Consider the following 143,373-nt stretch of genomic DNA (forward strand, 5'->3'; position numbering starts at 1 on the left):
CTCTTGTCAGATTGCTCCTTGCACAACAAATCTGTTCACTTACTTGATGAATTTGTTTGAGGAGAAATATATTATCCTTAATGAGAAAAAATGTTCTCATCCTCTATGAGTAGTAGCCTGACTGTTGATGAAACACTGGCTTCCTCCTCAACTTCTGGCAGAGTTCTGTGCTTTTAGTTTATGATTTGTGTATTTTGTATTGATTCTGCCTCATTTTGATTGCCAATAATTTTATCTCCTTCATTTTATTATCATTGTGACTGATGTGATTGCTTGATATAGATTTAATTTATTTTTACTATTCCTATTACTTTCTTCTTAATCTATCTGTTGCTGTGCTAAATAAAAATCACAAAATTATTAAGGTATTAAATTTATATGAAGGCACGTCATGGGAATAATATTCCACAGTTTGATAAAATCATAGAGCTGTCCAGTAAATATAATACACTTGTGTATAAAAAACAATATATTCACTGTAACTGAATGATAAAAATGAACATTCATGTAGTGCAAACATGTTCTGAATGTAGGGGGAAAATATGTATGCAATCAAAGTAATAAATATCATTATCATTCTTGAATATTAAAAGGAATTAAGTATACATAATGTCCAGTCATTCAGGACTATTAACTATTCACTCTCCTCTTCCTCTGTCTCAGCCTCCCCCAGTTCTCTCCACCTCCTTGTGAATTTAACTAGAAAATAAGAATGGCTCTTCCATTTACACAAATTAATATTATAGTGTGTGTACTATGATAATACAATAATACAGCTCACAAGTCTGATTTCAGAGGGACAGGAATATATTTGTCCATAAGTTCAAATTTATGTTTATCTCAACCATACTCTCTCACATAAATAAGACTCCAGTCATTTTAAAGGCTTTCTACTAAATCCTATTTTGTCAAGTATCAATGAAAATTAACTGCACAAAATGTTCTTGCCACATCTGAAAGGACAGATTAGGAGCCACAGAATGTTACATCTAACTGTCACCCTTGACTATGTCTCACTAGGCACAGCTGATTAGTCTTTTTGCAAATCTGCTTTTTACCAGGAATTTGTTCCCACAGAATTAGTAAGAGTTTTGCCACTGGTTTCATCAAGAGAGGATGGTGACATAAGTAATTTTCACTTCTGATACAACACAACTAATTGCAAGACTATTCATTCATTTTCTTGGACATAGTGCAAAACACAGATCAACATATATTATGACACAGGAAAATGAATTTGCTGTGAATCTGTTTTCAAAGTTAGAACTATATGTAACACTATTCTACTTCTGAGGAACCTCCTTTATCTACATAAAAAGGCATGATTAGTACCAGAAATAACGTTTCAGGAGCCTTGATCACAAGCAGTGTATTGAAGACACAGTACCATAAGATGATGAGGTTAGACAAATTAGCGTAAAAACACTGAGGGCAAGGCTGGGGCATCATAAAAGAAACCCTCGTCTTATGGGTTTAAATCTTTTAATACAGAAGGGAAAACTCTGCCTATGTGGTACTACAAGCACTTTGGCCATTTTCTCCAGTCTAGCAGATGGCAATCTTGCCTATATAAAACACCAGAAACTAATTCCTTTGATTTTGCAGACTTTCTTCACCAGACTTGGAAAATAATTGCTGAATACATTTGCAATAGGACCAATTTGGCTTCCGTTAGTCAGGAAGTCAGACAAAAATGCCAGGAGACTTTCATATTCAGATGCTGGAGGCAATTGTGCTAGTGTTTCCCTTACTTTTAAAGTTTCCCTAGAGTCTCACAGTCATGCACACACAACTAGAAGACCTAGCCAAAACAATCACCTCCCCGACTTACTTGTGAAATATTAACTGGCAAAAGGACTCAATGTAGTACTCAGTGATACTGAATGGGATGCAGAACTATGTTTCCTATGTATGGATATCCCCGATGAGCATGTGTATATCTTTAAATACCACTGGCTACAGTTCAGAAAGTCTGTAGTCAACAGTACCGAGGATAGTAATCAAGAAATTGAAAGTACTGCCCTTTGGAAGATCCACATCAACCTGCAAAAGGTTGCAGTGAGGTACCAGTTATGGCAAGCTCCTCAAGAAAATCCTTGAATGCACTGTGGAGTGAAAGTGCTCCTCTCCCATTGAAAGCAACTGGTTCCTCCTGGGAGCTAATGATGGCAACATCTGTCCCTTTGGTGAACAGGTTACACAGGAAGGTGTTTCAGTAGCACAGTCATGTGTAAGTGTGGGCACAGACTCTGATCTCTACTGATGCCACATAAATCTATTAGTCTACTGAAAATCCTCAAGCTACTTCAGAAGTATTGCAGGGTAGACAGCATCAGAACCTGGCCTAGGGTCAGCGAAATTCAGCATGATGCAAGTTTCCTGTAGGGTACTGCTTTTTTAATGAGAAACTGACACTCTGCCACAATATATGGATGCCTCATGTGAAAATGAAGACTGACCTGTGTAAGGAAAATGATGTTAAGAAGAGTTTTTTACTGAAACTCATAAGCAAATCTGAATGGCAAATGTGTAGAACTAGAAAATCATGTTCTAGCTAAACAATGAAGTGTTTAACAGCTGTGAGGTACTTTCTACCTGAATTGCTATCAAATGTCTGGAAGACATCAGGAAGGACATGAGCAGGAGGTAGAAGGAAGATTAACGTGAAGAAGTGTGGAAAGGAGTGCCTAGCTAGCAGGCAAGTCTGAAGTTATTCATACAAAAGACAAGCCCCTCCCAAAACACTCACAGAAAGCACGCTGTGCTCACCAAAGGGCCGCAGCAGTCACTGCCACCTGGCTATGCCAAACCTCTGTGACTTGACTGAGGCTGAGCAGTCATTCATTTCTCCCTACGACCTTCGGCTAACAACAGGAAGGCAAGTAATCTCTGTTCAGGGGGGGAGAGGGTCAGCCATGAGCCACTCTTGTTTGTCAGCTCATGTCATATGTGTACACAGCACAAATAGAGCATGGCAACACAGTTGGACTGTAAACTTTTAATGCAGCACCAGCGAAAATGTGTGTAAGCAAAATTCTGTGCCCAGGAAGGGGAGAGAGTACTGAGCATTGTGCAAGGGAAGAGGAACAATAACTGCTGCTGCTGGCATTAGCATGACAGCACTTGTGATTAGCTCAGTCAGTGAATTCAGAATGGGTGGAGAATTTCACAGAATTACTGGTGGCCGTGAGAAATGTGACATGTGCAAATATCACTCGAAAAGATGAAGATTGCCTGCTGTAAAACAAGGACACTTTAAAAGAGGCCCAAATGAACAAAAAATAATGAATGCCAAGGGAGAAATACATCACATATATCTGGCATCTCTGTTTTCCCCTGCAACTGCCTGTAGGAAAAAGAGATGATGAATTAGAAAAAAAAAAAAAAAAGTGTCAGATTTTACTTTTTATACCAGATGGTGGTTTCCATCCCATAATGCAACCAAAGTTAAGGCTTAACCACATCCAGAAACTACCAACTGTAAAGAAAGGAGTGCTAAATCTCATTGTCAAGGGTTAAAGCCACATCCAGCTACTATGGATTTTCAAAACTGTAATGTCACATTTCAAGAAAATGTTCTGGACTATAATAAGAACCAATATGTAAATTTCCTTTTCCAGTTATTCACTTTTAAATAGTTCTGTCATAAATAGAAGTTCACCACTTCTCTTCTTTAGAGAAGAGTGACCTGATTATTCAGAAATACCACAAACAATTTCCACCAAAAGCACTGTTCAGAAAGCACTTCAAATATTCAAACATCCAGTGGGTTAGAAATATCATCTGAAATATAAACTCACTTTTAGGAAATGGGCTGTGTTTAATATTCAGTTGTCAGTTCTTTCCACTGTCACCTTGATTTCTGAGCTGCACCATGACTCACTTTACACTTTTTCAAGGGCAAAGTGTTAGAAGGCTGACCTTCAGGACCAAATTTTTCAGCACCTTTCTCAGTTTCCTTTAGAGGCTGTTTTTACAGTTCACACTTACTCATAGAAGATTTTGGGATATTCCCCATGCCAGTACTAATTGTTGCCACTACAGCAGAATCAGTTGAATTACACCTTCCAAAGGTCATCTTCAAAAAACTCAGCAGCTGGCAGTACAACTCAGGAGAAAAGAGAAAAAGTAAATTCTTTTCAAACATGGCTTTGTGGCCCCATGTTCTCAAAGGTGCAAGGCTTTGCAAGACCAGGATGAAAACAAAATTCTAATCTACTAAAACGGATTTATTTCTTTGTTTCCTCACCTCCAGGAGCTCTAGCCAGGGCTCCCAAGTGGAAAAGACATAGCCAGGCATGTAAGTGCTATGTCTTTGTGTGAGCCCTTCTAGTCTCTGGCAGACTTTTTGCCACATAACCCCTTCACTCAACTTCCTTAGAAACTGTAGTAACTTCTCAGCATGGTAAGACTAGCCAAAGCAGAGGTGGCTGTGTCTTCTTTCATGCCTTCCAACCTATGCTCCAGAGATCACTGGAAAATTTCTAGCATTTTCACATGATTCCTTTCAGTAGATTTTCACAGCTTGTTTTGTTTAAGTCGGTGCTGCTAAGTGAAACACAGACATTGCCTGCCTTGCAACACATGGGATTTAAGTGATGATTGTGGAGGGGCAGGAGGGCTAGATCATGGAGGGATTGTGTGACATCCCTCTAAAACTTACTTTGCATTTTCTGGTCTTCAGCTTCAGGTGTTGAGAATTTAAAGGGGATTCACACTCCATGAAAAGAGAACAGAGTGAACAGGTACTTCAACACCTGCCTTTTAGCTTCCACACACATACACACACACACACAAAAAAAAAAAAAAAAAAAAAAGCACAGAGTGCATCTTGGCTTTTGCAATGCTAGTAAAAATCTGCTGTTCATGCAGGCAGCTCTGAAGCACAATTATCACAGTAATGGAGTCACTGCTGGCTTTTTACCATGCTTGGTATTGATCTGTGCCTGCAATGCAGCACAAAATGCATGACTGCTTCCTATATTTTAATCTTTTCTAATGGAAAAAATTCAAACATGCATTATTCATTCTTGTAGGCCCATGAGGTTTTTTGTTTGGTTTTTTTTTTTTTTTTCAGTGTGAACTATATGGTTCTTTAGTCTGACCTCTTGGAAGAAAAGCTCTTTATCTTTTTTTCTCTGGAAAATAAATAAAACAAGTAAGGAAGAGGAAGTGAGGGGAAAATCTTTGTATCTTTTACAAGATAATAGAACCAAAATTAATTTTAAATCTATCAGAGCTCCGCCTCTTCAGGGATATGTGGCTAAAATGACCTGTAAGTTTCATGAGGACAGCTGTTTAGCCTGTGTTCTGAATGTACTGCAAACTGATGAGCACAGTGCTGCATGTATAGCATGGGAGAAGAGTCATAGCCTCATCACATAATACAGCTTGGGGCTGTATCTTTCTTTATTATGTCCCTGATGGACAAAACCTGATCCCTCCCAATCCTGATGTTGGTGCAAATCCAAATGTATTTCTTTTTATTCAGAGGAAACCCTCCAGACCTGTATTTCTGTGACTGGATACAGAAATTGCTTTTGTCATACACTCATTTTTGGAGGTAGCATTCACCATGATTTAAAAAGCTGGAAAGAGAATTCCTGAGACTAGTTCAAGGTTATATTGCCAGTCAGAGTATTATTGTGAACATTTTGCAGCCTGTTTACTGTCCCATTAAACAAATTACAGAGCTCTTATAATTGATACATCAGATACTTTTGCTTATCTGGCTAAAACGGTCCTTTATTCTTTTAATCACTCTACATGTTAAAGGATTATTTTTTTCCCTGTAACAGTATAGAGCAGACTAAAATATAACTACAGTCAGCAAGGCAAGATCCTGAAGCCATTGGTAGATATTACAGAATTGGACAGGATATGATGAGATCTTGTGTTGTACTTAAAATTTCTCTCCTGTCCAGTACTGGTGAAGTTCAGTTCAACACACTTCAAACTGTTAATGGTGAACTGGTGGAAATCCAGAATAAGGACTGCTCTGCAAAACGTAGCCTCTGAAGAATGGCTAAAAAAGCAATAGTAGTTTTGTCTACAGAGAGGAGAGCCAGAGATACAACTCTTCCAATATGCAGAAGACAGCTTCTCATGAGAAAGTAATAAACTTCCTTGAAGGGTATGGTTTATTGGAAAAGAAATTGAAAACTAAAACTGGAGTAAGGAAGTTCTAGGAAAGAAATTAAGGAGAAATGTAAGGTGCAATTACCTACAGACTCTATGGGATTGCTGTTCCTGGAGGAAAGTGAAGAGTCCCACTGGATGATGTCTCAAAACATACTCCAGCCTTTTTTTCCACAACTGCAGTTTGTGAAGGTGCTATCTTTTTCTCCAAGATCAGTAGCAGCTAGTTAGAAGAGCCTTCCATAAGGCTCAGTAAGGAATAGCCTCAGGTTTTTTGCTGAAGAAATTTGATAGTTCTGCTTATCAATAAAAAGTGGTATAAAAATTCAGTTCCACTTCACTATTTCCTTTCAGGCCAAAAGAGTTAGCAAAGAAACTGACAAGCTTATAGATCTTCTAATCTATAGCACCCAGCATCTCATTAGGCTCTGCAAATCAAATCATTTGGAGAAGATGCATCTCCTTCTTCATTTATTTCACACCCTGAAGGCCAGAGTAGTAGACCAATGGTTTGAAGCAGTAAAAGAAATCCGTTCTGTAAATCCACTAGGAAACCCAGGCTATACAGACATGAACTAATCACAAAGACCTCAACCTTTGTGAATAAAACAACCTTTCCATCTAACCCCTCTGAGAAGAGGACACAATGACCTGATGAGGAGGTAGTACACCACAGGCCTGGGTGCAGGTCACTATTCTTTTATTACACCAAGGCAGGTGGGATCCTGCAGGTGAAGGACTCCACGGAGATCTTGCTGGAGATTATATACACTGGTTCCCAGGAGAGGTCTTTAACTGGAGTATGCTGTCAACCAGGTCAGCTGCCTGGCCTTTGGGTCCCATTCCTTCTCACTGTCCGTGCAGATGTAAATATCATCCAGGATGGGGTACAGAGAAAGTGAGGAGCCGCTGACAAAGCCAGACACACTTCAGATGCCTGCATTGTATTTCTAGCAAAGGGAGCATCATCTCCTGGGAGAGCCTGATAGAGTAACACTCTTGCTTTCTCATTTTCTAAACTGTAGATCAGCTTAGAAATCTATGTGAAACACTGATCTCTTGTGAGAGGCCAACACTGTGTCAACATGGCATTCTTCTACTGAGAACAAGTCGTCTGTAAACGATGAAACTTCAGGGCCTCACCTTAAAACTAGACCTACAGGAAAGAAAGGACAAAGCCCAAAGAAAACACAAGGTCTGGTAAGCCTCTTAGCCTGAATTTACAGCTTATTTCTAAATCTATCTAATAGTTGATACCAACCAAGACAGCAGTCTGGGCTTTGTGCCTGGCTTTCTTTTGTACAGAGACAGAAATCTGGAAGAAGATGATAAAAGCCCAGGTCTTCTCTGGTCCAGGTGCTCTTACATACCAGAGGATGCACCCTGACACAGGAAAAGCCCCAGCATCCTATTGTACAGCCATGATTGTTCAGCCCAGAACTAAAGTACAAATAAATTTAAATACCCTGAAACCTCATCTGTGTAGCAACTTTTGGTAGATACTGTCTCTGTTTATTTTATAACCATATTTCTCCCTGGGTGAGACAGCATCCTTTACTGTCTGTGAATGAAACATTTGTCTGGGGCGACCCACTACAGGGAAAGCTGTTCTTCAGAAACCACAACACTGCTCTCATTGTGTGGCCATGTTGTAAAACACATGATGTAGAGATCATAGAAAGAGAATGTGTGTTATCAACATGTTGATGGGAAGGAAGAAAAAGAGCAATTTATCTGCACAGTTAATTTTCTGGCCAACAGTAAAAACATTAATTTCTGTTAGCTGCTCACACTCCTGATTCTAGTGCATCATACCACTGTTCATTTATTGATTGAAGGCCCTTTTAAGAGACAAGAAGGACAGAGTTGCAATGAATCTCTGAAAGTCTTGAGCAGATCCATCAATCATTGTTAATGACCTCAACTGGGTTATTTACTTTCTTAGGTTCAGAAAGGATGAGTAACATGTTCATTTGTGCCTGTTGTCATATGCCAAAGACACTTTTCATGCTGTAAAAGCAGTAGTTTTAAGTAGCAGTCCCTTGTGCAATCTCATCAGACCTGTTCCTTAGAGCATATATGCTTTTCTTCTTTTTTCTCCAAATGTTTTGAAATGAACACAAATTAGAAATACAGTGAAACTGGCAGTTCAAGAAAAGATTGCTGTTCTTAAAAATGTAAATAAGATGATGACATTTCAGTAAACTGTATTTTGTTGCTTAGGGCACCAGTTCAGAGTAATTCCTTCACAATCTCTCATGTCAGGAAATCAGTTCAGCAAAAGCTATTTTCAGCTGACAATTCTGAAATAAGAGATCAGAAATTATACCCTAAATTCAAAATCCCAATGATAATAAAAAGATAGATTCATGTGAAGCTGATCCAAAAGTTTTGGCTGTATATATTCTTGTTGTTGAAAAATGCCATTGAAGGGCAAGAAGTAATATTTTTTATTGGACCAAATGAATGTAAAAAAAAAAAACCCAAACATACATACATAAAAGAAACAGATTACACTTTTTTTTCTGTCAAACACCAGAGGCAAAGAGCAGGCTAACCAGACCTGTAACCTTATATGCTTTTTTCTAGCTCTCAGCAGTGAATCTTCCAAAAGATAATTTTTTTTTCTGCAAGATTTTCCTCTTAAAGCTGTCTTAGCTTTGTTACTTTATGTCCTCATTAACAAAGCAGCAGATGGAAAATCTCAGTGGATTAAATGTTCTATTTTGTCCCCCACATCAATATTTCATAAGAGAATTACACTTAATATGTTCCACTCCTCCTGCTCATTATGCATGGACAGACAAACAGGAGCGGGTCATTACTCCTATCCCATGATGATGTGCACCAAATAACACTAACATTAGCTAGTTTTTTCAGGCCCAAAATGCTATTATTCCTCACTTGTTTCCCATTATCCTTGGCCTTCCCACTCTCCCCACCTGCACAGCATTCAAAATGTAACATTTAGAAATACAGCTTTGTGGATCTGTGGGTTTTCCAGCAGCATATTTTGAGCAGTTGGCATTTAACGTCACTAGCACTGAAATAACCACCTCTTCCGTAGCACTTTCCTCTGTAAATCCCACAGTCCTCAAGGACTCATGGCTCTCTCAGGTTTTAGATAGGGAAAACAAGGCACCAATGGAAGTGAGATTCAGCAGCTCAGTCCAGTGCTGAAGTTGGATCCAAAACACAGTTCCCCCAGCTCCTACCCCTGCACCCTCTGCTGTGTCTCAGCTCCTCATAGGTGCAGTGAAGGCGACTTTTCCTTCCTGAGGTGGAGCCTTACTGAAATAATTGGTGTACAAACTGTGAACAACCCCAAATGCCAGCCTTACTTGCAAGGAGTAGAAATGGTCCTTTCTCCTTTCTCCAAACTGGTTGTTTTGGCAAAGATGAGGTGAGATTGAAACCACTCTCCTCAACACAATCCCTGACCACTACAGGCAGAAGACCCTTCGGGACTCGACTGTCTTTTTCCCGTTTGTTCCATCTCAAGCAGCATGCTGAGCAAGGGGACTCTCCTCTGGGACTTCAGAATCAGGCGCAGAGAGATCTTGTTCCTTTTGATCAAACCCAGCCGTACACAACATAAACCTTCTTTCTCCTGCTCTTTTCCAGGGCTGCCAGACTGGCCTGGCTGCTGAGACACCCCCAAAGAGTTCAGGCCAGCAGGCAGGGGCGAAGCACTGGCACACATTACTTATTGTCATGGTTTGAGCCCAGAGGCCAACTGAGCACCACACAGCTGCTCTCTCACTCCTTCCCCTTCAGGAATGGGGAGGAGAAAATAAAACAACAGGCTCAGGAATTGAGATAAGGTCAGGGAGGGACGAACCATCCATTAAGGTCAAAGGAAAAAGACTGACTCCTTAGGGGAAGAAAAAGAACATGAATTTAATTTAAACACCACCACCACTAATTTTCCAATCAAACAGAGTAGACAGAGAGAAATATAACTACATCTTAAAAATATTTTCCCCCCATCCTTCCCTTCTTCCCATGATCAACTTTGCTCCCTATGTCTCTATCTTCTCCCTATTAGCGGCACAGGGGTGCAGGGGATGGGGGGTGCAGTCAGTTCATCACCCACTGTCTCTGCTGCTCCTTCTTCCACAGGGGAGGAAGACTCCTCATACTCTTCCCCTGCTCCAGCATGGGGTCCCTCCCACAGGAGACAGTCCTTCATGAACTTCCTTCAGTGTGGGATCCTCCCAAGGGCTGCAGCTCTTCCCAAACTACTCTAGTGTGAATCTCTCCCACGTGACACAGCCCTCCCAGTAACAGACTTCCCCAGTGCAGGTTTCTCTCAGAGACCCGGCCTCGTTTGAGTGCAGACACCTGCTCTGGTGAGGGGTCTTCCAAAAGCTGCAGGTTGGCATCTACTCCATCAGTGACCTCCATGGACTGCAGGGGACAGCCTGTCTTCTCACCACAGGCTTCAGAGGGTCTCTGCTCCAGCAAACTTCACCCCCTACTCCTCCTTCTTTCTTCCACTGACCTCAGTGTTAGCATAGGCATCTCCCTCACAACTCCTCCTCATAACTCCAACTCCCCCTTCCACGTTCCCTTCTTAAATACGTTACCATAGAGGCACCACCACTGTCAATAATTGACTTAGCCCTGGCCTGAAGCAGGTCTGACTTGGAGCCAGAGGAGATTCAAGAAGCTTCTCGCAGGAGCCACTGCTTTTACCAAAACCCCTGTCACACACAAACCCAACACACTTATTAGTAGAAATATCAGAAACAATGGTGGCCTCTGATGGAACATCTCAAATGGAGCAACCATATAATGCTTGAGGGAAAAACAGTCTCCTGCAGCCCATCACTCCAGCTGCCACAGCAAGAGCTGCCTGGATGCGGAAGGTCGAGCAGATGGGATAGTGCAACTGTCCCACTCATTCTGAAAAACGACTGTGAGGATCAACATCCATTGACATATCTGTTATAAATGGCAGGTTTAATGAAGCTAACCATTCCTATTTGGAAGCTTTGCCATTAATTGACTTAAGTTCTCTTACCAGTTTCAATTGTTTGTAATCACGCATGTGAAAAATTAGGCAGGGCTGCAGGAATTAAAAAATAGCCAGTTCTGTGAAATGCAAAGTAGCTTGTTGAAATCTGGACTGTCACCACATCCTAGGGAACTACAGGTAGGTGTTTGTCACTTGCTGGCAGATGGAAGATTTGCATGGCTACCTTCTGGATGCACAGCAACTGCTGACTGTCGTCTCAGAAAATTTTTGTCTCTTTGAAACAAATTAGAAAAAAAGAAATAAACCACCAAAAGCTACTTAATTGAACATATTGTGTGAATCAATTACATGATCCATGCACAGTTACAAACAAGCATGAATGCTGCTGAGCATCTGAATGCAATCATGGAAAGAGACTTACTGCCTTGAAGATGTTTAAATTGAGTCTGAGTAAGATTTGTCAATGAAAAAGATGTCATGTGGAAATGGTACTATTTATGGAGCTAACATAGACACCTGTGAAGAACTGCACACTACATAATGCTTAATGGCCTGGATCTTCTTAAAAAAAGACCTCTAGCACCATGAGCTAACCCAAAGCTGCAAATTGGAGGACAGAAGTGCTCAAGTTCAAGGAAAGGGAAAAAGCAAAGGAAGGCCTTAACACAAAGCTGGTAGAAACACACACATGTTCAAAGCAAGATACTTGTAAATTATTCCATATGTTACTCAACCAAATTTTAAACTGCAGTTTTTATTTTAAAACATTCACGCTTTGCAGCATGACTTCTTTATTACACCTGACACTGAAGCACAAGATCTGGTCACAGAGGTGGCAGCAGGTGCCAGATCAAGGGAGCTGCCTTTGAGCAGAGAGCATGGATGTTTGCCCCTTCTGTAACTTCCTTAGAGATTGTCTTCAAAGCAGCAATCACACACATTTTCCAACACTTCCAGGAACATGTAAAAAATTGAGTACCTAAGTAAAATTTTATTTATCCCCTTTCTGTATGCTAAAGAATAGCTCTCAAGACAAGATACTTCACACCAGTGTTGTTTTGTTTTCTTGTCATCATTCCTCCTGTGGCAAGCAGATCCCTGAACCCTTGGCTGCATGAGATATTGATATAACCATCTACATAACACCACTGCAATTAACAGAATGCTGATTTATATCATGAGTCCACATGTTCATGCCAAGTGTTGGATTTGCTGGATTTTTAATCCAGCAAAATGCATCTGAGATTTTTTTTGCAATTCTATGCAAAGGTGCCTAATTAGATTTCAATACTGTGGAATGAAAAATACAGCAAAATAATTTGTTCTGTATTTTGTGCAAATGGCTTAATCTCAGCAGGATATCTCTTCCACAAAAACTTTGAAATGCATGCAAATTAATTATATGTATCACAGAAACCATCACAATTGCCACATCTAATTAGCACAATGTGGTAACATTCACAGTGATACGCTGTTCACCATAATCTTCTCCGCAAGAGTTTATTTTTCGCTTTCATGGTAATGTTAAGGAAGGCAGCTGATCTCACGTTCTACACATCAAGCCATAAACATTTATCAAGGCGTCAGCAGAGAGTAACAGTTCTAGGTTGTAAATATTTAATCTGCAGTAAAATTAAATCATAGACCATTAGACCCAGTTCATCGAGTTAAGAGTTCAGGGCAGATTCTGAACTGCATGTCAGGAAGCTTCTAAACGAAACTTATGCAATCTTCTACCCCTTTTGACCATGAAAACACCACAGAGTATCTGCACATGCACGCTACATATGCACAGCATCACCCCACAGCACACCTTGTTTTTAAGAACAGGCTGCATCAGCACTACTGCTCCTGAGGAATCACCACATTGCACTTGTAGACAGGCAGCCTCGACCCCATATTGCTTACGTGACAGAGACCAGCACAGGACCAAAGGGCTGTCATTAGCTTTCCAAGAGCTCTTTGTCCATGGGAACTTTGTGTAACCTGCTAGTAAAAAACACATCTACTGTCCAAGGAGCTCTGCCCCTTGATCCCCTTTCTCATTTGTAGAGATATGCCCAAACCACCAAAACATGAAAATGAAAGGAGTTATGATCCTCTGTTAGCAACCTGACGTGGTAACTATGTTCTTCATTAAATGACTGAAAATGGCATGCCACTGTGCAACCCTGTTATTCCTGGTATTTTATAAACTCTCAGCAATCAGCAGTGTGGAAATAATAACAGTCATTTACCAGATTAGTAGAACTTCTTCCATTTCAAAGACCTCCATGCTTTCTAAAGTTTAATAAACTTGGCTTGATGGAAGCTCCTTCCTCCAAAGTATCCAAGAAGAGCATTTAAAAAGAAAACCTGCCCTTGGGCTGACTGTCAGTATCCATGCCTTCACCCGCTTTGTGCAGCTCAAAGGTGAGACAAACCTCAGGCCTGAAGCCAGCTGCCTGTGCCAGACTAGTGCTAAAGCAAAGTGTAAGGAGTGGGGTTGAGCTGAGACCCCGAGTCAAACCTTCAGCTAATGTGGTAATACAGCCCCAGCCCGAAATGCTGTTGTTTCCTACAGCACAGGCTGAGAGCAGTACAATAACGCTTTGTAAATCTCACCTGCTCTGAGCTGATAATACTGTTCTCCTTTAAGAGACGGAGTCACTGGGAGATGTAAGGTAGTGGTGACGACTGAAGCGACTTGTTTGGCTGGCTCTCAGGAGAGGACAAAGATGCCTTTGCCTACTGCTGTAGCCTTGCCACAGGACTTCCTTTTACCCACTTGGCCAGTAACGGCTAAAATACTAAGAATTACCTTCACAGGCATTTCAGTTTTTATAAAAACACAGACTAGAGGGTAGAGAGTAACTGTGCAGGACCTGTCCTGCAGCTTTCTCATTGTTCCCTGCTTGTTCTAGTTCTCTCTTTCGTGGGCAATTTTCTTACAAAGCTTTCTTCTTTGCAGCACATTACTATTCTGATTAATCCTCATTTAAACTTCTGTTCACCACAGATAACTCACAGTAAGGCAGCATCCACCACTGCTGTCATTAGAAAGATGCTTGGGTAAACTGCTAAGGCCTTTGGAAAGCCCCCTTCTCAGAACATCAGAATCAACTTTTTCCTTCAACTCTACTCCATTTTTTTTTTTTTTTTCCTTCCAAGGTCAAAATACTGCAAGGTAGTGTCATCTAAAAATAATAAAAAAAAAAGGAGTAATTAGATGACTTCATTATTTGTGGCTAGATTTTGCTTTTGCAGCGTGTGTCTGTTCGTATTACGATATCATTTTCACCTGCTAGCATACGCAATATGTGCCTTCCAATTTGATCTTCTTTTTACCACGTCAAGAAAGGAAAACGAGAGCTTCTTTCTCTGCCTGTTCTGTTAGTCTTCCCCTGCCCTACTTATTATTCATACATCTAATTTGGCATAAGGTGACACACATCCCTGGCACAGGCATTCACATTTTTACATTACTGTGGCTTGGCAGTTTATTTTTCACTTAGGTGTGTCCTTCCTAAATAGCCAAACTAATAGAGAAACTTTACTTATTTCATCACTCATTTAATCTCATAAGTCTCTATTTCCCATACTTTGCTGTGTCTATTTCTGACATCTCACTTCTTGTATCGGGGAGATATATATTATCCTTGGAAGTAGTCTTCTACTGAAACTTTTTTTATTCCGAGTAATCTCTTTGAAACAGCCTCACATTTATTATCAAGACCTCCACACGCCTCCCAGCACTCAGAAGAGAAAGCACAAATGTAACTGATTGTGAATTCTCTAACTTGGCTAATGTTCCTGTAATTTGCTAATAGCTTTTACCTTCTCCAGAAGTATTTATTTTTGTCTACAGACTGATAGATGCTGGGGGACAGAGTTTGCAAGGAACTCAGGGAAGCTGCCAAAGGAAAACTTCCACAGTCGCTCCCTACTAAAAAATCATCTTATCCTGGGATCGGTGCAGACCTCTTGATAACCATTTTCTCTAATTAAATCTCTGAGAGAAATATATACATTTCAAAAGAAACATTTTTATTTGGTGGAGTTGGCAACATAAGGAAACTGTTTGGCAAAAATTGTGCAAATGCACTTTTATGGAAAGTGGTGAAAAAATACTTAGTTTTGCTCTTAGAAACCTTTGCTAAGTGATACTTGCATGAAGGATTCACCTGTGCAGTGTCTGCCTGGGGGATGGGAACTGTATGAAAAAATAACAGTGTGTTACAATGCAAAGCAAGCAGCTAAGGGAACAAATACAGAACACCTAATGATAATGTCCAGGCAGCTGTCCCTTGTGCCCTCGAGACATCTTGATCAAAGCCTTATGCAAATGCTCAAAGGCATGATGCCAGGTAAAAGCAAACTCTTAAACAGCTCTGGATGTAAAAGCAGCTGCATTCCCACATTTTAATAATCCAAAAGACACTGTTTTTTTTTAATTTCTTTTAAGTTCTTGAACAACAATACTTATTTTAACCAAACCCCTGGTCTCTTTCAGCTTCAACTTCCTTCAACATCCCTTCCTTCTTCTATCCCTTATCAAACCTTGTCAGTTTGAGCCCAGGAGAGCATAAGAAACTAATCCCACAGTCTTTTATCCTTTAGCACCATTTGGGTAAGCAGAATGATGGAAAATATCACTGAATCAATATTCAGGAAGAGAAAAGACTATGAAAAATTAGGTTTTATAACTATTTCTACAACTCTTGTTAGTGTACTATTAGATTATTCCAAAAGTACTTCTTGGAAAGTGAATACTATTCAATGTGAATAGTGTAGTGAGACAACGGAAAGAACAATCTAGACATGTCCAAGCCAAAAGTAACATCTGCATTAGGTATCTGGAGAGGAAGGAAGCTCTCTTGAAATATAACAAAATCCCTCTAAAACAGCATGAGTAAGACCACTATGAGAATAATAGAAGAAATAAACACCATTTAAGAAAGGGGGAAAGATGGGGTAACTGTATACAGGTGAGAGACATGAGCACTGGAAAGACTTACCAGCTTTAAAACCTGCAGCAAGTATAACCTACCCATCCCATCACCAATGTAAAGCAGTCTATGACTTCATTTAAATATAAGTTGAATAAAAAAATCATAGTTTTCAAATGTGCCCAGCAGCACAAGTGTTATCATTAAGGGGAATAGTTGGACAGTGAGTACATCTCAAAGCCTTGCAAATTTTGTCCAGTGATTCCACTGAAAATCAAGGAGGAAGAAGAAGCAGACACTGGCTTCTAGACCCATTAAGTCAATGAGACCACACTGTCTTTCATTTTTCAGTAAAGTATTACTTAACAAGAGGACAGAGAATGGAAAGTACAAAGATGATACAAAAAGATGTTCAAAGTATCTAGAAGGAAAAGTTGGAATTTATAAAAAAATGCAGTTTTAGTCAAGTGCTCTGTTATTACTGTCATTTAAGTATGTTAGTACAAAATGTATTTATTAAGGAAAAGGATTGTCAAAAAAAATCAAACTTTCTATGAAGATTTGATTAAGAAAATTATTGAAGTAATTTTCAGTAGTGAAAACAAAACTACTGGGAATGATGCTGCAGATTAAACTTGTCTGATTGCAAGCACAAGTTGTCTAGAGATGACATAGCTGAAGCATGACAGATGAGAAGATGCCGTCAGTAATCTTTACGGCCTAAGAAGCCCTGTTAGGGAGCACTAAAGCAAAGGCACAGCTTCTTTTCCTTTTCTTTTTCCTTTCTGTTTTCTTGATTTATTTATTTTATGGTAATCAAGATTCATACAGGGGAAGGGGGAGAAAATTGGAGAGGTGAAGGGAGACTCATAGGTTGAGATAAAACCAGTTTAATTGCTGAAATAAAATTCAACAATAACAATAATAGAAAGTACAAATAACTAATGCACAATGCTTACCACCCGCCAACTGATGCCTAGCCCATTCCCTTCTAGCAATCTTGAAAAAAAACAAGATCCTGAAACCACAATCCCAGAAGTGAAAGAGAACCCCCTCCTTCCCTGACAACTCTCCTCTATACACTGAGCATGACATTACATGATACGAAATATTCCTTTGGCCAGTTTGGGTTCAGTGCTCTGGCCGTGCTCCATGCCAGCTTCTTCTGCACCTGCACATGGGCAGGACATAGGGAGCTGGAAAGTCCTTGATCTCTTAGCAATAGCTGAAAACATCACTGTATTAAAAAACATTCTTCTCATACCAAATCCCATATTGAATCCAAAGCACAGAACTATTCTAGCTACTAAGAAAAATTAACTCTATCCCAGCTGAAAACAGGACAGGCCCATTTAACAGTACATGTGTCCTGAGAGATTGACAGGAAAGCACATTTATCACAGTGTGGAACATAAATGATGCATATGCACAGTTAACACTACTCAGCTAATGAAAGCTATTTAACAACAGGATGATGGGTACTTTTTAAGCCCGGGTTTGGCAAAGCAACCAGCAGTCAGAGGAGTGAAGGCAGAAGGAAATAAAATTTAGCTGCAGACAACCGTTATCTTACAGAAGAATTGTGCTGCATGATCATGTTCTCACTGTCTGCTGGGGAATGATTTCCATCTGCAGATTTTTTCCCCAATATTAACAGCGGTTACTTTTTTGGTGTCTTGTTACTCGTTAGGAATTTTGACATTAAATAAAGTTCATGAGGCAATGTATGCCTCAGCATATGTTTAAGTTTCATGATGCAATTCACGGACATATTTTTTATTATATAAACAAAAGAGGGAAGTAATAGGTGATATCAAACTGCATTACAAGTTCTGCATCACCTTTGCAACTGCTAGAGGTTTTTTCTGGATGTAAGAATCCCAGGAAAGAGCTCACATTGTGCCCAAGTGCATCCTGACATACTTGTCCACTTAATGACTTTGTATTCAAAACAGAAGTTCTTACTAATTTATTCATCTAAAGGTGTATTTTTGACACCTTCGTCCACAAATGACATGATAGTCGTTAGCTCCAAAGTGGGGAGGACACTGTCACTGTGCTCTCTCTTTTGATGAGAGGACGGGCAAGGCAGACATCAAGCCTTTGGGGGATGGCACAAGGGACAGACCAGGTGATGGCACAGTTCAACTTCCATTGCTTCTGTCAACTGTGCAGTTGTTCCATTGTCAGGCCAGAACAAGCCTCCAAGCATGCAATTTCTGGCTGCACACATTGGTTTTGAAAACCAAGCTGGAAAGACCAGATCTCTCTCAACAAGGCCACACACACACACCTGCAAAAAGTGGGGACATGAGAAGACAGCACAGGCTGATTGCAGTTGCTGTGGGTTCCCATGTATTCAGAAGTTCTTCCCAATCCCTGGCCAGCAATACTCTCTCTTCACGCACCACAAAGTGCATCAACACCAAGGCTCCACACAGATCTCCCCATATCGCTTGTAACACACCAAGATCACACTGCGAAGCTGTTTCCAGTGAAGAACATCTTTGCTAAAGGCAGAGTATCCCCAAGCAAGAGTTTGGTGAAAGGCATTCCCACCTTCTGCCAGGGGTATCAAAGCAGAGGGATTGTGTCTCTTCTCCTCCTGGGACCTGAGCCCCACCCTGCCTTGCATCCACATGCCCAGGAGAGTGCTCCTGCACCCCAAACCTTGAGCCTCGTAGCCCAGGAAAAGCACACAGCCATTGACAGCAGCAAGGCACAGGCTCTGCACAGAGAGTGTAAGGCCTCTCAGCTGATACTGCTCAGGCCTGTTCTGCTGGGATGTAGCCTGGTGTCATGATTTGAGCCTGGTCGGCAGCCAACCACCACACAGCCACTCTCTCTCCTTTCTCTTCCGGCAATAAGAAGGGACAGAGAGCCAGGCTTGGGGTTAGAGATAGCACTGGGATGGGGAAAAAATCACCCTTTATAGGCACGAGCAAAAGGCAGACTCATTAGGGAAAGAGAAAAAAGAACATACATTTATTACAGACACTAATAATACGTAACAGAGTAGGACAGTGAGAAGCATTGCCACATCTTGAGAACACCTTCCCCCCACCCCTCCCATCTTCCTGGGCTCAGCTCTGCTCCTGGTATCTCTACCTCCTCCCCCAGCAGCGCAGGGGCAGGGAATGGGGGGGTGCAGTCACTGCTGCCATTTTTTCCATCTTCGGTGGGGGGAGTTTCTGGAACTTGTTCCTCCTGCTCCATCGTGGTCCCCCTCTCACAGGAGACAGTCCCCCACAAACTTTCTCCAACATGAGTTCCTCCCACAGCTGCAGCCCTTCCTGATCTGCTCCGGTGTGGGACACCCCTGCATGCTGCAATCCTTCCAGCGCTGAATTACAGCAGCGGGGCTGCCTTTTCCCACAAGACCCCGGCCTTCTTCAGGCACAATCACCTTGATCAATCAGGCAGAAACCACAGGCCATAAATCAATGTCTGCTCCACCGTAGATCTCCATGGGTGGCAGGGGGGGCCGCCCTGCCGTCTCACCACAGGATACAGGGGGGTCTCTGCTCCGGCACACCTCCCCCCTCCTTTCTTCCTCCGTTCCTCCACTGACCTTGGTGTTCACGCAGCTGCAGCAACTCCTCCTCACAAGTCCCACTGCCCGTCACCACGTCCCTTCTTAAATACGTTATCGCAGAGGCGCAGCAGATTGGCTCAATTTCCCAAACAGAAGTGGAGCTGACGTGGAGCTGGGGGGGCTTCGAGAAGGTTCTCACAGGGGGCTGCCCCTATCGCCCCCTCCCCTGCCACCAAAAAACTCCACCACTCACTCAACCCAGGACAATCAGCTGCGGGGGCATCACACGGCTGGTTTTGCCCAGAGCAGCCCCCAGCAGGGTGCAGGCACAGGGTGGGTGTCACCTGGGCTGTGGCTGAGCAGAGGCTGAGGGTGGCCATGGAGCAAGGGGGCCGGGGGGACCAGGACCCCATTGCCCGTGGAGGGGCTCACAGCTGGTCCCGGGTCCCGGCCCCTGCGTGTGTGATGTCGTTAGGAGGTGATGCCATCATGGGGCACGTTCCAACCCCCCCGGCAGACAGGGTTGCAGAGCTTCAGTGTTCCGGCCATGCCGCCACCGGTCCCTGCCGGCACGCTGCTCTCCGTCCCAGGGCTGCCGGTGTCCTCCCAGCCCGCCCAGCTCCACCCCGTCACCTCCCAGCTGCCACAGGCCAGCGTCTGGCAGGGGGTGCCAGGGCCCACGGGGGCCCCGGGGCAGCTCCCCCCCGGGGTGCAGCTCCCCCCTGGGGTGCAGCTCCCCGCTGGGGTGACACTTCTCCCCGTGGTGCATCTCCCCCCTGGGGTGCAGCTCCCCGCTGGGGTGACACTTCTCCCCGTGGTGCAGCTCCCCCCTGGGGTGCAGCTCCCCCCTGGAGTGCAGTTCTCCCCCATGGCTGCTCCCTGTCCCCCTGCCTACAGCTGGGGACAGCGGCTGGTGCTGGGGATGCTGGTCCCCCACCAGCCCATGGGGCTGGGGCCAGGGGCTGTGGTCCGGGGGGAGCCCCTGTACCCCACGGACTCCTACCTGCAGCACGTCCCCGCTCGCCCCGGCCCCCCACCACCCCGCCACCCCACAGCTCAGCATTGGGTGCAGGGCCCCCCTCTGCCCCACACCCTCCCTACCAGCCCCCAGAAGCCGTCAGAGGCCTCCAACAAGGACGTGGTGGCCACTGAGGACAGCGTCCCTGCTGCCACCCCCCACCCCCCCGCCCTTGCTCCGCCAACCAGCGGAACCACCACACAGCCCAAGGGTGAGTTTTAGGGGGTGGCAGGGCCCGCAGGTGGGCAGCCAAGCCGAGGAGAGCTTGCATCACCAGGGGCTGGGTTGTCTTTGCTTGCTTTTTCAGCAGTGGTGACCACCCCAGCAGCCCCGGGGAAGCGCACAGACCTGCCCAAGCAGGGGCCAGCCGCCTTCGCTGAGGCCGTTCCTGAGCAGGCAGAGGACACCACCACCTGGCTCCACACCGAGGACAGTGAGGACACTGTCCCCGATGTCCCCGACAGCCCCAGCTTGGCTGCCTTCCTCCGAGAGCTGCCCGACCTCTCGGACTATGTGGCAGAAGGCAGCTGCCCCAAGGAGCAGACAGCGGTGGCGGGGCTGGGGGACAACGAGGACACCGGCCCCGATGTCCTTGATTTCCCCTACAGCCTGGCCAGCTCCACTTTCCTCAGTGAGCTCCCAGACCTCTCCATGGACATGGTTTGATCTATTTATGTACTTCAGGATGTTGCACGCCCAAATTCTGCGTGAGCACATTGTTAGGAGATTGCTCCAGCCTTCTTGTGTGGGGAGCCCGTGCAGGGCGGGCGCGTGGGCAGAGGGAGCCACAGATGAGATGCAAGACCTGAGTGACCTTAGGTGCATGTAGAAATCCAGTCATGCTGCTACTACTTTAAGGTATTATTTTAGCACGTGGAGCTGTGTGAGGATTTCCTTCCGCAGCAGTCAGAGCTGGGATTGTCATAGTAAACATTTTACCCAGCTACATAGAGTAAACCAGGTGATTATTTCACTCGGTGGCTTTAACGGAAACGCTTATTCAAGATGAAGGGGTTCACAGTCTTCAACATCCCCATTCTAGCTGTGATATTCTCAGATGGCCCTGCAAAGTCAGAGTTCCAGGAGTGGTGATGGAAATGTACTGTGTGACAAGAAGCCCTGTAAACTTCAGATATTGCTCGTTCTTAGTGTGGTAAAAGAGAGCCCATTGGGACCGACTGCCATCGCTATTTTCTTGTCCCATCCACTCTATCTAGCATTTCTTTTTAGTCCACAGAGGCTGAGTCACTGTTGCAAATTCTGGGGTGATGTGATTTCTAACCTGTCTGTGAGTCAGAGCTGAGTTGAGAAGGGGGCAAAACAACAGGAGAAATGCAAATCTAGATGAAAAGAACGTTTTATGTTAATGGCAATTCTGTTCATATGTGTTGAGGCAATCTGGTGGCTTAATGTGTAAAAATGCATATGCGCATTCAGACCACTATACAGTCAGGTCCATCAGTAGATCTTCATTCCTGTCTTGCAAGGGAGTTTTCCTGCAGCATCCCATTGATTTCAGTGCGCATAGAGACCATTGCAGCTTTTTCTGAATTCAGCTGCTTGCATGGTTGGAACCAACACAGTGCCATCTCCTGAGTCTGGTAAATTTTACCTGACAGCCATCGTTTAAGAAGTAGTGGACATGGATAAAAATACTTAGTGAACTTGAAGAGAAAATGGGTAGTCTCTGCAGGTCCTAAATAGGGCTAAGAAATCGATCCTAAATAAGAAACAGAGAAAAAATTGCTTCTTGGCTGTACACTAGAGGCCTCTCTTCCGACAGGTGTAAAATATTGTTTTGTGGGCACAGTAGCAGCTCTGAGATGAAAAAGTAGGTGAGAGTGAAATCAGGACAATTCCATGGAAGAGAGTAGAGTTGTGGAGGCAAAACAGGGATCGAAGAGGTGAACTGTGCTCCCTCTAGCTTCATCTTCGAATGATACAAAGGGATTTGTAGAATAATTCAGGTCAGAAGGGACCTTCTGGAGTTCATCTAGTCCAGCCTGCAGTAATAGGACTGAGGCTTTTCTAAAGAAATACTCTTGAATCTAGAAATTTGTTATTTAGATCTTAAAGCTTGATATTTTTTTCATATATTTTGAATTGCTTGTGTTTGGGCAGAAGTGCAGTAAAGGTCAAGTGGAGAAAAGTAAAGTATGAAAAACACCCTTAATTCCCTGAGTAAGTGCCAAAAAAGAGCAAAGTTGACCTGAACTCTTGTTGCAGGTGGGAAGGAGTTACCATCCCATGAGTAGCTGGAAGCTGTTGCATGTGTTTAAAGTAACCAATGCTATTTTGTTTCCCTGAAATGTTCCCTTCTGAGTGTTGTTGATGTAATTAGTAAAGAATCTTGCCCTGTACTTTCTGAGAATGAAAACAGGTAACAGTTCTTCACTCACATGAACGTACGTATTTTTATTTGTATTCCATTTGCCACAAGGCTGCTATCCATTGTTAAATAAAACAGTCAGAGAAACTGTTGCACATCACCTGGTAAAACATAAAGGTTCTCTCAGAGGTAACTGATGGGTCAGAGTAACATTGAGTAAGCTTTTTGTGAGAAAGGGATTTTACATCTTGCTGGAAAGCTTACTGTATCAAAACTTGCTTGTTTTAAAACAGAATGAAAAAAGCATTTTTGACCTTTTCCACAAAAACTACATTTATATTGGATCGGTGTGTTCTTCTGTAGTCTTCTGTGATACCGTGCAAAAAAGAAGGAAAAATAATTCAGAATGAAAAGTCATAACATTATGTAATACTGTAAAATTTCTACCTTATAAAATGCCTCTTTCAGTTTTTATTTCATAATTCATGTCATCAGGACATTTTACAAGAAATCTTTCTGGTTTGATACGTTGTTTTTTCTGATGGAAAACAGATCCACAGGAGCATTTCTGACAAGAACTGAAAACTTCTTGTTTGGGAGCTTTGCTCTGTATTATTTAGTTATGTTTATTTGTTTTGTATTTGTTTGGTTGGTTTTTTTAGTTCCTTTACTTTGCATTTCCACTGAAAATTTGGAATTTTCTCAGGGAGATTGCTAAAACTCTGTTGTTCTGATGCTTCATTCTGTTCTGTTGCTTCATTTCTCTTCGTATTGGTTTTACCATGTAAGAGTATATATTACTGTAGAGGAGATAGGGCCTCTTCCAGATTGGTCTCAGCTGTTGAATATGGCTTGTCTGACTCGATAGTTAGCAATATTAGTATTTTCTTAATTTCTTACATGTACAGATACTACACAAGATCCTCATTATCTTTGTATTTTTTTTGTATCTCCCACTGCCGATTTCCCTGTTTTGTTTACCTGCCGCTAATCCTATGTAGTTTAGTAGTTCCTACAAACAGAAGACTTCTACAGAAACCTGATAATTTTGAACCCACTTTCACTTTGAGTTGAGGCTGATACTAAACCAAACAAGGTTTTGCTTCTGAAGAGCACGGTACTGGCTATGTTGAGTCTTCTTCCCATTGACTAAGTGTTTTCCTTCATCCAGCACTTCGTATGTGTTGATGCGTCTGTGATTTTCCTGTCATTCAGTGTTCCTGTCCAGTTATGCAGAAGTGCTGTGCTACAGAAGAAGATTACGTGCTTGACTTTTGCTGAAGTAACTAACGTACAACCAGACTGCCTTCTCCAGTTTAGTTTATGTATGCTAAGATAGCTTTGTAACACATACTGACCAAAAAAAGGGGATGCAGGATGGCAGTACAGCTTCCTGGAGTAATTTCTGGAATGCTGTTGCTTCGGTCTCACAGTGACAGTGTTTGAAGTCCTTGTCTTTGTATTAGGATATTCAGCATAGGAGAAAAGGAAAAAAAAAGGGACATACACAGGTATTTGACTTTGGAAAGTCGTCATGCTCGCTGAGTGGTTTCTGTTTAGCACTATTTTGTGTTATCATCTTTATGCTACTGAAGTTAAAAGAAAAATGCTTAGAAAATAAGAGAAAAAGGAGGAGTGTCTTTGACTTTCACCTGCCAAGTTTCTTCTGTGAGCTTGCATGTGTGTGAGGCTCGGATGCTGTACCAGTCAGTAGGCTTATTAGGCTTATTTCAACATTGCTCAACAGAGCCGAGACCTTGAATACACAATTAAGGATGGACACATATCTAACTTGAGTAGCAGAACAAGCTGTAGTAAGGTATCACATCAAAGTCTGACCCACTAGAAATGGTAGAAGATATGAAAACACTCACTTAATTTTAAAGTACTTGCTCTTTAGGTGTGCTGAAGTGATTAGTCACCTTTTTAGTTTCTGTTTAACTGTCTGATTGCTGACACAGCATATTTTTTTGTTCAAGGTTTTTCATATCAAAGTAAATTACAAGATACAGGACGGATTTGTTTTGTGAACATCCCTTTTACAGTCAAAACTTCACATGCTGCTGGAGTATGTCTGTTTTCACCAGAACTATGAATATGCTAGAAAGGAACTCTTCTTAAAACTTGTAATTGAGTCAAGTCTGGAAATTAATAATGCCAGCCGAGTGTTACAAGTGCATACGATAATTACTTGTATGCTTGCTAAAAGTTGTGGAGTGGCTGGAAGCAAATAGGCACGTTGTGGGCGATCCAGACCGAGGGGCCTCACAACTGCAGCTGTTGTGAAGGTCATATGCAAGGTCAAAAGAGATAATGAAATTGGGGGTTTGAGAAACTGCCTATGTTGCAGAGAGGTAAGGAGGTTGGAATGTAAAAAAGAAGATAACAAGATGCATAAACAGAATGTAGGTAGGGCAGAGCAAGGCGTGTGAACGAGCAGCTTTAACCTATTAGCAACCAAAACGTAACGCGTGCTCTTTGTGCTAGTGTATAAATTGCTGTGTATCCTTTAATAAAGTGGCATTAACTTGATCACATTGATCGTGCATGTTGTGTCCGAGACTCCTGCGTCACCACGCTGCACTAAGCAATCCCTGTCTGTCTTCTTCCTTTCCCTGGGAACACACAAACACTAATCAGAGCCAGAACAGCGCTTTTAGGCTCACGGCGAGAACTTCTCACAGAAAGCGCTCGCACGTACGGTCGTCGCTGTACAGCAGCCTCCCCTCCAAACTACCACGGTACGCTAAGCCATCCAGCTCTCTCTGCTTCCTTTGCCTAGGAACACACAAACACTACGCAGAGGCTGTACAAGCTCTTTTAGGTTCCTGGCGAACTTAAACTGCTTTGTGCTTATATTGTCTGTAAATGTGGCTCGAGTGATGCCCAGCAACTTGGTGAATCGTATTGTTTATTATTTACCTATTTTAGGAGGGTGGGGTATTAATCCCATATGACTTTCTGCTTTTTTACATTGGTTTATACTTGGCTTTCACTAGTGTGACATTCATCCGTAACCCTGTGGTCAGTCTACTGTGAAAATAATCCTAACGTATTGTATATTCTGTATCCTGTAGGCAAAGATGAAGCAGTTGTTTGAAGCATGGTGAAAACTGTCCGATTCTCAACAGCAGGTATAACAGTGGGTTTTGGTGAGGCTCTGATCTAATTGGAAAATTACAAACTGGAGTCAAATTAATAAATTCATAGGAAATCTTGAATTCGGTTGCTCAAAATATAATACTGAGGACAATACTCTGAGATCTTATTTGTACACCTTGAAAAAGATCGTCATTACTTTTATTCCAGTAGTGACCATTTCTTTCACAGTGTTGATGAAATGTGACTCAGTGGGATGGGATGGAAGTTCTGTATGCCTGGAAATGGATGCTGAGCGGCATCTAGGGATGAAGGTGGAATAATCTACAACAATTTGGGTTTTTTCTAACAATACTAATTTTTAAATGCCAGCATAGTAATTTGCTGCTCATGGAAAGACTTTGGACAGGTAAAAGCAACAGAAATCTACAGGTAATGTGCACGTAGTAATTTATTAATTTTGGTTGTCTTCAGGATACTTTTTTGCCAGCTTTCTCAGTGTATTGAAATACGAACCTGCAGATGGGGGTATTGAAAATTGGAGGGGTGCTATACTGAAATCTAATCTAAACCTCCCAATTTTCAAGTATTCTGTACCTTACCGTCCTTCCTCCTCAATGCCCTTCTTCCAGACTGTTTTGAATGCGTTCTTAGAACATGCACTATGTTCATGGATTTTTTCTGTAGAAAAAGAATTTGAAATAGTTCTGCAGAAATATCTGTTTCTGTTTCTTACATAAGCCATCTCTCTCAGACTAGTACTCCCATAAAAAGCCTTAGCTGTCAGTAGTTGTACTGAATAAACTTCCTCTGCAGGGATGTCAATCTGTTGACATAACCACAGTTCAGTACTAAGGTTTTGTATTTTTATGTTGGATGTTTTTTGAATTTTCTGAAGGTGAAAGTGGACTGCCTGGGATGTGCACTACACAGGTCGTGTAGTAAGTCACCTCTGTATCAAAGAGGAGGATGTGACATGGCAGTTATCCTGACAAAGCCCCTTCTGTAACTGTTGATACCTTCTTTTCTCCCAGCCATACATGCAGCTTGCTGAAGATGATAAGGTTCGGTACGAGAATGAAATGCAGTTGTGGGAAGCAAAAATGGTCAAACTTGGATGCGAAGACCTGATACGTTCCAGAAAGCAAAAGCCAGAAAAGAAAACTGCTGAAACCTGTAAACAAAGCTGAAACAGCCAAAGCTTCTTCATATGAAAATGAGGCAAAATTAAAGTTGAAAAAATCAGAAGAATGAAATGGTTAAGTATTTTATATTTGATGCCCTTTGGTTGTCACGTCTTTGTCCTGCTGTGTTAATGCTGCAGTCTGCATTAGCACCAAAATTTGGAGAACCCATAAAGGGCCCACTGGAGAAGTAGAAAAGATGATCAGGGAAGAGAGGATGCGGTATCTCTCAGAACTGACTGAAATAATCATTGCAGGTGTAGCCTCAACTGTACAACAGTAACTGGTTAATCAAGCTGTGAGTAGTGATACTCACTGACATCAGCAGAGCTCTCCAGTAATGGTAGATAACAGCTAGCTTTTATAAGATATTTTGAATGAAAGCAAGAATATTCTGCAATGTTACCATCTAAATGCTGTAAATAAGAGCTGAAATGTGAGTTAATGCTGCTGTGTTTTATTCCCTCCGTGGTATTGGTAGCGAAATGTTCTACATTTCAACAAAAGGCACAGGAAAGGTAAAATACTAACTTTTATTTCATGCATCTGTCTTTTTGTACGAATCAATCAGTGTATACCACCTATGTTGCATTTCATTAAAGACCATATGAGTTTTCTATAAATGTATCTTTACAGGACTTTTATTCCATGGCTTTGTTGGGATACATGCAAACACTTTTGCCTTCCTGTTGTCACATTTGGGACAGCCTGGAAGGAAAAGACTATGTGCGAACTGTTAGAACTTTGAGTTTTGACGTAATAAATGTAGGTATTTGTAAGAGGTGCTTGTTTTCCTTTACCGGGGTCTGTCTGCCTTAGTGAAAGCCTCATAGGAATTTGGGGAGTCTATTTTTAGAAGGCAGGCAAGCTTTTTCAGTAGGCAGTGGATTTCATCCATCCCGAATGACTCACAAAAGCCAGCAAAGCTTCGTTTTTACCAGGGGGAAGTGGAAAGCCGAAGAGGAGTTGCTCGCCCGTTTGTTTTATCTGTTTGTTTTCCGCTGGTTTTAAAACGTACTGCTGCTAACTGTGTCTGAGCGCACCTGGCTTTCTTCCTTCGCAGGAGAACACAGAGCGCGTCCCGAGGGCGGAGGCTCTCGCTCCTCAGCAGGTTCCCGGCCCGTCCCCGAGGGGCAGCCGCCCGCACCCAAACCGTCCTCGGAGCGGCGGGGGGGCGGCGGGGGAAGCCGGGCCGGCTGCAGCCTGGCCGCCGGCGTCTGCGCAGCTCCTGCCCGCTCCAATTAATTGTGCGGGAAGCCTTCCCCCTCCCCTGCCGCCCCCCGCGCCCGCCCGCGGAGCGGCTGCAGCCGCGGAGGGGAGCGGAGGGGAGCGGAGCGGAGCGGAGCGGAGGGGAGGGGAGGGGAGGGGAGGGGAGGGGAGCAGCTTGGCGCGGCGCGGCTGAGGGGGGGGAATCCCGCCCGCCTCCCTGAGGGCGCTACCGCCGCCGCGCCGCGCATGCGCGGGCTCGGCCCAGGCTCGCGCGGGGCGGCCGGGCGGGCTGGGGCTGCTGGAGCCGTGCGGGGCCGCCCTGGGCTCTGCCGAGCGCTGCCGCGTCCTGGGCGCCCGCCGGCGGGCCTCGCCGCGGGAGATCCGCCGCGGCTGCCCCGCGCCTCGCTCCGCGTCCACCCCGGCCGCGCCGAGCCCCACGCCAAGGAGGCGGCGACGCGGCGGTTCCAGGTGAGGGAGGCTGCCGGCCGCCCCGCTGCTGCCGGCCTGACCGGCCGGCCCCTCTGTGCCCGCAGATCCTGGGCAAGGCCTACGCCGTCCTCAGCGAGGCGGAGCAGCGCGCCCTGTACGGTGAGCAGGGCACGGTGGGCGAGGAGGGCGAGGTGCTGAGGGGCGAGCGGGACTGGCAAGAGTACTGGCGGCTGCTCTTCAGGAAGGTGAGAGCTGGGCCGGGGCCCCGCAGGGCTCGCCTGGGCGGGGGCAGGCCCTGCGGGAAGCGGGGAGCTCCCTGGCGAGCTTCGGGTAAAGCACGTGGCTTCTCTTTTTGTTTTGTTTTGATTTGTTTTGTTTAACGCTGTCTCTGAAATCCATCTGGTGAATAAATCACGTAACTTCAGAAGTGTCACTTCTTTGCTTCAGATCACAGTGAAAGATATTGCAGACTTCGAAAAGAGCTAGAAAGATTCGGACAAAGAGCTAGCTGTTATTAAAGCAGCATATGTGGATTGTGAGGGTGACCTGGACAGAATAATGGAGTCTGTGTTGTGCGTGGACTATACAGATGAACCGAGAATACGGAAAGTCGTAGAAAAAGCCATTGACTGTGGAGAAGTCCCATTCTACAAAGGTTTTGTAAGAGAGTCTAAGCAGAAAATGATTGTGAGGAAAAAGCGGGTAGGTTATATCAATCCGGGACCAAAGGGAAGCATATTTTTTATGATAAGCTTTTAATCTTCCTTGTTAGAAATAAGTGGAACTGTTCTTGAGGGAAATGTTTGCCACAGGATTTCTGGGTTACAGAACTTGCTCTGTGTCTTTGACTTTCACATTTGGACACCTGTGTTCTCCCCCCTTCCCCCCCCCCCCCCCCCCCAATTGTTGTGACAGGCTTTTGAGCTGTGATAGGCTGCTGCCAATCTTTATTTCTCTGTTTTATTATTAATTCTTTATTATTATACACAATGGCTTATTACAGTTTAGCATGTCCCTGCATTTATTTACACAGCTATGAGCTGCTGGAGTTCAGTGTACGTGGTAGAAATACGTTATGCTCGCCTTCTGGCGAGTGTGAAATAACATTCTGGACTAAATGGACCTCTTCTTCAACGTAGGGTTTTTTGAACACTTTGTGGATCTTACATGCACATCGCAGTAACCGTTCTCTAAGTTAAAGAAAATGTAATAGCTGCCAAGACAAAAAAAGTGTGGGTGGGGGGAACAGGGATAGGCATAGACATCACATTCAGCATTGTGAAACAACAAAAAACTGTCCCGCTCTACTAAAGCCAGAATGGTCTTTCTTTCACCAGTTTGTCATCTGTGGCCAAATTTGGAAACGATTTGTGTTTCCTTGCAGCTAGTTGTATACAGATTAAAAAAAAAAAAAAAAAAAAAAAAGTGTTTCATAACTATTATAAGACTGTGTCAAAAAACTTGCAAAATACTTGTTAAAAAACTAGTTGGCTATTTTCGGCAGAAAAAGAAGCTAGAGAGGCAGAAGAGACTAAAGCTGAACTGGGACTTGGTGGAGAAGATGATTTGAAAGCACTGATTCGAGTAAGGCTTTTTCTATCTGCTGAAGATAAGTATGTTGCTGGCCTATAATTCCGTTCTCCCTGAGCCTCTTTGTAGTTTGGATCCTTGCAACTTGAGAGTTCTGAGGTTAAAACCTGACCTTAATGTTAGCTACCTATGTACTTTACTTAATAGTCAGTGTGGTATGGATTTTACTGCCTGCGTCTTTTGAAAATTAACAAAGTTATTCAAATATCCTTATGGCATACACAATCAAAATATTTAACTTCTAGTTTTAGGTAGTTAGACATGGAGTATTAATGATTTTTTCTCTGAGGGATTCCATCAGGATGTAGAAGCTGATAGGTCTTCCTGTTTTGTATCTTGAGGACCGAGGAAAGAAACATACTGTTTACATTCTGCTTTTTGGAATGTTTTCTGTTTCTCATCATCCAGTGGGCTTCCTAGAACATTCATGCTTAATCATTCCTCAGACTGCAGTAGAGTTTTGGGTCTAAACTTAGAAATTGTTTTGCTTTTCCTAGGCTTATGTTGGGAATTTTTATAGCCACTTTACGTCTGTCTCGATACTTCAGGAGAAGTTAGGTATAGAGCCTAGAGTATACAAGTAGAATTTTGCTTGATGGTACTACACTTTGTATTGTGTTATATTTGTATTGTATTATATTGCTTGCGTTCCCTGTTTAATATATTCCAATATTTTATGTAGCTGTCATACTATCAACTTCACTAGAATAATCTGTACTAGGAAGTAGTAAAAGTTTTGGGTCGGTTTTCTTTTTTAATTTCCTTTCCCCCAGAGCAGAAATAAAGATCGAAAAAAGGAAATGGATGACTTTTTGGACCAACTGGAAGCAAAATACGGGAAAAATGCTAAAAAAGGAGAAAAGACGACTGCAGCCAAGAAAGGAAAGAAATAAAGAATGGTGTAGGCTGAGATACCAGGTATCATTTTGTATGGGATCACGTGGATTTGGGAGAATTTCAGAGTTTTTCTGGGCTACTGTTTCAGAGTGTGTGCATCAGTTTGCTGTGACTGGGAGGTAGGATACAGAATGCATCATGAACAAGACAAAGCATTCTGGTGCTACTCTTGAAAAATCCTTTGGGTGCTCTTCGGTTAGGATCAAACAGATTCCTGAGTAAAAGTTGTTACAGTAAGGAAGCGGTGTGAGGTTTGGGACCATGGTGTGTTTATTCAAGTTCTTTTGAAGCACCTTCCTTCCAAACACCTAATGGATATTGGTACAGTTGATGGTAAAATGGTGTAACCTCTCACCTTTGAGAGTCTTCAGTGGCGATTCCTGAGGTTTCTGAGTTGGAAACCTTATCTTTTTGCTAGCCACATGTTTCTTATGTAACAAACCTTCTGCTGTTTGTTAAAAGTCTTTGAACTTCAGCTCAACAGGTATTTTCAGTGGTTTTCTAAAGATACTTTGGAATATTGCAGATTTAATAGAGGAAAAGTTTTCATAGAATTCTGTGCTAAGTTGCTTCCCCAGCCCTCTCTACGTTTTCTGTGTAGCTGTTCAAAACAAACTGATTGTGCGGACTCTTCTGACTGATTGAAGTCAAGTAAATACTACTTTGTAGTATTTGTATAGCAGCTGTAACTATGGCTACATTGTTGGCTGCGACGTCAGTGCTGGTGATGCCATGTTCCATGAAAGGGCCGGCTCGTGTTTGGCCTTGGATTGCCTGTGGCAGATGCCTTAGGAAGAAGAGTGCAGCATGTATGTCACTGTGCAGGAATCCTCTGACACACTGAGGTGAGGCAATAGCTGAAAAATCCACAGGAGAGAGTCGGTTCTGTGCATTTCTAGGGTTTGTGATGTCCCGTGACAAGGAGTTCCAAAGCTCAGAAATGCATTGCTTGTTATTTCAATAGCATCACAGTCAAGTCTGCTGTAGGGTGGTAGCGATTAGCTACTTCACTACATTTGTCAACCCTTCTGTTATTTCAGAAGTGAATTCCTTAAGTAGGATCTGCAAATACTTGAAAGGTTTATGCTTCAGCTGTTTTTAAACCACCTGACAGTGTGTGGGGTTATGAATTTGAAGGGTAATTAACTAGTTTTCAACTCTGTCACAAAGGGATGAGGCTGGCTTTATTTTGTGGATCATTTTTCAGAGGCTTATGAGCGACAATGTGAACACTTACCTTTTGAGCTGAAAGTCCTCACTGCTTCAGTGATAGCATTCAGGAGCTGGCTATTTAATAGAGCTTCCCAAGGGGAAGCTAGAGGTAGATGGTAACTATTCCTTTACGCGGCTTCTTTCAAAAATTATCCTGATTCTGAGAGTACAGCATATCTCTGTGTTGCACAACACATGGACCTGAACGTTACTTTTGCTATACAAAATAGACACCTACCAGCCCAGAAGTCTCGTGTCAACCATTTGTACAGAAACCAAAAATTACCTTATGGTGAGACTGCTTTCACTTTTTTAACACACTGACTCCTCTTAGCTATAAAATACTACATTATATTACTAGAAGTCTGTTCAAGTTTATTTGTATATTTTTGTAACTCTTACGCACTAGGGCTACAGAAAACTACCTTGCCCCCTGAGGAATGGCACCGATATAAAGGGGATGCTTATCTCCAGTGAGCTTGATGTAACTAAATGCCACACTGTACAATGTTCCAGTAGTGTCAGCTGTTAAAAGAAATTGTATTTTGAAAGGGTTTAGTGAACAGAGGCCTCTCTTTAGCATCAATTTGCCTCTATGCAAACCCAAGAGATTTCAACTGAGGCCACAGCTTTTTTTTTTTTTTTTTCACCCCTCTAGAAATGCAAAGGAAAGGTAACTTAGTTACATTTGCACAGTTCTGCTTTGCTTTCTTTTCCCTTCTTTTTGAGTAAAGCATGCTTGGATCAACTGGACTCAATAACTTCAATATGGATTAAAAATGATTAGCTGTTCTGTAGGTACCACTAACATTTGATAGATTACATAACAGAGTGGGATAGTAGGAGCTACTTCCTAAAGAATACCGACTAGTTTTTTTCATTATGAATTGTAATTTAGAAAGCATTAATAAGGGAAATTTAGAAAGAAAGTGCTTTTTAATTGGACAATTTTTTAAAGGAAAAACTGTTTTCATGCAGCGTCCTAATTTTGTTAAAATACATTAAGTGGTTATCCTCACCTCGTCTGTACGCTTATTTATCATCTGGAGTTTACTGTTTTGGGAGTAAGACCTTCAGCTAATCACTTAGAAGCATGTATTTCATGTTTTTGTCTAATTTGGGGCCACAAGGGCAACTGCAGCAAATACCACTGATACATCTGTCCCAGTGCAGAACCCATCTACTAACAACGTCGTTGCATCTGTGGGTTTGGAGCCTCAGGGCAGAGCGCAGAAATCTTCGGTAATTGCAGGCATTTTTAGAAAGGGAGACTGACCTATTTTGCAAAATTACCATGAAATATCCCGCCAGGAAGACAACGTACTTTCTTTGAATACTGTCTGGAACTACTTGCAGTAAGAGTCCCTTCTGCCTCTTCCACCCTCAGTCAGTGAGGAAGAGGTCCAAGTACGTAACACAGGAAGAGTCACTAGTGTGCTACCCTTAAAGTCATCAGTTCTGCTCAGCTGGTTTGCTACCTTATTTTTATACAACTGCGTTGATATCTGCTGCAGTTATTACAGGATTCATAACTTGTCTAAGTTGAGTTGTAGAAGCAGCGACGTGTAGTGCTTGCTTTTGATAGTATAATGTTGCTTTAAACATATAAATACAGCTTTTAACATTGAAATTACTGCTGTGATGGAAAATCTTTCATCTTCTGTAGAGCTAACAGAAAAATTGGCAGATTCTGCAGTACTTGCCTGTAACAAGATGAACAGGTCATAAGCCAGTAATGGGAAAACAGCAGTGGCTGAGTGTGTTGTCTGGATTTTCTAGGAGTTAGGCTTTACTGCCCACTGGAGTGCATTTACCCTTCCACTGGAGTATAACTACTTCTACTGGTGGCAAATGGAATGTTTTAAGTATACCCCTGCTAATCTTTGGCAGCTGCTTCTTAGATTGATAAAAAAATAACTATTCATAAGGATGGGTGTTTGAAGACTCTGCTGTAAACAATGTTGACATTGCTGAGAATGAGAGCTGGTGCATGACTCTGGTCATGGATGGACACTTCTTCATGGCACGTTTAGAACCCCTGTTTGCTTTTTGTGACTGATCCACCTCGACTGTGGGCTTTCAGAGAACCATGCAGCTGAAGACCTAATAAACAGAGATCATGTACAACTTTAGGACTTTTGAAAGGTATTAAAACTAAGTACCAAATGCATCTCCTTTAGCTTAAAACTAAAATGCTTTTCTTTTTTGGTGTTTTTTTTTTTTTTTATTCTAATATCAACTGTGTTACGTAAGACTTAGGCAAGTTTGAGACAAGTGCCTGGCCATCCAAAAGAGGCAAATTTTATGCTTTCACAGTTGCTGCATTGCAGGCAACTACTATGTTCCTGGATATTTCATAAAGTGTTCAAGTCTACGAAGTTCTTCTGCTGATTTCAATTTTTTTTTTTGTTAATACATCAGTCAAAACTCAGCTTGTATTTAAAGATACTGGGGTTGGATTTTTGGGGGGCGGGGGAGGGAGCAGATTTCAGTAGGAACCATTCCTGTCTTGCTTAAAAACCAGTTACTTCAGTTTAGTGCCTTTCAGTTGCCTCTTGTACCACTTGTAAGTGGTAGGAGGCCGCTCAGCTACTCAACAAGCTAAAAGACCCCTCCTGTCCTCTGACAGTCACCCATGTACTTGCTACCTTAACCCTTGCAGCTTCCATTAACTTTTGCAGCTTCACTCCTATCTTGTTAGTGTATTTTTATGTGGGGAATGCTGACAACTCTGTAAGGAGTCCCAAACCACTGCTGATGAAATGAATCCAGCGTCATTTGTCTTGACGGAGCTAGTTTTCAGAACGTGCACCTAACCCCCTGCTCTCTGTGCCGCCCTTTCCAGGTGGAGGTGATACTTGGCATCAAAACAAAGTTAACAGGGAGTGCTTAAAAAAAAAGCTGTTCCGGGGCACAAAAGTTAACTTCTTCTCTCCTGTAGTCTCTGAACAAGCTCCCTTTCACCTGACTAGACTAGAGCTTGTGTGTGCCATGAGGTAAAAAACCTAAATCTCTGCTGGTAAAGTTGAAATAAGTAAGGTTCATTGGTTGACTGTAACACTGGTGTACACGCGTGCAACTAGTCTTGTCTGCAGTAGACTTTCATTCTGCAGCCACATCAGCTTGCTGTGGGTGATTGCTAGTCCCAGAGTTTCTTGGCAATGGATTTAAATGAAAGGAACTTACTTTTTCATTACCACAGATTTGTTTAATTTTTTTTTCTTTTTTTTTTCCCACAAGACTCTTAAAAGAAAAGGGGTGGAACACAACACAGGAGTTAATTGCAAACCTGTGTCTTGACTCTCAGGGCCATATTTTCCTTCCAGTTGAGGGAACAGAAGGAGTGAGGAAGTTGATAATGTTGCAATTCAGTTCTTAGGATGGGGAACCGACAGAGGTCATGTGTAGCACCTGAAACAATGCTTTTCAGTTCCTGTCCTGTTCTTCAGCAGTTAAATTATGCTGATTCTCCTGAAGCAAATCTCTAGTTGAAGAGAAACGTTTGCTATTGCTGTTATTAACGAAACCAAATACATTGGACCAAACGTGTTGCAGTTAAAACAGGTTTTTTTTTTTTATTTACTGGTTGGATCATGGTCTGTGGCATCTGTATTTACCTCAACTCGCATTTAAAAAAAAAATGTGCTGTTTTCTGTATTATTTGTACTTCGGTATTCTCTCTGTTTAAACATGTGCATTTGTATATTAAATTAAATTTTCGGCTGCCTAGTGTGTGACTGTTCCGATCCTGTCTGATGAGACTGTTGCTACCTGCCAGGTGTTCTTTTACAAAGGAGAGCTGCACCTCATCCCGCTGTCAGAGACCCAGGAGCAGGAACGTGACCTATCTGCCACCACTCTGACAGTCTCGCAGGCGGTGACGCTGTTGTCCACCTGTTCAGAGGAGTTCCTGGCTGCAGAGCCCATCCCAACAGCAGTGTAGAAGCGCATCAGTGGGTGTGTGGGTGTTTCACTTTGGTCTTCTGCAACGGTGAGTTTTGATTCTGGGCTGTCTGAGGTGCTTTCTTGTATTCAGTCGTTTTCCTGTTAGGTGTGATAAAGTGGCTTCCTTTTCAGAAACTAGTGTTTTTTCTGTGGTCTTCTTCTGAAGAGGGGGACCAGTGCCCTGTAGGCTGTGCTGTGATCTGGGGGCTCTGGAACTGGTTCACTGCTGTGATGCCACACCTGACAAGGACAAGTTATTCTGCCTTCACTTCCTTCTTGTACTGAAAAATCTGGAAGTTCTGTGGGCCTTTAGGAGCCCTTTGAGGAGGGAGAAAAAGGATTGCAAACTAAAGTGTAGAACCATCACGCTTTTCAGAGCGATAGCTTCTCACAGGTCTATTCAGCACCATAAGTTATTTTTTGCAAGGATTTGACAGCACGAGCCAGATGACTTCTACAGCCGGTGCAGTGAAGGATGCTGTGGAGTAGGACATGTTAGTCAAGTTCACAGTGATTCATTTTACCAATGTGGGGATTAAATTTTTATTAGCCATGTGTAGTTCTGTATAAACAGACATGCCACGTGTTAGATTAGCGGAGTTTTAACTTTAGTTTAGAATAATCAACTGGCATTTGGCCCATAATACAGATTAGTATTAAAGTGAAAATGGGAATATTAGCTTAAAGAGTGGTTTCTGCTTGCGATGCACTTACTACGCTATGTTATTGTACAATGCAGGTATCCTGAGAAAATTCAGACCTCATTTCACCGAGCCCACTGCTACCTTCCAGCAGGCATTGTGGCAGTGCTGAGGCAGCGCCCTTCGTTGGTGGCTGCAGCAGTCCAGGCCTTTCACCTGCGAGAGCCTGTGGATTTACGAGCGTGTGGCTCTTCTCAGACTTTCCCTCCAGACGAGCGTGTGGTGACCATAGTAGGTGATCCTTCTGATGAAACTTGTCACTGAATTAGGTTCTGTAAGTGACGAAGGTTCTGTGGTCAGGTGATACAACTATGTGGATTTAATTGTTAAAATAGAATGTTTTCTGACTTATTTTTTATTTTTGACACTAGACATGCATTTCCAGTTCTTTATGTTAAATAGCTTTTCTGCCTTCAGATTGACATAGCTAGGCTTTCAAATGGCTAATCAGAAGTGCCTCTGAAGTCGGAGGTTACTGTTAGTAGCTCCTCTGCTGGAATGCTCGCTAAGGAAATTCATCTAGTTCTGTGATCGGAGCAGTCTGACAGCACTGCCAGCCAACACCAGGAGTTGCTCCTAACTACCCCTAGGTGTTCATTCCAAGGCTTTTCCCCTTCTCAGCGGTGCTTACGCAGCTCTGTGAAAGCTACTTTAGGAAGTGGTTTATGTTCCTTGTCCAAGCAGTGTTGTGTTGGATATGTTTGCATAACAGAGTTATACCGCTAGACTCCTGAAAATAAGTTTGGGAGTCAAAGTGGATACACGCTGCCCCTCCCATCTCACCCTCAATACAAAGCCTATGAACTGGGCATGAAGCTGGTAATTACTTTTTATGCATTTTGTACTTAGTCTTTAGTTTGCTTGTTTACCTATGTCCAAGAAGTTACTCTGCTTGTAAGTTGCCTGCTTGTACAGAATAATGCGAGCAAATTCAGTTACCATTTTTCTGGAAGTACATTATTGTGGGGGCTTTCTTTTACAGGCTAGAGCACTCTTGTACTTATATAGATTACAAGTACAGGTCAAGCCTTCATGCTTGTATGAGGAGTAGCTTGTGCACTACAGATCTGTCTTCCAGGTTGCTTTTCCCATGTAGAGAAACTTTGCGAAGTCAAAATGAACCATTATTGCTGCAGAAAGACAGATTTCAGCTTCCAAAGCAAGATACTGCTCCCTGACATATAATTGGGTTTGGCACCTGCTTCTCTCAAGTGGCAGTATCAGGAGCTCGATGGCAGTCAGTTCTTTACGCGGTCATTTAAAGGTGCACTTAAATGTGGCACATCTGGAGAGTCTCATGTTGTTGCATCTCTTATACAGGCCCATGGCTTTGAAATTTTGTGCTCCAAGTGCAGTAAAGTATCTCCTGATTCCAAGAGCAATGTGTTAAGCGGTCCCCTGTGGGCGAGATTCCTCCTCAGCAACCTGAAGGAAAAGAATTATTTCAGGGTGTAGTTGTGTGTGTGTGTTTGTCTTTTAAACATGCCAGGAAAAACATGTTGTAGCTCTTGAACTTGTGTAAGTAGTTACAGCAGGGCAAGAAATCTGGTGCTTCTGTCTGTGGGAAATTAGTGGATGTCTCTACAGGAGATCTGTGCAGTTTGTTCCCCTTTGAAATGAGTTAATTTCTTTTGGAAATTAAAAAGGAAAAGGCAGGATTTGCGGATGAATTTATTCATCTAAAGAAAGTGGAAATACACTCGAATAAAGGAAACCACAGTTTGGCTGTGTGTCAGTATAACTGTTTTAACTGTTTTACATTTCATTTGCATGCATTTAGAATTAGATATTCTTTAAGATCTATACTTAACACCCATCGATACATTTGGGGCCATGTAAGTGTATTTTTTGTTTGTGTGGGGCTTTTTGTTTTGTTTTTTTTTTTTTTTAAAAAGATGCCTTTGATTGCTTATTTGAAGTTTACAAATTGGTCATAAATTGACTACTTATTTGAAGGTTATAGAATCAGACAACTCGGAATGCTTAGGTTAATATCTTGTAAATATAAGAGAAGGGGAATATGCTTACAGTACTGCAATGCCACTTGTATGGATAGTTCCCCAAAACCAAGAGATTCATTCACAATCCTTGCACAATTGTAACTTGGGCATGGTAAATACACTGTGTTGTAAGGATCAGTATTTTCTTCGATTGTTTTTAGTGTACACCATATGATATTGTAACACAAGACTTCAATTCATATTTGACAGTGAAAACACCTTATGCCCCTTTCCTATATTCTGTTCCAAGCATACGTGGCACAGCAGTATTACTTGTTGGGATTTTTCTCAGAACTAAATTTCTGTCTGACAAATAGTCATTGTTACGAAGCATGTCTGTGGAAAGGAAGGGGAGGGAGAATTCTTTAGATTTATACTTGTGGCTTGCATTAAATAGGGAGAAATGGAAGGATCTGCTAAATACTTGGAAGTGCTGCACAGGGCAGAAGATTACTTCCAACAGTCTGTTACCAAGCCCGAAAGGTAAGAGCTACTTGAAATTCATGAGTAACCATCCATACGCAGTACCTACAAGTACTTTAATTTACCTTTTTTAATACTTGTTACAAAGAACCCGAACCCTTTTCTCCACTGTACACTTAACATAGGTGCTGTGGCTAAGACATAGGGGTATTAATTCCTCTAGAATACTCTGCTAGTAGAAGTTACTGCTTGAGTAACTATTTATCTTGGTTTTGTAAAATGCTAAGCTATTCCAAGTGGGTTAAGAGGTGACTGAAAAGCATCATTTGGCTGGTTGGTTGTAGAAAGTGTTTAAAAGCTTAATTGAAAATCAATCTTAGTGAATAAGAAATATGGAGTAATCTGTCTCCTTTACTTACGAGAGGCAGCTGGCTGTAAATTTCTCTAAAAGATCAAATCCAAAAAATAAATCATTACAAAAATATCTGAGGGTTTGCCAACTCATAATATCTTGACTGTTAGTTGCTTGAATTTCCAGTCTTGTGCTGTTTGGGATCTGGCAGTCCTAATGTTTACCAAGGCAAAATAAATATAAATAACAAAAGAAGCATGAGAAATTTGCTTTGGAGTCATCAACAAGGAGTAACAGTAACTGACCGTGTCCTGTTTTGGCTAATACTATTGGTGTAGTATTCTGGTACTTTCCCCAGATTCACTTACCTTTTTGATGTCTTTGCACAGAAGGAATCTTGAGGAATTGGAGTGAAAACTTGCGTGTAGTGTGTGTGATGCCACTGGTATCGTAATGCTAGTAAAAATCCATTTCAGTAAATGGAATTTTTTTCGTCTAGCTCTTTTGAAGTGAGCCCAGGTGATGAAATCTTGACACTGCTACAGACAACAACTGTTGATTTGAAGGAATTTGAGAGAGAAGCAGCTTGTCTTTTTCCAGAGGATGGTGAGCCGGATGGGGGGTGGACTGTTCCTATCACAAATGAGTATTTGTTGGGGAAGAGGGTGAATGTTCACAGCACTGTACCAGTCTCTTTGTCGATTTAGTCTCCTACCATGTGACTGCTGGAGGTGTTATTCATGGGCCATCATTTAAGATGAAGGCAACCAGTTCGTTTGTATAAGCTCGGGGCTGTGAACTGGCGAAATACGCAGTCCAGTTTCTGGTTTGATACCACTAGATTGATAACACCAGTGCACACTTACACCAGATCAAGTCCTTTGTGTCAACTGGATACCAGACAGGAGGTATTTAAACATTTAAGAATAATAATAAATCAATTCCAATGCTGACAATACAAAGTTAATTACTATCTGGTCTACTCTGATGGCCAATACAAGACCAGCATAAACTTTACATAATAGGTTCTTTTCACTCATGTCACAGGAACGCAGTTGTTGCCAGCGTGCAGCACAGGTCACATCTGGATTTCTGAATGATGCCTTAGCATGCAAATCCAGCATTCAGCATTAATGATTGTAGTGGAAGGTCTCCCTTTATAGTGTAAGCCTTTTCTTCTTTCATTTAGTGGCAGAAGGATTACCTGTGGCTACAACAATTTCTGCTAGTTTGAAGCTGCATGTAGAGCAGAGTTTTAAAGTAGTAAAATGAAATCCGAACACTCTTCTCAGCCTCTCTCTGCCTTATACCCCGTGTTATTTTGTATCAGCACGAAAACTTGACAGTGCAAAAATAAGCTACAAAATGCTAGCAGTACTCTCAGCCATCTGGATTGGGTTTTGTGGCCATTGTGGGCTGACAGATTTGTGCCGAATAACAAATATGCCCTGCATTCTTTCAGATGACAGTTGGCTGGAGATTACAGCAGGTGATCTAGATCAGATGCTGAAGGAGGCAAGAAATGAGTCCCTTCCTTCCTCCAATGAGGAAGAGCAGAAATACGACTTGGAAGCAGTTGCTGAAAGTATGAAGGCTTTTGTATCCAAAGTCTCACCACATGAAGGAGCAGAAATGCCACGGCAGTAGTATTTTTAAGTTTGGTGCGTGGTGTAGAATGTGTTTTCTTTCTGCTGTAGCCCTTTGGTTGATTCTGTAATGCACATACTGTACACCTAGAAGCAGGAGAAAAGAATCAAATCACGGTGGATCCCTGTCATTATTCCCAACAGTGGGAGTGCTAACTGAAGATACCTAACTAGTTAGGCAAGAGCAGAATGCCACTAGATTAAGTGCTGGAGTTAAGAAAGTGTGTGTGACTGGTGTGGACAGGCCTTTAATTTTAAAAAACAAAGGGTGAGGTAGGAGCATATTGTCCAAGTTCTTTTTAGTAGCTTTAATATTGAGAAAATAATGCTGTGTAAACTGTATCAAGCGTATAAGGGTCTACTCAATTTATACTCTTAATTGTTTGATCCTTTTTAATTACTGTTAGTGTCAATGTCTGAGTTATAATGTGGACTTTTTTCAGTTATTTAAAAAATAAAGGAACAAAAAAAAAAAAAAAAAAAAAAAAAGGGGGGGCAAACCACTGAGCCTTAAAAGAGACTAGAATGAAGCCTGCGGTGTTCTTTCTAGGCAGGAGACCTCCAAGATTCTCAGCTTTTTAAATCTTTGTCTGAGGTGTAGCACCACCACTTTGTTCCAGAAAGATTCGGGCATGTTTATTTTGGTTCCCTTCGGTGCAATTTTTATTTGACCACAACAAACGGTTAAAGTTGTTGGGTTTATTTTCTCTTTCGTGCCAGGAACTCCTCCCGTTGCTGTTTCGTTCCTAGTTCATACAGGCCTCAGACTTCTAAGCACTTCCAAGACCATCAGTTCAAATGTTCCACCTTCAGTCTAGGCTCGAGAGAAATCTGTATGCCATATGGCTTATGTCTGTGTCAGCTTATGCAAGCCTAAAAGCTTTATTTATTTAAAAATTTTTTTAGATATCAGGTCACCTGATGAATCCCATGTTACCTTTGATGTAGATTCTTTTACAAAAGCGTTAGTCAGAATTTTAGGTGAGATTGCTTCTTTGTTTCTTTTGTCAGAATATCTCATGGTTATTTGGCTTTCCTGGGTCATCCATCCGTCACCCATGGTCGCTGTGCTGATTTGTTTGCTATCTGTACTGACACAAAATAATATATATGTAGGGGCAGACTCAGAAGAGCTGGATTCTGATGGTCTGGATGAAGAGGAGGAGTTTGATTTCTCGAACAAGGATGATGAAGACTTAGATGTGGAAGATCAAAGGCAAGACCAGAAGGTGCCGCCTAATGAGCTTATAGGCAGTCTCAAGTCATACATGAGTGAGATGGACCGTGAACTGGCACATACCAACGTTGGTAAAAGTTTCACCGTCCAAAAGAGAGGGGTAAGTATGCCTCGAGTTCTAGTTTGTAGCATAAAGTGTTGAGAGCTTTAGTAGGAAAGAGGAATTATGCTAAAAGTGATCATTCCGAGTAATGTAATCAAAAACTTCTGTCTTCTAATCATGTGCTAACTAATTATTAAAAAATAAAATGAAAATCGCACGCGCAAGCAAAATGTGCCGCAGCTGCACCATGGTGTATTTTTCTGGGGGGGTGGGAAGAAAACCAACGTAGGGAAGCTTTAACTTGCACATTGTTTCCAAGACTTAGTTTCATTTCCCTGTTTTACCCTGTTTCAGTAGTAAGGCAAGCAGCTGCAGCTTGACTGTTTGAGTTCCTGTAGAAGATCACTCCCATAGGAAAGTGAGCCAGGACTCAGTAACCCTCTATGTCTTTCTCTTGGAACTTTATCTGTATAATGGAAAGTGATGATTTTTAACTGGCATGCGCATTTGGTGACTAAATTCCTGTCTGTTAAGACAGTGTGGAACATACTGAACTTTGTTGGCTGCAGAGCTGTCTCCTTGTTTTCTTCTCTCTTGTGGTTTGTCTTTTTTTTTTAAACCTGTTCATAAAGTTTGATAAAACTTTGTCTTTATACTTACTATAGGCAAGTTCTGTTAATGCAACTACGTCTCAAAGTGCTGGCCCTGATTCCGGAGCTGAAGATACTGAGTTGACTGAAATAAAAAAGGCCCAAACAATAGGCCTCAAACCAAAGTTGACTTCTGAGTGAATTCCACGACCAGCAACCAGCATCTTATCAGCATGAAATGTAACCCTGGGAACAATCCCTGGGAACTGTAAGTACACAACAGGAAGTAACTATAAATCCCAAATGTAAAGAAAAACAGAAACTCTTCAGACATGCCCAGATCCTGGCCAGATCCGGACACACCTGAGTGAGGCACATCAATCTACCACCTATCTCCCCTGCATTTTGTTTAGACTTGTTTGTTAAACTGTATAAAAGCCGGGCCCCCTCACAGCACAGACGCAGACCCCACCTACGAGCGGACGCCCTGCGTGGGACTTCCCAGCTGCCGGGAAAGGCTCTCCGACCCTTCGCTGGGACGGGGCTCCCCAGCTGATGCACGGGTCAGGGTGATGGTAAAGTAGGAGGGCAATTGGTGATGGATCTTTCTTAATCACTATAGCCAGCTTTATGTAGCAATGACTAGGTGCGTTACCTTGCTTATTCTTTCTGCTGCTTTAAACTAAAGTAAAATAAGCCCATTTCTTTAGCTTGGTGTCTGTGTCCTTTGTGTTAACCCCGTCAATTGGCAAAACAGGGGGCTATTGGGTTAGTGTTTCCTCAGATCAATTCCCCCTTTTTTCCCAGTAGTAAATATTTTTACTTTTCTTAAAATTTGGATCGTTGTACTAATAACAGCTTTAGCCTAACTCAGTACAAGTAATTGTTCAATTACTTACAGCTGAAGCAAAATTCTACTGTTACTTCTCACAAAACCATTACAGATTTGCTTTGTGATAACCGGGAAAAGAAACCTTTGGGAATTCATGAGGATATTAATGTAAGTATTCTGCCTGCTTGGAGTAAAGAAATTTAAAAAAAAAAAAAAAACCAAACCAAAACCTTTCAGAGGCATCTAGTTGAAAACTGTGTCAAATTGTGTAATTGTTATCTTCAGAATTAGTAGAAAGGCACTCAATGTAATAGAATAACAACAGTGAAGCTGGGCTTGCTGTTGCTGGTTTATCTTTATAAACATTTGTAAAAGTATACTTAATCCCCTAAATTTTCCAGGGGTAGTATATTTTATTTAGCTTTGACAGTGACTACTTGGGAGTTGTCTAGCTAATAAAACTTCTGTAAGCATGTTGTTAAGCACCTAGCTTCAATGTGTTAGAAGCTGTCAACAGATGTACTGTTACTTTAATACCATCTTCATATCATCTATGAAGTTGATAACACTTGTACTGAAATCCTAGAATAGCCATCACATTAGCACTATTCAGTAAGATGATCAGTAGGGGAAAATAAGCCTATATTAATGCCATCTTTGGTTTGTTTATATTGAGTTTTGTAACAAATAATAAAAATTGGTGATTTGTTTTTTGTTTGGGTTTGTTTTTCTTTCAGTGCCCTAAATGTTCTATGTTTTTGGAGCTTGGGAAGAAGGGAGATGTATCAGTTATGTGACTGTGGCCGTAGAACATTTCCTGAGTAATATGCTCCTGAATTCCCTCAGAAAATATCCAGCATATTTCTCTTACCAGTTTTAATTTTAGGAAAATTTCTAAATCTCTGTTTGATTCTTGTGCCTTTAAGCTACAGTTCTGGTAAAGGTCTAAACTTCTTCATTCCTTGTGTTCAGAGTAGAAACACATTCAGCTGATGTTGCTTCCTGTTAAGATGGAAACAAACTGGAATAAATACCATAATAGTTGCTGGTAATGTTAACTTAATGTATGGAAGTGCATTTTAGAGTTCAGTAAAATTTATTACTGTTTTTGTTCTGAAGAGGAATACCTATGTAGAAGATCTGATTGAAGAGGTGGTGGTTGCCCCAGAAGAAGTTATGGAATGGATCAGAAAAGGAGAAAGTAAGTTGTTGAACCAATGGCAGATGATACCTTAGAAAAGCATTGATGAATGGGGTATCTCTAGAATCATGGGGTATCTCTGAAATTATATCCAGAAATCAGTGTTTTTCAGGTAGCTTTAAAATTCTGCTTTTTGTCTGTTATCTGTAGTTTATCAGAATATAAGCAGAGGTATTCTAATAGTGCTTTTTGGCAGAAAATCGCCATTATGGAGAAACCAGAATGAATGAACACAGCAGTTGTTCTCACACTATCTTCAGAATGGTAAAAACTGTTTCACTATTAGGAGGGGGTTTATTATTATTTTTAGAAATGACAAATTTTATTGCACTTTCCTTCTAGATCACTGAAAGCAGAGAACGAAGTGACCCTACAAATGCAAACTGTGATGGAGCAGTGATGGTATCCCACTTGGTAAGCTCTACTCCGAGAAGGTACTAAATTCTCTACTTAAATGCCTATTTACTGTTGCCGCTTTTTGGGGAGAATGTTACTTTATAATGATGTTACAAGTATGCTTTGTTGTTAACTTCTAGCGGACATTTCTTAAGCAGAAATCATGCTTCTGATCCTCTGTATAGAGAGGTATTCCTGGTGTGCTATCTAGAGGATATCTTCCCACCAAAGGCAATTCTGACGTGGGAACAGTTCCTAGACAGCTCATGCTGGGTTGGGGAGTATTACGCTCTTCCCAGGAATGTACGGGGCTATTGTCAAGAGTGCTCTTGCATTTTTGTTAAACACAGCTTCCCCTACAATTGTTCCTGACCACACTGACAAGCCCAGTGAAATAACTTGCAAAGTGGGTAACCTTAAGGCTTCTCTCACACTCAAATTTAGTTTTTGTTAAAAGAACATGTGGCCTACAGCTGCAATGGCCAGAAGATTCATTTTTTCAAAAGTAAGCCCACTTAGCGTCTCTTTGATGGATGACTAGAATATGAAATATCCTAAGTGCAGGTGAGCACACTGCTGGTCCCTAGGGGAGTGCTTTGGTTTCTGAAGCCTCCTCTATATAGCCTTTCCTTGATTCTCAGAAAAGAATCCATATCAACTGGAGGGATGAAACCAATACGAAAGCATTTGAGCTTGCTGAAATCTGCATGAGCATTCTTATTCAGAATTGAGAATAGCATTAAGTCAGTCACAGGCATTGTGGAAATAGCCTTCTGTTGTGGCTTCGTGTGAAAACCCCCTGGGCTCTGAGTGTAAACACTGCTCATGCAGTACCTGAGCAACCTCCTGCCCAGTTTTTTATTCTCACCATAGCTTATGGGATCTACTCTTCCTACTACACCACCCGCCTTCCACCCTGTCTCTCTGTCCCAACTGACTTTATAGTAAGCTCTGCTAACATGGGGGGATGTGGGAACAAAGGATTGGTGGTTAGCAAAATTGTAAACTGACCCTCAGACTAGAAGGATGGTTGTGGGTAAATGAAGCAAGAGTGCAGAACACCCTGTTGTGAACGTGAAAAGCTGCAGGTCAGAACAGCAGCTGTGGAGCGTGGGATGAGCCAGTGGTCAGTAAACAGACTAGATCTGAGGGTCAGTAGGATGGGAAAAACAAAGAAAGGATGTAAATGGGGGATAATACATTGGAGGCTTGCATACAGGGTGGCAGCATTTGCTCTTGGCAGTGTTCCCCCTTTGCAAACTGAAGTGAGTTTGTTATTATTCAGTGCATTGGACCGAGACTGGCAGGGGAGAGGGTTTTTTAGCCCTTTTGGTCTATTGCTGCTTGGTGAAGTTAGTACAGGATTTTACCCTTCTGAAACAGAAACCAGTTAGTGAGAGCTACTTGCTCAGGCCAATCGTTATGTGAAGCTGTAAAGTTCTAGTTGATTTTGAACCAAATTCAGAGTGAGGCCTTTCCTCTGGTATTTAATTTCCTCCTTTCCTTATCCCCACAATGACAGGCAAGGAGAGACATACAGCTGATTCAGGACAGGGTGCTAGATAATCTCATCTAGGCTTTCTTTCCCATGAAAGATTGGAGTGGATGATCTGTGACTTTGTGAAGCTTTCTGTGGCTTGAATCTGTCGTTAACACTTCTGTACTGAGAAACTGTTATATTTTTCTGTTACTGAGGCTAGGGGGAATTGTACTGCAAGTCTGAAATACTGTTTAGGGTGCTGTGATAGAGTTCATATGCGCTTCCTCCATTGTCTTACATAACTTGAAAGTATTGGTTGGTACGTATGTAGTAGCTATAGATTGCTTCCAATAATGACAGAGCTGTTTATTTTAAATGTAACTTAGTTTATGAAATTCTTAGCAGAGATTTAGAATTAAGGGGATCTCAAACTAAATTGCTTCAGAACTAACCTGTGAAATATTTAATGAATTTGCAGAACTCGGTAGATCTGGCAGGCAGTGAAAGAGCTAGTCAAACAGGATCTGAAGGTGAGTGTTAAATGAGGCTCTCCTGATGACCACTTCTGGTAATTAACTCTTGTGAGAGACTATGACAGAAAGGGAGTTTTGATCTATGTGCTGTTGTGTTACTGTTTATAGATAATCCCTTTTCCTCTTGGTAGGGCAGGCTCTACCCAGTAAAGTACTGAACATGCTGTAAAGTGCAAACAATTAGTAGTATGGCTTTTCTAGAACAACAGATCCAGCAACAGTCGTGCACTGAGCTAATAGAATTGAGATGAATCAGTAAAGATTCACCTCTAGGAAATAAATCATTGGAAGCTCGTAGGGACTCATACAAAGGTGAAGAGTGAATAGATGTCTCTAGCTAAAAGGAAGCTTGATTGTTAACAGTGACAGCATGAAGCTGCACAGAGATGCCTTTATCATGAAATAAGTGATCTGGGAGGAACACAAGTTAATATTCTCTCTTACAAGGAAAGACTAACCTAAAAGTTGTATCTAAGGCTGGTATGTTATGCTTACACATGTAAATATGGGCATTTGCAAAATTTAAACAGGAAACAAAAATAAAGTTCTTATTACCCCAGCTACTTGCTATGTAAAGATTATTCATATTTATTTGTGATAGATTACTATCTTATTTTGATGCATTTTAGCTATTATTAAGGGTTTGATACTGGGTGCTGATGGGTCACAGTGCATTGTGGCACTTGAGATTTAATTCTTGGATAATCCCTCTGAGCATAACATAGCACAAAATCTTGACAGGTTGAAAATGTATCTTAGTGTGTTTTTAAAATAAAAAAAATAAACAATAACAGTATTTACTGTGTGATACCTAGGTGTCCGACTGAAGGAAGGCTGCAGTATAAACCGGAGCTTGTTCATTCTGGGTCAAGTTATCAAAAAACTTTGTGATGACCCTTCTGGGCAAGCACTCGTATTTGTATACGTGTTTTAAGAGAAGTCGCTAATACACTAAAAAATTAAAGTCTTTCCTATCTAATCGTATTTTATGTAGGTAACTATTTCAAGTAACCTGTTACCTCTAGAAAAGATATTTATTGTGTTTTTTTCTCCACAAAAATATGAATTTTCCTGATTTTTTTTTTTTTTCCTTCCTCCTTGTTCATCAGCTTCATAAATTACAGAGGTAGCAAGTTGACTCGAATTCTGCAGAATTCCCTTGGAGGAAATGCTAAGACAGTTATTATTTGTACAATTACTCCTATTTCTTTTGATGAAAGGCTCAGGACTCTTCAGGTAAAACTTCTCACCTTGTTTTAGGCAGTGTTCTGACTCTGGGCTTCATTGTAGGCATGTTGGAGGGGTGGAAAACGTAATCTGCTGTATCTGTAGTCACTTGACTCTTCTAAAGGACCTCTGCGGACTCGGAAATATTTGTTTTGTACACAGGATCTTTTCCCAGTTGTCATCTTGTGCAAAGTTGTCTAACAAACTTTCTGGCAGTTGGAGCAAAGCTCCTTCTCTCACCCTGCAGGCAGGAGGTAACCTCTATTTTCTCACTCTCCTTTTCCAAACACAGTTAGAACTACAGGTCTATTGGCACAGGATGTTAGATGGGTCCTGCAGGAAATGAGGGTAATTGAACTGTTCACAAACTGTATTCTTTAGGTAGGATTGTCTTCTATTTTGGTGGTCTTCTGAGCTTTTTATTAAATAAAAAGCAACTTGGTATATTTTTGATTAAATGTTGGGCTTTTTAGGTAATATTATCAAGCGAAGAAAACTTACATTTTCAAATCATAGAATACATGGAAAAATAAGCAAATGTAAATATTTGAGTCCTTGATTATACGTTGCTCTTTATTTAATAAACTGTCCCTTCAATTCTGTTGGGAAATATGAGACAGCATAAGTATTTTGATATATTAGTGCTCTTAACTGTTGCCCATGAAAGAATATTCTTGCAGTTTGCCAATACAGCCAAAAGAATGAAGAATACTCCGAAAGTCAGTGAAGTACTTGACGATGATGCCCTTCTGAAGAGATATTGCAAAGAAGTTCTGGATTTAAAAAAGCAGTTGGAGGAAGTATGTAATAAACTTATTAAAATTAATCTGTCCTTAGTACTGATAGCTATTTGGAAACATTCTGTTTTAAACCAAAGACAGTTAAATTTGGAGGGGTAGGTACACTGTTTAAAGTGATATTTGTCATTTCTGTTGAGAATAGAAATTGAAAAGGCGATGTGAAGTTTAGAACATCTGATGATAGTCAACATATGCGTGTGAAAGCTAACACTGAATGAGATCAACTAACTGAATTGCTTTCTTTCTCTAGGTTAACATATTTAAGAAATAGAAATTTATCATGCCTTATAGCACACTTTAATATTGCTGCAGATCAAAAGGAGTCATTGATTGCAATATAGATTATTGAATATCAGTTACAGATTCCAACTTAATCCATATTATTCTTCCTTACTGATGTTTAACTTCAGTTTGAGTTGCAAGAAGTTGCAACTGCTTAAGATCGCTGGCAAAACTTATGTCATGTATAGGCAGAAGATACATTTAGAAAATGAACAGTAGTAACTTCCCAACAAACAGCACAGTGTCATGTGTTCGCCTATTTCCAAAAATCTGTGGAGTTGAGGAGCAATTCTGCAAATCTTGTTAGAGCATAGATCATAAAAGATAAAACACAGGGAAAAGACAATTCTGAACATACTCCTTTTGGTGAATTAAAACATCAAAATAGACTTTTTTTACAAATAAGTCATAGGAAAAGTTTGAGGAAAAATGGTTGACCTGTTTAAGAGAACTATTTTGCAGTATAAACTTGCACCTAGAATTGTGTTTGCTGTCTTCTGAGATAGTAGGTAGTAAGGAAAGTATTTGAGTACAGAATAGTTTGTTGGAAATCCCGTGTGAACTTCAAATTACTCTAAAGTATTGTAAGCTTATGATAAAGTTATCAAAAAAAATAGCTACTGTAATGCAGTTGCTTTACAACAGAATAAATTTTCAGTACTCCAAATCTTAAGAGACCACATGCATTAGAGTAACTTTGTCTTATTTGACAATTGAATTGTTCTCAAAGAGCTTCAGGCTTCTGGCACCATGGAAGGTCATGTTAAACTGTGTTACACTTGAAAGAATGCTTTTTTTTTTTTTTTGGTCACTAGAAAAATCTGAGGCATATTGTGTCTGGGAGTTTTGACCCCTTTAAATACTAAGTCTACAGGCAAATTGTATATTTAACAATGAAACTGAGAATTTCAAGATGGCTCTTCCAGACCTTAAAGAATATGTATATGTAGTTTTTTTTCTTAACTATTAGAAATTGTGTATCTTTAGGAGTAGTTTGTGCTCTTAAAATGTCAGTTTGATTAATATTCTTTTTATGGAAGGTGTCTTCAAAGACTCAAATTCACGCAATGGAAAAAGACCAATTGGCCCAGCTGTTGGAAGAAAAAAATTCTCTTCAAAAAGTACAGGAAGATAAGATATGAAACTTAACTGAGATGCTGGTGACTTCTGCCTCCTTTTCTTCAAAACAGAATGCTGAAGTACGTACCTGTTCTAGATCTTACTTGTTAACTCTGAAATACTTTGCAAAAGGTAATATTAAATGCGTGGGGTTATATTGACAATGAAGAATAAGTTTGTTAGGCAAGTTTCACATAATTTTTCTTATTTTTAAAGGGGTAACTTTTAAAATAACTTCTGAGTGAGTATCATTTCGATGTTGCCTTGCAGTGAACAGACCTCAGAGACTTCTGCATTCAAACTGTTATGCTGTTGTTTAATTCTGAAGAAACTGTAAATCACTGTCTACTCAGCTGCTCGTACATTATAGAACTAGCCTAACGCAACATCTACTCTCTACTTAGGGATTTGGTTCTATCACTCTTTTTTTAAAGGCCAAGAGAAGAAGAAGAGTTACTTGGGCTCCTGGTAAAATAAACCAGGCGAATGTGAGCTATTTTGAAGACTTTGAAAAAACAAGGGTGACAGAAACAAAAAAAATGAAACTGTCGGCACTACAAGATGTGGAGGATTGTAAGTTTCTTCAGGAAAAATGAAGGAAACTCTGCAAAGCAGCTCTGGAATGAGAAATAATCCCTTTTTATTAAATCTAAGTTAATAAGCAAATTGATTTGCTGACAATATAAAACCTACATTTAGTTGGCACGATACTACTCAAATTACGTTCCATGAACCCATTTTTGAAAGTTACCTGTAGCTCATAAGGTAATTAAATATGGCTGCCAGTAAAGAATGCTGCCTGAAAGAGAAGTGGTTTTAGCACTGTAATACTGGTAGTTTTTGTTGGATAACTTCGCAAGCATTACCCTTTGGGACACTAAGTATAAGTTGTCTCTCTGATAGTAGAAATAAAATAAATAAAAAACAAAACAAAACAACACAACAGAAAAACCCCAAACAAAAAACCAACAACAATGAAAAATACAAAAACAAAACAAAACAAAAAAAACCCATGAAAACAAAAACCTCACAAAAAAACCCCAAACAAACCCACAAAAACAGAAACAAATGTCCCTGTACACACTTTCCAAAGAAATTACTTTTTTTCAGTCCCCTCTTCTGGATATTGAGCTTTTAATTTGTTAAAACCAAAGGTAAGAGCTGTGAAGTAAAAAGCAGGGTCTATGAATACTTCTGTGCAGCCTACCCCAACCCCCCCTTTTTCTGTAAAAGTAGCCAAAGTTATTTGACACAGATTATCCATCCTAACTATGTTATCCCCTAAAAAAGGGGGCAGGGGTGGGTGGTGGTGGAAATAAGGTGGTGTGTGTGAAATTCCAAAATCCTCAACAAGAACAGAGAAGTTATTATTCAAAGATCAGATTGAGATACTCAGATACAGAGAAATTCACTAGAGGAGCAAGGGACAGAGAAAGCTGAACTGAAGACAAGAGAATAATTGCACGATATTGTTGCATTTTCTTACAGCCTTATTACCTATCCTTCTGTCAAGCTTTTTTGCTTGTGTGTGGACTGTCAGGGGCTTTTCTGTATGGGGGGGTGGTGGTAGTGGTGCTTTTTTAAAATCTTGCAGGATACTGTTGAGTGGTTCTTTCCTTGACACTTAAACACTTTTCCAAATCCAGAATATATACTTAATTACAGACTAGGTTAGTATTAACTTGTGATAAGGTGGTCAGCATAACTGTAGGGACTGGACTTCAGTGTTGTTCCATTTGTAAGAGGAAATAATGATATTCAGAAGTCCTGCTTGATGTGCTATATCTTTGCCATTGAATGATTGTTTCCAAGGTGATAAAACTCTTTAGGAAAATAATTCTTGATGTCCAGTTTAAAATCTACTGCTACTGTGTAATTTTTTGAATACATTATTTTTCAGCTATGTTAGAGAGTTCTGAATATGAAAACCAATATCTGCTGGTTCCTGACCAAATTTCGGATGTAGAATGGACTGCTGGACCGAACGTGAATTGGGTAACATCATAATCTATTTGGGTTGTCTAATACAGTGCATACACCTTACATGCTTCCCAGTAAGATCAGCCTTACTCTTCTGTAGAACAACAATATTCTCCTATATATCTGAAGAATTACTGTAACTGGTTAGAAAGTCTCTTGGTAATCTCTGAAGTTGTAGGATAGTTCTACGATTCTGTGGTTTTGTGATGAATGATCTAGTAAGATTTGGTATTTAAACAGGACTAGCCATGAAAAGACAAGCAACAAAGAATGTAATAAACTTGCTTGATCTTGTAGATCAGTTAAGTGAAAGCAACTCTTTTTCTAGAGTCAGAGAGACTTTGAAGAATCTGTGCAACTCTGTGAAGCATTAGCACCAGAAAAGGTAAGTCTGTGTATTTTCTGGAAATAGGACTGACATTGCAACATCATCTTCTAAAGTTTCTTGGGCTGCTTCTCCAGGATATGGCTGTAAGTGAGGTCAACGTCCTGCAAGCTAACTTAAATAGCCTAGCGTTGGAAAATGAGCAGCTGAAATTTGAAATAAATGAAATAAAGGAGAAATTGAAGGAAAAAATAGAAATGGATGAATTTGAAGCGCTGGAAAAACAAACACAAAAAGATCATGAGGTAAGGTACATTGAAATAAATGCAGAGAGATAAGAAATCTCTATGGTCAAATGTTTTTCTAGAGTTTATTCAATGTATGTACACTTTTGTGTTGATTCAAAAACAGATGGTGTTACAGGCAACATTCAATAACAGAATGAATGAACCCAGAATTTAAACTGGATTTACTCAGAGTGTAAAATTCAGACTTAAATTTTTGGAGAGTAGCATAGAAGTCTGGTTAAACGTATATTTGTGTATATATGTACCCGGGTATTGGTTTTATGCACTATCTGAATTTCACTCTAGGTTGCTGTAAGAGTCAGTTGTTTTGCTGCATAAATACATTTTAGAACTGTTTTGAAGTTAAAGTTTAATTGCTAAACCATATTTCAAGTATTTGTTGTACAAAATGCCTTGGCTTGCAACCCAAGATAGCTCTGGCTTTTGGTAATCCATTGAGCTATGACAGCATTAACTTACAGTGTATTATTTAACTTTGTAATAAAATATTTAAAAACAATAGTGAGTAGTAATGTGTGTGGAAAATTGAAACATTGTATTTTGTGCCAGGAAGTCAGAAAAGGTAAACCTACATATGGGATAACTTATGATATAGGAAATGGTAAATTTCAGTTCACTTCACTTCCTTGTGCTATTAGTGGAGATGTACCTTGTTTGTCCAAATGTTTTGTGCTCTGATTCTGTAACCTGAAATGCATATTACTTGTATTGGGTTCTAGCTGTGTAGGGGCTAGACTGTGAAATAAGTCACAGTGCAAAAAACCAACCAACCAAACCCAACAACCTGAGGTATTAAGATATGGATGTAGTATTCTATTTCTTTCCTGATCCCTTTTGTATGGATTACTTGTACACACTAGTCTGTTTAATATCCTCTGACCATGAAATTAGGCTTGAAGCTGAAGTTACAGCCTTTTGCATTGTTGTTTCGGGTTACAATTTAACAAGATCACCTCTCATGTCCCTTGTGTTCTCTACAAAGACTTATGGATCTTAAACAAAATGGATCCATAGTGGATTACGATTCAGCTTGTAGTTAAGATTCTTTCTAGAAGACCCTTTTGATGCTAGACCAATTGTGCTGTCTTCCTTATCAGCCAACATTTAACAAACCCTCAGTTACAGTTTTCCCTGCAAAGCTTTTGTGTATCTAATAACAGATGCAATGTTCTAAAGTAGCTTCTATTACAAGAATTGCTTTTTCAAATGGTTCGTGTTTTCAGATATGTTACCTAAAGTCAGTCCATAAAATGTAAGCATTTGTTGGTATCCATGTGGCACATTAATTACAGCAATACCGAAAGGTCACACACTTCACTAAATACATTCATTTTAATCACCACAGACAAATACAGCTAAAATTTATGATTCTGAATAATGACATTACATGACTTCTGAAAGTAGTATTGTACCATATCTTCTACAACCATCCTCTGATTTTAAGATTATAGGTTGGGTTTTCTTCTCACTATACTCCTAACCATATAGAATTACTCACAGGAGAATGTTTGTTTTAAAGCTTTTCACTGATCTTAAAGTTTGGATTTTCTCCTTACTTACAATTGTGACTCTACAGATGTACCTGTAAATGAGTACTTACTGTAAAGCTTTTCTAATAAAGACCAAAAGAAGAGAGTTCTTCAGTTTTACAAGTGCTTTTCTATCTAGTCTTCTACTTGTGCCTCCTTCCCAGCGGATGCCACTGAATGTCTTCATGGCTTGCTTTACCTCAATTTTGGCACCTTCTTATTCTTGTGAATAGATTAAATCAAATATCTGCTCTGTGTCATAAAAAGCTGCTTGAAATGACTAGGATTTGTAGTTTCATATCTGTACAATTCCTGTATTAATTGGTTTGATCACGTTACTCTTGCTTCTCGAGCTGTTGCACGTTAAATTGTACTTGAATCCTTTCTAATCACTGGGAAGCTAAAACAAAGCTTTGCCTCTCATCTATCCATTTGAAAGAATATGTAGCAACTTGCTTTAGCTGTTTAGATATGCGTGTGCATATATGATTTGCCCACTAATAGAAAGAAATCACAACATAGACCTTAGTTGCATGGTGTTGGCAACTAAAACTACTGGTGTAGGTGCTTTCTAACATACTCTGCAATTTTGTATCTGTGGAGCAAACTGAAGCAACTAATGGGTGAAATTACCAACTTAAAGAGTCTAGTTTCAAATGCTGAAGTGTACAATGAGGAACTTGAGGTGAGCCTGTCCAGGAGTTTACATTCAGGAAGACTGTATGAAATGTGCTTGGTTTGTTTATCTTGAAATACTGTATCTGCTGAGGACAACCTAGACATCACTGGGCTAAGGTTAGTCTTACGAGCTATAAGGAGCATATGTCTAAACCCCATGATCGCTTACTATATACAAAGCAGGTTTTTGTTAAAATCTTGCATGAAAACCAAACTGGGCACTAGAACCTTCCTCACCCCCTTTTTGTCTCTCTAACTTTTAGGCAGAAATGAACTCCAAACTGGAACAGCTGAAAGAGAAAGAGAACAAAATAAAGCTATTACAGAATCATGTGGAAGAATTGCAGAAAGTGGGAGCGGAAAAAAAGGACACACCTTCAGTGGTAACTTTGAGCTTTCTGCTGAGTTGAGAGATGGCTTGGGTTTTTGTTGTAAATGGGTTAAATTTAGGTATGACTTGGTGGAATTTAAATCATCTTCCCCACAGATGTTAGGAAATTTTTTTTACAAAGCTTAAAATGGTAGTTATACAGCAATACTCCAGTGAAGTTAACCTATAGGAAATGCTGCCTTTCATCCCATCTCTCAAGCGAGACTACTACTGTTCCTTTTAGTGCAACCTCACCAAGTTTTCTGAGCCTTTATTTATGTTTTAACCACATTATAATGAACACACTTGCTTTATTATTACTATATATTTGTTTTTTTAAATTATTATTTCTTTGTCTTTTTCAGGTTGATTCTGATAAGCTAATTGAAGAAATTCAGCAGCTGAAGAAATCCCTCTTAGACAGTGAAACCCTAGTCTTGGATGCCAAAAAGGAATCTGCTTTTCTCAGAGCTGAAAATTTGGAGCTGAAGAAGATGGTAAGTACTTGTTAAACTGCGTTTATAGCTGTATAAAATGCCATTAAAGGCCCATCTGCTTGCAGACTAGTGAAGGAGACAATTGTTAAACACCAGATGTGGTAGAATATTTGGAGAAAGCTAATGACTCATGCTCCAAGTAGCGTTTTTATTATGGAATTGATGGAAAAGGGGTCTTCAGGAGAAAGATAAAAAGAAAATAAGAGGCTTATTCCACAGGAGCGGGTGGTTAGTTTTAAGTCTGCCAGTAGAGAGAGAGAGCAAATTAACTTTAGGGAGTTACTAGGATATAAGACCAGGACACGCATACTAGGACATAAGACTCCAAACCTAATTTTGCTAAAGAACAAAAGGAAATAAGAGCTGTGAACTCAGAAATGGGATGGAGCTTACTTTGGGCTTTGAAGGAGTAAAGACAAAAAAATAGAGGCAGTTATGGCCCTGAGCCTTTTGGGTAAGGTTTGTTTTGTTATAGGACTGCCAGGAATGCAATTGTTAAATTGTGGCTTATTCTGCCATATTTGTTAAGACCAAAGTTGTTCAGAGTGACAGATGCACTATTTAAATGTTAAGCAAGTAGACTTTTATTTTGTGTGTGAATTGCATGTTGGTTTGTTTTCCTGAAAAATGAACTCTTAAATAAGTACAAGCAAATGCAAAAGGATGTTCAATTCTATCAAAGCCAAGTAGAAACAGGAAAAGCCAGTTACAAAAAAGTGCAAGCTGACTTGCAGAAAGAGTTGCAGTCTGTATTTCAAGAAAACACAAGGCTAACTTCACTGATGGAGGGTGAAGTTCCAAAAGGTACTGTTTCAAGTTTGCCTTTTTTCCCCCTGCCCCTTTCCTTCCTTTTCCCCATAATGATTAGGGAACAGGGAGACCTTGGCTCCTGTTTTCTCAAATACTGGGAGCTTCTGTCAGTATAAAAATATTAGAGTATCTGGTACTGCAGGCACATAGTAATTGCTTTAGCACTTCCTTGAACTCTTTGGAAAAGTGCAACTTAAGGTATGCTTTGAATTTTGCACAAAGACAGTCAAGTTAACAAAGGCTGTCGGGGAGAATCTAAAATAAACTGGATGTCAACCTAACAAGTGATGGCTGAATTCAGACTAGAGGTTTCATATTTAGTTGTTGGCCACTGTCAAATATACGTTTCTAGAATGATACTGATATGACATCTAGAATGCATGATAAATTTTCAGCTTAATTTAAAACATGCTTTTCTTCTCTCACACTCATATTAATCTAAACTTGTTAATTCTCTAGATCTGCTCTCTCTTACGGAGCTGGAAAGAAAGGCAGCTGACTTAAAAGGGGAACTAGACGAAGCACTGAAAGAGAATACACTTCTGCAAAAACAAGTAAAGGAGCTCTCAGCATTTCAGTCTCTACCAAATACTGTTGAGATACAGCAGAAAGAGGTAAACAAAAAAAAAAAATTAACTTTTTCTTTGTTTTTATATTGTTCTTGGCTGGTAACATATTAACGGAGGCCTACTGAACATGAAGTTTTAAAGCCAAAAGTTGTCTTGGATCAAATAACCTGAGATCTTTACAACTAATTTGATTAAGTAACTGAGGAACAATAATATTTGCACCTAGGAATAAATCTAAGATCACATGTTTAGTCACAAAATCTATTATAATTAATCAGGAATTTCTAGCTGAACGTTTGCCTGCTTGTTTGTCTTGGTCACCATTGATAACTGTGTGCATATGTATAAAAGTGTTTGATCCTGATTTACTGTTCTAAAACTGAATCTTTGTCTAATTGGGCAAAGAGAAATTTTCAAGATGTCTTAGCAGAAATGCTACTTGAAGTGAGAGATTTAACTTGCAAATCCTGGAAAATTGGTCAGATAAAGTTTTCTGTTTCCTGGCAGACCAGGGCTTAGTAGACGAAGTTTGCTATAGAAGTGTCTTAAAGCATTTGTTTGCAAACACTTTCTAGGTTTCTTTATCCTTAAATACCTTCTACTAAGTGTGTGCAGTGAAAATTCTCCAGGGCAAGTAATCTCACGAGCGGGAGAGTGCTTTACAAAAAGTTCCAAACCCTTTTGGTGGTCTACTTCCATTAATCAAACTTTAATTAGATGTTAACAACTCTGTAAAGTCTCTATCATGAAGAAAGTATTAACACATCTAAACACTCAGTTTAGAAGTCTTAGCTAGGAGTATCAGTCCAGTCAACTTTAGATATTTCGCTTTTCCTATTTTTAAGAATATCTGAGGAGTTAGAGGAGAGGTTTCAAAGTTTTAGAAGGGCCTTTTCCGTCTGTCTTCCCTTTGAAGGATTATTTGCTAGACAGCTCCCTCCCAACAAAGCAAAACCCAGTGCACTGTGCTGTGTGCTTGCCTACACTTTATTTCCTATATCTGCATCTGAACATGTTTTTTATTATGCAGCTATGACAAATACTGATTTAGGAAAATGCTATTAATACTGTTTTTCTGTTGGCAGATTCTTGGAAAATGTGAGGAGCTACACTTATTAAAATTGGAAAGAGAAAAGCTGCTTTCTGAAGTAGCTGCTAATGAAATAAGACTTAAACATATGACTGAAGAAATTGAAAAATCAAAAGACAATCTAGCAGATGCAGAGCTTAAGTACATAAAGTCTGATCAGGAATGTGTAGCACTTAAACAGCTCCATGAAGAACTAGAGCAAAAATATGTAGCTGCATCAGAAAACAATGAACAAATGAAGCCCCAAATAAATGCTCTATCAAAAGAAGCACAAGACTCAAACAAGTTTGGAGGAAGTGAAATTAGAGGTCAGTGTCAGCTTGTTCCTTCTTACATATCGGACACGAGGAATTCACTTGTAGCATTAAAAAAAAAAAATTTTTTTTGAGAAGTAGTCTTAAAGATATAAATAGTACTGTCATTGAAATTCCTCTAGTATGAGTGGATATTACTTATTCCATGCCAGGTGTATAAGGTTGCAGAATTATGCAGCTCAGCAGTCTCTTCATAGGCAAAGAAATGTGTGTGTTGTTCCAGGTTACGTGCTCTCCTGTACTTGACCTTTTAATTCTTTTCCCATTGTTAAGTTACATCTACCTAGTCTATCTAAAGTCATTTAAACAAAGATTCCTCATTGGGAGCTGGAGTCTGCTTAGAATAGATCTTTCAAACCAAAGAGAATCCCCACATCAATTGGCAATCAGAAAGAAAACAAAAAAAAAAAAAAATAAGAAAAGGGAACTAAAGATGCATATTTTCTTCAGTGCTTTTGGCATTGATGGCTGCCATGTTCCAGCTATGGATTTGGTGACTCCTAATTTTATAATTCCTAAACTAAGCTACAGTTTCATGTGTGGTGTTATGTTTTGATAAGATTTTTGCTGTTAAAGAGAAACCCCAGGAAGGTTCCCTAAACAAATCCTTATTTAATGTGGGCAAGAATATTAGCAGTCAATTAGTGAAATGATGAACTTCCTCTTCTTGCTGAAAACTGGCATCTCTCACCCTTCCTGAGCTCCCATAAGATTCTGTGAGAACATGTACGCATTATGGCGTTTTGCATTGCAATTAAAGTGTCTGGCCTTTTCCTTTATAAAGTAAAGCTCTCTAGCAAAATGAAAGAACTGGAAGGAAAGACAGCAGAGTATGAACAGCTTCTTGAGATAAGAGAAGATTTTATTCGGACTCAGGAGAAGTTAAATGAAATGGAGCAACTAAAAGAGCAAGAAAAGGTTATGGAGTTGAGACTGGAGGCCAAGGATTCAGAGATCCAGGCAGTTCTTCAGCAGCTTACTGAGTGTCGGGAAGAACTAAAAACTCTAAGCCAGGAAAGAGATTGCTTGAGGCAAAAAGAGGAGTCTCTCCAAGCTGAGGCAGACCAACTCAAAGAGGATACAAAGGACACTGTTTCAATGGTAGGAATTCTGCCTTTCTAGAAATGGACCATACGTGTTAAGGGGAAGAGTGTAAGAACGCGTATAAACTATACTGAAATACATATGGGAGTAGGGGAGTGGGGGTTTGTGTGTTGTTTTTTTTTAATCAAGGAGTGCTTACTAATGTTGCAAAATACTTGACTTTTCTTTTGTGGGTTTTCTTTCTTCTATTCAAGAACATTTTGACACAGGAAGAAATGAGAAATACACAGAGTTCTCTCAAGCAATCCCAGGACACTGTCAAGAAGCTGGAAAAAAATATTTCTGAAAAAGCATCTCCGATTCTGAGTGTTGAAGGAAACTAGGGAAAACCATTAAAGAACTTGAAATGCAGGTAAATTGTTACATAATAATCCAAAGTAAAAATGTTTTTAAGTTGTTTTCCAACACTGAAAAAGCAAGCCTAGTTAGTCTGCTTATAATCTTCTGCTTGTCCTTCAAAAATGTCTAGTCCTTTGATATAAAGTGGACGAGAAAGTAGTACTGCCTGATGCAAGTCTTTACCAGGTGCTGATGTATTTCTGTAGAGCTTCAAGCTGGAATGTACACTAATAAACCTTTGTTTAACTAGTGTGCCCCATGCTTGTCAGTTTGAGTGGTGGCCTTAGCTGGCAAATGAAAGAAGAGATGAGGTTTACTTAGGGGTAGGAATGAGGTTAATGGTTTATAACACTCAGTCCCAATGAGAAGTGTAACGTGCGGTTGTAAATGGCAGCTCGGTTCCCAGCATAGAGCAGAAGGCTGATCCACTGGCTTCTGTGCCTGTTGGTTCAACAGCTGACAAAGAAAGGTGCTGAGAATATTGCGTGTTACATAGTTGCTTCAGGGACACAATTTCTCTGTGGGGAGAATCTGTAGCATGTGAGATTTGATTTTTCTTGAAGTGTATCAGCTGCTAGACCCAGTAAGTCAATGGTTGTCAGTTCAGCATTTGCGTGTTTTGGAACAGATGCATAAAAGTAATCCAACAGGTGTTTCTTATTTGTCTTCTCAGACTTTTTATAGACAAAAATCTGGTCAATACTGCTGAAGAGACTAGTAAAAGGTTAGCATTTGAAACAAAACAGGTGACAAAGGCTAAAGACTCAGTTCTGGAGTTTTTCTAGTTTAGATACAGTGGCTTGATGTTAAAAATGCTGTAGCAGAATGAATCAAAATTTTTGCGTTGCATGTTGGTTTTGAGTTGATGTAAATACTGTCTTTACACATTTTTTGTAGATATCGCAAATGACAGAAGAAATAAAAATCATCACATCAGGAGAGAGACCAGCTCGCTGAGGAAAAGTCAGAAAATAACTGTAGAGAAAGTGATCAGCTTCAGGTGCAAAAGGAACAAATCTTTTTCCTTAGGCAAGAGAACAAGTCATGGCAGGACAAGCTGAACAGTTTACATTTGGAAAAAGAAGAGCATGGGGAAGGAACTTTGGTGATTATGCTGAGGCTATAAGGGAAAGCATGCTGCTTTAAACTTCAACTTGAGTGGCAGTAGGTTGCAAAACAAGCTGGAGAAAAGGGTCCTGCTACATGTCTGCAGATGATTAACACCAGGATTATTGTTGTTTACTTGAAATAGATTCTACCCATATTGTTGTGCATGGACAAATAGTAGTAGAACATGAGAACTGTTTTTCTGTAAATAGAATTTTAATTTGATACAAGATAGTGATGTTCTGAGTTGATCTGTACAGAGATGTGGTTCTTTAAGTAGTTAAAGCTAAAAATGGCGCGTCTGGACCACGTGGGTCTGCTTTTTCAAAGCACAGGTAGAACTGACTTTTTGTCCTTGCAGCGAAAGGGACATTGCGGCCAAAGTTTTCTGTAATTTGACATGTGGATTTGTGTGTTACATGTATATGTGCAAAGCGTGTGTGTGTATGTACACACTTCAGAAAAAGTGAAGTACGTGTCCGTATTTTAATATTTACGGGGGGAGTGGGCAAGTTTCAAGGCAATAACTGTCTTGACACCATTATTATCTACTATTGAGCTTAGAAATATGGATAAGGCCTCTGTAGTTTGATTTGTGGTGTGGGTTTTTTTGTTGTGGGTGTCTTTGTTTAGTTTGGGCTGTGGGTTTTCTTTCCCCCCCTCAGACTTAAGCTATGGCCATGAAATTCTACTTCTAGTAAGTTGTTTCAGAAGTTCTCACTTCAGATTTTACCTTTACACGTCTCTTAATATGCAGGTCAAGTTTCTTGAAATTAGTTCAGTTGAATCTTATTATTCTGGAAAAAATATCAATATCTCTAAAACATTGCTTCTTTAAAACACTGCTTCTGTTCGTTTTATATAGTCAACCTGCTGAAGGTCAGGTATCTTTCTCTTAAAGCTACTTCCCCAAATGTGTTGACTTCTATCTCTGAATAAAATAGATCCCTCAGATTCAAGAAGAATCTACTGAGCAAGAACTATTTCTTCTGAGAGAAGAGCTGAGCCAGGCAAAAAGGAAATGGCATGAAATGGAGGCAGTAAAGACCAATGAATGTCAAAGAGAATCTGAAAAACTGGAGAGAAGCAATTTTATTCCAAAATTGCCTGAATGTTGGGAAGCAAGCACTCTGACAGAAAGTGGAGATGGTAATCTTACAATACAACTAGAGAACCTCCAAAATGAGAGAGAGCAGTTAAGAGAAACCATACAGGAGACAATTAGCAAGGTAAGAAAAGTAGTCCTGTTCCTTTAAGAGAATAGCTTTGGTAAATGTCTGTCTGCAATTTTGGAAGTGTTGTTCAGACTTTAATGTACTCGAACTGTGTTGTGTCCAAAGAATTCCGAGATGCAGGAGGAGTTGAAATGTGCTCATTGCTCTCTCAGACAACATCAGGAGACTATTGTGGAGCTGAAAGAAAGTATTTCAGAGAAAGAATATCAACTCTTAGAAGCGCAAGAGGCATTCGAAGGAAACAACTGACGAACTGCAGCAGAAGGTCAGATGCAGTTTTGTCAAGTACACTAAAAATTCCATCAGGATTGGCAGCCTGTGTCTTCTGCAGACCTCAGTCTGTAAGAGTTCGGTAAATGGAATAACGAAACTTCATTAAAAGTTTTTTTTCCCCTTTTTTTTTTTTTTTTTCCTGTACTGCTTCAGAAAATAATTGTAGAAACAGAGGCAGTGAAAAGGTGGTCAAATGCAATTTGACCTGCAAGCTGCAGCCCTCACTTACTGGTTACTAAACATGCCTTAGTACTGAACGATGGAATATTATTTGGAGTACTGCTCTTTGACCTCAGTGCATTTCCCAAATCTTAAGCCTTTTAAAATTCTAATAATGTCTTTTAGCTGTGTAACTTTGAAGACACTTGAGCATCTAAATGACAGTTTAGCCTATTTAACTTGCTGCACTGTTATAAATTTCTTGCCTACTTATTATTTTCATGTCTTGAAGCTATTTAGAAGATATTAACACTTGTTAGAATGAAGCCTGTCTGCTGTGGTTACAGCAATGGAGTCATTTTTATGGAATTATAATGGCCTATAGGCTTTTCACACTCAGTTTTGTCTACCAGTGAGACAGATGCACTGAAATTGGATTGACTTTTAAGCAAAATTGTCATACCTTTCTTTTACTGTAGCAGTAAACTAATGGAGGTGTCTTCTGTAGAATAATCCACTTATAACCCATAGGTACAGATAGTGCTTGTGAAATATGATCCCATAACACTTCTTAAATTGGAACCTGATTACTGGAAATACAGAATTTAATAAATTAGACTGTTACTGTTTTTTTTTCCCCAAACTATCAAATTACTTCTATCCATGCTAGAGATTATTAGAAATGTTAATGTTGGTTCTTATTTGTTCTTTCAGCTCACTGAAGTCACTGAAAACCTGACTCATGTCTCTTCTGAATATGACAAGCTACTGTCAGAAAAAGAAGAAATTGAAAAAACAATGAATGACCACATCTGTCAGCAACTTGACAAAATAGCTTTACTTAATGAGGAGAAAGATGAGCTACAGCAAATGGTAGAGACTTGTAAAGCAGAAAGAGATCAGTTAGAGGCTGACTGTCTGGAAAGCAAGGAGAGAGTATGTATGAAATCTCTTTACAACAATTACTTAATGTGTATTTAATTTGTGATTAGGTTGTACCACTCTGAATTTTGGCCACGAAGTTCCGCTTCCACTATCTCTTCCTCTCCCTTCACTTGTTCATAGCAACAGTAAACTAAAAATTTGTTTACTAATCCAATTCGGATTTTGGAATCCATCTCTTTTTTTTTTTTTTTTTTTTTTTTTTAATTCCCCCCTATCCTCTTCCTGCCCTTTTGGTCCCTGTGCTGCTCTGGGTTTAGGCATAGTTCTCTGTCACCTGCTGGACAAACCTTCCACAAATGCCTGTTACATCTTTCACGTGCAGTCCCTTTGCATTTAGTGCTGAACAGCAGAGGTAATCCAGGTTTACTCATATCTAAGGGCTTAATTCTCCTGCCACTTCAGCTCCATCTGGATTGACGAAGAGAAAGCTAAACCCAGAAAAGAAACTGATTAGCTATCCTAGTTCTCCTTCCTGGTGCCCGACTTCCTGGCAGATTAGTGATTTCAGTATTCAAAGTATTTTTATGAAAATATGCTTATGTTGACACGCTATTTCAGACAAATTTGTTCTGATATACAGTTAATAAAAATTAAGCTGATAACTTCTAAAATTGAAAGGAAATCTGGTTAATAGTGTGTTGTTGTTTTTTTTTTTTTTTTGTTGTTGTTTTTTCCTAAGAGAAGCTCTGCAAACTATTTTAAGAAACGTAAAAGCTTCTGTATAAATTTTGGCAAACCTCAGGTAGAACCACTCTTAGGTATGTATAGACCAAATAATTTAAAAACCAGCCAATTGGGATTATCAAACGTTTAGTTTTAGGTTGACATCTTGTTACTAAACAATTGGACACATTGTTCATGTAACTGGTTGCAGCTGTCACAAGAATAAGGGTGTCTTTCATGGTGTGGTGGTGTGGTTTTTGTTTTGGGTTTGTTGTTTTTTAAATAGTCACATACATAATCTGTTCCCCCCACAACACTTTTCTGTTTCCTCTTTATTTCTTTTTTTTTTTCTTCTCCTTTTTTTTTTTTTTTTTTTAAGGATAGACTATTCCTAAAGATTGTCTTCCTTTGGAGTTCTTAAACTAGGCATGGGAGAATGACAACTAGTTTTTTTTCCTAAAGTAAAAGACTGATTATTCTGATAGTTCTCTCCAGAAATTCAAATGCTCTGCCTTATCATTCTTAACTGCTGATAAGCAAAACTTGGTCATACTGAGCGAACATCCATGTAATACCTTGTTTTGTAGTCCTTAAAAGTTCTGACAGAAATGGAAAACCTACAGGAAGAACTAAGGCATCAGAAAGAGCAAGCTGATATCCAGAAGAACATGTTAACAGATGGAGAAGAGAAATGGCAAAACACTGAAGAAAAACTAAATGAAGAAATAAACAAACAAAAGAAAAGGCAAGTATAGTAAAAAACTCTTAAAAATAATTTAGAGGAAGTCCCCTCAAGGGTTTATTAGAGTAACAGGCATTTACCCAGGATGATTTTGGCTGTTTTATTGGACGAATAGATGATGTCATGGTAATACAATTTAGCAACAGAAGAGTTTTTGCTAATAGTTATGCTTATACTATTTTATATTATTTAATATAGAATTCTGTATTTTATAAAATGTAGGTTTTATACTTTTAAAAACTATGTTTTTAATAGGTAGTCAAGTTGAATGAGGACTTAAATTTGGTAACTAAGGAAAGGCACCAGCTGCTGGGAGAACTGAAAGAAAAAACTGAGAGTGAAAGCAGTAAACTTCAACAGTGGGAGGAGCAGTGCGACTTGTTAGCACAGGAGAGAGATCAGCTCCAGGAGATGCTGGAAGGTATTCAGAGAAGAGCAAACTGGAGATGAACCTGCAGGAGAGTGTTGATAAGGTGCTTTATCTTTTATCAGAATACAAAAACTATAAATGGTTGGTAGAAGATGATGGTTAATTGTTGGAGCTGTCTTGAAAAATATCTGACAAGTATGAATGTTACATACCCAGACTGAAGAATGTTATCGTGCTTTACCTTCTGTCTTCTGCAGTGGTATTTAAAGATGTGTGTAAATTCTTTCCAAAATGTTGTTGGAGACTGCTTTATTTAAGAATAAATGAGGAACCAGAGAATGGCTTGCACTACCAAAACACTTAACAGGCATTTTTTAAAACAGTTTGATAAAATAGTATCTTGTGTAGCTGACTCCAAAGTTTTGAAACTAAAGCTGACATTGACACCTTTATTTCTCTTCTGGGTAAGGCATATTTTCACAGCAGTGGAGACAAGGGAATCAGGTGGTATCCATTGAGCAGCAGTCGTTGTGCAGATAGTGAGTAATCACTTCAGATGTCTGCAGTTAATTGGAAGCTGTGGTGGGAGGAGAATCTTCTTACTCTTGCTACCAATATCTTCAGATTCACCCGGTTTTGAGTATCAGTTGTCTTGTAAAACTTTAACTTCAGTGGAAGTTCAGATGTTCAGTGAAAGGAATGCTAGTTCTGTAATAAATTATCAAAGATCATTTAGCAGCACTCTGACAACAGTCCAACTCATAAAATCTTGTTGAGTAATAATTTCCAGACAGTTCTTGATGTGAACCCTATTCAAATTACATCCCTGCTTTGTTTCTCATTTGTGTAAACAGGGATTGCAGAAAGTATGTCCAAATGTGTTTGTAGCATGCTTAGTCTAATTATTTCCCTTAGAAAGGATTTATCAGCATGCTAGTTGGCAGGCTTTGCTTAGTGAAAGGAGAAACTTTCAAAGACAAAACTTGAAATTTCTTGTACCCAAACTAAAGCACTTTTTTTTTAACCAGGTATTTTGACTCCTATGAAATACTGAATGGCCTGGCGGGTGAGTTAGATTCGCGTGTCATCTCAGAACTTAGTTGTATATTTAGTGTTCTATTTTCACTCCAGATTCTCGAAACTGAGAAGGAATTGAAGTGTCAACAAGAACTTCTGAGCAATGAGAAGATCAAGGCTGAAGAAAGGGAAGAACTTTTGGTAAAGGTTCAGAGGCGGTCAGGGATTCTGGAGGACAGCCTAACAAACAAGGTAAGGTGTTCTGTTTTTAGTGTAGCTATTCTGTCTTTTGCTGTTTTATCACTGATGTGCTAAACTTTTGCTCAAGATAAATCTCATCTAATTTTTAGTTCTGGCATCCCATTTCCTAAGATGTAAACAGAGTGAGGCTTCTGTCAAGGATCCTTCAGATGTTAGTGTGATTTCCCTAAGGGTAGCAGTACCTGAAAGAAACAAAGAAAGAAACAAACAAAAGTGAATTAATTAGGTGTAAATTAGTGCAATGTAGCACTCTGTGTTGTAGACCTGCTGGGCAATGTCAATTCAATCAGTATTTGCAATGTAAGCCATCCTCAAGTAGCCCTTCCAAAGCAGTTCTCATGAAGGCTGCTCTTGTAAAAGTCTCCTTTTGTGTCCCCAGGAGGCATGGGCACTGCTGATTTCCCTCTCCAGAGAGTGGCAGAGGCTGGATCCCCTTCTCAGGACAGACTCCTTGCCAGGAACACACAGGCATGGGGGTAGCTCAACTGGCTTTTACTGGCAGCTCACTCAGCTCCTCTTTTGGTGTACTTGGTGTTTTTCTGTGACTACTCTTAAAAACACTGAAGAATCAGAAAAAAAAAAATGAATAAAAGTTAATCATCAAGGCAGGGAGGTTGGAACCAGATGATCTGCAAAGGTCCCTTCCAATCCAAACCATTCTGTGATCCTGTGATTTTATGAGAAGCACCAACCTGAACTGCTGCCTGTCCCATAGAGGAGCTCCATATATGTGAGCCACATTAAACAGGCCATGCCTCACTCCCCATCTTCCCTGGCAGTCACAGAATCATAGAATCATTTAGGTTGGAAAACACCCTTAAAGTCATTGAATACAGCCATTAAACTAACACTGTCAGGCTCACCACTAAACCAGATCCCTCTGTGCTACATCTACATGTCTTTTAAATAGCTCCAGGGATGGTGACTCAACCACTTTCCTGGGCAGCCTTTTCCAACGCTTGACAACCCTTGCAGTGAAGAAATGTTTCCTCATATCCAATCTAAACCTCCCCTGGCGCAACATGAGGCCATTTCCTCCTGTCCTTTCACTTGTTACATGGGAAAAGAGACTGACCCAGACTTCACTACAACCCCCTGAAATGTAGCTGTACAGACCAAGAAGGACTCTCCTGAGCCTCCTTTTCTCCCGACTAAACACCCCAGTTCTCACAGCTGCTCCTGACAAGACTTGTGCTCTAGACCCTTCACCAGCTTCATTGTGCTTCTTTGGTCACACTGCAGCACCTCAATGTCTTTCTTTTAATGAGGGGCCCAAAACTGATCCCACACCGACTGTCTCACACCGACACTGCTCGGTCTCCCACTGGAACCACATACAGACGTCTAATTCCTCCTTCTGCTCGCCCCGCACATCAGTGCACTGGCACTTCAGAGAGGTGCCCAGCAGCACTGATTTCCCAGAAAGGATGTCACAGGACCATCAAATTACAGTAAAGTTGAGGTTTGGAGGGACAGGACTGGACCCAGTATTGACCCCTGTAGTGCCCCACTGGTGACCGGCCTCCATCGAGACCTGATGCCACTGACCACCATTCTCTGGGCTTGGCCGTTCAGCCAGGTTTCAACCACCTCACTGTCTGCTTCTGCAGCCTCTGCTTCACCAGCTCATCGATGAGGATTCTTTGGGAGACAGTGTCAAAAGCCTTCCTGAAGTCCAGGTGGACAATTTCCACTCCTCTACCAAGCCAGTCATTCACTGGAGAAGTTTATCGGGTTATCAGATAGGAAGGACATTTCCTTTTGTTGGCTGTGCTCTGGGCCTCTGTGTATATGTTGGGGTCTGGCACTTGGAGGGCTGTGATGTTGTGCCATTGTCCACCCCATACAGATTTGGCCAGCTCAAACCCAGGGAACATATGAGGGAAATGCTACAAATGCTTTCTTTGCTTGATAGCAAGGAAACACTAGTGGGCTCTATGTAACCTCTTCAACCTCCATTGCTCTCAGCTCTGTTTAGATGCAATGGAGACATGAAATGTCTTAATAGAAATATGTCTTGGAAACAATTTCTCCATTCAAAATATAAATAGGAAATGTGTTTTAGAAATGGATGTATAAGTCTATATTTTTGAAGAGGGAGTGAAAGAGTCATGGGCTTGTTGGTATTCAGGTGTTTCTGAAGTTCCCCCCATTACGTTGCCAGTGAGAGCAATCAGTTGATCGTCCCCCCCATAGCCCTGGCAGGACATAACCTCATAACGTACATTTTGCAGACTCCCCCATTATCCAACCCTTTCCATACCCCAGCTGTGTCCCATGTGGGGATTCACAGACCGCCCTTCTCTTCAGTCTGCCAGGGTCTGCACCAGGAGAGAGGCCGGGCAGGGCTGGCTGGTCCCCCCATACAGGCACTGAGACCAGCAGGAGGATGGAGATGGTTTAGCAGCAACGCTCACCCATAAACCTGGGTGAGCAGCCAGTGCTGGAAGTGGCCAGTGAGAGAGGCTGGGGGTGATGAATTCTGTATCCCGGTGTCGTGGTTTGGGCCAGGTTGGCAGCCAACCACAACGCAGCAGCTCTCTCTCCCTTCTCCTCCAGCAATGAGAAGGGACAGAGAGCCAGGTTTGGGGTTCAAGATAGGACTGGGACGGGGAAAAATTCCCCTTTATGATCACGAGCAAAAGGCAGACTCGTTAGGGGAAGAAAAAAAGAACATACATTTATTAGAGACACTAACAACACGTAACAGAGTAGGACAGTGAGAAGCATTGCCACATCTTGAGAACACCTTCCCCCCACCCCTCCCTTCTTCCCGGGCTCAGCTCTGCTCCCGATATCTCTACCTCCTCCCCCAGTGGCGCAGGGGCAGGGAATGGGGGTGCAGTCAGCGCTGCCACTTCCCTTATCTTCGATGAGGGGAGTTTCCAGAACTTGTTCTTCCTGCTCCATCGTGGTCCCCCTCTCACAGGAGACAGTCCTCCACAAACTTTCTCTGACATGAGTTCCTCCCATGGGCCGCAGCGTTCCCCACACTGCTCTGTCATGGGTCACTAACTTTCTCTGACTGGATTCTCTCCCACGGCTGCAGCCCTTCCCGAGCTGCTCCGGCGTGGGACTCCCCTGCGTGCTGCAATCCTCCCAGCGCTGAATTACAGCAGCGGGGCTGCCTTTTCCCATGAGACCCCGGCCTTCTTCGGGTACAGAACCTTGATCAGCTGAGCAGGAACAACAGGCCACAAATCAATGTCTGCTCCACCATAGATCTCCATGGGTGGCAGGGGGGGCTGCCCTGCTGTCTCACCACAGGATACAGGGGGGTCTCTGCTCTGGGACACCTCCCCCCTCCTTTCTTCCTCCGTTCCTCCACTGACCTTGGTGTTCACGCAGCTGCAGCAACTCTTCCTCACAAGTCCCCCTGCACGTCACCACGTCCCTTCTTAAATACGTTCTCACAGAGGCGCAGCTGATTGGACCAGTTTTCCAAACAGAAGTGGAGCTGGCTTGGAGCTGGGGGAGATTCAAGAAGCTTCTCACAGGGGGCCGCCCCGATAGCCCCCTCCCCTGCCACCAAAAAACTCCACCACTCACTCAACCCAGGACACCCAGATGAGCCCCCAGTTGTGAGAAACAAGCCCACGTATATTTAAAAATGTGTTTTATTGGGGACAGAGTCAGTGGAGCAAAGAATACAGCACTGGGCGCAATGGTGCAACCTGCCCCAGCAGGGGCTTCTTTTTATAGTTCCAGTCCTCCTTTTTGCACCCGCGCAGTTCCTTTTCCTTGGTTCCTCCGAGGCTGTCTCTCTCTCTGTACTTTTCCACTGCTTCAGTACTTCTTATCACAAAACAGGCAGCTGCTGAGCGGGGGAGGCATCCACAGTGTTATATGTAACTGTTCGGTTTAAACATGAAATCAAACAAAGAACAATGCAACACAACCGAGCCAAGCAACAAGTCCACTCGCTTTCCTTCCCACCCCCACCCCCCCCACCTCTTCTTTGGCATTTCCAGTTGGTCTCGGTGGTCCTCTGGGTGGGGGGGGTTGGTGTAGGCGGTGAAGTCCAGGTTCCTCTTCATCAGGAGTTCTTCGCTTAACCCTTTTCTGCTGGCTTCCATTCCTCTTTACATGATACTTAACCACAGACCGCGCCCCCCCCCATCCTCCTGCTTGCCCAACTCCCCACAATGCCCAACCCAATGCCTGACCTGTGATCAAAAAAGGCTTGCTCAACTGTTATAATTTTAGCAACACTAATTTAATAACAGCCTTAGCCTAACTCAATAAAAGTAATTCTTTCTTTACTGTTAGAGAAAGCAATATTCTACCGTTACTTCTCACATAGCGAATCCTTCAAGGTGGGGGTGGTTCCCAGTTGGTTTGTGACATCACTGGAGTGGGGGGGTCCCTGCCTGGGCAGTGACATCACAGGGAACTCTCTGAGATGGGGGTTCCCTGTGGGGCTGTGACATCACAGAGGACCACGTGGGGTGTGGTGCTGTCCCCACCAGGGTGCTGGCATCACACAACACCCACGTAGGGTGGGGGGTGTCCTGCTGGGTTGTGATGTCATCAGGCAGCCACGTGGGGTGGGGTTTTCTCTGACGTTTGTGATGTCACAGAAAACTCAGTGGGTTTGCTCACCGGAGTTCTGATATCATACTGTACCTTTGGGGTTCCCCACCATGTTTGTGATGTCACAGAGGACCCTCTGGTGTTTCCAACCACAATTGTGACATCATAGAGGACCCTTGGGGTTCCCCACCAGGGCTGTGACATCATAAAGGACCTTTGGTGTTCTGCATCAGGATTGTGATGTCATAGCAAGCTCTTGGGGCTCCCTACCAGTGTTGTGACAACATAGTGGAGCCCTGTGTGGTGGAAGTGGGCTTATGACATCACAGGGGAGCTCATGGGGTTGAGGTGGGGATCCACAATGGAATTGCAGTATCAGAGTCTCACTTAGTTCTGATGGGGATTCCCCAACCCTGGGTTGTGATGTCACTGGTGGGTTATGACATCCCTGAGGGGGTGGTTCCCCTGCCCTATGATGTCAGTCATGCCCCCGCCTCCCAGGCATGTTGGCATGAGGAGAATAACAGACTCCGACAACTCTATAAGAGTCAGAAATCAAAATCGTTCATTGCCAATACAAGTGTGCTTATATGTCTGCCAGCAACTGATCAGACATCAGCAGAAGGCTGGATTGGTTACATGCATTCCTCACACACTGTTCACACGCCCGAGACTAACGTTTGATTGGTCACTGCCCTCTGTCCATAATGCACCAGACAATTCATTGGCTACAAGTTAGTTACTGGTATCCTAAAGCCTATTGGTTAATTAAATCTGACAAGCACAAACACAACGTTCTGTACACTTTTAGCGCAAGGTAGAAATCTTTCCACTGTTTAAGAAATGACCCGAGGTTTCCCATCAACTGTAGCCTGGCATGTTTTCTTCAGACAAAGCTCAGCATCCTTATCTTGTTTTTCTGCATTCCTGTTCGCTACTCCCAAGGCTTCTGGCTGATGAAGGTCAAGATGTTCTCATCATTCACCAGCTGTAGAGCTCTCTCAGTTCTCCTCCCTCTTTTCACGTCCCTTTTGCGATGTAGCCAAAGTCTTGCTCCTGTCCAATGTGGCCATTGTCCTCCAAAAACGATCCCACGGTGGCAGAGGAGAGGAAGCTCTTTGACATGGATGAGCACTCTGGGGGGCCCTGAGACCCCTGAATCCCCATTTTGGGAGGGGCCACAGGGTCCCCTGACACTGCCCCCCCCCAATAATTTGAGGGGGGGTTTGTGTTGTTTGAACCACAAGCCCCCATTTGCGGGGCGCTACAGTGTTTCCTGCCAACCACCCCCAATTATATTTGGTCTGATCCCTGATCCCCTCCAAACCCCCATTTTGGAAGGGTTGGGTGGACAGTTAAGCCTAGCGGGAGAGTGCAGAGTTCTGAAACTAAGGATCCGGGGGTAACTCAGCCTACAGCACCTCCTCCTGAGCCTCAACGGGACTTCCCATCTGCACACGGTGGGCCTTCCGCAGGCAGATCAGTTGTTCTGGGGGAAAGGGGGGATTGGGAGCTGTATTCTGATTTATACCCATGGAAGGACACTAGGGAAATTGTCCAGCGTAGTAAACAGGAATGAAATTATGGCCAAGCTCCAGTGCAATGGGCACGGAAGGACCGACGGCCCCATGCGGAGCTCCAAGTATTTTGGAAAAACCGGTCCTCACAAACAGTAAAAGCCTTAATTGACACAGGAGCGGAGGCCTCCTTGATAGATGGGAATCCAAAGAAATTTAAAGGACAACCTGTAATTATTACAGGTCTGGGAGGGAAACAAAGCTGTACAAACTCAAATTGAAATGAAAATAGGAAACCTCCCAAAACGACTGTATTCAGTCATCATTGTCCCCATTCCTGAATACATAATTGGAATAGATATTTTGAAGAGACTAACTTTGAATCTCCTTACTCAGCCCTCTTTGTTTGTATATTCGCCACATCTCGTTAGTTGGAACACCATCAATCTTTTCACGAGATAGGCCATCCTTCAATAAAGCTGTAAACATTTCCTTGCGAGAAACTCTGTTCTCACTTCCTTTAGGGCTGTCCTGAGTATCTCGGTTTCCTGTACTTCCTCAGGGGCCCCATTCTCCAAGATCACCTAGCTGCTGTATTTTTGCAATTATCTCATCAATGGGATTTCCTGTCTCATTAATTAAGAGAGTCATTGTTACATTTTTATATGCTGGTGGGGCAGTTTTAATCAATCGATTCCTATGAGTGACAGACCAGGCAGCTTGCACCATTCTGTCAGGCTCTCCTATAAAGATTGCCGATTTCATCCCTTCCTCCTTCACCCGCTGTATACAATCTCGTAAAGTATACCAGGGACGTTCCCCACCTGGCCAATCACCCTTCGTGGGGTATTTATTAGTACATCCCCGGGCGGCCAAGGTTAACAAATTTGTATCCTGAGGATTATTTCGGAATGCTTCTTGCACAAAGGAGTCAGAACTCAAAACTAAAAACTTCCTAGAGTCCCCTGGATCTAGGGTTACCCCTGCTGCTCCCTGATCGTGCAAACGCACCATCCAAGAGAGCAGGGGTTCCCCCGGTCTCTGCTTAAATCTTTCAATTATATCATTTATTTCATGCTGAGTAGAATCTTCAATCACATCCTTCCTTACTTGTTGCCCGTTAGTATCCAATTCTATTTTCCATCTCCACACTGGTTTTACATCCACAGGTTCATCTGAGGAACCAGCCTCATCAGAAGCCGTAGAATCCCAAATATCTCCATCCCATCTGTCAGGATCCCACTGTACCCCTGCTTCTGCAATCACAGCATGCACTTTCCTATGGTTTACTCGTCCCCTTCTTTTCTTATACTGTGCAACTCTTACTGCAGCTCTTTCAGCTACGGTCTGATAAGTATCCAACTTACCGGCAAGCAGCTTGTTTTGACACTGTACCATTACAATCTGATTCTGCCTGTTCACACAACTGTCGCTCCATGTGGGAGTGCTCTAACAACAGTTTTTCTTTCTGTCGGTGCTGTTTCCGATATGCTGTTAACAAAACCCATCCCCGTCTTCCTGAACACACAATTTCTTTTCCTTTTTCGATAGATAATTTTTGGATACCTTTTAATACATCCACTGGTTCAGCTTCTTTTAGCCGACTATCCCACTGTTCACATGGTCCTCCGACCTTAGCCCACTCAAGAGCCAGTGAACTATAAGGAAGGTCTTCCCATCCAGGAATTTCAGAAGGAGCTGATTCATTACGTTTAGATTTAAAAAATGACATTTTGTTCTAATCCTGTCCGTGACGCCAAATTTGTTTTGCCAATTGAGGGAGTTAACACAAAGGACACAGACACCAAGCTAAAGAAATAGGCTTATTTTACTTTAGTTTAAAGCATCAGAAAGAATAAGCAAGGTAATGCACCTAGTCATTACTACATAAAGCTGGCTATAGTGATTAAGGAAGATCCATCACCAATTGCCCTCCTACTTTACCATCACCCCGACCCGTGCATCAGCTGGGGAGCCCCGTCCCAGCGAAGGGTCGGAGAGCCTTTCCCAGAAATTGGGAAGTCCCACGCAGGGCGTCCGCTCGTAGGTGAGGTCTGTGTCTGTGCTGTGAGAGGGCCCGGCTTTTGTACAGTTTAACAAACAAGTCTAAACAAAATGCAGGGGAGATACCTGGTAGATTGATGTGCCTCACTCAGGCGTGTCCGGATCTGGCCAGGATCCGGGCACGTCTGAGGAGTTTCTGTTTTTCTTTACATTTGGGATTTATAGTTACTTCCTGTTGTGTACTTATACATTTCAGGGGTTGTTCCCAGGGTTGCACTTCATGCTGATAAGATGCTGGTCGCTGGTCGGGGAATTCACTCAGAAGTCAACTGTGCTTTGAGGCCGATTGTTTGGGGTTAAGGTAGCGAGTACATGGGTGACTGTCAGAGGACAGGAGGGGTCTTTTAGCTTGTTGAGTAGCTGAGCGGCCTCCTACCACTTACAAGTGGTACAAGAGGCAACTGAAAGGCACTAAACTGAAGTAACTGGTTTTTAAGCAAGACAGGAATGGTTCCTACTGAAATCTGCTCCCTCCCCCGCCCCCCAAAAATCCAACCCCAGTATCTTTAAATACAAGCTGAGTTTTGACTGATGTATTAACAAAAAAAAAATTGAAATCAGCAGAAGAACTTCGTAGACTTGAACACTTTATGAAATATCCAGGAACATAGTAGTTGCCTGCAATGCAGCAACTGTGAAAGCATAAAATTTGCCTCTTTTGGATGGCCAGGCACTTGTCTCAAACTTGCCTAAGTCTTACGTAACACAGTTGATATTAGAATAAAAAAAAAAAAAACACCAAAAAAGAAAAGCATTTTAGTTTTAAGCTAAAGGAGATGCATTTGGTACTTAGTTTTAATACCTTTCAAAAGTCCTAAAGTTGTACATGATCTCTGTTTATTAGGTCTTCAGCTGCATGGTTCTCTGAAAGCCCACAGTCGAGGTGGATCAGTCACAAAAAGCAAACAGGGGTTCTAAACGTGCCATGAAGAAGTGTCCATCCATGACCAGAGTCATGCACCAGCTCTCATTCTCAGCAATGTCAACATTGTTTACAGCAGAGTCTTCAAACACCCATCCTTATGAATAGTTATTTTTTTATCAATCTAAGAAGCAGCTGCCAAAGATTAGCAGGGGTATACTTAAAACATTCCATTTGCCACCAGTAGAAGTAGTTATACTCCAGTGGAAGGGTAAATGCACTCCAGTGGGCAGTAAAGCCTAACTCCTAGAAAATCCAGACAACACACTCAGCCACTGCTGTTTTCCCATTACTGGCTTATGACCTGTTCATCTTGTTACAGGCAAGTACTGCAGAATCTGCCAATTTTTCTGTTAGCTCTACAGAAGATGAAAGATTTTCCATCACAGCAGTAATTTCAATGTTAAAAGCTGTATTTATATGTTTAAAGCAACATTATACTATCAAAAGCAAGCACTACACGTCGCTGCTTCTACAACTCAACTTAGACAAGTTATGAATCCTGTAATAACTGCAGCAGATATCAACGCAGTTGTATAAAAATAAGGTAGCAAACCAGCTGAGCAGAACTGATGACTTTAAGGGTAGCACACTAGTGACTCTTCCTGTGTTACGTACTTGGACCTCTTCCTCACTGACTGAGGGTGGAAGAGGCAGAAGGGACTCTTACTGCAAGTAGTTCCAGACAGTATTCAAAGAAAGTACGTTGTCTTCCTGGCGGGATATTTCATGGTAATTTTGCAAAATAGGTCAGTCTCCCTTTCTAAAAATGCCTGCAATTACCGAAGATTTCTGCGCTCTGCCCTGAGGCTCCAAACCCACAGATGCAACGACGTTGTTAGTAAGATGGGTTCTGCACTGGGACAGATGTATCAGTGGTATTTGCTGCAGTTGCCCTTGTGGCCCCAAATTAGACAAAAACATGAAATACATGCTTCTAAGTGATTAGCTGAAGGTCTTACTCCCAAAACAGTAAACTCCAGATGATAAATAAGCGTACAGACGAGGTGAGGATAACCACTTAATGTATTTTAACAAAATTAGGACGCTGCATGAAAACAGTTTTTCCTTTAAAAAATTGTCCAATTAAAAAGCACTTTCTTTCTAAATTTCCCTTATTAATGCTTTCTAAATTACAATTCATAATGAAAAAAACTAGTCGGTATTCTTTAGGAAGTAGCTCCTACTATCCCACTCTGTTATGTAATCTATCAAATGTTAGTGGTACCTACAGAACAGCTAATCATTTTTAATCCATATTGAAGTTATTGAGTCCAGTTGATCCAAGCATGCTTTACTCAAAAAGAAGGGAAAAGAAAGCAAAGCAGAACTGTGCAAATGTAACTAAGTTACCTTTCCTTTGCATTTCTAGAGGGGTGAAAAAAAAAAAAAAAAAGCTGTGGCCTCAGTTGAAATCTCTTGGGTTTGCATAGAGGCAAATTGATGCTAAAGAGAGGCCTCTGTTCACTAAACCCTTTCAAAATACAATTTCTTTTAACAGCTGACACTACTGGAACATTGTACAGTGTGGCATTTAGTTACATCAAGCTCACTGGAGATAAGCATCCCCTTTATATCGGTGCCATTCCTCAGGGGGCAAGGTAGTTTTCTGTAGCCCTAGTGCGTAAGAGTTACAAAAATATACAAATAAACTTGAACAGACTTCTAGTAATATAATGTAGTATTTTATAGCTAAGAGGAGTCAGTGTGTTAAAAAAGTGAAAGCAGTCTCACCATAAGGTAATTTTTGGTTTCTGTACAAATGGTTGACACGAGACTTCTGGGCTGGTAGGTGTCTATTTTGTATAGCAAAAGTAACGTTCAGGTCCATGTGTTGTGCAACACAGAGATATGCTGTACTCTCAGAATCAGGATAATTTTTGAAAGAAGCCGCGTAAAGGAATAGTTACCATCTACCTCTAGCTTCCCCTTGGGAAGCTCTATTAAATAGCCAGCTCCTGAATGCTATCACTGAAGCAGTGAGGACTTTCAGCTCAAAAGGAAGTGTTCACATTGTCGCTCATAAGCCTCTGAAAAATGATCCACAAAATAAAGCCAGCCTCATCCCTTTGTGACAGAGTTGAAAACTAGTTAATTACCCTTCAAATTCATAACCCCACACACTGTCAGGTGGTTTAAAAACAGCTGAAGCATAAACCTTTCAAGTATTTGCAGATCCTACTTAAGGAATTCACTTCTGAAATAACAGAAGGGTTGACAAATGTAGTGAAGTAGCTAATCGCTACCACCCTACAGCAGACTTGACTGTGATGCTATTGAAATAACAAGCAATGCATTTCTGAGCTTTGGAACTCCTTGTCACGGGACATCACAAACCCTAGAAATGCACAGAACCGACTCTCTCCTGTGGATTTTTCAGCTATTGCCTCACCTCAGTGTGTCAGAGGATTCCTGCACAGTGACATACATGCTGCACTCTTCTTCCTAAGGCATCTGCCACAGGCAATCCAAGGCCAAACACGAGCCGGCCCTTTCATGGAACATGGCATCACCAGCACTGACGTCGCAGCCAACAATGTAGCCATAGTTACAGCTGCTATACAAATACTACAAAGTAGTATTTACTTGACTTCAATCAGTCAGAAGAGTCCGCACAATCAGTTTGTTTTGAACAGCTACACAGAAAACGTACAGAGGGCTGGGGAAGCAACTTAGCACAGAATTCTATGAAAAATTTTCCTCTATTAAATCTGCAATATTCCAAAGTATCTTTAGAAAACCACTGAAAATACCTGTTGAGCTGAAGTTCAAAGACTTTTAACAAACAGCAGAAGGTTTGTTACATAAGAAACATGTGGCTAGCAAAAAGATAAGGTTTCCAACTCAGAAACCTCAGGAATCGCCACTGAAGACTCTCAAAGGTGAGAGGTTACACCATTTTACCATCAACTGTACCAATATCCATTAGGTGTTTGGAAGGAAGGTGCTTCAAAAGAACTTGAATAAACACACCATGGTCCCAAACCTCACACCGCTTCCTTACTGTAACAACTTTTACTCAGGAATCTGTTTGATCCTAACCGAAGAGCACCCAAAGGATTTTTCAAGAGTAGCACCAGAATGCTTTGTCTTGTTCATGATGCATTCTGTATCCTACCTCCCAGTCACAGCAAACTGATGCACACACTCTGAAACAGTAGCCCAGAAAAACTCTGAAATTCTCCCAAATCCACGTGATCCCATACAAAATGATACCTGGTATCTCAGCCTACACCATTCTTTATTTCTTTCCTTTCTTGGCTGCAGTCGTCTTTTCTCCTTTTTTAGCATTTTTCCCGTATTTTGCTTCCAGTTGGTCCAAAAAGTCATCCATTTCCTTTTTTCGATCTTTATTTCTGCTCTGGGGGAAAGGAAATTAAAAAAGAAAACCGACCCAAAACTTGTACTACTTCCTAGTACAGATTATTCTAGTGAAGTTGATAGTATGACAGCTACATAAAATATTGGAATATATTAAACAGGGAACGCAAGCAATATAATACAATACAAATATAACACAATACAAAGTGTAGTACCATCAAGCAAAATTCTACTTGTATACTCTAGGCTCTATACCTAACTTCTCCTGAAGTATCGAGACAGACGTAAAGTGGCTATAAAAATTCCCAACATAAGCCTAGGAAAAGCAAAACAATTTCTAAGTTTAGACCCAAAACTCTACTGCAGTCTGAGGAATGATTAAGCATGAATGTTCTAGGAAGCCCACTGGATGATGAGAAACAGAAAACATTCCAAAAAGCAGAATGTAAACAGTATGTTTCTTTCCTCGGTCCTCAAGATACAAAACAGGAAGACCTATCAGCTTCTACATCCTGATGGAATCCCTCAGAGAAAAAATCATTAATACTCCATGTCTAACTACCTAAAACTAGAAGTTAAATATTTTGATTGTGTATGCCATAAGGATATTTGAATAACTTTGTTAATTTTCAAAAGACGCAGGCAGTAAAATCCATACCACACTGACTATTAAGTAAAGTACATAGGTAGCTAACATTAAGGTCAGGTTTTAACCTCAGAACTCTCAAGTTGCAAGGATCCAAACTACAAAGAGGCTCAGGGAGAACGGAATTATAGGCCAGCAACATACTTATCTTCAGCAGATAGAAAAAGCCTTACTCGAATCAGTGCTTTCAAATCATCTTCTCCACCAAGTCCCAGTTCAGCTTTAGTCTCTTCTGCCTCTCTAGCTTCTTTTTCTGCCGAAAATAGCCAACTAGTTTTTTAACAAGTATTTTGCAAGTTTTTTGACACAGTCTTATAATAGTTATGAAACACTTTTTTTTTTTTTTTTTTTTTTAATCCGTATACAACTAGCTGCAAGGAAACACAAATCGTTTCCAAATTTGGCCACAGATGACAAACTGGTGAAAGAAAGACCATTCTGGCTTTAGTAGAGCGGGACAGTTTTTTGTTGTTTCACAATGCTGAATGTGATGTCTATGCCTATCCCTGTTCCCCCCACCCACACTTTTTTTGTCTTGGCAGCTATTACATTTTCTTTAACTTAGAGAACGGTTACTGCGATGTGCATGTAAGATCCACAAAGTGTTCAAAAAACCCTACGTTGAAGAAGAGGTCCATTTAGTCCAGAATGTTATTTCACACTCGCCAGAAGGCGAGCATAACGTATTTCTACCACGTACACTGAACTCCAGCAGCTCATAGCTGTGTAAATAAATGCAGGGACATGCTAAACTGTAATAAGCCATTGTGTATAATAATAAAGAATTAATAATAAAACAGAGAAATAAAGATTGGCAGCAGCCTATCACAGCTCAAAAGCCTGTCACAACAATTGGGGGGGGGGGGGGGGGGGGGGAGAACACAGGTGTCCAAATGTGAAAGTCAAAGACACAGAGCAAGTTCTGTAACCCAGAAATCCTGTGGCAAACTCAAGAACAGTTCCACTTATTTCTAACAAGGAAGATTAAAAGCTTATCATAAAAAATATGCTTCCCTTTGGTCCCGGATTGATATAACCTACCCGCTTTTTCCTCACAATCATTTTCTGCTTAGACTCTCTTACAAAACCTTTGTAGAATGGGACTTCTCCACAGTCAATGGCTTTTTCTACGACTTTCCGTATTCTCGGTTCATCTGTATAGTCCACGCACAACACAGACTCCATTATTCTGTCCAGGTCACCCTCACAATCCACATATGCTGCTTTAATAACAGCTAGCTCTTTGTCCGAATCTTTCTAGCTCTTTTCGAAGTCTGCAATATCTTTCACTGTGATCTGAAGCAAAGAAGTGACACTTCTGAAGTTACGTGATTTATTCACCAGATGGATTTCAGAGACAGCGTTAAACAAAACAAATCAAAACAAAACAAAAAGAGAAGCCACGTGCTTTACCCGAAGCTCGCCAGGGAGCTCCCCGCTTCCCGCAGGGCCTGCCCCCGCCCAGGCGAGCCCTGCGGGGCCCCGGCCCAGCTCTCACCTTCCTGAAGAGCAGCCGCCAGTACTCCCGCCAGTCCCGCTCGCCCCTCAGCACCTCGCCCTCCTCGCCCACCGTGCCCTGCTCACCGTACAGGGCGCGCTGCTCCGCCTCGCTGAGGGCGGCGTAGGCCTTGCCCAGGATCTGCGGGCACAGAGGGGCCGGCCGGTCAGGCCGGCAGCAGCGGGGCAACTGCTTCCAAGTCGTATTTCTGCGATACCGCATCCTCTCTTCCCTGATCATCTTTTCTACTTCTCCAGTGGGCCCTTTATGGGTTCTCCAAATTTTGGTGCTAATGCAGACTGCAGCATTAACACAGCAGGACAAAGACATGACAACCAAAGGGCATCAAATATAAAATACTTAACCATTTCATTCTTCCGATTTTTTCAACTTTAACTTTGCCTCGTTTTCACATGAAGAAGCTTTGGCTGTTTCAGCTTTGTTTACAGGTTTAATCAGTTTTCTTTTCTGGCTTTTGCTTTCTGGAACGTATCAGGTCTTTGCATCCAAGTTTGACCATTTTTGCTTCCCACAACTGCATTTCATTCTCGTACCGAACCTTATCATCTTCAGCAAGCTGCACGTATGGCTGGGAGAAAAGAAGGTATCAACAGTTACAGAAGGGGCTTTGTCAGGATAACTGCCATGTCACATCCTCCTCTTTGATACAGAGGTGACTTACTACACGACCGGTGTAGTGCACATCCCAGGCGTCCACTTTCACCTTCAGAAAATTCAAAAAACATCGAACATAATGAAATGTAAAACATACAAATCAGGGTGTGAGAAATGCTCGAAGGACTCTCTCTGCCTGTATTATAGAGGAAGACTGCTAGAAAGGAAAGAAGCAGAAAAGGAAGGATAGAACTTTTCACCCAGACTGTGACATTACCACACATGTTTGTTGCTGTGCTCCAGTCTCAGCAGGATGAACTGAAATTCCACATGGGACCAGAAAATGAAACTGCGGTTACTGAGTTCACCCTAAAGGGTTTCTCGGGGCTTGGTCGACGACTACAGCTATTTCTCTCTCTGGCCCTTCTGCTCAGCTACCTGACAACAGCGATGGGGAACGCAACCATCATTTTCCTCGTGTGTGTGGATCACCGCCTGCAAACCCCCATGTACTTTTTCATCAGCAATCTGTCCTTCCTGGAAATCTGGTTTACATCCTCCACAAGCATCAAATTGTTTCTGATCCTGGGTTCTGGTAGGAGAACCATCTCTCTAAGCAGCTGCTTTGCCCAATCCTATTTCTATTTTGCCCTGGGCTGTACAGAATTTGTTCTACTTGTTGTTATGTCCTTTGACCGCTATGTTGCTATCTGCCAGCCTTTGCATTATGCTGCCATCATGAAGCCTCAGCTCTGCATCCAGCTGGTTGTTGCTGCTTGGGTCATAGGCATCACGCTCCTGAGTTACCGTCTGGTCCTTCTCTACCAGCTGACTTTCTGTGGCTCAAACAAGATCCACCACTTCTTTTGTGACAGTTCTCCCTTATTCAGACTGTCCTGCTCTGACACCAGCCAGCTTTGGAAAATAGACTCTGGTTTAGTATCATTTGTCATACTGACTTCCTTATGCTTAACTCTGGCATTTTACATGGGCATTCTCCTCTGTATTCTACACCTTCCAGCATCATTGGGGAGGAAAAAAGCTTTTACTACGTGTTCTTCCCATCTCACCTCCTTGGCTATTGCATATGGGAGCTGCATTGCTCTCTACGTGCATCATTTGGAAGATGTTTCCTTGGAGACAAACAGAACTGTAGCTTTGCTGAACACTGTCCTGTACCCATTCTTAAATCCCTTCATCTACAGTCTGAGAAACAAGACTGTGATAGCAGCCCTGAGTGAAGCCATTGGCCGTGCAACACTGCAGATTTTCCCCTAATCACGATGCATTTCTGGACAGCAATTCCAATGATCTGCTATCATGTGTTAAGTAATACCAGTGCAGATGTATGCCACCTCCAAAGACAGATGCCTCGGGAGATTTCTGTTCTTCTTGGATTGTGTGAGGTTAAGTGATAAGAAGCTCATCTGCACACACCAAGGGAGCACTAACCATGGCAGGAGGAGTAACTCAGTGAATACCCTGCCCCAGCTGCTCCCAGGCCCATCACAGCACAGCCAGCAGCTCATCAGGAACCCATCTCCACAACCCAAGCAGAGCACAGAGGCACAGCGGCAGGTGGGAACCCAATCTACAAGCTCCTGAGCAATGACCATCTTGTCCCAGCTCCTTTCAGAGCTGCCCTGGGAGAGCCATCAGCCTTGTTGTCCAGGTGTAAACCCATCAAGGTGAGCCACTGAGAGCAGCTCTCTGGATCACCGTTTGGACTAAGGGGATTGTTGCCTAGGGGTGGAGGATACATTATGGGATGCAGGGAAAGAGCATTTTTTGGACTGCACAGGACCTATTAGGAGCTTTTTAGTGGAGGACCCTGACCAGTGCAGTCCATCCTACCTTCTCATTAAACTTAATTTCTAACTATTTCCTGTGTGAGGAAATCTCTCTTCTGTGTGAATGTGTGAACATGGGGGTGTGAGTGCAGCAACTGGAATAGAACCAGGGTGTCAGACATCCCATATGTCATTAGTGCCACTGACTGAGCGGCTGGAGTGAGTGAAGTTAAAAGTCTATGTGTGTGATGGGGGTGGTCTGTACCTTCATCTGGAAAAGGGTGCTGCTTTGGGGGCTTGTATGTCCAGATGCCTGCTACTGGGGAGGCTGGTATCCAGGGGCAGCTACTGAGGACACTGAGTGTCTGAGCCCAGCTGCTGCAGGGATCCACCGTCTACAGGTACATATATAAACCAGAGTCGAACCAAATCAAATAGAATAGTTCAGTTGGAAGAGACGTGAAATGATCATCTAGTCCAAATAGCTGACCACTTCAGGTCTGACCAAAAGATAAATCATGTTATTAAGGGCATTGTCCAAATGCCTCTGAAACACGGATGGTATTGGGGTGTCGATCACATCTCTAGGAAGCCTGTTCCAGTGCTTGAGCACTCCTTTGGTAAAGTAGTGCTTCCTAACGTCAAGTTGATAGCTCCCCTGATGCAGCTCTGAATGAGCTTTGTTGCAGCCCTCTGGACACATTCAAGTACCTTCACACCCTTCTTACACTGTGGGGCCCAGCCCTGCACACGGTACTCCCAGGGAGGCTGCACCAATGCTGAGTACAGCCGGATAATCACCTCTCTTCGCTGGCTGGTTATGCCATGTTTGGATGCAGCCCAGGATGCGGTTTGCCAGAGCACAGTGCTGGCTCTTGTTGAGCTGCTGCCCACCAGCACCCCCCCATCCCTTTCTTCAGGGTGCTCTCCAGGCACTCCTCTCCCCAGTCTATACTTGTGTCTGGCATTATTTCATCCCAAATATAGTGTCCAGCACTTGTTTTTGTTAAACATCCTGATTGCTCTGGGGCATGGATACAGGCGTGAAACTGAACAGGGCCCAGCAGAGTTCCCTGTGCTGCCCCACATGTGACCAAGTAGGTACACTTGGTAAGTTTATGCTGACTGCGTCTGGATACTTTCTTCTATTTTAGGTGCCCAGAAAAGTCACCCAAGAGGTCTCTAACTGGTGGCATATTTCTCACCAAAGTGAGTTTCTACAGCATGGAGTTACCTGGGTTGCACTTTTGGCCTCTTTCAAAGATGGGTACGATGTTGGTTTGTCCTCACTCAGAGGAGACCTCTACCAATCCCATGACCTTTCAAAAAGTTGGTTGTGAAGAAATATTGACCTTCTGCTGTATACTTCATTATCACCATGATGCCTGTTATATGGCGTATATAATTTCTCAAATCTTTCATACATTTTCCCCTCTCCTGATACAATGACCATTTATAAAGTCATCTTTACAGATGCTGGCTGCCTAGACAAAGGCCCTTTCCATTATTCTTCAGTTTTCCTCTCCCCATTAATCTTTGTTCGTTCAGACACCTCTCAGCTATGCCTCTGCTTTGAGCTTCAGGGAATAAAAGCTTGCCAGTCTTTCAGAAGTGTAATTGTCTCTTTTAGCCAACTCTTTCATTATGTTTATGTCTACCTTATTTTTACTCTATCTGTCTGTCTATCTATCTATCGATCTATCTATCTAAAATATTTTTCTTAAGATGATTCCTTGTCAAAAGGCAACCTCATTAGCGTATCTTGTACATTGCATATGGCTGGGGATTGTGATTTATTGTTTATGAAACTTAATGATACTTTTCTTTGATTGCAAAGAGGAAGATTATATCTGTGCCCGTGTGCAGCCAGTTGTCTATGGAAAGCAGGTGAGAGATGGTTCAATGGAGCTGTAACATTCAGCTTCCAGAGTTCGGTGCAGTCTGATGGAAGGCAAAGTGAGGCAAGTCCCAGGTGGCCAATGATAGAAATGGTGAGGCTGGGGAGGTGAGGAGAAAGGTTGTCCATACAGTATCAGAACTCAAGAGACTGTTTTTCCTACCTGTCCAGACCTCCCGAGGAGAGCCGCTGCATCAATATCAATTGCAGAATGCTTCCATCACCTCTTTTCTAAACAGAAAAGTACATAAAAATAACCTTTAAAATAAAAAATAATTTTATTAAGTTCTTACTGAAATCTTCCTCTTTAAGAGCACTATGAAATTATTCCAATTAACTGTACCAGTCTTGAAAGGTTAAAGAAAATGAAAGGAATATAAATAGCTCATTAGGGCTTTCTCTATCTTAATGTGCCCCAGGGTGTATTTGGCCCTGAGTCCATGAACCTCAGATACTGAGAGGAGCCTGAGCAAAGTACTCAAGAAGTCAATGTCAGAACCAAAACCCAAAGTACCTTGAAGCATTGATTGGCCCCACTGAGGGCCATTACGGACAAAGCCTCCCCATGGCCTCCTTAGGGCAGATAGTTGGAGGCTCTGATTGCAGGTAGGCAAAGGCACTGTGCAGGTGGCTGTAATGCTGAGAAACCCCTGGATTTGTTTCCTGAAGCAGAAAGGCCAAACCCTGACCTCAAAGGTCCTGGGAAGGCCGATCCTGACCCTCACACATGGCTCAGGGCCCTTCCTGGGAGCATTGGGGTGTGAGTGAGCAATGTCAAGTATAGGAAAACTGTACAATATGGGTGTCTACAGCTGGCCTGAGGACTGCGAGATGGAGACAACTGACACTAACCTGGATAAGACAGCCGTGTAGCCGTGAAAAAGAAGAAGAGGCTAGGACTGCAGATGTAAACAACTTAACGGAACAAGAGAACAGCAGAAACCCTGCAAGAAAAACAGCAGAGGTGGCAAGAAGGATAAGGTCATCCCATCATGAACTGTTGGGCTTGGGTTGGACCAATAAACTAAGAACACACATCCTTAAGAAATATATATGCAAGGCTTGTAAGACAATAAACTCGGGCTTTTGGCTTCTGGCTTTTGGCTTTTGCTTTTGCTTGCAACTTGATGAATGTGTCGCGTCCGTCTCAACAGAGACATCTGGTGACCCTGACGTGTGTGATTCTCGTCAGACTTGCTGCTATGTGGTGGTGGGTAGAGTTGTGGAGACAGAGCCCAGCACAGCGGAGAGCGGCGGTAAGAGCTGATAGATTCAGATCCGGAAAGAGACACCTGAAAATGTGAGCTGCTGAGAACATGGGAGCCTCATTAACAAAAGAGGAAAATATGATAGACGCAATGTAAAAACTAATATTTAAAAAGAGGGGTGTAAAGATGGACGAGCTAATGTTACAAGAGGTGTTATTATGGAGCAAAATACAAGGATACGAAGCAAATACGGTAACATCATTTAGCATCTTCAACTGGCAGGAGGAAGGCGGTAAGTTGTTTGATAACGCCTCCCACGGGGCGAAGGAGGCTAGGGAACTCCTAACTACGTGGTTCCTGCTGTATGAGACTTTAAAGGACTTTAAGGAACAGAGGGACCAAGGGGAAAATAATGCTTTGGCCCCCGCCCTTACAGCAGCGGCACCCCTGGAGGAACAGGGGGCAGGGATAATGCCCGAATCCCAGTGTGAACCCTGGGAGGAGTGCACTACTGAACCTGTGGCAGAGCTTGTGGTCCCTTCAAAGGTAAAGCCTCTGCAGCCCTAGTGGAAAAATCTCTTGTCTGATGATTCGGATGAGGAAACGGACCCTAATCGTCCCCTACTTGCATGAAGAGGACGGCATCAAAATCCTATTATACCTTCTGCCCCACCGCTTCATTCAGGGGAGAAAAAGTCACCAAAAACAACTAGTCCATTTTTATATCCGCCTTTGCCAGATGACTCAGACAATTGGGATGATCCTATGAGAGGAGAGGGGGACAGAGTGGATACCTCAGGCAAGGACAGTGAGTCAAACAAAGGGAGAGAACTGGTAACTGAACAAACCTGGGGGGTTCCTCTTGTAAGCCTAGTCCCCAAGCCTGGGATTTGCCCCCTGAACGAATTATCGTAAAACCATACAACCCTTTATTGTTCTGGCAGAAGGTAAAGGCACGAGCCATTGAGGAGGGACAATGAGATTTATCAGAAGTCATAGATATGCCCATGATGGCACCAAGTTCAGATCCCCCAATGGCTATGGCATTTCCTGTAATTAGAGGCAACCCAGGGCAGGAGATAATGGATGAGCATAGGTCGTATACCTGGAAAGTCATTCAAGACCTCCAAAAAAGTGTTGCACAATACGATCCTAATTCCCCAGCAGCCATGAAGCTGATCAGATTGTTAACAATGGAGGAAATGACACTGTATGGTATAGCACAGCTTGCGCAGAGTATGTTTCAGCCCATCCAGTGTGTTGTGTTCAGAAGTATCTGGACGCAAAAAGCAGACTCACAGGTGATACAAAATTTGCCATTTCCCCAAGATGATCTGTGCTATGGCAACGGCTCGGACATTTTAACGGGTACAGGAAGGTTTAATCATTCACAACATCAAGCCCAATGGCACCCTCTTGTGTTAGAACAGGTTAAGGCTGTTGGTATTGAAGCCTTGATAAAGGCAGCAGAAATGTCAGAGCCCAAAGCAAGATATACTGCCATTAAACAGGGACCATGGGATCCATTCCTGTAGTTCATGGAAAAACTGCAAGCAGCTGTTGAGTGACAGGTCTTTGACAGGCATTTGAGAATGATTCTAGTTACACGATTAGCTCGGGACAATGCCAATTCAGACTGCCAAAATGTAATTGAAGCGCTGCCAGGGGAACCGAATCTTGAGACAGTGATCACTGCCAGTGCCAAGGTAGGATCAGTGGAGCGTAAGATGGCTGCTTTAAATACTGCCACGACAGCTATGAGATCTAAGGATCAGAAATGCTATGATTGCTGCCAGGCTGGCCATGTGAAAGCAGCTTGTCCAAATAAACAAAAAGGGGATGGATGTAGTAACAACAGCGGTGCTGCCGCTTCAGCTGTAGTCACTTGCCACAGGTGCGGCAAGAATGGTCATTTTGCTAAACAATGCCGATCTAAATTTCACCTGAGTGGGCAACCCCTGCAACAGGGAAACAGGAAAACGAGCTTGAAAGGGTGCGTGCAGGCACAAATACCTGCCAACCCCGGGAACAGCCCATTTCTTGCACAATCGCGTCATCTAGTGACCCAACAGCCCCAGGTTTATGCGACCTCTTGTCAGGAAAAAACAGAGGATCAGCAGGGATGGATGTATCCACTGCCGACACAGTAACTGTAAGTACATAAGGTGTGCACAAAGTCCCTTTAAATGCTTGGGGGCCCATTGGACATGGACTGAGTGCATTATTAATTGGGCGCTCTAGCATCACATTGCAAGGAATTATGGTTCATGTGGGAGTCATAGATGCAGATTATGAAGGACAAATTTGTGCAATGGTTTCTACTGCAATACCCCCTGTAACAGTAGAGAAAAAGGCTCCAATTGCTCAACTGGTTCCTTTTAAGAGCTGTGTTCCCAGGACAGAACAAGCGATTTGCGGGTCTGGAGGCTTCGGATCTACTGGTAAACCTCAAGTCCTCTGATCATAGACTTTATCAGATGAAGTGCACTCTTGCCATGGACAGTGCTTCACCAAATATGTTCCAGTATCTGGGTTGTTGGATAAAGGAGTGGATGTTACTATCATCGCTCAGTGGGACTGGCCTAATTCCTGTCCTGTGGTATCCACCACCTCTGGGGTGATGGGGTTGGGAGGCACGACAACCAGCTTTATGGCTGCTAAACCTGTACTCGTTACTAATTCTGAAGGACAAAAGGCCACTGTCTGACCCTATGTCACTGCTGCACCCCTAAACTTGTGGGGACGAGACTGCTTGAGGCAGAGGGGAGTCCGTATAACCACGGATTTTCCATAGGGGACACTGTCTTTCAGGGTGTCGAAAGACCGACAATGGCATTACAATGGCTTATGGATAAACCGGTGTGGGTGGATCAGTGGCCCCTCAAAACCAAGAAACTTACATCCCTGTGAATGTTAGTAGAGGAACAGTTAATAGCAGGCCATACTGAGGAATCATATAGCCCTTGGAACACCCCAGTTTTTGTTATACAAAAGAAATTGGGGAAATGGCAATTGCTGCATGACCTGTGAAAAATTAGAGGTGATGGCAGCAATGGGGGCTTTACAACCGGGTTTGCCTTCCCCTACAATGATTCCCATGCAATGGAACGTGGTAGTAATGGATCTGAAGGACTGGGTTTTTATGATCCCATTGGATAAAAAGGACAGGGAAAATTTTGCTTTCACAGTCCCGTCAATCAATCATGTAGAACCTACAAAAAGATATCATTGGAAAGTGTTACCTCAAGGAATGAAAAATTCACCCACTATATGTTAATGGTTTGTAGCCCAAGATTTGAGCCCTGTTTGACAAAAATACCTTGAATGTTATTGTTACCATTATATGGATGATATTCTTGACGCAGAACTGTCAGACACAAAATGCACGATCAATGTGATCAAGTTAATGCCACTTTATTAAAGGATACACAGCGATTTCTACACTAGCACAAAGCACACGCGTTACATTTTGGTTGCTAATAGGTTAAAGCTGCTTGTTCACACGCCTTGCTCTGCCGTACCTACATTCTGTTTCTCCCTCTTGTTATCTTGTTTTACATTCCATTCTCCTTACCTCTCTGCAACATAGACAGTTTCTCAAAACCCCAATTTCATTATCTCTTTCGACTTTGCATATGTCCTTCACAACAGCTGCAGTTGTGAGGCCCCTCGGTCTGAATCGCTCACAACATGCCTAATTTCTTCCAGCCACTCCACATATTCTGTTGGCTGCTGCAACACCTGCACTCTTGGACCACATGGAGCATGAAGCTAGGCAAGCATTAGAGGATTACAGCCTAGTTATTGCTCCTGAAAAGATACAACATACCCAACCTTGGCTTTACTTGGGAATGAAAGTACTTGATAGAACAGTACAACCCCAAGCAATTCAATTGGTGACTAATGTCAAAACACTCAATGATGTTCAGAAGCTAGTTGGTGTCATAAATTGGCTGAGAACTTTTTTAGTTCTGTCATCATCACAACTACAGCCTTTAGTAGACTTGCTAGAAGGAGATGTAGATATTGCAGCATCCAGGGTTTTGACTTCAGATGTCAAATGTGTAATTGAAATGGTAGAGCAAGCCATTCAAGAAAGACATGTTTGGCGCATTGATTTATCTGTATCATTACAAGCACTTGTGTTTATTGATATCAATTGGTGTCTGCCGTTGTGTTAGGGCTGGTTCCAAACACCAGACAACAGGCAATTTCTTCACATCAGTTTTTTCATCAAGGTTATCACGCCCTCAAACGGCAATTTCACCTTTCCAATGCCGAAGCTCGATCTATTGTTGTCTCCTGCCCTGATTGTCAGGGGCAACATTTTCCAACAGTTTACGGCACCAATCCTAGGGGCTTACAGGCCCTCCAAATTTGGCAGACTGATGTAACACACGTGGCAGAATTTGGCAAATTAAAGCATGTACACATGTCTATTGACACTTTCTCCTCCGTTATTCTTGCTACTGCACATACAGAAGAAACAGCCAAAGACGTTATATGGCATTGGCAGAAGGCCTTTGCTATATGTGGCGTCCCACAAAAAATAGAAACTGATAACAGCCCAGCCTATGTATCTGAAAAGGTGTGAACATTTTTATGCACGTGGGATGTCATCCATGTCACGGGAATTCCTCATTCTCCCACCAGTCAGGGGATTGTGGAATGTGCCCACGGAATGCTCAAACAACTTCTGCAAAAACAAAAAGGGGGAATGTCTGAGGAAACACCTGAAGCCCAACTGAACAAGGCATTGTATGTGTTAAATTTTTTGACTATTCCAGATGAATTGCAGAATCCGCCAATGCTTTGCCACTTCGCATCTTTGACATCGACTACACTTGTTTCTGCAGGAATTAAAGTTAGGGTGAAGGACCTCCAAAGTGGCCAGTGGTCAGGTCCATGTGAATTATTAACCTGGGGTAGAGGTTATGCTTGTGTTTCAACAGATAATGGGCCTCGGTGGATTCCTGCTCGCTGTGTTGGGCCTGTTGTGGACTGCTGCACACAATAATGAAGCATGGATGGTGCCACAACCCAAGACAAATGTATGGGTAACTTTTGCCAATATAGCTGATCAGGATTCCATCTGTCTTGCTACCTTTTCCCCGAGTAATCCTTTTGTTACATGTTGCCTGGCATGCAGTTCCATCCCACATCAAGGGAGGTCCATGCAGTTTGGGACGGCTGACACTTTTGACCCCTAATATGTCTATGATTTTAGCTAGGAGACATAAGCAGCCTCGATACAAACGCTCAACACACCCTTTTACATCAGACTGTGATGACTATGTTACATTTTGGAGCCCAGGGGAAATAATTGCCGCTTTCTTTCTTGCTCCAGGAATTGCCTTAACAAAGATAAATAATTAGGTTGTTGGCTGAGCAAGCAAACAAACGCTACTTCTATAGCCTTGACTTGTTTGCTTTTAGATGTAGACTCTGTGTGACATGCGACTTTACAAAACCGTGCTGTAATAGATTTTTTGTTGTTAACCTAAGGACATGGATGTGAAGACTTTAAAGGAATGTGTTGTATGAATTTGTCAGATCATTATGAATCAATACACAAAAGTATTCAGCTTTTGAAAGACGGGGTAAAGAAGCTGCAAATCACTGATAGGTGGGACTGGTTGAATAGATTGTTTAAAGAATGGGGACTGTCAGGATGGTTGCTATCTTTGATAAAAACAGGATTAATGATTTTGCTTATTGTTGTAGTTGTGCTATTGATGTTGCCATGTATTGTATCTCTGCTGCAAGGGCCCTGCAGCAGATGGCACAGGTGATTTTTGTAGTACAAATACAAAAAGGGGGAATTGTGGGGGTCCACAGCTGACCTGAGGACCCTGAGACGGAGACAATTGACACTGACCTAGATAAGACAGCCGTGTACCCACGAGAAAGAAGAAGAGGCTGGGACTGCAGATGTAAACAACTTAACGGAACATGAGAACAGCAGAAACCTTGCAAGAAAAAGAGCAGATGTGGCAAGAAGGATAAGGTCATCCAATCATGAACTGTTGGGCTTGGGTTGGACTAATAAACTAAAAACACACATCCTTAAGAATTATATGTAAGGTTTGTAAGACAATAAACTTAACCTTTTTGGTTTTCGGCTTTTGGCTTTTGGCTTTGCTTGCACCTTGATGAATGTGTCGCATCCATCTCAACAGCAACAATCTAGGATTCAAGCTATTTTATTAAGGTAACTGCAACAATCCTGCCCTGGCCCTCCTTGCTCCTTCACTTCTTGCCAGAGCACTGCCTGTGTGCTGTAGCTGCAGATCTACAGGTCAGAAGGAGCCTTCCTCTTGCACCACAAGCCAACAGCCTTCCCCTGTGCAGAACGCTCCATTCAGTGCTTCTCTGGGGTGTTCTCCAGCTGGGTCTCCTTCCCTGCTCCACAGGGATCAGAATCTCTCCGTTGCAGGGTCTCTGAAAAGACCCCATCTCTCTCCTCTTTGTCATTCTCAGTGGTGCACAGACTGCTCCCCTCCTCACACACATCCTTCACCTCAATCACAGTTCCCAGACCAGGGCACACTGCCCACGGAGAGGACACTGTCCCCCCAGTGCCAGGGAGAGGAACGTCTTGGAGCTGAGGCCTGAATGGCAGCATCCTCCCTCCAGAGGTCTGTCACGGCGAGACCTCTGATGTCCCCAGGACAGCTGACAAAGCCGTGCTGAGGATTGTTCCCTGCGGTGCATGGGCACCAGTGTTCTTCATGAATGCACTGTCCTGAGCAGAATTTCTTGGTCCCTTTTTTGCCCTGAAGCGCGGAAACAAACTTTACAGCTCACAGAGGGTTCTAAAGCAGGTATGTTTATTGCAGTGCTGGGTGCAAGGGGGATCACTCCTCCTAGCTTGCACACCAACAGCATATTTTGCCAAAAATTTATGCAGTGCAGGTATACATATTCATGGGATTACGCAACACAAACATACATGTGCATAAGTGAGGTGGGGTTAGTTTGTGCAGACGCAGGTCTGTCCCTGGTGGTAGTTTGTTTCTTCAGCAGTCTTGTCTTCCCCTTCCTCTGTTGTGCTTTAGATGAACTTTAGTCATTCGCGCACGTTCTCTTCGTGCCTGGTGATCTCAGCAGCTTCTTGATGGGTTCTAACCAGTTTTATGGTCACACTGAAACTGCCATTCTTTTTATCTCCCCTTATGTCTGACACACAGTCCTTGACGAATACCAGTCCCTGATAAGCTTAAGCACCAGTCTCTAGAAAACATGTTTCAAAAGAACATTCAAGGCTTCAAAATAACATTAAAGGTAAACAGGATTGTTAAGAAATTGCAAAGCAGTTAGTTCCCTATATCAATTCCCCCCTTTTCTTTTCCCTAAGCAAATTCTCTTGCTGTAAAAGTGGTTCTGTATATTTCATTGCTAATGTTAAGGCCCATATATCTTCAGTAACCCTCTTTGGTTTATAAGTTACAGTTTAGCAGAGTCATATGAACCCATATCATTGTTTTTGGATGTGAAGTTTCAATGGTCCCATAGGTGCTGATTCCCATTGTAGCTTAGAAGCTGCTTTCTTCACTTTGGTGTGATGTACCCACGAGATCTGTTCTTTAATCTTGATCACTGTATGGGATGTCAACAGCACCTGGAAGGGCCCCTCCCATTTTGGTTCCAGAGGTGAATCTATAAGGGACTTCACATACACATAATCACCAGGCTTAATATCATGCACTGGTCCATCAAGGCCTCTGGCCCTGATTCCAAGACTTGTTTTTCTATTTCATGAAGTTGGTTTTGCAGACTTATTACATAATCAGATAACTTTTCATCCCCGATCTGAGTTGATATTCCTGCCTGCATCATGTAGGGCCTCCCATACAGTATTTCAAAGGGGCTCAACCCTTCCTTTATCTGGGCTTAGTTCTGATCCTCAAAACAGCCAGGGGTAAGGCCCAAGGCCAAGATAATCCAGCCTCTTGTCCTTATTTTACAATCTGCAATTTAATGAGGTGGTTCATTTTCTCCACCTGACCACTTACTTGTTGCCAATATGGGGTATGGAATCGCCAATCTATCCCCAAAAGTTTGCTAACTTGTTTGCGAGCAGCAGAGGAACAATACCGAGACAAACTCAATGTGAGTGATAAAGCATGGTTCTCTTTATTGGTCCAGGGTACACATATTTATACAGACAATGATAATTATTTCGCCTACTAGTCACTAGCTGATTGGCTTAAGCTCTAAAGGTCGTATTCGCACGGTCCACCTACTTGCGGTTAGCTAGCAGCACAAGCTTCTCATAACACTAAGTTTCTCACTCCACTACTTCCAATTCCTCTTATCTTGTTTACGATACACAACGATACACAAGGCCGAAGCGTCCTTGACATTCTTCATGTATCGGCAGCTGCGAGCAGCTGCAGGCAAACCCTGGTGAGGCCCAGCATCAGCGAGGCAGCATCAGCCCCTAGAACAGGCTCTGATCGTACAACTGCCCGGTGGGCTCAGGACCCTTGTCTCTGAGCCATTCTCCAACACTTGTTCAACAACCTTTGCAATGAAATGTGACCTTTGGTATGAGGATATGACCAATGAGGCCTCAAACCTTGGTATTATTTCTTGTAATATGGCCTTGGTCACTTCTCTGGATTTATTGGTTTGGCAAGGGGATGCTTCTGTCCAGCCTGAAAAGGTGTCTCTTAGGACCAACAAATACTGGTGCCCCCCTTTTCTTGGGAGCTCTGAGAAATCAATTTGTCATTGCTGTCCCGGATAGTTTCCTTTCCCTATTTGTCCAAGCTTGTCTGGGGCTTGTTTTAGGATTATTTTGCAAACATATTTCACATTGCTGTGTCACTTGCTTAACAGTGGTGTAGAGGTTCTGGGCAACTATACTCTGTCAAGTATCTATACAGGGATTCCACTCCCCAATGGGATTTTCTATGTGCTGACATAACTATGGCCCACAATAACGCAAATGGGATTATTAGTCTGCCTTGCGGAGTCTTTGCCCACCTATCCTTCTCTATTTTTCCACCTAAGTCTTTGACTAATTCCCGATCCTCTTTAGAATACCTGGGTTCAAAATCAGTTTGTATTTTACCATCTGGGACCAAAGACTGCACCTCTAATTCACCTCTCTCAGCCACTCTTTTGGCTTCACAATCTGCCATGACATTGCCCAATTCCTGAGCAGTACTACCTTTCTGATGAGCCTTGCAATGCACGATAGCCACCTTTTTGGGTAGCTGTATTGCTTCCAGGAGCCTAAGAATTTCTTCAGCATGCTTTATGTTTCCCTTGGGTGGACAGGAGTCCTCTTTCTTTCCGTATGGCTTCATGGACATGGACTACTCCAAAGGCATATTTAGAGTCTGTCCAGATAATAACCTTCTTGCCTTTGGCTAGTTCCAATGCTCTGGTTAAAGCTATTATTTCTGCCTTTTGTGCCGAGATACTTGGGGCAAGAGCTGCGGACTCTATTACCTGATCTGTAGTGGTTACAGCATACCCTGCTTTGCAGACACCTTGCCAAACAAAGCTACTTCCATCCGTATTCCAGGAGTCCTCAGCATCTTCCAGCAGTTCCTCTTTTAGGTCAGGTCTGCTGGAGTAGAGTTCTTCAATCATTTCCAGGCTGTCACATGATACCGGTTCTCCCGTAGTTCCGCTAAGGAAAGATGCTGGATTGACAATGTTAGTAAGCAATATTTCCACATCATCCTCTTCCACCAGAATGGCCTGATACTTAAGGAATCTTTGTGGTGAGAGCCAGTGTCCTCCTTTTACCTCTAATACTGTAGATACAGTGTGAGATATCAACACTGTAATCTTTTGGCCTAATGTCAATTTTCATGCTTCTTGAATATTTAGCACTAATGCTGCTACCACCCTTAGGCAGCTAGGCCAACATTTACTTACTTCATCGATTTGTTTGGAGAAGTACACCACTGCCCTTCTGTATGGTCCCAAGTTCTGGGCTAGGATTCCCAAGGCTATTCCCTGCTTCTCATGGGAGAACAGCCAGAATGGCTTAGTAGTATCTGGTAGCCCCAAGGCAGGGGCCTCCATGAGTTTCCTTTTCAGTTGGTGGAATGCTCTTTCTGCTTCCCCATTCCAAGTGAGGTCTTTCAGGCCAGATTTCAACAATTCATAGAGTGGCCTTACCAGAAGTCCGTAGTTGCAGAGGCGACACCATCCCATCATTCTTAAAGATGTGCAGAGTTCTTTAGCTGTCTATGGTCGAGTCTGACAGATAGCCTCCTTTCTTGCTATGCCTAGAGATCTTTGGCAAGCAGTTATCCCGTATCCAAGGTAAATCGCCTGCTGCTGAGCCACTTGGGCTTTCTGTGGAGAGACTCGATAGCCATTAAGTCCAAAGAAATTGAGCAGACTGACTGTCCATACGATACATAGTTCTCTCATTTCCATGGCTATCAATAAAGCATCCAGATATTGTTGTATTACTCCAACTCCATGTGGTCGCTTCCACTGCTCTAAGTCTTTGGCTTATTGATTTCTGAAAAGTGGGGCTATTTTTAAGCCCCTGTTGCAATACAGTCCATGTTAGTTGTGCCTTTCTCCTGGAGTCAGGGTTTTCCCACTCAAATGCAAACAGCAACTGACTTTCTGGGATCAAGGGTAGACAAAAGAAGGTATCTTTCAGGTCCAGTATGGTAAACCAGGTCAATTCAAGTGCCAATTTAGTTAATAATGTCTATGGGTTTGCCACAACAGGATACAGGTCTTCAACAATCTTATTAATAGCTCTGAGATCCTGCACTATTCCATAACTCCCATCCGACTTTTTGATCAGTAAAATGGGAGTGTTATACTCTGAGTCACACTGTGTTAACAGCCCAAATTTAATAAACCGGCCGATTATTGGTCAGATTCCTTTCCTATCTTCTTACTTAAGGGGGTATTGCCTAATTCTTACCAGCCACGTCCCTGGTTTAAGTCTATTATTGGGGAGGCATTTTTCTCTCTCCCGGGTATCTCTGAGGCCCATACCCCCAATATACCTGGTTCTGGACTTCCTCAGGTACTCCTGAGCTAACAGGAGTCTCTATAAGGGCCAGACTCAAAAGTTCAATTAGTTGGTCATCTCCCACTCTAAGTTCTAGTTTTCCTCCCTCAAATGTTATTTTTGCTGTTAGTTGTTCCAATAGGTCTCGGCCTAATAGAGGTTTCAGCGAATTAGGCATATATAAGAATTTGTGTATTCCCAATTGTTTTCCCAATTTAAATTTAAGAGGTTTTAAAAAGTACACCTCTTCACTTTGGCCAGTAGCTCCCCTTGCCATTACAAAATCATCATCCGTAGGTGTTAAAGCTTGGTTCAAAACTGAAAATATTACCCTGGTATCTACTAGAAATTCTATACTCTATTGTTGTTTCTCCAGCTTTAATGTAACCAGTGGATCCGCTAGGGTAGACCCCCCAGGTCCCCATTAATCTTCTTTGATGTGGCCCTGTATCCTTCCTTTCCCTTTCCATCTCTCTGGGCATTCATTTTTCCAATGTCCCCTTTGTTTACACCATGCACACTGGTCTTTTCCCTGGGGTTTCCTAGGCCAAGCACCTTCAAATTGTTTTAATTGCTTGCAACATCGCTACCAGTGCTCACTTATCCCCCCTCCGATCCTCCTCCTCCCATTACTAAACGCTTTCCGTGCTTACGCTTTCCATGCTTCATCTAACAGTACTTCCAGATTTCAGCTTTCTCTCGGTTTCAGAGTCTCATACCTCTCTGACCTATGCTACATGCCAAACATCACCTTCTTAATTTCCCTTTTGCTTCCTTCTTATTTTCCTTCTCTTAGGCTAATAACATTGGGTCCCCAAGGGGGGGTGGGGGGTGAGGGGTGGGGGTGGGTGCAGTCCACAGTCTGTTTGGAATTCAGGGTGATTCTGGAGGGTAAAGAACATGTCTGCGTACAAGACCTCATCCCACTTTCCCTCTCTCCTCAAAAACATTAGTTGTAACAAACTTTTATAATTCAAGGTTCTGTTAAAGGGCCATCTTTCCTCATCATCTAATTTATACAGAGACCACCACTGATTACAATATTTTATTAAAGTCCTCCTGTTCACACTCCCACCTGGCGGTCCTTTTATATTTTTCCAATGAGTCAAGATGCAGCCTAAAGGCCTCTTTTTCAAAATTCTCCCACTCTGTTTCCCTCCCATACTGTTGCTTTTGAGGGCTTACCCAAATTCTAATTCTACTGTCTCTGCGTGTTTCCCATATTTCCACAATATGCTCTTTTAAGCTGACCTGAGCGCTCTATTCTGTCCCAGTCAGACCAATTCCCTTGACATTTGTTACACCAAAAATCGTTTCCAAACTTTACCCAGACTTCTCTTCCACACCAGAATCATTCAAAACCAAATATTGGGTTACAGGAAATATCATGAGGCAGAAAAAGTTAACTATTGGCTCAGACAACACTGTTTCAAAGTCTGACATACGCTTCGTTTGTCTCCGGCTGCTCTCCTCACAGAGAATAATGGAACCGCAGATCGGAACTCCACACTTGCTTTTCAGGCGGACTGTGGCTCGTTCATACAACAGTCACACAATTACACAAAGATGCCCCTCACACTCCTTACTCACAAAATGCACCTATTAAGACAATAGCCACAGTCGTAAACCATGAGCTGTTTGCCACAGTTCAAGCCCAGAATATATCCCGTAAGTTTCACTTACTCAAATCACTACCATTAGGGTGAGACATCTGCACACAAATATTAACAGCTGGCTCAGTTCAGGGGGACCTTGAAAAACTCTGCGATTTGGTCAACAGAAACCTCTTGGAGTTTTAAAGCAAGTAGTGACCAGTCCTAGAGGAGGGGAGAATAACCCCGAACATAAAGGCAGGCTGGGACCTGACTGGCTGATCAGGGACCCTGAGGAGAAGGGCCTGGGCACGACAAGGGACACGATATGAGCCAGTGGTGCAAGCTCACCATGGACAAGGCCAGCTGCATACGGGGCTGCATTAGGAAAAGCATTGGCCACCCAGATACCTTGAGATACCATCCCTCTTGTCTCAGCACTTGTGTGGCCACACACACACGGGTGTGTCTCAGTGTGGGGCTCCCTGTTTTGCAGAAGTAGGGAGGAACTGGAGAGTGGCCAGAGGAGGTCTGCCAAGGTGGTCTTTGGTTCACATGGCCTGGGTGGGGTGGCTGAAGGTCATGGGCTTTGTGTTTGGCCCAGTGTTGTGGAGGCTCCAGACAAGCCTGGGAGAGCTTGAAGGCTGGTTTCACAGATATCAGAGCTGTTCTTTGTAGTGGGAAATAGCATGTGAAAGAAATAATGCCACAAAATGCAGCTTGGGATGTCCAGAGTGGGCATGAGGAGAAAGAAACGTCACATCGAGGGCAGTGCAACAGGTCACCCTGGATCAGGCCAAGGCTTTGTGTCTTAAAGACCAGCCACAGAGGATGGAGAGCTATCAGTGAAGGAAGGAAGATGCTCAGGTGAGAGCCAGGTGCAGTAGCAGGATGGATGCCTACAGCCTACAGGGAAAGAGACGCAAGCGATGCAACACCGTGGGATAGCCTGTGGTGGAGGTGATAGAGGGACATAGACGGGCTGAAAGCCCCAAGCAGAGACAAGCTCTTTCTCCTGTTGGCGATGGCTGTTGTCCTTATTGCATTAGCCATTAGAGCATTATTATACCTTGTAGCATTAGGGCCACACGGTCTCCTTGTCCATATCCAGAAGCCTGGGAGGGGTCATACCATAGTCCTGCCCTTGGCATCACATATACCCACATCCCTCTGCCTCAGGAAGAGCCCTGATCAGCATGTGAGGGACAGGACCTCCCTTCCCAGGGGCTGGGGGTCAGTTGGTCAGTGGGGCCAGGGCTCAGCACTTTAGCTTACTGAGACACATTAAAGTTTCCTCAGCATCAGAGCCACCTTTACATCTCCTCTGCCTGTCATCTCTGTCTGCAGTTTTCTGCACTAAACAGTCCCCAGGGAGGCTTTGTCAGTAATGTTCTGCAGTGGGACCCACTGAGACTCAAGTCTGGAGTTTCTATCCAATGTTTACTTTGTGAGACATTTCCTCAAATTCCTCTCAGTGTCTGAGGTTCATGGACTTGTCCCAGGCCCACCAGGGAGGTCATTCAAATGCCTTGGGCTGGTCCTCTGCTGCTGAGCTGTTCCAGGCTCATGGGACAGAGGGAACACGTCAAGCAGGAAGAAGTACAGAGACAGCTCTGCCATGGAGCAGCTCTTCTGCAAAGCACAGCAGAGCTGAGAGCGCTCACTGCAGCCACTGAGGGGAGGAAAGTAGGGCAGAGAGAGTTTAAAGGCAGCCTAAGCTGGGTGGATGGTTGAGAGCTGATTGGAGGAGAAATCTTCACGGCCCTCTACACCGTAAGTCTCGCCCTGCATAGCAATGAACATGAGCTTCCTGGAGGGGTATCATAAATCTGCCACAGCCTACAGAGATCTCTCTCCAACATAGAGGAGTAGGACCTGCTCCAGAGCAGGGCTTCCCTGCTGCACCATCAGAGACACAAGGCATGACAGCTGCCTTCTGCTATCATCGCTGCCATCGCCTGTGACCACCACCTCCGCACCTCCATGTACTTCTTCCTCCTCAACCTTTCAGTCCTTGACATGGGCTCCATCTCCACCACTGTTCCAAAATCCATGGTCAGTTCCTTCCAGGACACCAGAGCCATCTCTTACCAAAGATGTGTGGCCCAGCTCTTTTACTTTTTCTTTTTTTATGTCCGCGGAGTATTTTCTCCTCACTGACATGGCCTATGACCGCTATGTTGCCATCTGCAAACCCCTGCACTATGGGACCCTCATCAGCATCAGAGCTTGCGTCCAAATGGCAGCAGTGGCCTGGGACAGTGGATTTTAATATACTGTGAGGCACACAGCCAATACATTTTCAATACCACTCGGCCAAGGCAACGCTACGGAACAGTTCTTCTGTGAAATCCCAGAAATCCTCAAGCTCTCTTGCTTAGACACATACCTCAGGGAAGTTTAGCTCATTGTAGATAGTGTCTGTTTTGCATTTGGCTGTTTTGTTTTCATTGCACTGTGCTATGCATAAATCTTGACGGTTGTGCTGAGGATCCCCCTCTGAGCAGGGATGGCACAAAGCCTTCTCCACGTGCCTCTCTCACCTGGCCATAATCTCCCTGTTTATCAGCACTGCCATGATTGTCTATCTGAAGCCTTCCTCCATCTCCTCCCCAACCCTGGACCTGGTGTTGTCAGTTCTGTACTCGGTGGTGCCTCCAACAGTGAACCCTCTCATCTATAGCAGGAGGAACCAGGAGCTCAAGGATGTTCTATGGAAACTGATCCAGTGGTTGTAGTTTCACTGACAACAATCCACCATCTATCCTGTCATATTTCCCAGAGTTTATCTTACGTCAGGACTCTGCTATTTCCCCTGTAATACTATATATACATAGTTTTCTGGACTTACACTACTTCTTTTGAGGTTTTATCCTGTTGTGCCTGACTCTAGCACCACACTTTCAGACGTGACCTGTCCAACAACAGCTCTTCAGTAAAAGGAAATCTCCTGGGTGCAGTGTCAGAAGGCCGGACTCTTCCTCCAAAGTGGCTGCCAATAAATCACCTAAGGAATTGGTCTTTTTAAAAGTCTTTTCTCCTTATGTTCTCCCTGTGTTTGAGGTTAAGCTCACAGTACCATTGAGTTTCACTGGACCAAAATCTCTACTTTTAAAGGCTCTCTTCTTGGTGTAAGATGGTGAATGAGCTCCCCACTACCTCCGCAGGCTGCTTTACATATGCCAGGACTCATGGCACATAGCTGTCTTTATGGAAATTCATTTGATCAGGAGAGGATGAGGACTCACCACATGCCCAGGGGTGGGAGTGAATTGAGATTCCACCGACTGGCCTGGGTCCTTGCTGCAGTGTTTGAGTCTGAGGGATTTCTCAAAATCCCCACTCTCTCAGCCTCTCCTTGTCCATCATGTGCTCCAGGACCCTGCCATCCTCCTGGTCTCTGCAGAACTCACTCTAGTCTGTCAGTGTCTTTATTCTGCTGGAGAACCTCATACTGGACACAGCAGTCCTGATGTGGTCCTGTGGTGGGTTAATTTTGACCAGCAGCCACCAGACAGCCACTGAGATGCTAACTCACTCCCCCAACTCAACAGGACAAGAAGAGAAAATATATCAGAAAGGCTCATTGATCAAGATGTCTAGGGGTCAAAGGAGAGGCCAGAAACAATGACACTGTGGTAGCTGTTCAGTTTGGTTTACCCCAGCCAGCAGCTAGCCACCCACAGAGTCCTTAGCTCACTCCTCCCTGCTCCCACCACCCCCAGCAGGACAGGGGAGGGAATTGAAAGTGTAAAAGCAAGAAAATCTATGGGTCAATGTAGGAGGGTCCCAGTACGGAGGCAAGACCCGAGTAACGACACGACACCGATGCGATGAAAGTCGTTCTCCATTTATTTGCCCGAATAGCGCCCAAGATATGCAGAGCCAGACGGTCACATGCTCTATGCTTACAGTCTATTGGTTAAGGGCACTTATCATGCACCCGGAAGAGCTGTCTGATAGGTCTGCATCGTTAGCATGCGTGTACAAATTAAATCTACTTTGCGGTCAGTGTATCCGGGCATTCGTCCGGAAGGAAGCACTAGTTTGACTTCCTCATTCTAGCCTTTCAAGGTGACCTCAAGGACAAGATTATCACGTGGCAGTTTTCTGCTCTGAGGCCCAGCCTGGATTGTCCAAACCCTGCAGAATCAGTGCATGTGTCTGATTCTCAAGAAATCCTACCACACTTCCCCCTTTTTCTTTTTGGGCGATCCAGACTCCTTTTAATGCTCGATTCATAGCATTCATAAAGCATTTCCACACACACCCCAATACCATCATGAAAATTATAATGGCTATCAGCATTGCTAGTCCGTTCATTAGCAAATCTTTCAGCCACCCACTAATTCCCAAGTTTTGTAACCATTCTGTCAGTACATTTTCCACTCTTATGTCTTGTACACTCTTTCTCAGCTTGGCAAGTTGTTTGTGAATGGAGTTCGAATGATCAGACAAATTCCTTCAAAATCCTCACACCCATGACCATGAGCTAGTAATAGAAAATCGATAGCGGCTCTATTTTGAAGCACAACATGGCATAAGCTATCCATATCCTGCAGCAATTCAGTAAGCATAGAAGAGGTTAGAATCATTTGCTTCGCTGACCAGCACGCCAACTTACTTAATTGCGTAAGAGCAAACGCTGAAGCCACCCCTGGAGCAAATAATGAAGCTAATATACGCTCTGCTCTACCCCAGAGGGTTACATTACCATCGCATAAAGGCATAAGCTGTTGAAGAGATCTCTTTGCTCCGCTATGATTTCCTTTAAGCAACTGCAAAGAAGGTGTAAACATAATTAACTTCCCAAAATAACAGGGCCCTCCAATAGCGTTGGCAGGGACCCTTTGCCAAGTTTGATCCCCACATATCAAGAAATTTCCCGGGGGAATGACCTAAGTGGTTTTGTTGTTCCAAATGGGAAACTTCCTACCATGCAACTCTGACCCTGTGGCCCCTGAACAGTAGTTTGAAGCGGATTTATTTTTGTAATCATACCATTTCTTTCTTCTAGAAATATTTGTCCAGGTGCTTAGATGACGTTTGTGTAATACACCAAAACCAGTCACCAGCATAGCCCCTATAAAGAAACATGACCCCTTGCCTGCAATGGAGCCCAGTAGATCAAGTTCTTGCAGATCCCACGGTAGAGTGCGATGAAGCGAATTTAATGCTGCTGCTACTCCAGTCATGTTCACACCATCGGAACAGCAGACTTGCCTCGCATTGTCACAACCCAGATGGCTATGGCAGGTACTATTAACCACTGTCTCTTCAATACACTTGCATTGTTTGTCCACTGTTCCAGTCATGAGGGTCCCAATACGGGCGCCTCACCAAACATGTGCGAAAAGGGTCCTCTGTCACAGCCATGGATAGGCAGAAGGAGGACTGGTTGGTCTGGTTAGCAAATGTGATCCACATGTTTGTCCTAGGGTCAATGCGGTTCAATGCAAGACTTACTGTTGGATGATTCAGTAGCAGCACAATTCCCAATCCAAAACATGCAAAGAAGTTTATTATTTTGTGTTGATCTTTCTGAGTTTTTCTTTCCATGATTGCTCTGACTACTACACTGTTGCTCCGTCGTCACCCAACTTCCTTGTCTGGTGGGCTGGTTGTGTAAATCTGCTCAGTACCCACAGAGGACCCTCACCTGTAGAAACACACATATAACCCCAAGCATTGAACATTACAGGGGATGGCCCCTCCCAAACCCCGGGTTTTGGATTCTTGTAATGCACCACAAGTCTGGGAAGAGACTGTGGGTGCCCTGCTTTTATGGCAGCGTGGTGAATCACAACAGGAGGCTCTTCTCTACCTTCTGTAAGACAGAGATAATTCAGGGTGAAAAGCACCTTATGTAATCTCTGAACTGCGTCATCTGATTCCGTATCCCTCTGCTCTTGTAGATAATCTTTCAACACTCTATGTGTTCTCTCAATCATCGCCTGTCCTGTTAGTGAGTTAGGTACTCCCGTAACGTGCTTTACACCCCAAATGGCCATAAATTTTTCTACACTCTGGCTGATATAGGCAGGCCCATTGTCTGTTTTTATCTGCTCAGGGACTCCCATTACAGCCAAACATGCAGTCAAATGCTTTCACACATACAGCGTTTTTTCCCCGGGCTGAGCAGTGGCCCAAATGAATTTTGAGAATGTGTCTACAGTGACATGCATGTATTTTAAATGGCCAAATTCTGGTATATGGGTAACATCCATCTGCCAAAGCTCTAAGGACTTCAAACCCTTGGGATTGACTCCTAATCCTAGTCCTGGCCCATGGTGGCTGCATTGAGGACATGTGTGAACAATTCCCTGGGCATCGGCACGTGTTAATCTGAATTGTTTTTGCAGTGCACAAGCGTTTTGATGAAAAACTGAGTAGGTCTCTCGAGCTCGCTCAAACTGATTATTTGGGGGAATATGAGCAACCTAGCTGACCGCAGCATCTGCATGAGCATTTCCTTCTCCTAGGCCTCTATCCCATTGATGACTTCTTATGTGGATAATGCAGTTAGGATGCTTTTGGAGCCGCAGCACCTGTCACAATTGCTGGAACAATTGTCCCAATCATGAGTTGTGAGTCTGACGCAGCAATGCCTCTTCTAAGTGCAATGCCATTCCTACTACATACAGTGAGTCAGATCCTACATTCAAAGGCTCACTGATCCACCATAAAAAACCCCCAAGCACCGCTGCAAGTTCCAGTGTTTGCAGGCTATCCTGTGGATTGCCCGGAATTACATGAGTTATCCATTGTCCTTTTTCAGACCAGACACATGTTGCCTTTTTATTGCGTTTCCCTGCATCTGTATAAACAGTTCTTCCTGAGATGGGTCTGGAAGAGTATTGAGGTTTTTCCAGCCATCTGTTCTGTGTCAGCACTTGCCATAATGGTCCTTTTGGCTGTTTATTATGAATCAGTCCAGAATACCCTAACAGTGCTTCTTGAATGGGAGTAGAGTGACGCGATTGCCACTCTAAATCTTCTGTCTTTACTGGAATGCTGACATCCTCAGGCTCTTGTCCTGATATTTCCACAAGACGATCTCTTCCTTTCTTGATTATTACACCAAGTGCTTCAGACCGAGTTAAAACCCTCGATTTTGGCTGAGTGGGCAAGAAGACCCATTCAAGTATCCCAATCTTGGTCTCCTCTCCCTTTTTCTGTTGCATTGGCAAAGAATTGCAAACAGGCTATGATTGTTATTAGTGACCAGTAAGGATAGGGGAACATCTGCCAGTCGGCTTTAGAAATTTTTTCTAAAGCTTGTCTCTGTTCATCAGAACACACATGTGGCTCTTCTGCCTTCATTCCTTGAAGCCATAGCAATAAGGGAGCTAAATCTTCATTAGTAATACCTACAATGTTCCATACCCACTGTAGATCTCCTGGCAATTTTGGGGCATTGTGCAGGGTAGTTACTTCAGTATGGAGCTCAACTTTCTGAGGGCAAACTTGGGCATCTGAAATTGTCCATCCCAAGTATTTCCATGATGCAGATCATTGTACCTTTTCTGGGGCGATGATTAACCCATACTGCCTAAGATGATCTCCAATTTTCTGCAGCTCTTCATTGGTGATTGTGTTTGCTCTTGCAAATAAGATGTCATCCATGTAATGATAAATGATTGCCTCCGCCCACTTTAGACAAAGGTCTTTCAGCACCCAGGCAACATATAGTTGACACAATGTGGGTGAATTCTTCATTCCTTGTGGCAGTATGATCCACTCATAGTGCTTACTTGGTTCTGCTCGGTTGATAGACGGCAACGTAAAAGCAAAGCGCTGAGTATCTTGAGCATGCAATGGAATGGTGAAAAAGCAATCTTCTAGATCAATAATCAACAAAGGCCATCCTTCAGGAAGCATCGTGGGTGACGGAAAGCCTGGTTGCACCGCTCCCATTGCTTGCATCTGATTATTGACCTGCCTTACATCATGCAGCAATCTCCATTTTCCCAATTTTTTAGGAATTACAAAAATTGGAGTATTCCATGGACTCACTGATGGTTTAATGTGACCTGCTTCTAACTGTTCCTGTACTAATTTGATAGCAATCTGCAGTCTTTCTTGAGTCATCAGCCCCTGATCCACCCAAATGGGAGTATCAGTTAACCAGGTCAGTGGTGGAGTAGGCTGCTCTTCTGTGACCGATACTAAAAATTTGACTGTGTTGTTAAAACAACACCGATTTGCCATAGCACATCCCATCCTATGAATCCATCTAAATCTCCTGGCAATGCCATCACATATGGCCACAATGGCACTGTTTGTCCTTCTTGGAATTGAAAAGTGATTGGCTTCAGACTCAGTTTCGGCCTTTTTGTTCCCCCTACTCCCAGTTCTTGCACAGTGGGGTCCTGCAACAACCATTCAGCAGGCTATTTTTCTTCGTTGATGATGGTTACATCAGCTCCTGTGTCCAACACGGGACATTTTGCACCTTCATATTGTCACATGCCAATAGTACCTTTTGTTGTGGTCTGTGCATGAGCTTCTGAGTAAAGAGCACAGGATGACCAGTAGATCCAAAACCCTGTTCACCCTTTTTTAGCTCATTCTCTGTTGAAGGACACTTTGGGAGAATAATATGCAAAGCTACAATTTGAGCTATCTTACTCCCTTTTGGGATGGTTATTGGGGGATGCAGCATGTAGGCCGTAATTTTGATGACTCCTATGTAATCACTGTCAATAACTCCAGGCAATATTATCAGTCCTTGTTTGCTAGAGGATGATCTTCTTCGTAGTAGTCCTCCAACAAGTGAATCTTCATGATAAAACAGTCCTTTGGCAGTGGTGGGTATTAGGACCACATTCTGATCTACTAAGGTCACTTCTACTGCTGTTTCCACGTCCACTCCAAGGCTTCCCCAGGTTGCTGGTTTGTTTTGGACCGGGAAACCATCGGGCAGGTGGTCACTTGCGTCTTGGCACGCTGCCCTGGCCTGCTCTGCTTGAAGTTTCCCGACTTCCTGCAAGCTTGAGTATCATGGGTGTCTTGGTTACACTTGTGACACCAATCAGTTTTTTGACAGCTCTTTCTCATGTGGCCTGGCTCTCCACAGCGATAACAAAATCCCTTTATCTTGCCACCTTTTTTCATTACTCCCTGCAGAGCAGCAGCAATTATTTAATTTTGTTCTTTGACTGCCCCTCCCACTGCGGCAGCCACTATTGCAGCTTGGTTGTTTTGCTCAGCTCGCGATGCTCTGACTAACATTTCATCTACGGGACTACCTTGAGGAAATCCGGCCAGTATTGTCGTTGTTCGTGAGTTGGCATTCTCAAAAGCAGGCATTCTGAGAAACTGATCTTGTATTTCTTTTGAAATATCAGTATGTTCCATTATTGCATTTGACAGCCGACCTATAAATTGAGAAAATGGTTCGGTCATTCCTTGGTGAATCAAAGCAAATGGTGGACTTTTCTGGAAGTCCATACAATGCCTGATGGGCAAGGGAAGCACTCAACTGATGCAACCAGGTAGGAAACTGAATTTGCGAGGCAGTAGTAGCAAAAGGGCCCTCGGCCGTTAGCCCAGACCATGTGACCGTTATCCCCGCCCCCTTAGGCCGTTGGCCCCGCCCCCTTCGGCCGTTTGCCCACACTACCTGACCGTTAACCCAAACCACCTGACCGTTAGCCGAGACCACGTGACCGTTGGCTCCGCCCCCTCGGCCGTTTGCCCTGACCACGTGATAGTTAGCCCCGCCCCCTCGACCGTTAGCCCCGCCCCCTCGGTCCTTAGACCAGAACAAGTGACCGTTAGCCCAGAGCACCTGACAGTTAGCCCCGCCCCTTCGGCCGTTTGCCCAGACCACGTGACCGTTAGCCCAGAGCACCTGACCGTTAGCCCCGCCCCCTCGGCCGTTTGCCCTGACCACGTGACCGTTAGCCCCGCCCCCTCGACCGTTAGCCCCGCCCCCTCGGCCGTTAGCCCAGACCACGTGACCGTTAGCCCCGCCCCCTTAGGCCGTTGGCCCCGTCCCCTTCGGCCGTTTGCCCACACCACCTGACCGTTAGCCCAGACCACCTGACCGTTAGCCCCGCCCCCTCGGCCGTTTGCCCTGACCACGTGACAGTTAGCCCCGCCCCCTCAACCGTTAGCCCCGCCCCCTCGGCCGTTAGCCCAGACCACGTGACCATTAGCCCCGCCCCCTCGGCCGTTAGCCACGCCCCCCTCGGCTGTTAGCCTAGACCACCTGACCGGTGGCCCTGCCCCCATCGACCGTTAGCCCCGCCCCCTCGGTCCTTAGACCAGACGACGTAACCGTTGGCCCCGCCCCCTCGGACGTCAGCCCCGCGCCCTCGGCCTTTTGCCCTGACCACGTGACCGTTAGCCCCGCCCCCTCGGCCGTTAACCCAGACCACGTGACCATTAGCCCCGCCCCCTTAGGCCGTTGGCCCCGCCCCCTTCGGCCGTTTGCCCAGACCACGTGACCGTTAGCCCAGAGCACCTGACCGTTAGCCTCGCCCCCTCGGCCGTTTGCCCTGACCACGTGACCGTTAGCCCCGCCCCCTCGACTGTTAGCCCCGCCCCCTCGGCCGTTAACCCAGACCACGTGACCGTTAGCCCCGCCCCCTTAGGCCATTGGCCCCGCCCCCTTCGGCCGTTTGCCGTGACCACGTGACGGTTAGCCCCGCCCCCTCGACCGTTAGACCCGCCCCCTCGGTCCTTAGACCAGACCACGTGACCGTTGGCCTCGCCCCCTCGGCCGTTTGCCCTGATCATGTGACCGTTAGCCCCGCCCCCTCGGCCGTCAGCCCCGCCCCCTCGGCCGTTAGCCCAGACCACCTGACCGTTATCCCAGAGCACCTGACCGTTAGCCCCAACCCCTCGGCCGTTTGCCCTGACCACGTGACAGTTAGCCCCGCCCCCTCGGCCGTCTGCGCCGTCCCCTCGGCCGTTAGCCCAGACCACGTGACCGTTGGCTCCGCCCCCTCGGCCGTCAGCCCCGCCCCCTCGGCCATTAGCCCAGACCACCTGACCGTTAGCCCAGAGCACCTGACCGTTAGCCCCGCCCCCTCGGCCGTTTGCCCTGACCACGTGACAGTTAGCCCCGCGCCCTCGACCGTTAGCCCCGCCCCCTCGGCCCGTAGCCCAGACCACGTGACCGTTGGCCCAGCCCCCTCGGCCGTCAGCCCCGCTCCCTCGGCCGTTAGCCCAGACCACCTGACCTTTAGCCCCGCCCCCTCGGCCGTTAGCCCAGACCACGTGACCGTTGGCCCCGCCTTTCGGCCGTCAGCCGCGCCCCCTCGGCCGTTAGCCCAGAGCACCTGACCGTTAGCCCAGAGCACCTGACCGTTAGCCGCGCCCCCTCGGCCGTTTGCCCTAACCACGTGACAGTTAGCCCCACCCCCTCAACTGTTAGCCCCGACCCCTCGTCCGTTTGCCCTGACCACGTGACCGTTAGCCCCGCCCCCTCGGCCGTCAGCCCCGCCCCCTCGGCCGTTAGCCCAGACCACGTGACCGTTAGGCCAGAGCACCTGACCGTTAGCCCCGCCCCCTCGGCCGTTTGCCCTGACCACGTGACCGTTAGCCCCGCCCCCTCGACCGTTAGCCCCGCCCCCTCGGCCGTTAGCCCAGACCACATGACCGTTAGCCCCGCCCCCTTAGGCCGTTGGCCCCGCCCCCTTCGGCCGTTTGCCCACACCACCTGACCGTTAGCCCAGACCACGTGACCGTTAGCCGAGACCACGTGACCGTTGGCTCCGCCCCCTCGGCTGTCAACCCCGCCCCCTCGGCCGTTAGCCCAGACCACCTTACCGTTAGCCCAGAGCACCTGACCGTTAGCCCCGCCCTCTCGGCCGTTTGCCCAGACCACGTAACCGTTGTCCCCGCTCCCTCGGCCGTCAGCCCCGCTCCCTCGGCTGTTAGCCCAGACCACGTGACTGTTATCCCCGCCCCCTCGGCCGTTTGCCCTGACAACGTGACCGTTAGCCCCGCCCCCTCGGCCGTTAGCCACGCCCCCCTCGGCCGTTAGCCCACACCACCTGACCGGTGGCCCCGCCCCCATCGACCTTTAGCCCACCCCCCTCGGCCGTTAGCCCAGACCACGTGACCGTTGGACCCGCCCTCTCGGCCGTCAGCCCCGCTCCCTCGGCCGTTAGCCCAGACCACGTGACCGTTAGCCCAGAGCACCTGACCGTTTAGCCCCGCCCTCTCGGCCGTTTGCCCTGAACACGTGACCGTTAGCCCCGCCCCCTCGGTCGTTATCCCAGATCACGTGACCGTTAGCCTCGCCCCCTTAGGCCGTTGGCCCCGCCTCCTTCGGCCGTTTGCCCACACCACCTGACCATTAGCCCAGACCACCTGACCGTTAGCCGAGACCACGTGACTGTTGGCTCCGCCCCCTCGGCCGTCAGCCCCGCCCCCTCGGCCGTTAGCCCAGACCACCTGACCGTTAGCCCAGAGCACCTGACCGTTAGCCCCGCCCCCTCGGCCGTTTGCCCTGACCACGTGACCGTTGGCCCCGCGCCCTCGACTGTTAGCCCCGCCCCCTCGGCCCTTAGCCCAGACCACGTGACCGTTGGCCCCGCCCCCTCGGCCGTCTGCCCCGCCCCCTCGGCCGTTTGCCCTGACCACGTGACCTTTAGCCCCGCCCCCTTAGGCCGTTGGCCCCCCCCCCCTTCGGCCGTTTGCCCACACCACCTGACCGTTAGCTCAGACCACCTGACCGTTAGCCGAGACCACGTGACCGTTGGCTCCGCCCCCTCGGCCGTCAGCCCCGCTCCCTCGGCCGTTAGCCCAGACCACGTGACCGTTAGCCCCGCCCCCTCGGCCGTTAGCCACGCCCCCCTCTGCCGTTAGCCCAGACCACCTGACCGGTGGCCCCGCCCCCAGAGACCGTTAGCCCCGCCCCCTCGGCCGTTAGCCCAGACCACGTGACCGTTGGCCCCGCCCACTCGGCCGTCTGCGCCGCCCCCCCTCGGCCGTTAGCCAAGACCACCTGACCGTTAGCCCCGCCCCCTCGGCCGTTAGCCCAGATCACGTGACCGTTAGCCCAGAGCACCTGACCGTTAGCCCCGCCCCCTCAGCCGTTTGCCCTGACCACGTGACCGTTAGCCCCGCCCCCTCGACCGTTAGCCCCGCCCCCTCGGCCGTTAGCCCAGAACACGTGACCGTTAGCCCCGCCCCCTTAGGCAGTTGGCCCCGCCCCCTTCGGCCGTTTGCCCACACCACCTGACCGTTAGCCCAGACCACCTGACCGTTAGCCGAGACCACGTGACCGTTGGCCCCGCCTTTCGGCCGTCAGCCCCGCCCCCTCGGCCGTTAGCCCGGACCACCTGACCGTTAGCCCCGCCCCCTTAGGCCGTTGGCCCCGCCTCCTTCGGCCGTTTGGCCACACCACGTGACTGTTAGCCCAGAGCACCTGACCCTTAGCCCCGCCCCCTCGGCCGTTTGCCCTGACCACGTGACTGTTAGCCCCGCCCCCTCGACCGTTAGCCCCGCCCCCTCGACCGTTAGCCCAGACCATGTCACCGTTAGCGCCGCCCCCTTAGGCCATTGGCCCCGCCCCCTTCGGCCGTTTGCCCAGACCACGTGACCATTAGCAGAGAGCACCTGACCGTTACCCCCGCCCCCTCGGCCGTTAGCCCAGACCACGTGACCGTTGGCCCCGCCCCCTCGGCCGTCAGCCCCGCCCCCTCGGCCGTTAGCCACGCCCCCCTCTGCCGTTAGCCCAGACCACCTGACCGGTGGCCCCGCCCCCTTAGGCCGTTGGCCCCGCCCCCTTCGGCCGTTTGCCCAGACCACGTGACCGTTAGCACAGACCACCTGACCGTTACCCCGCCCCCTCGGCCGTTTGCCCTCAGCATGTGACCGTTAGCCCCGCCCCCTCAACCGTTAGCCCCGCCCCCTCGGCCGTTAGCCCCGCCCCCTCGGCCGTTAGCCCAGACCACGTGACCGTTGGCCCCGCCCCATTAGGCCGTTGGCCCCGCCCCCTTCGGCCGTGTTTACAGATGTATTCTGGAGTGGACCTAGCCTCTCCGTCGGAGAAGCATTATTAAAAACCCAATTTGTAGCCAGATCCTGGGGAGATATAAGAAAGAAACTGGAAAAGTTGGATGATTGGCAAAATTGAGGACTGCAGGAATTGTTGAGGGAAGCTCAGAAAGTGTATGTACAGAGAGATGAGGAGAAGCAGAAAACGAAAGCAAAAATATTTGTAGTGATGGTCCGGGAAACTCAGCAAAAGGAACAACCGAGAATGATCTCAAAAACTCCCAGATCGGAAGGTAAAAAAGGACAGTCAATGATCCCGAGGGAAAGGAATAGGGGTTCTCCAAGGGGAATACTCGAATGTTATTATTGTGGGCAGAAGAGACATATCAAAAGGCATTGTCAGAAGCGAATGAAAGATGAAGAGATGTTTAAGAATGAAAAATAGGGGTGTCAGGGGCTACATATTTTTGGGACCAGAAGAGTAATGGAGCCCTTGATAAATTTATAAATAGGTCCCCAAGGAGAGGAAGTGACATTTTTAGTAGATACAGGGGCTGAAAAATCTACGGTCCAGCATATTCCTAGAGGTTGTCAAATCAGCAGGGATACAACCTGGTGGTGGGTGCTAAAGGAGAACCTTTTAGAGTCCCCATTATTAAGAATGTAGAAATTGAATCAAAAAATCAAATATGCGTAGGAGACTTTTTATTAGTTGAAGAAGCAGAACACAACCTCTTAGGATGAGATTTAATTATTAAATTAGGTATAGGGTTAGAGGTAGATAAACAAAATATCTCAGTAAAGTTGTGTCACTTAACTGAAGAGGATGAAAAGCGTATAACCCAGAAAGTTTAGTACAATAAAGGAGAAATAGGAAAATTGGATATTGAACCGCTAGGAGTGGAAATAATAAACCCAAGAGAACCAATAAGAATTAGATACTATCCAATCTCATTAGAAGGAAGACAAAGATTAAAACCAATAATTGACAACTTAATTCAAAAAGGGACTTTGGAGCCTTGCATGTCCCCACATAATACACCCATCCTTCCATTTAAGAAACCAGACGGTAGTTATCAGCTAGTTCAGGATCTTAGAGCTGTCAACCAGAGGACCATCACTAGGTTCTCGGGAGTGGCAAATCCATACAATTTATTGAAGCAAGTATCCCCTGAACATATCTGGTACAGTGTAATAGATTTAAAGGATGCTTTTTGGGCTTGCCCACTATCGGAAGCCGGTAGGGATTATTTCACCTTTGAGTGGGAAGATCTGGACACAGGCAGAAAACAACAACTAAGGTGGACAGTATTACCTCAAGGTTTTACTGAATCTCCAAATTTGTTTGGACAGGCACTAGAAAACTTACTCACTTTCTTTGAAACTAAAGGTGAAGTAAAACTCCTACAATATGTAGATGATTTGTTAACAGCAGGGAAATCGGAAAAGGAGGTTTGGGAAAACACTATAGATTTATTGAATTTTCTTGGAGAAAGGGGACTGAAAGTGTCACGGAGTAAACTGCAATTTACTGAACCAGAGGTGAAATACTTAGGGCATTGGATCACTAAAGGGAAGAAAAAATTAGACCCAGACAGGATAGCAGGGATAGTTGCCTTGCCGGCTCCAAAAACAAAAAGAGAAATTTGACAATTACTAGGACTGCTGTGATATTGCAGACAATGGATAGAGGGGTTCAGTGAGAAGGTAAAGTTTTTATATGAAAAACTTACTTCGAACGTGATAAAATGGTTGTCACAGGATGATGAAAAACTCCAAAGTCTTAAGGATACCCTGGTAACGGCTCCTGTATTGAGCCTGCCAGACCTAAATAAACCGTTTCAACTCTTTGTCAATACCAGTAATTATACTGTCTATGGAGTGCTTACTCAGGATTGGGCTGGAAGTAAAAAGCCCGTGGGATATTTTTCAAAACTATTAGATCCAGTAAGCAGAGGATGGCCAACGTGTTTGCAAGCAGTGGTGGCTGTGACCTTGTTAGTCGAAGAAGCTAGGAAGGTTACATTCGGGGGATCTTTAGTAGTATATGCCCCTCATGACATTAGAGGAATCCTCCAATAGAAAGCAGATAAATGGCTTACCGACAATAGATTATTAAAATACAAATCTATTTTAATTCACTCCTCCGATTTGGATTTAAGGACGACTGCGGCACAGAACCCAGCACAGTTTTTGTTTGGGGGATGGGAGGAGGCTTCAGTACTCGAGCATAGCTGTATAGATTTAGTAGAGTTGCAAACAAAGATTAGACCAGATCTAGAGGAAGAAGAGTTGGGGGAAGGGGAAAGATTATTTATAGATGGATCTTCACGAGTGATTGAAGGGAAGAGAAAATCAGGATATGCCATCAGAGATGGGAACAATTTTGAAGTAATAGAATCCAAACCTAAATCTAACCCTATACCTAACCCGAACTCTAACCCTAACCATAACCCTAACCCTAACCTAAACCTAACACTAAACCTAACACTTACAGTAACGCTATAACCAAAACCTAAACCTAACCCTAACCCTAATCCTAACACTAACCCTAAAATAAATCCGAACCCTAACCCTAACCCTAACCCTAACCCTAACCCTAAACCTAACCCTAACCTTAACCCTAACCCTAACCCGAACCCGAACCCTAACCCTAACCCTAACAATAACGTAACACTAACACTAACACCTAACCCTAACCACAACTCTAACCCTAACCCTAACCCAACCCTAACCCTAACCCTAACCCTAACCCTTAACCTAAAACTAACCCTAACCCTAACACTATCCCTAACCTTAACCTAAACTTAACTCTAAAACTAACCCTAACAGTAACCCTCACACAAACACTAATATAAATCCTACCGCTTACACTAACATTAACCCTAACACAATACCTAACCCTAACCTTAACCCTAACCCTAACACTAAACCCTAAACCTTACCCTAACACTAACCCTAACACTAATCCTAACCCAACCCTAACCCTAACCCTACCACTAATCCTAACCCTAACACTAACCCTAACCCTAACCTAACCCTAACCCTAAAACTAACCCTAACAGTAAACCTAATCCTAACCCTAACCCTATCCTAACCCTAAGCCTAAACCTAAGCCTAACCCTAACCCTAACCCTAACCCTAACCCTAACCCTAACCCTAACCCTAACCCTAACCCTAACCCTAAACCTGACCATAACACAAACCCTAACCCTAACCCTAAGCCTAACCCTAACCTTAACCCTAAGCCTAACCCTAACCTTAACCCTAAACCTAACCCTAAACCTAAACCTAACTCTAAACCGAACACTAACCCCAAACCACGGCCCTGACAGATAAACCGTTAGCCCAGACCACCTGACAGTTGGCCCAGAGAAACTGTGTTAGAGAGCAGCAGAACCCAGCAGGGATTAACTGCCACCCCCAGCCTCCTGTCGGGGTCAGTACTGTACTTGCACAGGGACTGAGCCCCGGTTCAGAGCAGCAATTCTTGTTACTACTCCTGGGGGCCAGAGGGCTGCTGTGCTCTCTCCTCCCCAGCACATTCATCTTTTGTGTATGTGCAGGGCCTCGGTACGTGTGTGACTGGCAGGTTTTCTGCATTTTTGTGATTGGTCTCTCGTGTCTCTTAAACAGAAAACCTCGAGAAGTACTCCAGAGGAAAGAAAGAAGTGCAAAGAACTGGTGAAGAAAGAGGTGCCAGTCAAGGAGGGCATGTAGGTGAGTTCTGGTTTTAAATTATCTGGACAGTGTTGCAGCCAAAAGCCTTGTCTTAAACAATTGAAAGGAGCTGAACTCCTGGGTATTTTCCATTCTCGCACAGTTCTCTACTGCTATGGACTTTACCGGCCACAGTCCTGGACTCTGGGCCTGTCCTGTAGTGAGGTCAGAGCAGGTATTCAGGAAAACAAAAGTGTGCTTTTCCAAAACGCTTACGAGACAGAAGGTAATAGCTGGCTGTAGACATGTGGGAATACACAGAAGTGGGCAGTGTCGCTCGGCATGAGAACAGTGATGCGGGTACAGCCATAGTGTGAGAGTTTTCATGGCCTGGAGCAGCACAGGAGGAATTTTCAGGCTGTAAGGGTGGCTGCCAGGGGTATGTGAACACCTTCTCCCGAGTGTGGAGCTGGGCAGGGGAGAGGACAGTGCTGTTGCTGTTGGTGTGCAGCAGGTGACAGTGGGAAGCTACTCTCAGGACATGGAATTAGGAGCTGACGTCTTGGTACTACCAGAGGGTGATGATGCCCAGTGAGCAGAGCTGCCGGGCAGCGACCCCAGCTGCCAGCGTGTCATGGGCTGAAGGACTTCAGCTGCCGGCATGCCACAGGGATGGCCAAGCTCTGATCAAGCTGTAGGCTGGAAGAGTGCAAGCCTGCCCGAGGAGTCACGCCGTGCTTCATCTGCAGCCATCAATCTGCAGAGGAATGTGGGGAGGGGAATGCCAGGGCCAGGACCGGCAGGTGGGAATCGCTCTTCTCGGGAGCGGTTGGCTCAAGGTCCATAACCAGTACCCGTTGTTTTAATTCGAAGTCCGTAACGATTCCTGTAGTGATCAAGGCAAACATCACGCTAGTTACCTGTTCCTGAGGGCCTTAACATACCTTATATTCTCATAGCAGCTATAACTCCATATTAAAATCAAAATCATACTCTAAACTAAAATCAGAATAATCTTCTAGGATCCAAGCTATTTTATTAGGGTGTCTGTAACACAACTGGTGGAGTTGCTGGCTGGGTGTGAACAAGCTGCTGCCCGCCTGCCTGCCGCAAGCAGGGCTGCTCCCTGCGTGCTTTGAATGCAAACTGCATCTACGCCACGAAAACGGATTGCCTTTCCCCGGCACGTGAAGGGGAGCAGGGGCTTGGCACAAGCACTGGCCGGGGAGACACAGCCCGTTCCCATCTACCCTTCACACAGGGGGAGTCTTAGACAGTCAGCACAAACAGGATGGGTCCAGACCTTCCCTTTGCAGCAAGGTCAGTGTGGGGTGAAGGGTTTTGAAAGCGGATTGCCTTTCCCCGGCCCGTGACTACAGCAACCAGGCAAACACAGGCGGTACAGTCGGGGAAACAGGTTTCTTGCCCTGCTGCAGGCTGCACAGGGCAGCAGGCACGGGGCTGCTGGACTGGGACCCCCCGGCGTCCCCGGCTCCTTTTCAGCTGCACCTCCTTGTCCCTCTTTCCCCCTGACGCTGTCCTTTCCAGTCTTTTGCCTGGTAGGTTTTCCCTTTCTGCTGTCACCAGTTTCACTCCGGGCCGACGAGTGTTCTCCTTTCGTGGTCTGACATCTCCAACAGTTTCTTCCTTTCTAAAGTGGTTATTTGCACCTCAAGCCAGGGTTGATGACCACAGATGTCAGTGACAGCTTCCGTAGGTAATGAGAGGGCAGACACACCATCCGGAAGCGTCTATCCTCCCCACTGCCCACCTTGGAAATGGCAAGAAATCTCTATAAGGCCCAAAGAAGGAGCAGCCTGGAAGTTGTTCAAAGCAGTCGGCTGTGGTTTGGATCCCAGTGAGATCCGTGTGCTTAGAGAAGACTTTTCTGAAAGGCTCCTCACGTTCTGTGTCTCTTAGACTGTAGAGGAGGACACGGATTAAAGATGTTAAAGCGGCAGTGGAGAGAAGAGAACATTTCTTTGGGGTTTCCTGTTCTGACAGCATCTGGTAAGTGATACTGGAACGGTCCCATCGACAGGCGCGTCCGCAGAGAGTAGAGGAGAGGAGCAGGCGTAAACCTCTTTTGCTTCCTGGTGCCGGGAGAGATTTTCAGCGTGGGAGAAAGGAGCTGACTTTCTCCCAGAGTGAGGTGCCAGAAGGTGCTGAGGCGCAAAGAGAGCACTCCACAGCGGGGGAGAAGCAGGGGTGTCCCAGATGGGTCCCGGGGCCGTGGCAGGCGTGTGAACACGGGGCTCTGGGCTGAGCCGGAGGGTCCCGGAGCGTTCTGAGGGGGCCAGAAGGAGAGCTGGGGGCCTGGGGCACCCTGAGAGGAGGGCCTGTGGGCCAATGCTGAGCTGGGTGCCTACGCCCCGTGGTGCAGCCCCTACCCCTCCCGGCCTGGGTGGTGGGTCACAATGGGCCCCTGTGACACCCCATGACACCATCTCGAGCCCGCGTGGCTGCAGCTCCGCAGTGTCTGACCAGACAGCAATGGGACAGAGCAGGAGCGCGGAGCTGGCGAGGCGCAACCCACGTCTTTCCCTGCCCCCCCTGGCAGCTTCCCTTAAACTGCACCCCCTCTCCACCCCCAGCCCCTTTCCTCCATTTTGCAGGACGGCAGAGGGACCCCCCCACCACCCCAGGGTGGCCTGGGAGGAGGTGGGGGCTCCCCAGGAGAGCAGCTCTCTGCTGGAGCCCCACAAGGTGTCCATGGTGCAGCTGCTGCAGGCCGGTGAGTGAGGGGCCCCCGGGGCTGGGCAGGCTTGGGGCCAGTGAGCGCCACCAGCTCAATGCCAGCATCCCATTGCCTTGGCACCTTGGCAGCTGGGGGGCCGCTGGTCCCAGGGGTGCGAGAGTGCCGGGGCTGCTCGGGGCTGGCGGCTGGCCCCAGCACAGCCTCCCCCCTCGGCTCTGCTGAATTCCGTGCTCTTTGCACTGCTTGGGAGGCTTCTTGGCAAAGATCCCTGCTGCCTCCCCAGCGACGACTCTTCTGTGTTTCCCAACCTCCATGCAGGCGACCCATGGTCAGAGGAGCCTCCCCAGCCAGGATGGGATTCTGAGAGCACCTGGTCGTTTTCTTCGTTTGACAGCAGCGACATGACGATGGTGAGGAGCTCCCCCCTCGCTGGGACTCTTGTCCGTGTCATCGGCAGGAGCCTCGGCTTGTGTGAGCAAAGGGATGCGGAGCTGTTGGCACCACTCAGCCAAGCTGCACTGTCGGGGTGCTCGGCGTGACACGTCTTCCCTCCCTCCCTCCCTGCCTCCCTTCCTGGAGCAGGTGTTTGGAGAACACCTCCAGCCTTAGCAAATGACAGAAGTTCTCCTGGTGGCCATTGAGGCCTTGGCAGCAGACGACGCCTCCGACAGGCAGATGGGCAGCAGCGTCGTGGACATGGCCGTGAGAGACCCTGCCTGCTGGCTGACGGATGTAAGTACCCCGGGGCTGGATGGCCCTGCCCGTGAGCCCTGCCAGGCCTTGTTCTTCCCTCCTTCCCGAAGGCAGCTCTCGCGGGCCCCCGAAGCCATTGGAAGGCTGCAGAGAGCGAGGCGAAGGGCAGCAGTTTCAGCAGCAGCCGGGGCGATGGCTGCACTCCAGCGGCAGCACCGCCTGCCCCTGTGTCCCCTCCAGGTGCCAAAGGTGACGAGGTCCATCCACAAAACCGTGGAGCGCATCCAGAGCGAGCCAGCCTGGCACAGCCTGGACTCGCTCCTTCTGCTCATCAAGTGGTGCTCCGAAGAAGTGGTGGGGAGCCTGCTGAAGATCTCTCCGGCCTGTGACAGGTCCTGGTCTGGGCAGCCTGGGGCGGGGGGGCTTGTTTCCCCATGGGGAGAGGGGCCTGGGCAATGTGAGGACCCCCCCGAGGAGCAGGGCCCTCCATCCCCCTCCGCTTCCCAGTGCCTGTGGGTCAGCCAGGCCTGCAGCAGGCCAAGCTGGCGAAGCGAGCTCGCTCCTCCCTGCCTCCTGGGGAAGCCCAGCTCAGCCCCCTGTGCCTGCCCGGGCAGGGCCCCTGGGCACCCCAAGGGAGGGGGGTGGGCAGGGCCGGGGCTGCAGCCCCGCCTGGCTCTGGAGGAGCTGGCCCAGGCACGGCGCAGTGGCCGAGGCAGCCCTGCTGAGCGAGCGCTCTGGGTCTGCAGCGCTGCCCTGGCCATGTGGGAGGTGACGCTCTCCGTGCCTTGGGCTCTGTGGAACGTCTTGATGGAGCTGCTTGACGTGCTCCAGGACCAGAAGCTGCGCAAGGTGTTCAGCTCTGACACGGAGGATGCCTGCATCTACCCCTTGTTTGTGAGTGAGAGTGCACCCACCTCCCCTTCGGGGCTGTGCCTGCCGCCCCCGGGAAACAGGCCCGGCCCCCTCCCGCTCTGCCTGCCTCCAAACGGCCCCCTCCTCCAGTCCACACGGACACAGCCGCCAAGCCAGGGGCAGCAGGGACCTGCCCAGCACCCACCAGAGCCCCGGCCAGAGCCCTGGGGCCACCCCGTGCTGCTTTGGCCCTGCTGAAAACGCACGAAGCCTGCCCCTGCCTGGGCGCTGCTCTGCTTCCCCCCTGCCTGTGCATCCCCCTGCCCGGCTCTGCAGCCTGGAGCCCTGGGGCAGGGGCAGAGGCAGAGAAAGGGGCACGAGCCAGAGCCAGGCCAGTTTGCTGGGCCCGGGGCAGAGGCATGGGCCCTCTGCGGGGGCTTCGAGGGGAGAGGAGGCCCCCCCTGCGTGTCGTGCTCCTCTGTGCCAGCGTGGGGGAGGCAGCCCTGCAGGCTCTGCCGGTCTCTCACCACTGTCTCCGTTGTAGCTGCTGGTCTGCGCTGGCGTTGACCCCGAGGAGTTTGCTGCCCTCTACAAAGCCCAGCGGTACCTGAGGCATCCGAGCCCGCTGATGCTCTCGCTGGTGCTCAGGGTCCTCCTGACGCTTTCCGAGAGCCCGGAGATGGTGAGCCAGGGTGGAGTCAAGCGGAGCCGTGTTGTAGCAGCCGGGGCCTGGGGCAGTGGGCAACGGGGCGGCTTGGCCTTGCAAGGCTGGGAGTCAGAATGTGGGCTGCCAGCTCCGAGCACCCTCCCCGCCTGCTGCGGAGGAGGGGCCTGGTGGGGTGCCTGGGGAGCCCTCCAGGCCCAGGGGGTTCCTGATCCCTCTGCCCCTTCGGGCCGGTGGGAAAAAGGGGTGGCTGAGCAGGGGCTGCTGCTCTCCCGCCCTTCCTCGTGCTGGCTCTGCATCCTCGTCAGTGGCCACTGCCTGCCAGGAGGCTGCTGCGGTGGATCCCGTGGCACCTCCTGGGGAGTGGGCTGGGAGCCTGGTGCTCAGCGACCGGTGAATTTTGGCCAGGGCAGGCTTTCGGCGTGTCACGGTAAGGAAACGGTGTGTTTCACCCAGGCCAGAAGAATGCCCGTGCTGGTGCCAGACCTCGTGGAGACCCTGCAGGACGCCAGTGCTGATGTCCAGACGAAGGCCCTGCTGTTCTTCAGGAACGTGCTGGGCCACCTGAAGCAGGAGGAGGCCAGCCTCATCGCTCTGCAGCTGGCGGAGAAGCTCCTGCCCCTCTTTGATGATGTAAGGCTGCCATGGGAGCCTCAGGTCTCCAGATGGGCCCTCGGCAAAGACAGCTGCCCTTCAGCCCGAGCCAGCGTCCTCAGGGCTCCTCAGCCCCGGTCCTCGCTCCCCTGGTGCAGCCTCTCAGGGCTCTGGGGCCGTGGAGCCTGCAGATCTGGCCCGTAGCTCCTGTGTTGAGGATCCGACCCCAGAGCATCTCCCCTCCCGTCAGCCACGCTAACGGCCCTGCTCGCTGCGGGCAGGGAGCGGCTGGTGCTGAAGGCCCTCTGTCCTCCTCCCTGCCAGGAGTGCAGCCAGCTGTGGGAGCTCTCCATCAGCCTCTTCCGAGAGGTGGTGAAGGCTGTGGCGAAGCAGGGGAGAAACAAGAAGAAGATGGCGCTGCAAGTGCGGAGGGTGCTGCTCCCGCTGCTGCTCCACGTGGCCGACCGAAGCGAGAGCGTGGCCCAGGTGCAGTGAGCAGTGTCTCGGGGAAGGAGGTGCCGGCACCGCAGGGGTGTCTGGGGCCTGAGGGGCAAGGGCTGCTGGATGTCAGAGCCTGGGAACGTGTTTCACCTCGGGGTGCCACCGCTCCCCTCCTTCCCTGCACGGGTCCCCCCCACTGCCCGCCTTCTCCTCCCGCGCTGCTGCCTGCTGCAGAGGTGGATGGGGAGGTGGGATTCCCCGCCAGCCCTGCTCTCCCCATTCAGCCCTCCTCCAGCACAGCCCAGAGGAAGGGTCCCTGCAGCCCCAGCCCCAGCAGGGCCGGAGAGCCCCGCACAGACATTTCCCCAAATGCCCTGCCCTGCCCTGCCTGCTCCTCTCCTCCCGAGGGACTGGGAACGGCCCGCAGCCTGGCTGCGAGGAGGAGGAAGAGGAGGAGGAGGAGGCCGCCGGGTCTCCTTCTGCAGGCTGTGGTGCCATCTGGCAGCCTCTGCTTCTCTGCAGGCCTCCAGGGACACCCTCGTGGGCTGTGCAGAGTTCCTGGGGTGGACGAGGCTCAGCTCCCTGGCTGAGACATGTCAGACACGCCTGATTGGGGAGTGCTTGGTGAGGACGACCCCCAAATCCCCGGGCCGGGCTGGACGAGGGCTGCCTGCCGCGCCTGGGGTGTGGGCTGCGCAGCTCTGCCTCGCCTGCCCTGCTCCAGCCCGCAGCCCAGAGCCGGGAGCTGCCCCCTCCTCCCCTTCCCTCCAGCACGGAGGCCCCAGGGGCTCTCCTCCAGGCCCCTCTCGCCTCCCAGCCCTGGGCGCTGAAGGAGAGCCCGGCCCCTCTGGGCCCTGGCAGCAGGACGGAGGGGTCTCCCCAGCCCTGGGCCCCCTCTGCCTGCGGCTCTCCCTGAAGCTCAGCCCCCCCCGGGCTCTGGCTGGCAGCTGGGAATCGCCGGGGGGAGGAGGGACTGGTCTGGCTGGCCGGGGAGGGGCTGCAGCATCCCCGCGCCCTTGTGCTCTCTCCAGTTAGCGCCCGACAGGAGCCTGCCGTACCTGAAGGACAGGCAGGCCAGCTTGCGAGAGGCGGCCGCCAGCTTCCTCGGTGAGCCAGCGCCCCTGGGGACCCTCTTGTGGCAGCCCGGCCCCAGCCCCCGCCGCTGCGCTGGCAGCGAGGGGCAGCCCTGGGGCTGCCAGAGCCCCGGCTGCCCCGAGGAGGGCCCCGCATGCAGGTGGGCTCGCTGGGAGCCTCAGCCTCAGCTCCCTCGGGTCCTGTCCTGCCCTGGGGACAGCCCTGCGGAGGGGGAGGAGGGCGTGCAGCCGAGCGAGGGCCGGGGGCCGTGCTGCGGGGAGTGGGCTGGGGAGCAGAGGTCTGAGGGGAGCTCTGTGCCTAGGGCTGGCTGCACAGCGCCTGCGGAACCTAAGCCAGGAGAAGCGCTGGGAGATCTGTAACGGTGAGGACGGGCAGTGCTGTGCTGGCTGGGGCTGCTGGGGCAGGGGCCAGAGCCCGGGCAGGCTGCTGCCGTGCCTGGCCGCGCTGCAGGGAGAGCTTTGCTCCGGGGGCAGAGGAACGAGTCAGGGGCCCGCGGGGCGGTCTGAGCAGCAGCTGCCAGCTCGGCTGTTTGGCTGTTTATCTCGCCTGCTCCTCCTGGCCAGGGCAGGGGATGCCTGGCTCTGGCGTGTCGGGGGCAGCCTGGTCTCTCCTTCTAGCAGCGAGACAGAGCTGATTAGGAAGGACGTGCTCAACTTGGCGTCTCGTAACTTGCACAATCTGTAAACAGACTGTCACAACCCTGAAGCCAAGGACGATTTATTCCTGGAGGGCTGGTTTCGTAACTAAAGATAAGCATGTGCTATAGAAACAAGATGTAGGAGTAGAAGTTAAACAAGAGGAAGAATGCTGTGAGCTAGCAGAAAATTAACTGCAGAAAAAGTCAAGCTGACCTTAGACATTAGCCAATTATGAGCTCAATTTTTGCAATATGTATTAGGTGATTAACCATTGTGCCAATCAGCTTAAAACACACGTCTCTCTTTGTCTGTTTGGAATATAAAAGCGGTTGTTGTGTTCAATAAAGTGGATCCTGCCTTGCATCGAGCTGGGTCTCCGTCTCTCAATCGCGGCACTGGCGTGCTCTGGAGGGGGCTTCTGGAGGGGGGCGGGGGATTGACGTCTGCTCTACTTCCCAGTAAGAGACAGATGGGGGACCCCCAGGCTGGCGGTAAAGGTGGACACGCTGGCCTGCCCCGCTGGGGCTCTGGGAATGAAACACCCAACGACAATTCACCTCCAAAATGGCTTTGCAAGGCAGACGACTGCCGTTAGCTCTGCTGTGATGACACCTGCGTGTTGTCTGTGGGGATCCTGACCTTCAGGAAGATAGCTGTCCCACTCGCCTCCACAGGGACCCCGGGCAGTTGGCGGCTCAGAGAGATCAAACTGCTCCAGTCGCAAAAGCCCGTGGGGAACTGCGTGCTGGCCTACCCGGAGGGCGGTGGGAGAGGCTGTTCCGGGGGCTGGGACCGAGCCCTGCAGAGCCCGAGGGCACGGGGGAGCCGCGGGCCGGGGCCGCGCTGAGGGGAGGGGGGGGCACGGCCGGTTCCCGCCGCTTCCCGCCGCTGCCGGCCATGGGCGGGGCCGCGCTGAGGGGAGCGCGGGGCTGCCTCGCGCCGGGCGCAGCCGGTTCCCGCCTTTGGCCGCGCTGAGGGGAGAGCGAGGCAGCCACGCCCAGTCAGTTCCAGCCGGTCCCCCGTGCTCCCACAGCCCCCGCCAGGGCATTGTGACGCGGGGGCTCGTCGCACCCAAAGGCCATTGTGACATGGGCCCCCCCGGCAGGCCCTGCCAGCGCTGGGGAGCCCCAGTGTTAGCGGTGGCAATCGCGAAAGAACTGATCTACACACAGCAGATAAGCTGGCACTTCTTTATTCCAGCGCTGGGGAACATGGGGGATAACTCCGCTAAAGACGTGTTCGCGGACAGGTACAAAGCACAGCATATTTCTACACTTTTTCAGCAGAGTCATGGTTACAGAGTCATGGTTACAGAGTTATTTTAACTCAAGATCCATCATCAGTACCCATTGTTTTGATTCAGGGTCCATAATGATTCCTGTAGTGATTAAGGCAAACACCATACTAGTTATCTGTTCCAAAGGGCCTCAACATACCATATATTGTCATAGCTGCTATAACTCCATTTTAAATCAAGGTCGTATTTTAAACTAAAATTGGAGTTATATTCTAGGATTCAAACTATATTATTAAGGTATTTGCAACATTTCCCCCCTTTGAAAGTATTGATAATCATACTCAATTCTTTCACATATTCAAATTGTAGTCTCATTGAATGCCAAATTGTCATATGATGGTGGGGCTCGTTATCTTGCTTCTGCCTGTATGATCATTCGATTAAACTCTGTTTTCCGGGCCAGTTCTCATCTCAAACAATGATAAATTAAACCAAGCACTATGAACAGCAATGTCAAAATGAGTAAAGTTTCAATTAGTGACTTTATCCACGAACTCAGATTCAATCCCATTCCACTAATAATTTTGCCTATCCAATTTTCCGATATATCTTCTCTGATTTTATGTGTTTCCTTTTCTATCTTTCCCAACAAATCCAAATCATGCTCCACATCTTCAATGACATTCAGAATATGTGTACAGCAATGATCTACTTTGCCTTCCACAACTCCATATATGCCACGCTCTTTTAGCAATAACATATCTAGTGCCATTCTATTCTATGTGGCCATCCTTGATGTAGCCTGCAGCTGTATATTCATTTGTCTAAATCCTCTATGTGTCACATTTGCCAATCGTTCAATCTGTCCAGTCAATAGGTATAACCATGCTCTATTTCTAAAGGCGGTTATGGGATTTAGGAGGGGTTCCAGTGCCCAACCAATTCTTACTCCCATCCCTGGATCATTCCAAGCATCATCATCATCCAGCTCCGATCTTATCCCTCATGCCAAATGCAAATTTTCCTCATTTCCTCTAAAGGGAGATTTCTTCCAAATTGGGCATAATGTAAGCTGTCCTAAAGTAATTTGTTTAACTTCTCCATCTATTGGTAGACGAGATGCCCAGGTACCGTCACTCATTGCCCAGACTAAATGTCCGGGACTTGGGATCATGTACCTTTGGCAGCTCACTTTCCAAAGTCTGGTCACATTTAAGACATTTTTCAATCCCTGACATAAACAACCAAATTTTAAAGCTGCTGCCAAAGGAGGTATACGCTGGATCACTTGGCTTACTGTACTACAACTGTATATCTGCTCACACTGCCACCAAGGGACTACTTCCTCTTTTTCTCTGGTGTTGGTGCTTCTATCCACTACAGTTGGATCTACTGTGAATTCTAATCCCTCCCATGCAAAACACCATGAGGCCTTTGCCATATATTGAAACTGTAGGAGTATACTCATAGACCATATAGAATCCCATTACTGTTCTTTCTTTGATACTTCTTTTGCCTGTTCACATTCCCATTTCATGGTCATTTTTGATACATTTAGCTTTACAGGTTTATCATAGCTGTACCACCCAACACTTTTAAATCTCCCTATTGGAATATATTGATAATTCAACAGTTTTGCGCAATCTGCTTTGCTCCTTGGGGATTTCCACTGTTTCTTAATGGTCTCTACCTTCTCCTGCCATCCAACTACAGGCTTCTGCCTACAATGGGTGGTCTCATTCCTTTCTTCTACAGTAGTCATGTTCAGTGTCAAAATGCCCCATGGGATAGATTCTCCAACTGCCCGTGGCATTGGTAGACAGGCAGCAATTTGTGATACATTTTGTAAATTTGCAAATTCCGTAATCGAACCTATCATCAAATTCTCCTCCTGAGTTTTACCTGGTACCGATATTACTTGTTCCGCGTCCCTTTCTTCTTCTACATCCCATTCTTTTCTTAATAAATTTTCATCTCTTACCTGTGCTTGTCCGTCTACTACTACCCACCAGTCATTCACGTTATGGATTTGAGTCTGAGAATCATTGGTCACCTGTGCTTGGCCTGACAACGATTTTTCCTTTGTCCACGTTTCTACCATCTCAGGCTGCAAGACTAACAGAAAGACAAGGTTCAGACAATTATTCATGCTTCAAAGTCAATTTTAAAGTCTCTGGATTTCCAATCACTCTCCACTTTGCACATGGTGCTTTCTTCACTCTGGTGTCGTGGATCCAAGCATCTGATTCAGCAATCTTAATTGCAGTGAATGTGGTTAGGAGAACTTGGTAGGGTCCCTTCCACTTCTCTTGTAAGGGTTCCATTGTCCAGGTCTGTATGTAGACATAGTCTCCAGATTGAAAGTCGTGTACTGGATTTTCCAGAGCCAGGGGTCAATTCCACACTACTGCACTTTAGTGTTTAGCTAAAGTTTTTCCAAGAGAAAGCAAATAACTATATACAACTTGTTTTCCTGTTATATGCATATTTGGATTAGGTTCAGGTGTCTCATATGGTTTTCCATACATCAATTCATAGGGGCTGACTAACATCCCACTTCAGGGCTTCACCCTAATGTGCAACAATGCTAATGGGAGTGCCTGAGGCCACTTCAATTTAGTCTCTTGACATATTTTACTAATTTGTCTTTCTAAAGTCTGATTCATCTTTTCTACTTTTCCACTGGACTGTGGTCTCCAGGAAGCATGCAAATCCCAGGATATCCCTAGGGCTTTGCTTGTGTCCTGCACCAGAGTGGCTACAAAATGTGGACCTCTATCTGATGATATTCCAATAGGCACTCCAAATCTTGGAATTATCTCTTGTAAAAAACATTTAATTGTTTTTATCAATGAGGGCAATTGGTGATGTACCTTTCTTAATCACTATAGCCAGCTTTATGTAGTAATGACTAGGTGCATTACCTTGCTTATTCTTTCTGCTGCTTTAAACTAAAGTAAAATAAGCCCATTTCTTTAGCTTGGTGTCTGTGTCCTTTGTGTTAACCCCGTCAATTGGGAAAACAGCAATTACTTCAGAAATTCCAGTATGTTCTGCAGCAGAACTTGGATACTGCGAGACATTAGTGATTTTTGATTCGGGAAGTACTGGGGCTGCACGGAGTACACACACTGTGGCAGTCTGTTGATTTTTATTAGGGTTAGGGTTGGCATTTGAGCCAAAAGACTACAAACTACCATCTGGCAAACGCCAAGTCTGGTTGCTCAACACATCGAAACCCAGGATATTTTCATGATGCTCTTTGATTGCAAAGCAAAAAGACGTTAGATGCTTTTCATCAGGGAGCCATAAATTAACTCTTGCTGCTTGGCACACAGTGCAAGCTCCTGCAACTCCAGTAATTTGAACTTTTTGCCATCCAGGTTGTATGCCTAGCTTATCGGCATCCCATTGTGTAATTACTGAAATTTGTGCTCCAGTATCAATTAATTCAATCAATTATGTTGATTGTTGCCAAGGACCTACAGGAATTAAAATGTAAGGGCCATTCTCATTTAGCCATTGCCCAATTGCTGTCCGGGCACTATTAGTTTTTTGGTCTTGTGTTTTGGGACTGATCCCCATGAGGGAGGAAAGGGTTATTTCTCTCTCTGGGAGCTGGCAATGGAGGAGTTGGACTATTTGGAGTGTTACATTTTTGAAATGCTTGGATTAGACTCAGAAGAACCACCAGTAAGTTATCTCTGAATCACGGCTCTAGGAATTCCTAGTGCCAGTGCTTGTTTCCACAGTTCGTTTCTCCACTCCTGGCCCTTAAAATTGTCAGTCAGAGGATTTTTGTTCTCAGGAAAAATGGGTGTTCCAGTGTGGGGGGGGAACACTGAAACGTTTGGAGCTCCCAAATACAGGGCTCATTCTCAGGTACCTCAAGTGTACTAAAGGCAAAGGGTTTCCAGGTGGCATAAATACAGCTTACTCCTTTTTTAAGTTTTCTTTCTGCTGTAAGAAAAGAAGAAAATGGGAGTTGCGCACATAAGCCCACAGTCTGTGGGAGCTCACAATTCTTACTGTATATCTAGCAGTCACATTTATATCCTTATTGTACTTTCATCCACCTGATTCCTCTTAAATAATGGGTATTTGATCTTTTTCTATTAACAAATTTCATTTTAGTCCAAAAGATCTTCCTTCTTTTGCTTGCTGCTTGCAGCAATGTAATAAAAGGGAGGTGTTCATAGGGAAGATGGCTGTGAAGATTTCAGATGTACCGTGTTTCTGTTTTCTGAGATGACTGAAAATTGGTTCAGTAGGAATTTGTTGCCAGAGATGTTTTCCACCTTTAAAGCACTCTGTTTTCCCTGAGCAGCTCTCATTTAAGTGAGCATAACTAGATATGGCAACCCCTTTTGGGGATGGCTCAGTTCACTCTTCACAGAGAAGTCTCCAGGTGTACTTCACTATTGTGTACAGGAATATTTAATTATTTCAGTTATTTAGGTAATAATAGTAATTTCTGCAAGGTTGCTTTTAATTATGCTCCCATCCGTCAAACTTTGGGAATATTTTACCCCAGTGTGAGACCAGGCACAAGTGTGAGCTCAAGAAGTCATACTTTAATGCTCAGCGTTGCATGATTTGCTGTATTACCTGTGCAAACGACCAGCACTTACAGAGATTAACAAGTTACACAGCTAAAACCATACACAACTTGAGAAATTAAAGAATTCTGGTCACATCAACATGGCCATGAAAATAGTGTGCCGTTTTAAGATGGCTGAAAATTGGGAAGAAAAAAATGTTCAGTTACAACTCTTGGGGGGAAGTGAAGGGAGTAACTGTGCTCTTCATGTGCCTGTAAATTTGACGAGTAGTCCACGTATTTGCAAGTATCCTTTTACTTTAACTGCTAGGTCCTTCCCTTGATGGATGACCAGCAGGTTCTGAGTGTTTCTGGGGACTGTTACATAATGTATATGGATCATATCACTGAATATGCTCTGCAGTCTGGATAAATACAGTTTGTTGCAGTGGTCCTAGAAAGCAATGGGTATTGTTAAGCAGGACTTTTTGACCATGAATCACCTTCCTAATGCCTGAGTTAGGTTTTGGTGATGGGTAGACTAGATCTGTGTCGCTTGAGTGGGATGCTGCCAAAATGAATGATTCTTGCATAAACTTTAGGCTCCAGAGGCTAATGTGGGGGTTTTAGTGGGTGTGAAATCTTTCTCCATGTACCGTACTGTATGAAGTGGACTCTGCTGTGACTCTCTATGATCTCTAACCTGACTTTGTCTGTATGTGGTCCTCCTGGCTATGCCGTGTATTTCCAGGTCACCTGCCTGAGCAGCATAGTAAGAGAAGAGCTCTGCTTTGAAGCTCAGGGTTGAGAGCTTCTACCATAACAACTACAGTGATCTTGCTGCTATGAGAATTGTCCTCCATGTGGCCTCCACGTGAGTGCAACTGTATCTGTGCATTGTCTGGTTTTGCTTTAGGATTTCCTTCAATGCCCACAGTTTCATGAGGAAAAAGAAACAGGAAGTAAAAATAATTTTTTTGAGGCATAAATAATGAGATTAGGCCTTTAGATGTTTATGTGGTATGTGTTCTCCACCCCTAGTTAGTGGGAAGAACCTACTTGCCAAATACCTGCTTCATAAGTATGCTGTGCAAATCCTGTTTTCATGGAATAGTATGAGGTAGAATGTAACTTCTGAGTGAAGGCCTGTCCTAAAGGCTGGGTCTAAAGTGATAATATGCACACAGATCTGGAATGTGCAGCTCAGTGACTTTGTGTTTATTTTTACTCATATAGAAGTCTTCTGTTTTTTTTCACTGAGCAAGACACTAATGTGTAAGTTGTCCTACCTCTTTCCTGGGACTGTACATTTACAGATTGATTATTTTTTTAAAACTACATGTGAATTCATTCCATTTCTCCTTTTATGTGCCCCATCAATGGAGCACATAGGAAGATGAAAGTATTAATTACCTTCAACAGCTGCGATGGAGAATAAATAGGTTTCCATATTGCTGGTTTCATGCTGTAGTGCAAAGAACAGCAATCGAGCGTGCCTGTGGCAGGTGCACCTGCCCGATGACAATGTGGCTCCCTGGCTGTTGAACCTCTCCCGTGCCCTTGCTCGCAGGGCTTTACGGCAGTCGCGGCCCTTGGCCAGTACGGGCTGGTACTGCCCACAGGTCACATTCGGCTCGGGTAGAAATGGGGTCCCTGGGGGAGCCATTTGGGGCTCGTCCCGCCCGGAGCAGCGTGCTGCAGGTAAGGATCCTCCCCTTGGGTTGGGACGCCACCCAAGGAAATCCCTTGGGGTTCCTTCAGGTTGGGACGCTGCCCTAAGAAGTTCCTCGAGGTTAAGAGTCCCTTTTTTATTAGGTGAGTGATTGAGCATTTTAGGTTGTCATTAAAACCCTGGAGAGCATTTTGAGTTGCTGTTAAACCCCGGAGAGTGTTTTGGGTTGTCGTTAAACCCTAGGAGTTTGTACAGTGATAGTTTGTTCTCCTCTCATGGACATCTGAACCTGCTCTTTGTATGTCTGCGGAGTGATGAATAATTGTGCTGGAAAATAAATTTAATTTTTATTGTTATTTGTTTATTTGAGAGTTTCCACAACAGTACCCCTGATGTGAAGTGCAGAACTTGAAAAAGATTAGAATAAAAAACCTCAGCGCTGTTCAGCCCTTACCTCCAGCCATGCAGCTTTCCAAAAACTATACAGTAGATTTTCAGTCTCGTAACTTTTTTTTTTTGGCTGGCAGCAGATGAAAGCCCTCAGTTTCCTGGGAGAGGACAGAGCATAGAAAATGTTGGTTGCATAGTCACTAGTGGAATCCCTCTAATGCTGTCTAGACAATCTTGAGAATTTCCAAAATAACGATAAGGAAAAACTAATTTCAGTGAAGAAGAGTTCATTCTTGAGAAAGGGATTTCCTGAAACCAGTTCCTTGTAACTACAGAAACACCTGAATTTTCTAACCTTTGATGGAAAGGGAGAACAGACTTTTCTCAGTTCTTGGCAAATCCCAGAGCTGATAGCGAATGCTTAATGCATTGGATGTAGTAGGAGAGAGGATCTTTGGAACTTGCTTCCAGTAAAGCATTTTCTGAATCAGAGTGATATCCTCACTAAGCTGCTTAATAATGAAAACGATGGTCAGAGGAGTGTAGCAGTGAATGTCCTTGGAGGTGAGAGAACAAGACTGAAGCAGTGGAAATTAATTTTCTCAATCTTTCTTTAAGTCATTATTATCTCTGATCACAGCCCTCTTTTAGGAGATTGGAAACAAAGTCCAGTGTACTTCTTTTGCACTTACAAAAGAAGAAAACAAAACTCTTGGTAACAGTAAACAGGAGTGGAAACAATACAGACTGACTGCTATGTAGGTCACTAAAAATCTGGATAACACATGGAAGATGAAAGGCTACTTTAAAACTACAGCTTTACTCTGAAAGGTAAGCGTTGGGTGGTAGTCACTAAGAAAGGGAGCACCCGACCTAAATTTGAACAGGATTTGATATGCAGTGAAGTTCAGACCAAAGTGGTACCCACTGAACCTTCAAATTCTGATAGAAAACTTGTTGCTCTCCTTCAGCTGTTGTCAACTGGGAAGGAAAAGCAAAAGATGGAGCAATAGGAAAGATTTCCTTGAAGGTGCTTTTTGGTTTTGATGTAAGGGGATCCTTGTTTATTTTGGAATACTCCCTCCTGTAGGTAACATGTAATGGGCTTCAGAATGTTTATGAAGGAATTTAGGGAGTGAAACACATTTTAAAAATATCAATATGAGCTAAGTCACATCACACTAAATAATGAGTGATGAAGCACCACAAAGTGTTCGGTGTGACTGTTCACAAATAGTATATTCAATGACGTGCTTCACAAAACACTTAGTTTCCTGTTCTTCCTGTTGCTGGTTTTCTAGATCTTGTCACTGAAAAATGATGGACTAGATCCTCAGCTGGTGAAAATCTGCATATGCAATCACACTTGCATAGTTTAACCGCAGCCACCTCAAGTACCTCTGTAGCAGTGTGAGGACTGTTTTTTAAATGGGTAAGGCCTCTGCCAGTACTGAATGCCACTACTGCAATGCATGAAAATTTAGTTTGCAAGCAGTGTTGCTTGAGAAGGGTGATTACGCCCTCCACTGCTTCATGGAAAAGGAGAGAATATAATGTCGATGTAGTCTCTTAAAATTTCTCAAGGAGCTCCATGGGTAGTTAGACACACAACAACTCTTTTATTTAAGACGATTTAGCTTTAATGGGAGGTATGTGGCTAAATACCTGTGCAGCTCTTTCAAAGTATGGTAGCTGAGTAACCATAACTGAGTGCTGTTAGAGGAAATCTATCTGATGGTCCAAAACTCGAAATCAGAAATCAGCCCAATTCTTTTTCACTCTCTGGTGCAGTAATCTTTCTTTCATGAGAGAGAGTTCTTTTTTTTCAGGAAAATACAGCAGGATTTTTTGATCTTCTTTGACAGCTGTAGGTTAACTTTGCGCATGTGTGGCTTCAGTTTTTTTAAACTTCCTTATTTGGTCAGGTAAAAATTTTTCTCCTAGATTTGACCAGAGATTTCTCCCCAGATTGTAATTTCAGTTGTCATTCTGTGCTGCTTGCTTAACATTTGTGTCTTTTCAGCTGAGTAAGATACTTTGCAGTTGTCATAACACTATTGTCTATTAATTAAACACCGGTGCAATTAAATACCATCAGCACCTTTGCCTCTCAGAGGAGGAGGTGGCTATGATTTCAGATGCTACTTGGTTAATAGTTAGGGTGACTTCTTCCCGAGTACCAAGAAGAGCACACCCATCTCCATTTCCCGGGATCACACGGGTGCAGGGACTTGCCTCTTGGCCGAGCGGGACAAACAGAACCCGGGAGTGTGGACTGGGATCCAAACCCCGCACCCATTAGCCAGCGCTGATTCTCAGGGTGAGGGTGAGGGACTGGGACTGGCGCTGCTCTCGGCAGTGACTGGCCCCACAGACACCGCTCTCAGCTTGTCAGTCCCGCCGGCAGTCCCTGAGCTCAGCAGAGACAGATCCTCGGGTGCAAGCCTGGGCAGCTCTTCTGCTTCCAGTACTTCAGGGGGGCTGCAAAGAAGAGGGAGACTCCCTTGTTACAAGGAGTCCCAGGGAAAAGCCAAGGGTGAGTGGGCACGAGTTACTGCTGGGGACGTTCCAGTTGGACACAAGAGGAACATGTTTCACCACGAGAACAATCAGCCGCTGGAATAATCTCCCCAGGGCAGTGGTGGATCCCCCAACAGCAGACACTTTTAAGATTCAGCTGGACAGGGTGCTGGGCCACCTTGTCTAGGCTGGCCTTTGCCAAGGAAGGTGTCAGAGCAATTAAAATATGAAAAGGGAACATGTATCCTGAAAGACAATGCCTGAAGAGGCAGTTAATTTGAAGGAAGGAGAGGTTGGAAGAGATCTCCAGGCCCATCATACACTTACTGAACTCCATAGGAAGCAATAAGGGGCTGGCTGGTTGCTTTATACTTTTCTTTGTTTCCATTGGGAGGCTGTTGCTGAACCCAAATCATCCAAGCATTAGGAGTTTTCTTCCAGTTTTCAGCTTAAATTTACTCAGGGCCAGGCCATACACATTTTTTCTGGTGCCCACACCTTCAAGCTTAGTAACTGTTCCCCCTAAAGGATACTTTCCTCTTCTGCATTTAAAGGAGTCACCCCACTCTTCTTCCACTTGCTTTTCTAGCCTAAGCATTACTAAACCTAGTACAACACTCTATGAAAGGGGAAAAGAATGCAGAGAATCAGCATTTTGCTTTTTGACTGGAAAATGAAAATCTCTAACAGCAGATAAGTCTGAAGTAAAAATCAATCAAATCCGTTCCCCAGATGGGGTGTGGGTTATGATATACCACATATCTGGACTCGACTCTTGAATGAAATCATGCACTAAGGTTGTTCTGCAGAGGTTTAACTACAGTCTTGGCAACTTCATTTGGGACATGAAAGGTGTTGGCACTAGAGTACCATGGGCAGTAAAGAAAACTGCTCTTGCAGTTTGATTCCAACGCTGCATCCTCAAACAGAACGGGGCTGCTACGTTGGAGGAGCACTGATGGAAATCTCACCCGCCATCCCGAATGACGCTCTGGCATTTCTTCACTGTCGCTTTCCTTGGGCTTGGTAAATCTTTTGCAGAGTCTGAAGCAAACGCCCACAGCTTTTCCCTGTTTGTAACAGTGGATGTCTGGATTTTCACAGCCTTGTTTGTGGTGGGGCACCACTGGATTTGCCTTCAAAATGCGTCCTTGTACGAGAAGAGAAGAGGAAAATTACCAGTCATGGTGTTATACTATCCACAGGGCAATAGAGTGCACTGCTTGTAGGAGGCTTTAATACAGTAAATAATCTTTAAATGTCTTGATTTTTTAAGTTTAATCACATGCTTAGAGTCTGACTGCTAACAGAATCTAACAAAAAGAAATAGGAAGATAGGTGGAGCTGTATTTGAAAAAGTGGGGTTTCTCTTTCCTCTCTGGAGCGTTTATTGCCCAGAGCAGGCTGACAGTCTCATCCTGCCAACTGCTCCCCGGTGCTTGTACGCTCACTCTGGGAAACAAAGACAGCTGTTCAAGTTCTTCTGCAGGTACAATCTTTGTTTACTTTCTTGTTTGAATGAAATGAAAATGTACCTTTAGCAGTAAGTGCAGCATGATGCTCTTTACCTTGCACTCATTTTTCTCTAATAGATGTGTATTTTAGAAAATCTGAGTGTATTCTGTCCCAAGCCAGGCACTGAAAATAAACCACTACCAGTATCACCTCATTTTCAGTAACTTCTGATGCATTCATTATCCCAGCGTTCCTTCCAAAATGTACCGTGCTGCACGGCTGCATAAAATAAACTGGGACCACTTAACACTTTCCTTGGCCTGTAGCACACAGCACACATCTCAGGTGTTGGCTGTGTTCTTGGTAGGAGGCAGCAAAACGGAGGAAGCCAGGCTGCACACAGCAGGGCCGGGGGAATAGGGCTGGATCCTACACAGTTTGGGAAGGAGGGGGAATGATGGGAACCTATTTGATTCTCAAAATCCAGGAGTGATGTTTCCCCGATACCTTGCTGCCCGGGCCAAACCAACATGTTTGAACACTGAGAGCAACGAAGAGAGCCTATTTCAGTAATTGAAACGTGTTGCTATGCAACAGACTAGATCTGAAGGTCAGTAGGATGGAAAAAACAGAAATGAAGGATGTAAGCAGGAGGCAATAAGTTGGGGGCTTGCATACAGGATGGCAGCATTGCCTCTTGGCAGTGCTCCCCCTTCACAAACTGAAGAGAATTTGTCATTATTCAGCACGTCGCCCTGATCCTGGCTGGACCGAGACCACCGAGAGTGTGCTCGGCGTCACCTCCTTGGTGAAGCAGTTCCCCGGGCACTGGTGACTCGAAGCTTTGCTCTGCCTTGCTAGGCTTCCCCTTTTTAACTTAATAAAGACCATTAAACCATTACAGCCCACCTTTCCTTCTTGATACCAGCATGCCTGGACCCACAGAGCATTCGTTCTCCACTAGACGTGCTGAAACTCCTGCAGCTCTCTCTGGTAATGGGCATCACTGAAGAATCTGTTTTCAGTGGCTCATGTCTTGCTGAGGTTCAGCCTGAAGTGCTCGTTCTCTTCTGCAGTGTGCTGAGCCCACCCCATTGACTTCATTTTTTGTGTTCACAAAGGCAGGTGACAGCTGCTCAGCCTTGAGTGAGACCAGCAGCTAATTTAGCGAGGTCTTGCATTCAGCATTTTCAACATGATGTGAGTGCATTTCCCAAAGGGAGTTCTGTCTTTCCCCACCCTTGTTCAGCACGGGATAGAGGTGCTATGTAACGCACATGACTGCTGTTCCTGAGAGCACCTTGGCTGGATTTGCTTGAATTGCGTATTATGTCACTGCAGCCTTAAAACCAGGGTTAGCAAGGATGTCCCAATCCCCAGCCACAAGCTTTACAGAAATACTGATAACTGATAGACATGAACAACATCTGGGCAGCGAGTCACGTCTTTTAAATCCTCACTTTCTCTCTTTCTTTGTTGCTTTATTTTGTTTTTTTTTTCTTTTAATCACTTTAAGACTTGAATTACAACCAAGCCAGTTTCTCATCTGCTGTGTCATTCTTGTGTTCTGCTATATAACAGAAGGGATAGGAAATGAATTAAAGATATTCTTAAAGACAAACTCAGGGAATTCAACTTGTTTAGCCTTGTCCTTTTTGCACAGCAGAACCAAGGCCTGCTTTGGAGCATCCACATGGACACCTGCGCCAGTGGAAGCCGTGGGGGGCTGCTCCTCTTGAAGGAGGGGCAGGAGGACCCCTGGTAGCACCTGCCTGAGCTGTACAGCTGTTGAAGCAGGGACTCCTTTCTCCTCTGGAGTTTAGTGCAAAGGGGCTTGTGGGTGCAGCACTGTGTATGATTTCCTCCAAGTTAGGTTTTATGTCAGCTTGGATAATAATCCATAAAGAAGTCAATTAAATGCTTTCTCCTGCCAGTGTCCACCAAGACTGCTAGAGAATCAAGAAGAAGCTCTTCCCTTCAACGCCCACCCACCACCCCACTCCTGAAAAAATACTCATTCACTGTTCACCCTTAATCCTTCCTTCTTCAAAGCTGTGTGGCAGCAATGTTATGATGAAGTCATAAAGAGCTTACTTTGGAGCTGAAGGAGGAAAAAAAATATAGAGTCCTTTCAAGCCTCATTTCAAAGACTGAGAAACCTTAAAACATGGAGAAGGATTATACTTGCTGCATCCTGAGTTTGTCAGCCACCTTCTGCTCTTTCTTCACCAAAGACGCCAATTTTCTTAGGTTTATGCCTTTCATAACTATCACCTCTTTTTATTTTTACCTTTCAAGCCTTTTTCCTTAATTTCTTGAGTTTTTTGATGCATCCAATACGAGAAAGAAAACAAACGTAAAAGGGAGCTGTCTACTGGACTGATCAATCAAGTTATTTTCCAGTGACCTATCATGGCTTGTAATATACAACACATCTAATTAAAGACATACTGAATCAGGTTTCTTTCTATCATATGTTTATTGTTTGAAGTCATGTCTTAATATTTGTATTAAACGTAACAACAAAAAACCCAAGACTTGTATTAGGAAGATTAAAGCCATTATAAACTCAAATCAAACTAGAACCAAAACAGCACTGACCAAGTACTATCTAATTAGAGCAGTTCCCCAAGTCAGAATTGACAAACATGTTGGACTACCCAACCCACTACATGAATACATAATCAGTGCTTAAGAATCACAAATAAGAAATCTAGAGAGCAAGCTGCCCATTTAATTATACGTTCCAATTAAGATTTTGGTCTGAGGGCAATAAGCTTATTTGAACATCTATTAGCCCAGTTGAGTTACTTGAAAGTCACATTTGCAGTCATTACCACTTCTTCTTAATGTGACTGTTACAGGGCAGATCTTTTCCTGCAATTTCTCTTGCTCTCCTCACAAAAAAAAAAAAAAAAAAAAAAGTTTTAAGCATAACTCTCCTCTGGAAAGGTTGGCAGCTGTAGCTAAAGACCGAGAAAAGAGAAATGATGCTGTGTGCTTCTCTTCAAAATAAAGAGCATGCACAAGTTCAAAAATGCCTGACAAGAGATCATATGAAGATGAATTAAGAACATAAAGGAATTAAGGTTGTCTACTCCTCCACTTTTTTCACAGGAGGTTCCTTTCAAGGAGATTTTTCATGATCGGTGTCCACCTGCTCTTGGGAACTTGAGCTGGAGTTACTATATTGTCTTTCTTGGGAGGAACGGCCACTTCTACTTTCTCCTGTGTCGCTTCAATTTTTGGGTTTGGCTTATTTTTCTCTTTTGGCTTATTCTTCTCTTTTGTCTCCTTTTCAGAGGTTGGTCTGAAAGCAATAGCATCTGCTTCCATAACTTATCTCTCACAGGGGTGGCATCATCTCTGCTTGGGAACAGAGAGTTCGTTTTAACATCTGCTGCTGTAACTGGTTCCCTTGGTTGTCTCCCACCTCCCATACCACTCAGGACTGGGAAATCCTTAATTCTCCTCCCGTTGTCCTCTCTTCTGGTAATTTTTATGTCTCTTTGTCATCTTCCAGTGGCTTTTCCACCGCCTTCTCTTTGGATTTTGTAGGGTCTTTGACGCCATCGCTCTCTCTTCCAGAAGGTTTTTCAGCGTAATTTCCAGCTCTATTATGACTTTGGTAGCTCTGCCCACCAGAATAATTCTCCCTACATTCCTGAGTATTTGGTGAGTCCTCCCATCTCGTCCCAGGTGGACCAAACCCAGCTGGAGAAAAGCCCTCTCTGTTTACTGGAGGTCAAGGTTGAGCGTCAACAGCACAGCCCTTGTAAAATTTTTCCCTATAGTTCCTTTCCCATTCTCTGCGTCAGTCCTTTGTCAAATGGATCGCTAAAGCCAACAGATCTGCCATAAGAAGCTTTCATATCATATGGTGGAACTCTGTATATCTGTTAAAATGCTCCCTCTCTCCTTCTAAGTTTAGGGGGAGGCTGGCCTTTAAATACTGGAGACCTTGACCGTGAATGGGATCTTCTGGATGTGGGTGATCTTGACCTTGAACCTTGATCATAACCACGTGGCCTTGACCTAGAACGATGGTTGTGCCTCTTCCCTTTGCCTCTTCCTGGGTACAGTGGCGATCGCGAGTAGGAACGAGAACGGGAACGACGAAATGATCGAGAGTAGGAGCGAGTGCGGGAAGAACCGGATCTTGCCTCGGTGCCGGGGGCAGCCTGGTCTCTCCTTCTAGCAGCGAGATAGAGCTGATTAGGAAGGACGTGCTCAACTTGGCGTCTCGTAATTTGCATAATCTGTAAGCAAACTGTTACACCCCTGGGGCTAAGGACGATTTCTTCCTGGAGGGCTGGTTTCGTAACTAGAGATAAGCATGTGCTATAGAAACAGGAGTAGAAGTTGTTAAGGAGAAGAATGCTGTGAGCTAGCAGAAAATTAACTGCAGAAAAGGTCAAGCTGACCTTAGACGTTAGCCAATCATGAGCTCAGTTTTTGTAATATGTATTAGGTGATTAACCATTGTGCCAATCAGCTTAAAACACATGTATCTCTTTGTTTGGAATATAAAATCAGTTGTTGTGTTCAATAAAGTAGATCCTGACTTGCATCGAGCTGGGTCTCCGTCTCTCAATCGTGGCAAATTGGTGACCCCGACGTGATTCGGGATTAAGAACCACCTATCTGCGTGGCATGCTGCGAGTCCCACAGAACTTTGAATGAGCTGCTGAAAGGAAGCAGGAGCCGGCATTAAGAATCCCTCCGGAGTTGTGAGGTGAGCTGTGGGAGACATGGGAAGTCAGGTGTCTTCCCCAGAGAGGGACGTGTACGAACTTATGAAAGCCCTTCTTAAAAAATATGAAAAGAATCTCTCTGGGCAAGATCTTAAGGTTATGCTCAAGTGGGTACAAGTGAAAATCCCCACTGTAACTGCTTCCAGTATATTAACGACTGAGCTTTGGGATGACGTGGGGATTAAGCTGTGGGACGCGGCTACAACAGGGAATGCTGAAGCACAGCGCATGCTCCCGTGGTGGAGGACTATCTTTGAAACTCTGAAGGCTCAGGAGACCGTTAAGAATAAAGACACTAAAGACAGGAAAGGTCTCCCGGTCGATAAGAAGACCTCGGAGCCTCTTGAGGTGGGCGCCGCCAAGTACCCCCCAGAGGATGATCCTTTTGATCCAGGACCAGTGGACCCAGAGGAGGAGCCAGATCTCTACCCTCCCGATCCCCAGGACGTATGGGCAAATATTAAACGACAAGCTCTGAAAGAGGGGGACTTGCAACTTGCGAAAAAAATAGTCGCTCCTGTTATCTATCAGGGGAGGGGGGCTCAATGGGAGGCATTATCCTTCCCTGTGGTGAAGGAGTTGCGCCGTACTGTTACCGAGCATGGCCTCTCTTCCCCATATTTCGCGAGTTTGTTATCTTCTGTCTTAGATACTTATGTCATGACTCCGCATGATCTCAAATCTCTCGCACAGTTGCTGTTAACCCCCACACAGTATTCGCTATGGGAGTCGCAATGGGGGAGGGGACTCCAAACGCTTTTACTAACCTATGTGGGCCATAATAATCCTGCTCTTGCTGCATTGACTATTGAGCATCTTACGGGTACTGGCCAGCACACGGACCCGGTGGCTCAGGCGAGGG

General features: G+C 44.6%; 4 protein-coding genes and 2 pseudogenes across 11 annotated transcripts; 5 read left to right on the forward strand and 1 right to left on the reverse strand.

The window, feature by feature from the left end:
• Positions 1–27,936: 27,936 nt before the first annotated feature.
• On the forward strand, positions 27,937–30,432 carry LOC122153616 (annotated as a pseudogene).
• LOC122153614 (protein ecdysoneless homolog) lies at positions 28,877–43,702 on the forward strand. Of its 8 annotated transcripts, none has more exons than XM_042794079.1 (8): positions 28,877–30,434; positions 31,214–31,358; positions 36,328–36,540; positions 37,234–37,426; positions 39,593–39,678; positions 40,470–40,576; positions 42,733–42,953; positions 43,562–43,702. In XM_042794079.1, the coding sequence occupies exons 5-8, from the start codon at positions 39,599–39,601 to the stop codon at positions 43,685–43,687; spliced, it is 534 nt and encodes a 177-aa protein (XP_042650013.1). In that variant the 5' UTR covers positions 28,877–30,434; positions 31,214–31,358; positions 36,328–36,540; positions 37,234–37,426; positions 39,593–39,598; the 3' UTR covers positions 43,688–43,702. The 8 variants fall into 8 exon arrangements, 7 of the variants coding, with proteins under 7 accessions (XP_042650013.1, XP_042650014.1, XP_042650015.1 ...); XM_042794080.1 differs by having other exon boundaries at positions 36,328–36,506; XM_042794081.1 differs by lacking the exon at positions 31,214–31,358.
• Positions 43,703–44,372: 670 nt separating this feature from the next.
• On the forward strand, positions 44,373–69,398 carry LOC116959919 (centromere-associated protein E-like; the record flags this gene model as incomplete). Its single annotated transcript, XM_042794085.1, is given in 33 exon segments — positions 44,373–44,486; positions 45,438–45,519; positions 45,716–45,783; positions 45,862–45,933; positions 47,874–47,925; positions 48,744–48,831; positions 49,038–49,164; positions 49,836–49,955; positions 51,278–51,436; positions 51,791–51,929; positions 53,257–53,351; positions 53,665–53,721; positions 53,799–53,969; positions 56,112–56,183; positions 56,440–56,559; positions 56,912–57,043; positions 57,670–57,847; positions 58,313–58,467; positions 59,508–59,791; positions 59,793–59,820; positions 60,616–60,927; positions 61,125–61,242; positions 61,245–61,282; positions 62,167–62,205; positions 62,207–62,374; positions 63,321–63,605; positions 63,717–63,845; positions 63,847–63,876; positions 64,758–64,979; positions 66,239–66,400; positions 66,649–66,811; positions 66,814–66,866; positions 67,895–69,398. Coding segments are annotated over 33 exon segments (4,233 nt in total), but the record flags the coding sequence as incomplete, so codon positions are not given.
• An 11,821-nt stretch (positions 69,399–81,219) lies between these two features.
• On the reverse strand, positions 81,220–82,782 carry LOC122153617 (annotated as a pseudogene).
• A 617-nt stretch (positions 82,783–83,399) lies between these two features.
• LOC122153619 (olfactory receptor 49-like) lies at positions 83,400–84,435 on the forward strand. Its single transcript, XM_042794087.1, has one exon. It carries the CDS (start codon positions 83,440–83,442, stop codon positions 84,433–84,435), a length of 996 nt encoding a protein of 331 aa, XP_042650021.1. The 5' UTR covers positions 83,400–83,439.
• Positions 84,436–121,346: 36,911 nt separating this feature from the next.
• LOC122153620 lies at positions 121,347–141,402 on the forward strand. Its single transcript, XM_042794088.1, has 8 exons — positions 121,347–121,376; positions 121,549–121,698; positions 121,900–122,051; positions 122,406–122,553; positions 123,056–123,193; positions 123,632–123,808; positions 124,094–124,446; positions 141,390–141,402. The coding sequence occupies exons 2-7, from the start codon at positions 121,579–121,581 to the stop codon at positions 124,262–124,264; spliced, it is 906 nt and encodes a 301-aa protein (XP_042650022.1). The 5' UTR covers positions 121,347–121,376; positions 121,549–121,578; the 3' UTR covers positions 124,265–124,446; positions 141,390–141,402.
• Positions 141,403–143,373: the final 1,971 nt, after the last annotated feature.

The sequence above is a fragment of the Tyto alba genome, unplaced genomic scaffold (genome assembly GCF_018691265.1).
Source record: "Tyto alba isolate M040663 unplaced genomic scaffold, T.alba_DEE_v4.0 Super-Scaffold_2000002059, whole genome shotgun sequence".
Classification (NCBI taxonomy): Eukaryota; Metazoa; Chordata; class Aves; order Strigiformes; family Tytonidae; genus Tyto; species Tyto alba.

Bases quoted from the DNA above. Each gene is read 5' to 3' on its own strand.
- LOC122153614 (XM_042794077.1), top strand. From the start codon at position 42,459: ATGGCTTATGTCTGTGTCAGCTTATGCAAGCCTAAAAGCTTTATTTAT. The intron at 42,954-43,561 runs GTAAGTATGCCT...TACTTACTATAG, and splicing joins TCACCGTCCAAAAGAGAGGG to GCAAGTTCTGTTAATGCAAC.
- LOC122153619 (XM_042794087.1), top strand. From the start codon at position 83,440: ATGTTTGTTGCTGTGCTCCAGTCTCAGCAGGATGAACTGAAATTCCAC.
- LOC122153620 (XM_042794088.1), top strand. From the start codon at position 121,579: ATGACAGAAGTTCTCCTGGTGGCCATTGAGGCCTTGGCAGCAGACGAC. The intron at 121,699-121,899 runs GTAAGTACCCCG...TGTCCCCTCCAG, and splicing joins CTGCCTGCTGGCTGACGGAT to GTGCCAAAGGTGACGAGGTC. The intron at 122,052-122,405 runs GTCCTGGTCTGG...CTGGGTCTGCAG, and splicing joins ATCTCTCCGGCCTGTGACAG to CGCTGCCCTGGCCATGTGGG.